Source organism: Oncorhynchus nerka, linkage group LG11 (genome assembly GCF_034236695.1).
Source record: "Oncorhynchus nerka isolate Pitt River linkage group LG11, Oner_Uvic_2.0, whole genome shotgun sequence".
Lineage (NCBI taxonomy): Eukaryota > Metazoa > Chordata > Actinopteri > Salmoniformes > Salmonidae > Oncorhynchus > Oncorhynchus nerka.
The window spans coordinates 26,589,187-26,732,503 of NC_088406.1; the positions used below are offsets into that span (position 1 = coordinate 26,589,187).

Sequence of the window (143,317 nt, forward strand, 5' to 3'; positions counted from 1 at the left end):
ATTCTTATTTACAATGATGGCCTAGCAAAAGGCCTCTGGGATCAAAACTAAAAATACATCAAATAAAATAAGAGAGACAACACAACAAGACATATCCAAAACGACAACACAACAAGAGATATCCAAAACGACAACACAACAAGAGATATCCAAAACGACAACACAACAAGAGATATCCAAAACGACAACACAACAAGAGATATCCAAGACAACACAACAAGAGATATCCAAGACGACAACACAACAAGACAACACAACAAGAGATATCCAAACACAACAAGAGATATCGACAACACAACAAGAACACAACACAACAAGAGATATCCAAAACGACAACACAACAAGAGATATCCAAGACGACAACACAACAAGAGATATCAAAGACGACAACACAAGAGATATCCAAGACGACAACACAACAAGAGATATCCAAGACGAAAACACAACAAGAGATATCAAAGACGACAACACAACAAGAGATATCAAAGACGACAACACAACAAGAGATATCCAAGACGACAACACAAGAGATATCCAAGACGACAACACAACAAGAGATATCAAAGACGACAACACAAGAGATATCCAAGACGACAACACAACAAGAGATATCAAAGACGACAACACAAGAGATATCCAAGACGACAACACAAGAGATATCCAAGACGACAACACAACAAGAGATATCCAAGACGACAACACAGAAACATCACAACATCATGGTAGCAGCACAAAACATGGTACAAACACCATTGGGCACTGACAACATCACAAAGGGCAAGAAGGTAGAGACAACAACACATAATGCAAAGCAGCCACAGCTGTCGGTAAGAGTGTCCATAATTGAGTCTTTGAATGAAGAGATTAAGATAAAACTGTCCAGTTTGAGTACTTGTTGCAGCTCATTCCAGTCAATAGCAGCAGCGAACTGAAAAGATGATACTTGATCATCCTTGAGAACCTGCTTCAGGGTGCAAATTACCTTAGACTGTGAAGATATACATTTCTACAGGACAATGACCCCAAGCATACAGCCAAAGCAATGCTGGAATGGCTTCAGAAAAAGAATGTGACAGTCCTTGAGTGGCCCAGCCAAAGCCCAGACTTGAATCCCATTGGAAAGATTTGAAGATTTCTGTTCACTGCTGCTCCCCATCTAAATTAATAGAGATTGAGAAAATATGCAAGAAAGAATGAGAAAACATACCCAAATCCAGATGTGCAAAGCTGATGCAGACAACTCAATGCTGTAATCGCCACAGAAGGTGCTCCTACAAAGTATTGACTCAGGGGTGTGAATGCTTATGTTAGAGATATTTCTGTATTTTCTTTTTACTTTTATTAAATGTTTAATACATACAATATACTTGCAGTGAAGCCGCTCAACAACTACATCACATTAGTCATCTAACAGACTCCCATTCAGAGCGACACACAGAAGCAACCAGAGTCAACGCCCTGCTCAAGGGCACGTTGACAGATCTCCCACAAGGTACAACAAAAGAACGGGGACCTGAACCAGCAATCCATCAGCCACCTGCCCAAGTTCCCAACCGCCAGGCCACCAGCCCTCCAAGATCCCCCCCACAGTTCCCCAAGAGCTGCCCCTCAACCATCCGAGCCCCCTCCCCACACCCCCCCCCTCAGAAAAATAAATAATCATAATTAAAATGATAATTACAAAATGTAATTATTCCATTCCCCACCCCCACCCCCAAAGCACCAACAACCAACAAAAAACAGAAAACAACAATGCAAAAAACAAGGACATCAGAGACAACAAAAATCATAACAGCAAGGCCAACTGACTATGTCTGAGTGCATGTATGGCACTATTTACCTGTGTGTGCATTTGAATGAGAGTGTGTGTATATGCATGTGTACAAACACCTGCACGGCATAAGCCTCAGGCAACCCGGCATTACCTGCAAAAACACTGCCCCTCAGTGCCATTGAAACATACTTTTTGTTATGTTTAATTTTGACTTTATTTTTTTAATACTTTTATCTTTGACCATCATTCTATCCCCCACCCAGCAACTCCACTCCCACTTGTCTCCAATTCCACATAGCAACTTGCCCAAGCCTCCTCCATTTCGACACTCTCGACCCAAACTGTTACAGACCTATATCTATCCTACCCTGCCTTTCTAAAGTCTTCGAAAGCCAAGTTAACAAACAGATCAATGACCATTTTGAATACCACTGTCGTGTCTTTACTATCATTAAATTGAAGACTTAGTTTTTATCAAAGATTTTCTGTAATTAGTATTACGCGATTAAACTGATTAATCATGTAACTTAGCTAGGAAGTTGGGGCACCAAGGAAAATATTCAGATTACAAAGTTATAATTTTCTAAAATAACTTTTCAGGTATTTTATATCTGATCAAATAGTCTTCTGAGTAATTAATTATTTATTTTACCTCACATTAGTCTCATTCCAAATGTCGTAAATTGTTGGTTATCTGCACGAGCCCAGTCTTCACTATGAGTCATCCATACATCAATTGTCTTAATTAATTAATTTATTACTAACTAAGTAATTCACAGAAATGCATTAAAAAAAAAAAGTCAATATGGTTACAAGAGATGATAAGGGAATGTGCCTTAGTGGGCTAAACCGGCATCGTGGCTTGGTGGACAAAACGGAGAGTGGGGGTCAGCTGAGAAGTCTACAGAGTTGATAATTATAACAATTGAAATGCTAATCCTTTGGACATGAACACTCACTCATTCGGGAACAATTGCAATCAATATATATATTTACGCTCAGTGTGTCATCTTGATCGCTGGTGAAAAGTTTGTTTCTTTTGTAGAATTGTCAGTCTCTCTCCCATTCTCTCTCTCTCTGTTGTGGTTATAGTGGATTGTTTAGAGTGACATTCATTCATTTGTTATAGAATAGATGTTTCGGGCGGTTGTCGTTCTTCGCGTTCAATGATACCGAATTCCTAGCTGCAGACTAGTAATTAATATCAAAGACTTGTTCTTATTCTGTCGGTATCGATAGTCTAAGAGTTTAACCACGTGGTATGGTTAAAAGATTCAGCAATGGTCTGCAACCTTTGTACTCCCGTGATTGAGAGAAACATGGTCTACTTGAGAATTTCTCAAAGTTGGGTTTTACTCGGAATTGCAGAAAAGGGGCTGTTCCAGGATGCCTGACCCTAACTGGCTCATGGGTGGTCCCCTGATTTAGTTAAACTCAAAAGGGAATTGGAGTTTCCTTCATTAAACAGTCCAAAATCACATTACACAATTTTACAAACAGTATCATACTCACTCATTCATCTTATACAACAATTAGATGTAAACCTCATATCTGAGGCTATTATATAAACAGTGTTATGGTAATGTGGCCACACCGTCTCCCATGAGCTTCCCCAAGTTGTAACAAACGGACCAGTTCGTAGCTGGATTCTTCACCGATCTTTTATACCTTCTCCGGAACATGAAATTTGTTCGGACCTCAAGTTCTGTGAGGTGGAAGAAATTCCTTTGATCTTTATGAAAATTCACTCTGTCTCTTATACTGTGTGGCCATGAGGCAGGGTCTTCTCCTCAGGAATTTACGACCTCTCTTCTGACCACAGCAGTCTGATTGTAGAAGCAGAGAGCGGGGGATGGTGCTCGCTGTACCCAAAGAGGGCAACGTCATGACATCACTTCTCCGCAATGCAATCTGGTTTTCGAGCTGGTCATGGGTGCACCTCAGCCACGCTCAAGGTCCTAAATGACATCATAACCGCCATCGATATAAGACAATATTGTGTAGCCATCTTCATCGACCTGGCCAAGGCTTTCAACTCTGTCAATCACCACATTCTTATCGGCAGACTCAACAGCCTTGGTTTCTCAAATGACTGCCTCACCTGGTTCACCAACTACTTCTCTGACAGAGTTCAGTGTGTCAAATTGGAGGGCCTGCTGTCCGGACCTCTGGCAGTCTCTATGGGGGTGCCACAGGGTTCAATTCTCGGGCCGACTCTTTCTCGCGTATACATCAATGACATCACTCTTGCTGCTGATGATTCTCTGATCCACCTCTATGCAGACAACACCATTCTGTATACTTTTGGCCTTTCTTTGGACACTGTGTTAACTAACCTCCAAACGAGGTTCAATGCCATACAACACTCCTTCCGTAGCCTCCAACTGATCTTAAATGCACGTAAAACTAAATGCATGCTCTTCAACCGATCGCTGCCCACACCCGCCCGCCTGTCTAGCATCACTACTCTGGACGGTTCTGACTTAGAATATGTGGACAACTACAAATACATAGGTGTCTGGTTAGACTGTAAACTCTCTTTCCAGACTCACATTAAGCATCTCCAATCCAAAACTAAATCTAGAATCGGCTTCCTATTTCGCAACAAAGCATCCTTCACTCATGCTGATAAACATACCCTCGTAAAACTGACTATCCTACCGATCCTTGACTTCGGCAATGTCATTTACAAAATAGCAGTGCCATCAATTTTTGCACCAAAACCCAATATACTACCCACCACTGCGACCTGTATGCTCTCGTTGGCATTAACTCGCTTCATATTCGTCACCAAACGCACTGGCTCCAGGTCATCTATATGTCTTTTCTAGGTAAAGCCCCGCCATATCTCAGCTCACTGGTCACCATAGCAGCACCCACCCATAGCACGTGCTCCAGTAGGTATATTTCACTGGTCATCCCCAAAGCCAACTCCTTAATTGGCAAACTTTCCTTCCAGTTCTCTGCTGCCAATGATGGGAACGGATTGCAAAAATCACTGAAGCTGGAGTCTTACAGTTGAAGTCGGAAGTTTACATACACTTGTTGGAGTCATTAAAACTTGTTTTTCAACCACTCCACAAATGTCTTCATAACAAACTATTGTTTTGGCAAGTCGGTTAGGACATCTACTTTGCACATGACACAAGTCATTTTTCCAACAATTGTTTACAGACAGATTATTTCACTTATAATTCACTGTATCACGATTCCAGTGGGTCAGAAGTTTACATACTCTAAGTTGACAGCTTGGAAAATTCCAGAAATGATGCCATGGCTTTAGAAGCATCTGATAGGCTAATTGACATCATTTGAGTCAATTTGAGGTGTACCTGTGGATGTATTTCAAGGCTCTTTGCTTGACATCATGGGAAAATCCAAAGATATCAGCCAGGACCTCAGAAAATAAATTGTAGACCTCCACAAGTCTGGTTTATCCTTGGGAGCAATTTCCAAACTCTTGAAGGTACCACGTTCATCTGTGCAAACAATATTACGCAAGTATAAACACCATGGGACCACCAAGCCGTCATACCGCTCAGGACAAAGACACGTTCTGTCTCCTAGAGATGAACGTACTTTGGTGCGAAAAGTGCAAATCAATCCCAGAACAACAGCAAAGGACCTTGTCAAGATGCTGGAGGAAACAGGTACAAAAGTATCTATATCCACAGTAAAACGAGTCCTATATCGAGGTAACCTGAAAGCCCGCTACGCAAGGAGGAAGCCACTGCTCCAAAACCTCCATAACAAAGCCAGACTATGGTTTGTAACTGTACATGGGGACAAAGATAGAGAAATGTCCTCTGGTCTGATGAAACAAAAATAGAACTGTTTGGCCACAATTACTATCATTATGATTCGAGGAAAAAGGGGGGGGCTTGCAAGCTGAAGAACAAATGCCAACCATGAAGCACGGGGGAGGCAGCATCATGTTGTGGGGGTGCTTTGCTGCAGGAGGGACTGGGGCACTTCACAAAATAGATAGCATCATGAGAATGGAAAATTATTTGGATATATTGAAGCAAAATTTCAAGGCATAAGTCAGGAAGTTAAAGCTTGGTCGCAAATGGTCTTCCAAATGGACAATGACCCCAAGCATACTTCCAAAGTTGTGGCAAAATGGCTTAATGACAACAAAGTCAAGGTAATGGAGTGGCCATCACAATGCCCTGACCTCAATCCCATAGAAAATGTGTGGGCAGAACTGAAAAAGCGTGTGTGAGCAAGGAGGCCTACAAACCTGACTCAGTTACACCAGCTCTGTCAGGAGGAATGGGACAAAATTCACCCAACTTATTGTGGGAAGCTTGTGGAAGGCTACCTGAAACGTTTGACCCAAGTTAAAAAATTTAAAGGCAATGCTACCAAATACTAATTGAGTGTATGTAAACTTCAGACCCACTGGTAATGTGATGAAAGAAATAAAAGCTGAAATAAATAATTATTTCTACTATTATTCTGACATTTCACATTCTTAAAATAAAGTGGTTATCCTAACTGACCTGAGACAGGGAATTTTTACTATGATTAAATGTCAGGAATTGTGAGAAACTGAGTTTAAACGTATTTGGCTATGGTGTATGTAAACTTCCGACTTCAACTGTAGGTTAATGAGCCATATCTCTTTTTCATCCATTTTCATATTCAAAAAGATCCACCTTCCTTGCGAATAATTCTTGACTATTTGCACATTCAGTTCAACATTTTTGATTATTAATATCATCACACCTTTTGAGTTCCTTTGTCCATGACAGAAAACTATTTCACCACCCCATTCCTTTATCCACGCTACTTCATCTAAGGATGTAGAGTGAGTTTCCTGTAAACAGTATATGTTATATTCCTTTTCTTTTAGCCATGTAAAGACTGATCTTCTTTGTTCATAATCTGCTAAACCGTTACAATTATAACTGGCTATACTTATTTCACCCCTTCCCATAACTAGATGCTATTCTCAGTCTAAATTAAAGCTTGTAAAGTTACTACCATAAGAGGTATAATGACAGTCCAAATTTGAGATTTCAAATGTCTGAAATTTAGAATTCAAGAAACAAGACCTAGTCATATTTGTTTTATTCCGTTGTCTGTTTGCGCCAATCAGGAGGCTCCAGCCACAAAGTTTGAATTCTTAGCTATTGCCTTGCACAAAGTATCAAAATACTAAAATACTACACAGGACCCTTAAACGATTTCATTTGAATGTTCATTGTATTTGTTTTATCACAGAAACAATGATAAAATATGGAAAAAATAAATAATGAAATGTTATTTATATAAAGCAGCCCGTGTAATCATCTGCCTGAGAGTAGCCACAATCGGCCCGAGCCCCAAGTAATACATTTGGGCCAGATAACTCACACCGGAATCGGCCGGAGCTCAATTCCCGCATCCTAGCCATAAGTAACACTGCCGACGGCAGCCTAGACTCGGGCCACATGACATCGGCTGAGTCTGACTCTCAGCTGGAATCGGCCCAAATCCACTGTGCTAGCTAGGTTGGCTGTGAGTGCCTTGTTTTCTCTTTGGAGCGAGAGAATTTCACTCTGGCTAAACTCCACACTCCCCCTCAGCCCTGCTACCTCCTCACACACACACAGGGGATGCCTTTCCTACAGCCTCCAGCTGAGAGGCAGATCCTGTTGGTTGGTGGGAGGTCAGGAATATATATTTTTTAATTTTTTAAGGAGAGTCAGTTAATAACAAATTCTTATTTACAATGACGGCCTAGGAACAGTGGGTTAACTGCCTTGTTCAGGGGCAGAACGACATATTTATACTTTGTCAGCTTGGGGATTCGATACAGCAACCATTTGGCCACTGGCCCAACGCTCCAACCACTAGGCTACGTGCTGGCTACCTACTTCACTTCCTATCAGTCTGGCTGAGTCAGGAGGAGCATGGGGCAGCAGGGCATAGGCAGGGGCAGGAGGAGCATGGGGCAGCAGGGCATAGGCAGGGGCAGGAGGAGCATGGGGCAACAGGGCATAGGCAGGGGCAGGAGGAGCATGGGGCAGCAGGGCATAGGCAGGGGCAGGAGGAGCATGGGGCAGCAGGACATAGGCAGGGGCAGGAGGAGCATGGGGCAGCAGGGCATCGGCAGGGGCAGGAGGAGCATGGGGCAGCAGGGCATAGGCAGGGGCAGGAGGAGCATGGGGCAGCAGGGCATATGCAGGGGCAGGAGGAGCATGGGGCAGCAGGGCATAGGCAGGGGCAGGAGGAGCATGGGGCAGCAGGGCATAGGCTGAGTCAGGAGGAGCATGGGGCAGCAGGGCATAGGCAGGGGCAGGAGGAGCATGGGGCAGCAGGGCATAGGCAGGGGCAGGAGGAGCATGGGGCAGCAGGGCATAGGCTGAGTCAGGAGGAGCATGGGGCAGCAGGGCATAGGCAGGGGCAGGAGGAGCATGGGGCAGCAGGGCATAGGCAGGGGCAGGAGGAGCATGGGGCAGCAGGGCATCGGCAGGGGCAGGAGGAGCATGGGGCAGCAGGGCATAGGCAGGGGCAGGAGGAGCATGGGGCAGCAGGGCATAGGCAGGGGCAGGAGGAGCATGGGGCAGCAGGGCATAGGCAGGGGCAGGAGGAGCATGGGGCAGCAGGGCATAGGCAGGGGCAGGTGGTGCTGAGTGAACAGACACAGAAAACACATTATTTCTGTTTTGTCCTCAACCTTTTGGCCCTCTTTCTCATGTTAAATCACCTGCCTTTAATCCCACTATCACCCCTCTTCCCAAACTATAGATATGTTGTTTCTAATTATTCACATCATTCTAAACTGGAAACAGACTTTAGCTTTGAAATATCGATACTCTTCACGTTGGATGTAATTTTCCATTTTAATTTGTTTGAATTACATTCTGTTCTATTTACATGTATGGCAATTAGGCAACATTTGCAAGGTGCCCTGGACCTGAATGAACCAGTAGCCTACTTAATTCATATTTTTAGAAGCTCAAACACAGACTCAAAGTTAAGACTCAAAAACTATTCGATTTTTGTCCTAAAATGGTTGTATGGGTGAGGTTAACACGGTGTGGGTTTCCTCCTTCGTGGCACTGGCGGCAGGTGCACCGTAATTAAACTCGGATGAATAAAAGTCCCAGGGTACCCGCGCGCGCCACTCATCCGAAAGCCCGTAGTCAAAAACACTAATCGATCGTGGCTCATCTGTTTTCACCGTCCGTGCCCCCCTTTATAATGATAATGACTGTAGGCTTGGTGTCTCAGTGTAATTTCGCGGAGTGCTCAGTCCCCTTGGACGTTACACCTGAGCGAGCAGACCAGACAGGCCTATGGTGAATCGGCTCAGTGTCTGTCTGCTGCTTCCCACCCGTGTTTACCTTTCCGTTTCCGCTCAGAGCTAGGTTAGGCTACTGGCAGTAGCTTAGTAACACATAACGCTAATGATCTCTCCACACTGACGGTGTGTTCAAAGTGATAACTGTCGATACGGCTATAGATCATCTGGAATCAAGTCATTTGACACAGACCCACAAACGTCATCTGAAATGGTTTCCTTTTCTTTGGGTGAGGGCTCATGGTCAGCAAATGGTTAGTATATCCAGTCACCGGAAGGCATTGAGAGCAACGAAACGGTGTTTGATTTATTTTGTCCATCTGTTGACATCTTTACAACTTTTTTGGTCAGTCTAGAGTGTCAAGATCGGGCGCAACAGCATGGTTTCCCCCAGCCTCTTATTCTACATTTACATTTACATTTAAGTCATTTAGCAGACGCTCTTATCCAGAGCGACTTACAAATTGGTGCGTTCACCTTAAGACATCCAGTGGAACAGCCACTTTACAATAGTGCATCTAAATCTTTTAAGGGGGGTGAGAAGGATTACTTTATCCTATCCTAGGTATTCCTGAAAGAGGTGGGGTTTCAGGTGTCTCCGGAAGGTGGTGATTGACTCCGCTGTCCTGGCGTCGTGAGGGAGTTTGTTCCACCATTGGGCAAACGCCCTATGAGATAAGGTGTAATGAAATGGGCAGTTATTTAACTGATTTGCATAGTAACTTTAAATTGAATGTTTGCATTATGTGTGGCTCTATGAGCTTGGATTAGGTTTCTCAACAGTTTAATAACCTCTTAAACTGACTTTTGATAATAATGTAGACTATTTCATTATGTTTAGGCTATAGTCTTGTGCGTATGTTATATTTGATGAGAATAATCAAATGGCAGAATTGAAGACAGGCTATTCACTTATTATAGAAGCAACATTGAAGACAGGCTATTCACTTATTATAGAAGCAACATTGAAGACAGGCTATTCACTTATTATAGAAGCAACATTGAACGACAGGCTACTCACTTATTTGCAACCGTGGTTGCGGTAGGCTAAATCTTCCATCTCAGTCTCTCCCTCTCTCTTTCCTAACTCCTCTCTCTCTCTCTGTCTGTCAACATACGCTCTCTCTCACACTCACACACGAAGTCTCGCATTTTTGGATTTGCGTTTCATGCTGGGGGGTCAGCTGCTGCAGCGGAGCAGCAGTGAGTGGCTTGTTCCAGCGTCTAGCCCTCTGACCAGCTGCCGTATGTACATGCATGGACAGGACACGATCAGAACTACTGTCGCAGACCAGACTTACATCTAAAGCGCATGGACAGACTCTGAACACTGACTTCGTGCGGGTAAGTGTGTGTGTACCCATTCTAAGTGTATATCGTGGCATGCCTGTCTAATTCCAAGCAGATAAATGTGTTAGCAACAGCACTGGCGTTAAATTAATATTGTTTTGCATCGCTTTTATAGCCACTAGCAGAGAGTAGAATTGAAATGTGTTATTTCAGGATGCTCTGTTTGATGAATGTGTTCTATAGCCCCTGTATGCAAACCGTGGAGCAGTGTTCTGGTTTCTCCAGTAGGACCAACGCAATCACTACATCCCAAATTAGTGTATGTGTTTAGTTTATGTTTACGTTTAGTATGAAAGTTATGAAGATGAACATTGATCATTTTGCCTTCAGTTGTCAAAGTTATGTCAGAATAAGATTAGGAGGCTATTACATGGGATTTCACGCGCCATGAATTTTCCACAGACAAAGTTGGATTTTAAATAAGACTTTCGTCAGTTCGTTTACAAATTGAATGTGACACTCAGTAAAACAGAGAGATCTCCGATCATCTGGCCTCTTTCTCACTGTCGTAGCTCCGCCGCTTATCACTGTATCCATTTCAGTGGCTCTGATGATATCGAGTGGCCATGGCGAGCGAGTTGACTGAGTGTGTAGAGCCTCGATGTGGTCACCCAAGCCGGGTTAATTGAATTAGCATCCTGGTGGCTGCGTGACAAGGGTGAAAGGAAGAGACCCGGGATGCCCTCGAGGGTCTGGGGCGCACAATCGTTTGTGTAACAGCGTTCCAGCTAGTGGTTAAACGATCCCTCGGAAACGCGGGTGTGTGTTTATGTCACACAAAAGGGCCAGTGGCTGTGTGTAAGAGAGATACGAAAAGTGTAAATTCCTGTCAGAAATATTTCTGTTTCAGGTTCATTTTGGTCCTTATGCAACAGTGTTCTCTAAAACTATTTCACACTATAGCGTGTCTGTAGCCCTACACCATCACTACGGCTCTCTGCTGTGTGCGCAGCCTCTGGCAGGCGGTGATAAGAGTTGGTGGGAACCAGCCTGCTCAGAAACTCCAGTACTACTGAATGTGATCCGTCAGGGTCCGTGACCACTTTGATTAGAGGGAAATAAACCAATTTACAGTATGGCGCTGTCCTGGGTCTCCAAGCCCGGATGGATGCGTGTACATGGCAGGCGGCGGGAAAGCCAGAGACGCGAGATTCCTCCCCTGCTCCCCATTCTATACGATAACCTATTGTGCGCTGAAATTAATTGGATCATAATAGCATTGATCTTAACCTGACCCCTCCGGCGTCGTGCTCTTCGGTCCATTGATCGTATTTAGGATGTATGAAGGGTGGTTAGCGACCCAGGACATGCTCTGGACAAGATGGGTGTAGTGAGCCTGTGTGCATAAGAGGTTTTTTGTGTGCAACGTTTGTTTTATTTGTGCGTGTGTGTGTGTGCCTAGAGTTGTTTGAACTGAACTGTGTCCTAAATGCTATCTATGTTCTCTGTTTGAGAGGTGATATATGAGAAGAGCTTGACAACTGGTGGGGTACTATGCATCATCCTGAGTGTATTCATGATGCATTTAGGCTGTGTGTGTGCGCAAGTGCAATATGTGTATGAGAATGTGTGTGTATGGACTGTGCAGGACAGAGCAGCATTCATTTCACTCTCAGACATTAGACCTATCATGTCTGGTAAACAGCCATTCATCAGCTTCTCCTCTCATAGTGATGCCAATCAGAACCAATCCATTAGCCGCACAGTGTGGGCAATACCATTTTATGTCTGTCCACTGCAAGAGGACTCCATTAGTGTGTGTGTTATGATTCTGTAATTGTTTTCAGGATATATTGGATGTTAGTGTGTGTGTCCCTCTCCATAAACGAGGCTATCCTACCAATTTGTGCCTATGTGTGTATGTTGATATGAGATACAGCATTCGGTGAGTGTATGTATGGTCCATCAAGAGTGAATATCAGTGTTTATAATACATTAATGTGTGTGTGTGTGCGTGCGACAGAGGGGGAGAGTCGTGACTTGTGATGGATGATGGAGAGGGTAGATAATGGCATCTTGTGAAGAAACACAATTCTCACTTTTCCTCCCCCTTCATTTCATCTTCCATCCCAGCCCCCCCCCCCCTCCCTCTTCCCACTCCCCTTTATAGTCAACCCTTTTCTCTTCCTCTTTTACCCTTCCAACAAATATGTTCTTCCTCACTACCTCTCTCCCTCAATTACACCTTCTCTCTTCCCCCTTTCCCATTGGCCAAAAACTGGTTGAGTCAAAGTGGTTTCCCCATCATTTCAACCCCAAAAATCAATGTTATGATGTTGAATCTATTTAGAAAACTCATTGGATTTGCAAAATGTCATCAACGTAAGGGCATTTAGGTTTTTAACTTTGAACCTAAATCCAATGACATGCTGACATTTTTGGTTAATTTCACATTGAATTTACGATAGTTGACAACTCTATCAAATGTAAATCAAAACTAGATGTTGAACTGACATCTGTGCCCAGTGTGTTCTCTCCTCACACACTGAGAAACAACTCTGCCTCTACCACTCTTACTCCCCCTCTCCTCTCCTCCTCTTCTGCTCTCCCTCTCTATAGTTCCTGTACTGGCTAAAGTTGAGCAGGTGTGAATAGCAATGTTGATTTGCAGTCTGGTATCTCATCAGTGGGAGGCAGGTCATTGATGTGATTGTGTCTGTGTCCCTACTGTCTCCGCACAAACATCTTCCTCCTCTCTTGTTCCAGATGACGTGAACCACAATTATAGTTAGATTCATTTATATACAGACATGCTCAAATTCAGATTCCACGCACACATACGCTGATATAATGCAGACTGTGTGTCGTTCTTTCTCACACTCAAAAACAATGACTTTGGTGTGTATTTCTTATTTTTTTCCTTTTGTTTATATATAGTTGTTCCTGTCAAAACCAGCACTGGACCTAGATCCACTTCTGTGCACAGGGTTTTGTTTTATTTTTTACACTGAAAAACAATATTTGGTGTACTGGACCAAAGTGGACGACAGAGTACATATTGAAAAGTTTCGTTCCAAACGCTATGTATCCATTTTCAGAAATGTTGGTAAATTAGCTTTTATTGTTGAAAGAAATAATGAAAGGTGTGTTTTTACATGATCTAATCATGGCATGGGGTTGTTCAATGACAGGCATATAACTGTATTTGTTTCAAATCTATCACTTGATGGTTTCATTTCAGAGAGACAAATAATGTTTGTTTTTTTAAAAGCTCCTCACTCTCAGATAAATAAGTAGTACTGCTAGGTTTTACCCAGACAAATGTAACAAATAACTACACTTTCAATAAGAGATGTACAAATTATACATTTCTATTATCAATATTTAAAAATATAATTTAAAATTCTAATTAAATTGAGTAATATGAGATCTGTATGTAAAACATTTGACATTTGTCATTTAGTAGATGCTCTTATCCAGAGTGACTTACAGTAAGTGGGTTCATAAGGTACTGTAGCTAGGTGAGACCACCACATATCACAATCAAATATACAGGATACTAACATTCTATTCCAGCTAAACAATGGATATACAGTATAGTGTTTGTCCCCCCCCCTCAAAAAAAACATTTTCATACACATCTAAAATCTGTGAATGAAAAATCTGAGAACAATAATAATTTACACACACATGAAGGTAAGCAATAATTTCTGATTAAAAAACACATTGTGGAAAAAGTGTGGATATATCATTTTAGAAATAAACTTTAATGCTGAACTGTAGAGAAGGTAAGACAATCACAAGTATCAAGTTACTGATGGCTGCCAAGTCTAACTTCAAGGGACCCACAATTCACTGGGTTCATTTGGTAGACAACTAACAGCCAAACAAACACAGAGCAAGATGCTCATGCACCCTGGCCTCAACATGCACCCTGGTCTCAACACGTACCCTGGCCTCAACACGTACCCTGGCCTCAACACGCACCCTGGCCTCAACACGCACCCTGGCCTCAACACGCACCCTGGCCTCAACATGCACCCTGGTCTCAACACGTACCCTGGCCTCAACACGCACCCTGGCCTCAACACGCACCCTGGCCTCAACATGCACCCTGGCCTCAACACGCACCCTGGCCTCAACACGCACCCTGGCCTCAACACGCACCCTGGCCTCAACACGCACCCTGGCTGCCCTCTTTCCAAATCTTTGACCTCTCTGCTCACTTTCCTGAGGCAAAACAAAGAAAGAGAGTGTCTGTGTGTGTGTTGTCTCACTCCACTGTAGTGAAAAGCCAGTCTCAGACTGATCAAACTTCTGAAAGCTGGGATAGCGATCTTTGTGAATTGATACTCAATATCTCCTCTGAGAGTTTAAAACTTTGGCTCTGATGTCTTTAACAGCCTTTTCTTCTATTGCTAAGTGTTTTTTACGTGCTTGTGAATTTATCACATACTGTGGTGTGTGTGTGTGTGTGTGTGTGTGTGTGTGTGTCTGTGTCTGTGTGTGTGTGTGTGTGTGTGTCTGTGTGTGTGTGTGTGTGTGTGTGTGTGTGTGTGTGTGTGTGTGTGTGTGTGTGTGTGTGTGTGTGTGTGTGTGTGTGTGTGTGTGTGTGTGTGTGTGTGTGTGTCTGTGTGTGTGTGTGTGTGCTCCCAGCTCTCACTGTCTCACGTCAGAATTGGACGTCCATCCATGTTCCACGTCATATATTCCATGTCATATTTTGAAGTTGTTCCAAACGTCAGCATTCAAAGTGTTTAAGGTTAAGTTTAGGATATTAACTCAGCATTATTAAGGATTGGCATTAACTCGGAATGGTTAAGGTTTGGGATAGACTTAAAACAAAAATATCAAAAAACACTTTCTACCTATAAATTCAAACTTGCAACCTTTGGAATCAGAGGCAGATGCTTACGTCTATCCACCATCCCCATCGCCCTAGCAAATATGAAACCTACTTGAAGGTAACAGCATTCACTGTTACCCCTAGTGACCAGCTTCCACATCATCTCCTGATGTCCTCAGACATGGATGGACGTGGAATACTGACTTGTACCACGGGTGACCTGGCTGGTATGTGTGTCCTCACAACCAGTCCTGCAGAATGTCTATTCCTGCCTGTCTAAATGCTCTTCCATGCCATTTCCATCCCTCTTTCTTCCTTCTCCCCCTTTTTCTGCATCTTTATCTACCCCTCTCCCCTCCCTTTGCACACTCCCCCATCCTCTCTCTCTCCCTCCCTCCCTCTCTCCTCTCCTCATCCTCTCTCTTCATCTTCCTACCTCTCCCTCCCTTTCGCCTCCCCTACTCCCTATCGATCCATCCAAAGTCATGAGTCACAGAGCAAAATCATCTCCCTGATGGATGGGTGTCAGAAATCAATCCAAAGAACTTTAGGAAAGAACGACAGACTGAAAGAAGAGCATCTCAAAAGAGACAGAACCCTTTGTCTTATCTCAGTGTTGTAATCATGGATTCCATCTTCTGTCTCATCCACTCCCTCCCTCCCTCTTCCTCTCCTCCTTTTCTATTGCCAGGCAGGCTGAGGCTCCACTGGGTGAAAAGGAAGAGAGGAAGACAGGGCAAAAGGGAAAGAGAGACCAAGACCCAGAGATACACTGACAGAGAAACAGAGAGAGAGCCTCAGTGTTCCCTAACTCTGTAAAGGTAAGGGTAGCAGAGGAGACATATAAGAGGCAGTGTGTTTAGGAGAGCCCAGGGCATTTGGGCTGCGTTACCCCTTTAGCCCTCTAGTGGGTGCCCTCGCCCATATCAGGCCTGAAGGGACATGGCCATCTGAAAGACTCTTCTCTCTACCACCTTCCACCACTCCCTCTATCAGTCTCTTTTTTTCAACAACGTAACTCTAATCAACTCTCGTTGCCATGGAGAAGACATACTCCCTCACAGCCCACTACGATGAGTTCCAGGAGGTCAAGTATGGTGGTCGCTATAGCAGCGGCACCCTTAGCAACGGCATGAGCCTGCACTTGGGCGGGAGCCTAGACCGAAATATTGGGCGTGGCCGAGGCAAAGGGGGCGGGGCCAGTGATCGGAGTCGGGACCTGAGTGGCATCAACAGAGGACAGGGCCTTCCTCGTTGGAGCCGCAGGGAGATCTGCCTGCTCTCTGCTCTGGTGTTTGCTGTGGGGATATGTGTCATCCTGGGCAGCATGCTGGCACTTAAATACATCTCCCTGGACTTCCAGCAAGAGGCGCACTGCAGACAGGACTGCCAGAAGAAACGCTCGTTAGTCCGCGCCGCACGCTTCATCCAGGCCAACATCGACCCCACCATCCAGCCCTGCCAGGATTTCTACAGCTTTGCATGTGGCGGCTGGCTACAGCGCCATGGCATCCCAGAGGACAAGCTGAGCTATGGCATCATCACCGCCATCGGAGAACACAACGAGGAGAAGCTACAACGTCTCCTGCTGGAGCCAGTGCACCGGCACACCGTGGACTCGGCGGAACGCAAGGTGAAAGAGTTCTACCGCTCCTGTGTGAACATCCAGGAGATTGACAAGCTGGGGTCGGGACCCATGACGGAGGTGATTGACAGCTGTGGTGGGTGGGACCTGGTTGGAGTGCCCTCTGGTGGTGCGGGGTGGGAGAGCAGTACTGCACCAGCCAGACCAGACTTTAACGAGTTGCTCTATAGGACCCAGGGGGTGTACAGCACTGCGGTCTTCTTCTCTCTGACTGTCAACGTGGACGATAAGAACTCCTCACGCAACGCTATCAGGGTAAGAGTGTCTCTGTCAGAGTGTCTCTCTGCGTGTGTGAACACCTTACTGTTTATCATCTGACTGATATACCATCTGTTTACTTACATGTCTGTGTTGATTACACATGTCCATATGTGTTCCCTTGACTGTGATCGTATGTGTGTATTTGTAGATTGATCAGGAGGGGCTCACACTGCCTGAGAGGACTCTGTACCTGGGGCAGGATGAGGACAGTGTGAAGGTAAAGGATTACCCCCTCTTTCTATCCACCACTCCATCTCTCCATCTGTTCACTTATCGACCAATTCCTTTCTTCTCCATCCATCCACCTGTTTGTTCCTGTCATCTCTGTTCCCTTTGTTATCCTGTCTGCTCTGCCACATGTCACACTGCTGTCCATTGACCATTAATGATGATGTCATGGACAGATCCTGGCGGCTTACAAGGCCCTGATGGAGCGCCTGCTAAGCATGCTGGGGGCTCACAATGCCACTCAGAAGTCCAAAGAGATCCTACAGCTGGAAACACTCCTAGCCAACGTAAGTATGTGTGTGTGTGTTTGGTGTGTATTTGTGTGTGTGCATGTCTATATGTGTGTGTGTTTGTGCGTGTGTGTGTGTGTGCATGTCTATATGTGTGAGTGTTTGTGCGTGCGTGTGCACGTCTATATGTGTGTGTGTTTGTGCGTGTGTGTGTGTGTGTGTGCATGTCTATATGCGTGTGTTCAGTTGTAATGTTTTTTCCCCTCTGTTTCAGATTACTGTGTCTGAGTATGATGAACAGAGAAAGGACATCAACACTATGTACAACCGCATCACCCTGAGACAACTACAGCGCATCGCTCCTAGTGTGAGTACCACACACACACACACACACACACACACACACACACACACACACACACACACACACACACACACACACACATCTGTGTTGTGTGTGTGTGTGTGGGCAGAAGTGTGATGGATTAAGAGCTGATCTCCAGCAGAGCATTGTGAAGTGTGTGAAGTGTGTGTGTAAGGCGGGGGGCCATTCTAGGCCCCGTGAACCTCTCATACCCACGCCTCCGTGGCTCAGCGAAGCTGTCCGCCTTCCGGGGATAGAGGGAGACCAACGGGGGGCTATGGAAGGAAGGAGAAAGAGGGTAGAGGAAGGGAGAGGACGGGATAAATAGGGCTCGACGGGGGACTTCAGAAGGAGGACGGGGGGACTGATGGGGGGCATATGGGATGAATCTGGGGGAAAGAGGGACTGAGGGGGTAGAGAAAGAGGGAGGAGAGGGGGAAGACAGGAGGGGAGAGCCGTAAGATGACTTGGACAGCAGCAGGAAACTGATGGAGGATTCAGAGCTGCTCCATCACTTCTGATTGGAGAAGAAGGGAGGGGAGTGAATGGGGGAATGGACATGGACAGAGAGAGAGATAAATGAAGTGAGCTTCACTAGCATCACTGATAAAACGAGAGAAAGAAACATGAGAGAAAAAGAAAGAAAGAATGAATGAAAGAAATGCGAAAGATTACTAAAAAGGTGCAAATGGAGAGTGAGAGATTATTTTCCTGCTGTAGCAAACTGGTTTAAATTAAGATCCTACATCAGAACGTCAATTACGTTCATACTGATTTATCCCTCTCCCTCTTTCACTCTCTCTTTTCTGCTATCCCACTATTGCCTGTTAATAATAGTGGGAGATTATGAGACAATTTGGGATTACAGGGATGCTGTATGGTCAGTAGTTAAAGAGGAACTTTGTGTTGTGGATGACCTAAGTTATGAGCAGGGTTTCATTTATGGCTTTACCTTCTTGTTATCCTCTATACAGTGCCTTGCGAAAGTATACGGCCCCCTTGAACTTTGCGACTTTTTGCCACATTTCAGGCTTCAAACATAAAGATATAAAACTGTATTTTTTTGTGAAGAATCAACAACAAGTGGGACACAATCATGAAGTGGAACGACATTTATTGGATATTTCAAACTTTTTGAACAAAAACTGAAAAATTGGGCGTGCAAAATTATTCAGCCCCTTTACTTTCAGTGCAGCAAACTCTCTCCAGATGTTCAGTGAGGATCTCTGAATGATCCAATGTTGACCTAAATGACTAATGATGATAAATACAATCCACCTGTGTGTAATCAAGTCTCTGTATAAATGCACCTGCACTGTGATAGTCTCAGAGGTCCGTTAAAAGTGCAGAGAGCATCATGAAGAACAAGGAACACACCAGGAAGGTCCGAGATACTGTTGTGAAGAAGTTTAAAGCCGGATTTGGATACAAAAAGATTTACCAAGCTTTAAACATCCCAAGGAGCACTGTGCAAGCGATAATATTGAAATGGAAGGAGTATCAGACCACTGCAAATCTACCAAGACCTGGCCGTCCCTCTAAACTTTCAGCTCATACAAGGAGAAGACTGATCAGAGATGCAGCCAAGAGGCCCATGATCACTCTGGATGAACTGCAGAGATCTACAGCTGAGGTGGGAGACTGTCCATAGGACAACAATCACAGTCGTATATTGCACAAATCTGGCTTTTATGGAAGAGTGGCAAGAAGAAAGCCATTTCTTAAAGATATCCATAAAAAGTGTAGTTTAAAGTTTGCCACAAGCCACCTGGGAGACACACCAAACATGTGGAAGAAGGTGCTCTGGTCAGATGAAACCAAAATTGAACTTTTTGGCAACAATGCAAAACGTTATGTTTGGCGTAAAAGCAACACAGCGCATCACCCTGAACACACCATCCCCACTGTCAAACATGGTGGTGGCAGCATCATGGTTTGGGCCTGCTGTTCTTCAGCAGGGACAGGGAAGATGGTTAAAATTGATGGGAAGATGGATGGAGCCAAATACAGGACCATTCTGGAAGAAAACCTGATGGAGTCTGCAAAAGACCTGAGACTGGGACGGAGATTTGTCTTCCAACAAGACAATGATCCAAAACATAAAGCAAAATCTACAATGGAATGGTTCAAAAATAAACATATCCAGGTGTTAGAATGGCCAAGTCAAAGTCCAGACCTGAATCCAATCGAGAATCTGTGGAAAGAACTGAAAACTGCTGTTCACAAATGCTCTCCATCCAACCTCACTGAGCTCGAGCTGTTTTGCAAGGAGGAATGGGAAAAATTTTCAGTCTCTCGATGTGCAAAACTGATAGAGACATACCCCAAGCGACTTACAGCTGTAATCGCAGCAAAAGGTGGCGCTACAAAGTATTAACTTAAGGGGGCTGAATAATTTTGCACGCCCAATTTTTCAGTTTTTGATTTGTTAAAAAAGTTTGAAATATCCAATAAATGTCGTTCCACTTCATGATTGTGTCCCACTTGTTGTTGATTCTTCACAAAAAAATACAGTTTTATATCTTTATGTTTGAAGCCTGAAATGTGGCAAAAGGTCGCAAAGTTCAAGGGGGCCGAATACTTTCGCAAGGCACTGTATATCTTTGATATTGTGGAGGCAGTATTTGCACTTTCCTTACTGGTACAATAAAGGTTTGTTGGAATCCCCCTTTCATCAGAGCAGGGTGACAACAATCCTGTTTCCTTATCTTGTGTTGTGGAAATTCCCACCAGGGACAATATTAAATTTACCATCTCCATCTCTTCATTCAAAGACTCAATCATAGGCACTCTTACTGACAGTTGTTGCTGCTTTGTGTGATGTATTGTTGTCTCTAACTTCTTGCCCTTTGTGTTGTTGTCTGTGCCAAATAATGTGTGTACCATGTTTTGTGCTGTCACGTGTTGCTACTGTACCATGTTGTTGTCATGTTGTGTTGCTGCCATGCTATGTCTTTGATCTCTCTTTATGTAGTGTTGTGGTGTTTCTCTTGTTGTGATGTGTGTTTTGTTCTATATTAAAATGTTTAATCCCAAGCCCCATCCCTGCAGGAGGCATTTTGCCTTTTGGTAGGCTGTTGTTGTAAATAAGAATTTATTCCTAACTGACTTGCCTAGTTAAATAAAGGTTAAATAAAAAATTCAATACAATCATTTTTTTATCAGCAAGCTGGAGAGGTTCCAACAAACTTAATGAAACCAAGTAGTACACGTCGGTCAGGAGATCCGCCAGGGCAGTCCTGTTAGTTCTCTTATATACTGCTTACACAGACAAATTATATTTGCATGATTTACATGATTCATTATTCATAATTAATTCATGATTAACGTTTGGTTCCTGCATGTAGCCAACCAATACCTCACAAGGCTTCTTATTTCCAAGCTGAGACCTTGAAACTGAGACACTCTTTTTGGTCCTCAAAGCAATGTTCTGGGCTTACTGCCAAATTGCTTATACTGATAGTGAGGATTCCTCGCAGACACAATCAATCGGTCACTTGCATGAACACAATTTAATTGGTTATTAGAAAAGCACAAACAAAATTTTCTCTCACACTTGTTAAAACCTAAAACCTCTACTCTCCTATCCCTCCACTCCTCTCCCCCTTCCTCTCCTCTCCTCTTCCTGCCCTCTCCTCTCCCCCTTCCTCTGCTCTCCTCTTCCTGCCCTCTCCTCTTCCTCTCCTCTCCCCTTCCTCTCCTCTTCCTGCCCTCTCCTCTTCCTCAACTCTCCCCCTTCCTGCCCTCTCCTCTCCCCCTTCCTCTCCTCTCCCCCTTCCTCTCCTCTCCCCCTTCCTGCCCTCTTCCTCTTCCTCTCCTCTCCCTCTTCCTCTCCTCTTCAGCTGCATTGGAAACGTTTGTTGGACAGAATTTTCCATGATAACTTCTCTGAGGATGAAGAGATCGTGGTGTTGGCTACTGACTACATGGAGAAAGTCTCTGAGATCATCAAGACCACCTCCAAAAGGTGAGAAAGGGAGGGTGGGAGGAGAGGGAGAGGGATGGAGAAGGGTGGATGAGAGGAGGGAGGAGGAGAAGGGTGGATGAGAGGAGGGAGGAGGAGGAGGGTGGATGAGAGGAGGGAGGAGGGTGAATGGGAGGAGGAGGAGGAGGGGTGAATGAGAGGAGGGTGGATGAGAGGAGGGAGGAGGAGGAGGGTGGATGAGAGGAGGAGGAGGGTGAATAAGAGAGGGAGGAGGGTGGATGAGAGGAGGGAGGATGGTGGATGAGAGGAGAGGAATGAGAGGAGGGAGAAGAAGAATGGGAGGAGGGTGAATGAGAGGAGGGAGGAGGGTGGATGAGAGGAGGGTGGATGAGAGGAGGGAGGAGAGTGAATGAGAGGAGGGAGGAGGGTGAATGAGAGGAGGGAGGGAGGGTGGATGAGAGGAGGGAGGAGGGTGAATGAGAGAAGGGGGAGGGTGGATGAGAGGAGGGTGAATGAGAGGAGGAGAGGAGGGGGATGGGTGGATGAGAGGAGGGTGGATGAGAGGAGGGAGGAGGGTGAATGAGAGGAGGGAGGAGGGTGGATGAGAGGAGGGGGAGAAGGGTGAATGAGAGGAGGAGAGGAAGGGTGAATGAGAGGAGGGAGCAGTGTGAATGAGAGGAGGGTGGATGAGGGGAGGGTGGATGAGAGGAGGGAGGAGAGTGAATGAGAGGAGGGAGGAGAGGAATGGATGAGGGAGGAGGGTGGATGAGAGGAGGGAGGAGGGTGAATGAGAGGGAGGGGAGGGTGGATGAGAGGAGGAGGAGAAGGGTGGATGAGAGAGGGAGCAGTGTGAATGAGAGGAGGGAGGAGGGTGGCTGAGAGGAGGAGGAGAAGGGTGGATGAGAGGAGGGAGCAGTGTGAATGAGAGGAGGGAGGAGGGTGGCTGAGAGAGGAGGAGAAGGGTGGATGAGAGGAGGGAGGGAGGGAGGGTGGATGAGAGGAGGGAGGGAGGAGGGTGGATGAGAGGAGGGAGGGAGGAGGGTGGATGAGAGGAGGGAGCAGGGTGAATGAGAGGAGGGAGCAGGGTGAATGAGAGGAGGGAGCAGGGTGAATGAGAGGAGGGAGCAGGGTGAATGAGAGGAGGGAGCAGGGTGAATGAGAAGAGGGAGGAGGGTGGATGAGAGGAGGGAGGAGGGTGGATGAGAGACAGAGGAATAATGTAAAGGTTAGAGAGTTGAATGAAAAATCCAGATGCTTGAGTTTAGTATGTGTATACATTTTTGTAAGAGTTTCTAAATTCCTTTGTGTGGCCTTTACTAGGGCTGTTTCTATACATTGTGTCATATTGAAGTGTCATAGTGTGTATACATTTGTTTTTGAGTGTATCACTGGTGGGTGAACTCTACTGTGGATGATTAGTATCGATCTGGACCCCCTACCTCGACACACACATAGTGTTGTGCTGTCAAGGACAGCTATTGACAGACTCCAGAGGTGGCTGTGGAGGCTAGTGGGAGTCAGGGTGCTCTCCAATACTGACTGGTGTTATACTCTACAGTTCACACCTGTCTGTCTGCCAGTCTGTAGCTGACTCGCTCTCAGTTCATATAATTACAATTCATTTCAATTGATGTCTGTCTGTTTAGCTTTTTTCTCTTCTTTTTCAATACTCTACACCTCAACTTCCTCCCTCCCTCCCTCATCCTTCATACCCCTTCCCTCTCTCTCTCCCTCCAGCTCACCCTCCAGCTCTCCCGCTCTTATCTCCTTTTCTCCTTCTTTCTGATATATCAGTTCTTGAGTGAGATGTTCTTTGAAATGAGAAAAGAGACACACAATGGGGTGAGTGCTCTCATAAAATGGCATGTTATCTAATATCAGATAATGTAATAATAATCTTATCATAATGCTCTTTGCTATAATCACCCTTATTATCATCGCCATGGTGACAACCAGCATTACAGCCAATCCCCTGGAGGCTCCTGAGATTTTCTGTGTCTTTTCTTTTGTTGTTTTTCCCTTCTTTTCTCTACTTCTCTTTCTTTCACCATCTCTCTCTCCCTCCTGGTGATTTCAGTAATAGACAGTCAGTCATGTTCCCTCCTCTCTCTGTTTTCTCCTTCTCCTGCTTCCCTCTTTTTACTGTCTGTTCTTTTTCAATCTGTCCTCTCTCTCTCTTTTTCCAGTCTCGCTCCTCCACTCTGTTTTTCCCTCCGTTGCTGCATCTCTCTTCCCTCGTCATCTTTCCTACGGTCTCTCTTGCTGCTTCTCTCTCATCGCTATCTCATTTATCTATCATTTAGCTTTCATACCTCTCTCTATCATCCCGTGGCTGTTCTCAGTTCTCTCTCTCCCTTTCCTCTGTTCTCTTTTTCCCTACCTCTCTCTCTCCCCTGTTCTCTCTGTTTCTCTGTCTCTCTGAATCACTCCTGCTGAGTCCATTATCTGTGTTTAATCAAAGGTTAGGGTCGCTGTTTCCTCTCTCACACACACACAACACACACACACCACTGGGTGTGGCAGACTCTGTTCCTACCACCACCCACTGTGCACCACTTGTTCATTTGCATAACTGTCGTGAAATGCCCCTGTGCTTCTCAGTATGGGATCTCACCCCCCCAACAACACACACACACAACCAAACATTTTTATTTATTTATTTTATTTCACCTTTATTTAACCAGGTAGGCTAGTTGAGAACAACACATTTACAACTGCGACCTGGCCAAGATAAAGCATAGCAGTGTGAACAGACAACACAGAGTTACACATGGAGTAAACAATTAACAAGTCAATAACACAGTAGAAGAAGAAAAAAAAGAAAAAAAAGAGTCTATATACAATGTGTGCAAAAGGCATGAGGAGGTAGGCGAATAATTACAATTTTACAGATTAACACTGGAGTGATAAATGATCAGATGGTCATGTACAGGTAGAGATACTGGTGTGCAAAAGAGCAGAAAAGTAAATAAATATAAACAGTATGGGGATAAGGTAGGTAAATTGACATTCACACCTACATGAGAGCAATCCCATCGATATAAACACACACACACACACACACACACACATACAGAGGGACACACACACCTATTTGGGACACAAACAGTCCCATTTGGGCCCAACAGGGGGTGAGGCAGTGACAGAGGGGTTTGACAAAGGCCAACCATATGTCTGCCTGCTTTATGGAGCAGCAGAGCTGAGGCCCTGGGAGGTCAATAATGCAGCCCAGAAACAGGCCTTCATCTGGACTCTAAACACACTGGGGTGGGGCCTCCCCATGGGTTACTGCCACTAACACACCACCACAAACTGCCTGGAGAGAGTGGGCGGGCAGACACACACATGTATAAAGTCAGAACATCTGCTGTCTCAGCCACTGCCTGTCACCAAGGGAGCACCCCAAGGCTCGATCCTAGGCCCCATGCTCTTCTCAATTTACATCAACAACATAGCTCAGGCAGTAGGAAGCTCTCACATCCATTTATATGCAGATGATACAGTCTTATACTCAGCTGGCCACTCCCCGGATTTTGTGTTAAACGCTCTACAACAAAGCTTTCTTAGTGTCCAACAAGCTTTCTCTACCTCTGAGGGTTTAGAGCTTGAGGTAGTTACCTCATACAAGTACTTGGGAGTATGGCTAGACGGTACACTGTCCTTCTCTCAGAACATATCAAAGCTGCAGGCTAAAGTTAAATCTAGACTTGGTTTCCTCTATCGTAATCGCTCCTCTTTCACCCCAGCTGCCAAACTAACCCTGATTCAGATGACCATCCTACCCATGCTAGATTATGGAGACGTAATTTATAGATTGGCAGGTAAGGGTGCTCTCGGGCGGCTAGATGTTCTTTACCATTCGGCCATCAGATTTGCCACTAATGCTCCTTATAGGACACATCACTGCACTCTATACTCCTCTGTAAACTGGTAATCTCTGTATACCTGTTGCAAGACCCCCTGGTTAATGCTTTTTTTTTTTTTTTTTACTCTTAGGCCTCACTCCCCCCTATCTGAGATATTTACTGCAGCCCTCATCCTCCACATACAACACCCGTTCGGCCAGTCACATTCTGTTAAAGGTCCACAAAGCACACACATCCCTGGGTGAAGAGATGACTCCGGGATGCTGGCCTTCTAGGCAGAGTTACAAAGAAAAAGCCATATCTCAGACTGGCCAATAAAAATAAAAGATGGGCAAAAAGAATGCAGACAGAGGACCTCTGCCTAGAAGGCCAGCATCCCGGAGTCGCCTCTTCACTGTTGACATTGAGACTGGTGTTTTGCGGGTACTATTCAATGAAGCTGCAAGTTGAGGACTTGTGATGCGTCTGTTTCTCAAACTAGGCACTCTAATATATTTGTCCTCTTGCTCAGTTGTGCACCGGGGCCTCACACTCATCTTTATATTCTGGTTAGGGCCAGTTTGCGCTGTTCTGTGAAGGGAGTAGTACACGTACGATATCTTCTGTTTCTTGGCAATTTCTCGCATGGAATAGCCTTCATTTCTCAGAACAAGAATAGACTGATGAGTTTCAGAAGAAAGTTTTTTGTTTCTGGCCATTTTTATTTTTTACCTTTATTTAACTAGGCAAGTCAGTTAAGAACAAATTCTTATTTTCAATGATGGCCTGTTCAGGGGCAGAACGACAGATTTGTACCTTGTCAGCTCGGGATTTGAACTTGCAAACTTCCGGTTACTAGTCCAACGCTCTAACCACTAGGCTACCCTGCTGCCCCCATTTTGAGCCTGTAATCGAACACACAAATGCTAATCTCCAGACACTCAACTAGTCTAAATAAGGCCAGTTTTCAGCTGTGCAAACATAATTGCAAAAGGGTTTTGTAATGATCAATTAGCCTTTTAAAATGATAAACTTGGATTAGCTAACACAACGTGCCATTGGAACACAGGAGTGATGGTTTCTGATAATGGGCCTCTGTATGCCTATGTAGATATTTCATAAAAAATCTGCCGCTTCCAGCTACCATAGTCATTCACAACATTAACAATGTCTACAATGTCAGATTTCCAAGATGGCGTAGCAGTGCAGACGTGTTTTGTTCGTCCTCTCGTGTACTTTTGTCTTTTTTGTGTATATTTCAATTTATTTTCAATCTCTTCTCCATTTTAGTTCAATTTTACTTTCAGGTAACCTGCCTCACCCAATGTGATACGGAACTGCTATTATTTTACATTTTTAGACCTTATAGCAAGAACCACCTAGCCATCAGAAGCTAATTAGCTACAAGCTATTTAGTCATTGTTAGCCACTGCTAGCGGCCTTTACCAGCCCCTTTTTTTTGCCTGGATAATGCTCGCCAGCCTACCAGTAACAGACTGTCTCTCCACTACAACACCGGATTCCTGCCGTAATCCCTGGACCATTACTCCTGATCTTCACAGCTAGGATAGCACCCGCCGAGTTACCCAGTACCGAAGCTATCCCTGAGGCCCACCTCCCGAACTACTCAGTTGTTCACCCGGACTCCACCCAAACACGGCTAGAACACACTACTCCACCGGATCCTTGCCGTAAGCTCTGGACCTTGGCACCGGATCACCGCTGCTACCGAGTGGCTATAGTGGCCAATGCCCCTGCCCCGAAGCTAGCACCAGTTAGCCGTAAGCCAGGCGCATCTCCCGGCTAGAAAACTAAATTACTACAACTACAATACCTCTTTCGCCATCTGACTTGGATCCTTAGTCGACATGGCGCACCGCCACACCACAACGACTGGTCTGCCGACAAATACTCCATCCGCTGTGCCTTCAACCGGCCTCCGTCGGACGTCAGAGCAGATGCTTCTGATAGCCCCGGGCTACTAACTTTAAACGCCGTGTCGCCCGCGTGCTAGCGTAGTAACAACTGCCCCGCGGCTTCCCTTTTCCATCTATTGCTGTTCATTGGACCCTATGATCACTTGGCTACATAGCTGATGCCTGCTGGACTGTCCATTAATCACGGTACTCCATTCTGTTTATTTTTTTGTTTATCTGTCAGGCCCAGCCATCAACTCAGGCCCTGTGTGTAGTTAACCGACCCTCTCTGCCCATTCATCGCTATTTTACCTGTTGTTGTTTAAGCTGATTAGCTGTTGTTGTCTCACCCGTTGTTGTCTTAGCTATCTCGCAAATCAACACCTGTGATTACTTTATGCCTCGCTGTATGTCTCTCTCATATGTCAATATGCCTTGTATACTGTAGTTTAGGTTAGTTATCATTGTTTTAGTTTACAATGGAGCCCCTAGTTCCACTCATTATACGTCTGATACCTCCTTTGTCCCACCTCCCACACATGCAGTGACCTCACCCATTACAACCAGCTTAGAGATACAACCTCTCTTATCATCACTCAGTGCCTGGGCTTACCTCTGCTGTACCCGCACCCCACCATACCCGTCTGCACATTATGCCCTGAATCTATTCTACCACGCCCAGAAATCTGCTCCTTTTATTCTTGTCCCCAACGCTCTAGGCGGCCAGTTTTGATAGCCTTTAGCTGTACCCTCATCCTACTCCTTCTCTGATCCTCGGGTGATGTGGAGGTAAACCGAGGCCCTGCGTGTCCCCAGGCACCCTCATTTGTTGACTTCTGTGATCGAAAAAGCCTTGGTTTCATGCATGTCAACATCAGAAGCCTCCTCCCTAAGTTTGTTTTACTCACTGCTTTAGCACACTCCACCAACCCTGATGTCCTTGCCGTGTCTGAATCCTGGCTTAGGAAGGCCTCCAACAATTCTGAGATTTCCATACCCAACTACAACATTTTCCGTCAAGATAGAACTGCCAAAGGGGGAGGAGTTGCAATCTACTGCAGAGAGAGCCTGCAAAGTTCTGTCATACGTTCCAAGTCTATACCCAAACAGTTTGAACTTCTCATTTTAAAAATGAACCTCTCCAGAAATAAGTCTCTCACTGTTGCCGCCTGCTATCGACCCCCCTCTGCTCCCAGCTGTGCCCTGGACACCATTTGTGAATTGATCGCCCCCCATCTAGCTTCAGAGTTCGTTCTGTTAGGTGACCTAAACTGGGATATGCTTAACATCCCGGCAGTCCTACAATCTAAGCTAGATGCCCTCAATCTCACACAAATCATCAAGGAACCCAACAGGTACAACCCTAAATCCGTAAACATGGGCACTCTCATAGACATTATCCTGACCAACTTGCCCTCCAAACATACCTCTGCTGTTTTCATTCAGGATCTCAGCGATCACTGCCTCATTGGCTGTCTCCGCTATGGGTCCGTGGTCAAACGACCACCCCTCATCACTGTCAAATGCTCCCTAAAACCCTTCTGCGACCAGGCCTTTCTAATCGACCTGGCCTGGGTATTCTGAAAGGATATTGACCTCATTCCGTCAGTCGAGGATGCCTGGTCATTCTTTAAAAGTAATTTCCTCACCATCTTAGATAAGCATGCCCTGTTCAAAAAATGCAGAACTAAGAACAGATATAGCCGTTGGTTCATTCCAGACCTGACTGCCCTCGACCAGCACAAAAACATCCTGTGGCGGACTGCAATAGCATTGAATAGTCCCCGCGATGTGCAACTGTTCATGGAAGTCAGGAACCAATACACGCAGTCAGTCAGGAAAGCAAAGGCTAGCTTTTTCAAGCAGAAATGCACATCCTGTAGCTCTAACTCCAAAAAGTTTTGGGACACTGTAAAGTCCATGGAGAACAAGAGCACCTCCTCCCTGCTGCCCACTGCACTGAGGCTAGGTAACACGGTCACCACTGATAAATCCATGATAATCACATTTCTCAACAGCAGGCCATGCCTTCTGCCTGGCTACTCCTACCCCGCCCAATTTTTCAGTTTTTGATTTGTTAAAAAAGTTTGAAATATCCAATAAATGTCATTCCACTTCATGATTGTGTCCCACTTGTTGTTGATTCTTCACAAAAAAATACAGTTTTATATCTTTATGTTTGAAGCCTGAAATGTGGCAAAAGGTCGCAAAGTTCAAGGGGGCCGAATACTTTCGCAAGGCACTGTATCTGCCGCCATTGTTGCTACCCCTATTACCAGCCTGTTCAACCTCTCTGTCGTATCGTCCGAGATCCCTAAAGATTGGAAAGCTGCCGCGGTCATCCTCTTCTTCAAAGGGGGTGACACCCTAGACCCAAACTGTTACAGACCTATATCCATCCTGCCCTGCCTATCTAAAGTCTTCGAAAGCCAAGTTAATAAACAGATCACAGACCATTTCGAATCCCACCGTACCTTCTCCGCTGTGCAATCCGGTTTCCGAGCCAGTCACGGGTGCACCTCAGCCACGCTCAAGATACTAAACGATATCATAACCGCCATCGATAAAAGACAGTACTGTGCAGCCATCTTCATCGACCTGGCCAAGGCTTTCGACTGTCAATCAATCATCGTATTCTTATCGGCAGACTCTATAGCCTTGGTTTTTCTAATGACTGCCTCGCCTGGTTCACCAACTACTTTGCAGACAGAGTTCAGTGTGTCAAATCGGAGGGCCTGTTGTCCGGATCACTGGCAGTCTCTATGGAGGTACCACAGGGTTCAATTCTCGGGCTGACTATTTTCTCTGTATATATCAATGATGTCGCTCTTGCTGCGGGCGATTCCCTGATCCACCTCTACGCAGACGACACCATTCTGTATACTTCTGGCCCTTCCTTGGACATTGTGCTAACTAACCTCCAAACGAGCTTCAATGCCATACAACACTCCTTCTGTGGCCTCCAACTGCTCTTAAACACGAATAAAACCAAATGCATGCTTTTCAACCGTTCGCTGCCCGCACCCGCCCGCCCGACTAGAATCACTACCCTGGACGGTTCTGACCTAGAATATGTGGACAACTATAAGTACCTAGGTGTCTGGCTAGACTGTAAACTCTCCTTCCAGACTCATATTAAACATCTCCAATCCAAAATCAAATCAAGAATCGGCTTTCTATTTTGCAACAAAGCCTCCTTCACTCATGCCGCCAAACTTACCCTCGTAAAACTGACTATCCTACCGATCCTCGACTTCGGCGATGTCATCTACAAAATACCTTCCAATACTCTACTCAGCAAACTGGATGCAGTCTATCACAGTGCCATCCGTTCTGTTACCAAATCCCGTTAAAACACCCACCGCTGCGACCTGTATGCTCTAGTCGGCTGGCCCTCGCTGCTTATTCGTCGCCAGACTTATCTCAGTTCACTGGTCACGATAACAACACCCACCCGTAGCACACGTTCCAGCAGGTATATCTCACTCATCATCCCCAAAGCCAACACCTCGTTTGGCTGCCTTTCCTTCCAGTTCTCTGCTGCCAGTGACTGGGACGAATTGCAAAAATCGCTGAAGTTGTAGACTTTTATTTCCCTCACCAACTTTAAACATCAACTATCTGAGCAGCTAACCGATCACTGCAGCTGTACATAGTCCATCTGTAAATAGCCCACCCAATCTACCTACCTCATCCCCATACTGTTTTTATTTTATTTACTTTTCTGCTCTTTTGCACACCAGTATCTCTACTTGCACATCTGCTCATTTATCACTCCAGTGTTAATCTGCTAAATTATAATTATTCCCTCCTATGGCCTATTTATTGCCTACCTCCTCATGCCTTTTACACATACTGTATATAGACTTTCTTTTTTCTACTGTGTCATTGGCTTGTTTATTGTTTACTCCATGTGTAACTCTGTGTTGTTGTCTGTGTCACACTGCTTTGCTTTATCTTGGCCAAGTCGCAGTTGTAAATGAGAAATAAAGGTGAAATAAAAACAAATAAATGAAACATTTCTGATCAATTTGATGTTATTTTAATGGGTAAAAAAATTTGCTTTTCTTTCAAAAACAAGGACATTTCTAAGTGACCCCAATATTTTGAACGGTAGGGTATAAATATTTTGTATTATTATTTTTAAACCCCTGTCCCAGCAGGAAGCCTTTTGCCTTTTGGTAGTCTGTCATTGTAAATAAGAATTTGTTCTTAACTGACTTGCCTAGTTAAATAATGGTTAAATAAATAAGTAAAATATACACTCACTCATAGATACACACAAAGTCTGTTCTCACAGTGGGCTCTCACTGAGTTTCTGTACCTGCTTATAGGCAAAGGGTGTCAGTCACTCTGTTCTCGCAGTGGGCACTCACTGAGCTTCTCTACCTGCTGAGAGGCAAAAGGGTGTCAGTCAGTCTGTTCTCGCAGTGGGCACTCACTGAGCTTCTCTACCTGCTGAGAGGCAAAAGGGTGTCAGTCAGTCTGTTCTCACAGTGGGCACTCACTGAGCTTCTCTACCTGCTGAGAGGCAAAAGGGTGTCAGTCAGTCTGTTCTCACAGTGGGCACTCACTGAGCTTCTCTACCTGCTGAGAGGCAAAATGGTGTCAGACAGAGAAAGAAACAAAAACACACATCTACTGTGTTCCAGAACAGTACGTGTGCCCCTCTTGTGTTCCCCTCCTGTCATTCAGACAGTCCAGATTTATGTGGCGCTCTGGCCCCTGTGTGTCGTAGTCAGAGGGAGAAGAAAAACTACACACACTTTTTACAAGACCTTTGTGTGGGTCTCATCTTTCTGTCACCCTCAATTAATTTCTCTAATTGTTTGCAAACCCTGTGCCGTCCCATCTCTTTCCCCACTTCATCCCACCCAGCCCCTCGACCCTCTCCCCCACCCACCCTCCTCCTCCTTCTCCCCCCCCACCCTCCCTCGCTCCTTCTCCCCACCCTCCCTCGCTCCTTCTCCCTCGCTCCTTCTCCCCCACCTCCCTCGCTCCTTCTCCCCCACCCTCCCTCGCTCCTTCTCCCCCACCCTCCCTCCTCCTTCTCCCCACCCTCCCTCCTCCTTCTCCCCACCCACCCTCCCTCCTTCTCCCCACCCACCCTCCCTCCTTCTCCCCCACCCTCCTCGCTCCTTCTCCCCCACCCTCCTCGCTCCTTCTCCCCCACCCTCCTCGCTCCTTCTCCCCCACCCTCCCTCGCTCCTTCTCCCCACCCTCCCCTCGCTCCTTCTCCCCACCCTCCCTCCCTCCTTCTCCCCCACCCTCCCTCCCCTCCTTCTCCCCCTCCCCCCACCCCCCTCCCTCCTTCTCCCCACCCACCCCCCACCCACCTTCCCTCCTTCTCCCCCACCCACCTTCCCTCCTTCTCCCCCACCCTCCCTCCCCTCCTTCCGTCTCCCCCACCCTCCCTCCCCTCCTTCTCCCCCACCCTCCCTCCCCTCCTTCTCCCCCTCCCCCACACACCCTCCCTCCCTCCTTCTCCCCCACCCACCCACCCACCCTCCTTCTCCCCACCCACCCTCCCTCATTCTCCCCCTCCCCACACACCCTCCCTCCCTCCTTCTCCCCACCCCTACTTCTCCCCCACCCCTCCTTCTCTCCACCCTACTTCTCCCCCACCCACCTTCCCTCCACCCTACTTCTCCCCACCCACCTTCCCTCCACCCTTTCTCCCCCACCCACCTTCCCTCCCTCCTTCTCCCCACCCTCCCTCCTCCTTCTCCCCACCCTCCCTCCCTCCTTCTCCCCCACCCTCCCTCCTCCTTCTCCCCCACCCACCCTCCCTCCTCCTTCTCCCCACCCTCCCTCCCTCCTTCTCCCCACCCTCCTCCCTCCTTCTGCCCCACCCTCCCTCCCTCCTTCTGCCCCTCCCCACACACCCTCCCTCCCTCCTTATCACCCCACCCACCCACCCTCCTTATCACCCCACCCACCCACCCTCATTCTCCCCCACCCTCCCACCCTCCCTCTGGCAGTGTGTGTGTAAGGCCCATGTTGCTGGGTTCTATTGACAAGACCCAGACAACTGCATCCAATCCCATTAACCAGATGAGCTGGTGTCCAATGAGGCTGAAACAGTAATGACAACACCAGTGTCTCTTTACAACCTCTCCTCCTCTCCCTCTTATTCCCACCTTCCTCTCTGCTCATCCATCTGTCACTATCACTCACGCTCGTCTCAAGGGGAAGTGTGTGTGTGTGTGTGTGTGTTTAGACTGTGGGTAGGAGCTGTAGGACCATTATTACAGAGGGTAATATCTGCCAGTATTCTGGAGGGACAATGTATTTTATCTTAACAATGAACATTACAATCCAGTCTTCTAGTGTTTTTTTTATTCCCATCCCATGATGATTCAGGACTATTGTTTTATCATTAGAATACATTTAACTAAAGCCTTTTTATTTCTGTCTAATCTCCCAGGTCTCCTAAAGCTACCTACCACCGCACACACCAACTCCATATGGGATTAGATTTTCACACACATCTACAACAAATGAATGAAACAGGTGTTTTATTCAACAGAGTAAACCAACTCAAACACAAAACCAAGCGAAGCTGCAACAACTACAACACATTGATCTGTACTGATTATTAGAGGTATAAAAGAACAGACATCGTCTGTCTTCCTCTTCCTCCTTTCTCTCGCACTCCCTCTCTTCTCAATTAATTTAACTTCAGAAGCGCTTTGTTGGCGAGACACTTGGACTGCTTTGATTGAATATGCAGTGCACGCATCCAAAATCAAAACAGAAAACAACGTGGAACGGAGTCTCGCAGTTGGAGACAGGGCCACTTGTCCTGAGGGCAGACTGGATATGTTCACTCTGTGGGACCCCTCAACTCATTAAGCACAACGTTACATTACTGTGAAGGGAAAATAATGTTTGAATACATGAATGAAATATTGTTTTTTACTTCTACTCGTCTGAGTCACTCTTGGACCCTTCCTTTATGCCCCCCTTTCTACCCATCACTCCTCTCTCTTCCCCCCGCCCATACTCTTGTCTCTCTCCTCTAACCTGCTTGTATCTCCTTTATGCCCCCCTTTCTATCCATCACTCCTCTCTTCCCCCCCGCCCATACTGTCTCTCTCCTCTAACCTGCTTGTATCTCCTTTCTCTTCATTTTCTATCCATCACTCCTCTCTTCCCCCGCCCATACTGTCTCTCTCCTCTAACCTGCTTGTATCTCCTTTCTCTTCATTTTCTATCCATCACTCCTCTCTTCCCCCCGCCCATACTGTCTCTCTCCTCTAACCTGCTTGTATCTCTTTTATGCCCCCCTTTCTATCCATCACTCCTCCCCCCCCCATACTCTGTCTCTCTCCTCTAACCTGCTTGTATCTCCTTTATGCCCCCTTTCTATCCATCACTCCTCTCTTCCCCCGCCCATACTGTCTCTCTCCTCTAACCTGCTTGTATCTCCTTTATGCCCCCTTTCTATCCATCACTCCTCTCTCCTCCCCCCGCCCATACTGCCTCTCTCCTCTAACCTGCTTGTATCTCCTTTATGCCCCCCTTTCTATCCATCACTCCTCCCCCCCGCCCATACTGTCTCTCTCCTCTAACCTGCTTGTATCTCCTTTATGCCCCCTTTCTATCCATCACTCCTCTCTCCTCCCCCCGCCCATACTGTCTCTCCTCTAACCTGCTTGTATCTCCTTTATGCCCTCCTTTCTATCCATCACTCCTCTCTCCTCCCCCGCCCATACTCTGTCTCTCTCCTCTAACCTGCTTGTATCTCTTTTATGCCCCCCTTTCTATCCATCACTCCTCTCTCCTCCCCCCGCCCATACTCTGTCTCTCTCCTCTAACCTGCTTGTATCTCCTTTTTATGCCCCCTTTCTATCCATCACTCCTCTCTCCTCCCCCGCCCATACTGTCTCTCTCCTCTAACCTGCTTGTATCTCTTTTATGCCCCCTTTCTATCCATCACTCCTCACCCCCATCCCATACTCTGTCTCTCTCCTCTAACCTGCTTGTATCTCCTTTATGCCCCCTTTCTATCCATCACTCCTCCCCCCCCATACTCTGTCTCTCTCCTCTAACCTGCTTGTATCTCCTTTATGCCCCCTTTCTATCCATCACTCCTCTCCTCCTCCCCCCGCCCCATACTGTCTCTCTCCTCTAACCTGCTTGTATCTCTTTTATGCCCCCTTTCTATCCATCACTCCTCCCCCGCCCATACTCTGTCTCTCTCCTCTAACCTGCTTGTATCTCTTTTATGCCCCCTTTCTATCCATCACTCCTCCCCCCGCCCATACTCTGTCTCTCTCCTCTAACCTGCTTGTATCTCCTTTATGCCCCCTTTCTATCCATCCTCCTCTCTCCTCCCCCGCCCATACTGTCTCTCTCCTCTAACCTGCTTGTATCTCCTTTATGCCCCCCTTTCTATCCATCACTCCTCTCTCCTCCCCCCCGCCCATACTCTGTCTCTCTCCTCTAACCTGCTTGTATCTCCTTTATGCCCCCTTTCTATCCATCACTCCTCTCTCCTCCCCCCCGCCCATACTCTGTCTCTCTCCTCTAACCTGCTTGTATCTCTTTTATGCCCCCTTTCTATCCATCACTCCTCTCTCCTCCCCCGCCCATACTCTGTCTCTCTCCTCTAACCTGCTTGTATCTCCTTTATGCCCCCTTTCTATCCATCACTCCTCTCTCCTCCCCCGCCCATACTCTGTCTCTCTCCTCTAACCTGCTTGTATCTCTTTTTATGCCCCCCTTTCTATCCATCACTCCTCTCTCCTCCCCGCCCATACTCTGTCTCTCTCCTCTAACCTGCTTGTATCTCTTTTATGCCCCCTTTCTATCCATCACTACTCTCTCCTCCCCCCGCCCATACTCTGTCTCTCTCCTCTAACCTGCTTGTATCTCTTTTATGCCCCCCTTTCTATCCATCACTCCTCTCTCCTCCCCCGCCCATACTGTCTCTCTCCTCTAACCTGCTTGTATCTCTTTTATGCCCCCTTTCTATCCATCACTACTCTCTCCTCCCCCCCCGCCCATACTCTGTCTCTCTCCTCTAACCTGCTTGTATCTCTTTTATGCCCCCTTTCTATCCATCACTCCTCTCTTCCCCCCCCGCCCATACTCTGTCTCTCTCCTCTAACTTGCTTGTATCTCCTTTATGCCCCCTTTCTATCCATCACTCCTCTCTTCCCCCCCGCCCATACTCTGTCTCTCTCCTCTAACCTGCTTGTATCTCCTTTCTCTTCATTTTCTATCCATCACTCCTCTCTTCCCCCGCCCATACTGTCTCTCTCCTCTAACCTGCTTGTATCTCTTTTGCCCCTTTCTATCCACCTGCTCTGTCTCTCTCCTAACCTGCTTATTTATGCCCCCTTTCTATCAATCCTCCTTCCCCCCCGCCCATACTCTGTCTCTCTCCTCTAACCTGCTTGTATCTCCTTTATGCCCCCTTTCTATCCATCACTCCTCCCCCCGCCCATACTCTGTCTCTCTCCTCTAACCTGCTTGTATCTCCTTTATCCCCCTTTCTATCCATCACTCCTCCCCCACGCCCATTCTGTCTCTCTCCTCTAACCTGCTTGTATCTCCTTTCTCTTCATTTTCTATCCATCACTCCTCTTCCCCCCCGCCCATACTCTGTCTCTCTCCTCTAACCTGCTTGTATCTCCTTTCTCTTCATTTTCTATCCATCACTCCTCTCTTCCCCCCCGCCCATACTCTGTCTCTCTCATCTAACCTGCTTGTATCTCCTTTCTCTTCATTTTCTATCCATCACTCCTCTCTTCCCCCCGCCCATACTCTGTCTCTCTCCTCTAACCTGCTTGTATCTCTTTTATGCCCCCTTTCTATCCATCACTCCTCCCCCCGCCCATACTCTGTCTCTCTCCTCTAACCTGCTTGTATCTCCTTTATGCCCCCTTTCTATCCATCACTCCTCTCTTCCCCCCGCCCATACTCTGTCTCACTCCTCTAACCTGCTTGTATCTCCTTTCTCTTCATTTTCTATCCATCACTCCTCTCTTCCCCCGCCCATACTCTGTCTCTCTCCTCTAACCTGCTTGTATCTCCTTTCTCTTCATTTTCTATCCATCACTCCTCTCTTCCCCCCGCCCATACTCTGTCTCTCTCCTCTAACCTGCTTGTATCTCCTTTATGCCCCCTTTCTATCCATCACCTCTCTTCTCCCCGCCCATACTCTGTCTCTCTCCTCTAACCTGCTTGTATCTCCTTTATGCCCCCTTTCTATCCATCACTCCTCCCCCCCATACTCTGTCTCTCTCCTCTAACCTGCTTGTATCTCTTTTATGCCCCCTTTCTATCCATCACTCTATCCATTCTGTCTCTCTCCTCTAACCTGCCTCTTTGCCCATCCATCACTCCCTCTCTCTCCCCCCGCCCATACTCTAACCTGCTTGTATCTCCTTTCTCTTCATTTCTATCCATCACTCCTCTCTTCCCCCCATACTCTGTCTGTCTCCTCTAACCTGCTTGTATCTCTTTATGTTTCTCCATCCTCCTCCCCCCACATGCCATACTCTGTCTCTCCTCTCCTAACCTGCTTGTATCTCCTTTATGCCCCCCTTTCTATCCATCACTCCTCTCTCCTCCCCCCCATGCTGTCTCTCTCCTCTAACCTGCTTGTATCTCCTTTATGCCCCTTTCTATCCATCACTCCTCTCCTCCCCCGCCCATACTCTGTCTCTCTCCTCTAACCTGCTTGTATCTCCTTTATGCCCCCTTTCTATCCATCACTCCTCTCTCCCCCCCCCGCCCATACTCTGTCTCTCTCTAACCTGCTTGTATCTCTTTTCTCTTCCATCACTTTCTATCCTGTCTCTCTCCTCTATCTTGTATCTCCTTTATGCTCCCCTTTCTATCCATCCTCCTCCCCCCGCCCATACTCTGTCTCTCTCCTCTAACCTGCTTGTATCTCCTTTCTCTTCATTTTCTATCCATCACTCCTCTTCTTCCCACCCATACCCATACTCTGTCTCTCTCCTAACCTGCTTGTATCTCCTTTCTCTTCATTTTCTATCCATCACTCCTCTCTTCCCCCCGCCCATACTCTGTCTCTCTCCTCTAACCTGCTTGTATCTCCTTTCTCTTCATTTCTATCCATCCTCCTCTCTTCCCCCGCCCATGCTCTGTCTCTCTCCTCTAACCTGCTTGTATCTCCTTTGCCCCTTTCTATCCATCACTCCTCTCTTCCCCCCCCCCATACTCTGTCTCTCTCCTCTAACCTGCTTGTATCTCCTTTATGCCCCCTTTCTATCCATCCTCCTCCCCCATACTCTGTCTCTCTCCTCTAACCTGCTTGTATCTCCTTTATGCCCCCTTTCTATCCATCACTCCTCTCTCCTCCCCCCGCCCATACTGTCTCTCTCCTCTAACCTGCTTGTATCTCTTTTATGCCCCCCTTTCTATCCATCACTCCTCCCCCCACCCATGCTCTGTCTCTCTCCTCTAACCTGCTTGTATCTCTTTATGCCCCCTTTCTATCCATCACTCCTCCCCCCCCGCCCATACTCTGTCTCTCTCCTCTAACCTGCTTGTATCTCTTTTATGCCCCCTTTCTATCCATCACTCCTTCTCTCCCCGCCCATACTGTCTCTCTCCTCTAACCTGCTTGTATCTCTTTGTGCCTCTATCCATCACTCCCCTCCCCCCCCCCCATACTCTGTCTCTCTCCTCTAACCTGCTTGTATCTCCTTTATGCCCCCTTTCTATCCATCACTCCTCTCTCCTCCCCCCGCCATACTCTGTCTCTCTCCTCTAACCTGCTTGTATCTCTTTATGCCCCTTTCTATCCATCCTCCTCTCTCTTCCCCCGCCCATTCTGTCTCTCTCCTCTAACCTGCTTGTATCTCCTTTATGCCCTTTCTATCCATCCTCCTCTCTCCCCGCCCATACTCTGTCTCTCTCCTCTAACCTGCTTGTATCTCTTTTATGCCCCCTTTCTATCCATCACTCCTCTCTCCTCCCCCACCCATACTCTGTCTCTCTCCTCTAACCTGCTTGTATCTCTTTTATGCCCCCTTTCTATCCATCACTCCTCTCTCCTCCCCCCGCCCATACTCTGTCTCTCTCCTCTAACCTGCTTGTATCTCTTTTATGCCCCCTTTCTATCCATCACTCCTCTCCTCCCCTCTCTGTCTCTCTCCTCTAACCTGCTTGTATCTCTTTTACTACTTTGCTTCTATCCATCACTCCTCCTCCCCCGCCCATACTCTGTCTCTCCTAACCTGCTTGTATCTCTTTTATGCCCCCCATCACTCCCCCCGCCCATACTCTGTCTCTCTCCTCTAACCTGCTTGTATCTCCTTTATGCCCCCTTTTCTATCAATCACTCCTTCCCCCCGCCCATACTCTGTCTCTCTCCTCTAACCTGCTTGTATCTCTTTTATGCCCCCTTTCTATCCATCACTCCTCTCCCCCGCCCATGCTCTGTCTCTCTCCTCTAACCTGCTTGTATCTCTTTTATGCCCCCTTTCTATCCATCCCTCCCCCACATGATATCTGTCTCTCTCCTCTAACCTGCTTGTATCTCCTTTCTCTTCATTTTCTATCCATCACTCCTCTCTTCCCCCCCATACTCTGTCTCTCTCCTCTAACCTGCTTGTATCTCCTTTCTCTTCATTTTCTATCCATCACTCCTCTCTTCCCCCCCATACTCTGTCTCTCTCCTCTAACCTGCTTGTATCTCCTTTCTCTTCATTTTCTATCCATCTTTCTTCCCCCGCCCATTCTGTCTCTCCTCTAACCTGCTTGTATCTCTTTATGCCCCCTTTCTATCCATCACTCCTCCTTCCCCCGCCCATACTCTGTCTCTCTCCTCTAACTTGCTTGTATCTCCTTTGTCTTCATTTCTATCCATCACTCCTCTCTTCCCCCCATTTCTGTCTCTCTCCTCTAACCTGCTTGTATCTCCTTTCTCTTCATTTTCTATCCATCACTCCTCTTCCCCCCATACTCTGTCTCTCTCCTCTAACCTGCTTGTATCTCCTTTCTCTTCATTTTCTATCCATCCTCCTCTCTTCCCCCCGCCCATACTCTGTCTCTCTCCTCTAACCTGCTTGTATCTCCTTTATGTCCCCCTTTCTATCCATCCTCCTCTCTTCCCCCCGCCCATACTCTGTCTCTCCTCTAACCTGCTTGTATCTCTTTTGTATCCATCATCCTCCCCCTACTCTGTCTCTCTCCAACCTGCTTTGTCTATCTCCTTTCTCTTCATTTTCCCATCACTCCTCTCTTCCCCATGCTACTCTGTCTCTCTCCTCTAACCTGCTTGTATCTCCTTTCTCTTCATTTTCTATCCATCACTCCTCTCTTCCCACCACCCATACTCTGTCTCTCTCCTCTAACCTGCTTGTATCTCCTTTCTCTTCATTTTCTATCCATCACTCCTCTCTTCCCCCCCCCCATACTCTGTCTCTCTCCTCTAACCTGCTTGTATCTCCTTTCTCTTCATTTTATCCATCACTCCTCTCTTCCCCCGCCCATACTCTGTCTCTCTCCTCTAACCTGCTTGTATCTCCTTTTTATGCCCCCTTTCTATCCATCTCTGTCTCTGTCTCTCTCCTCTAACCTGCTTGTATCTCCTTTCTCTTCATTTTCTATCCATCACTCCTCTCTTCCCCCGCCCATACTCTGTCTCTCTCCTCTAACCTGCTTGTATCTCTTTTCTCTTCATTTTCTATCCATCACTTTCTATCCATCCATCCCCCCCTCCCCTCTCTTCCCCCCCATACTCTGTCTCTCCTCCTGCTTGTATCTCTTTTTCATTTCTCTATCCATCCTCCTCCCCCCCCCCCATATCTGTCTCTCTCCTTAACCTGCTTGTATCTCCTTTCTCTTCTTTCTATCCATCACTCCTCTCCCCCCCCCATGCTCTGTCTCTCTCCTCTAACCTGCTTGTATCTCCTTTCTGTTCTTTCTATCCATCTCCTCTTCCCCCCATACCTGCTTCCTCTAACAACCTTGTATCTCCTTTCTCTTCATTTTCTATCCATCACTCCCTCTCTTCCCCCGTCTCTCTCCTCTCTGTCTCTCCTTTATGCTCCTCTATCCATCACCTGCTTTCCCCGTATCTCCTTTCTCTTCATTTTCTATCCATCACTCCTCTCTTCCCCCCCGCCCATGCTCTGTCTCTCTCCTCTAACCTGCTTGTATCTCCTTTATGCCCCCTTTCTATCCATCACTCCTCTCTTCCCCCGCCCATACTCTGTCTCTCTCCTCTAACCTGCTTGTATCTCCTTTCTGCTTCCCTTTCTATCCATCACTCCTCCTTCCCCCCGCCCATACTCTGTCTCTCTCCTCTAACCTGCTTGTATCTCCTTTCTCTTCATTTTCTATCCATCACTCCTCTCTTCCCCCCCGCCCATACTCTGTCTCTCTCCTCTAACCTGCTTGTATCTCCTTTCTCTTCATTTTCTATCCATCACTCCTCTCTTCCCCCGCCCATACTCTGTCTCTCTCCTCTAACCTGCTTGTATCTCCTTTCTCTTCATTTTCTATCCATCACTCCTCTCTTCCCCATGCATATACTCTGTCTCTCTCCTCTAACCTGCTTGTATCTCCTTTCTCTTCATTTTTCTATCCATCACTCCTCTCTTCCCCCCCGCTCCATACTCTGTCTCCTCTCCTACTCTGTCTGTCTCTCCTCTAACCTGCTTGTATCTCCTCTTCTCTGCCCCCCTTTCTATCTCCTCCTAACTCCTCTTTCTCTTCATTTTTCTATCATCATCCTCTCTCTGTCTCTCTCCTCTCTCTAACCTGCTTGTATCTCCTTTCTCTTCATTTTCTATCCATCACTCCTCTCTTCCCCCATACTCTGTCTTCCCCCTGCTTGTATCTCTTTCTCTCCTCTAACCTGCTTGTCTCTCCTTTCTCTTCATTTTCTATCCATCCTCCTCTCTTCCCCCTCTGTCTCTCTCCTACTCTGTCTCTCTCCTCTAACTCTGTCTTGTATCCTCTTTTATCTCCCCCTTTCTATCCATCACTCCTCTCTCCCCCGCCCATCTCTGTCTCTCTCCTCTAACCTGCTGTATCTCCTTTCTCTTCATTTTCTATCCATCACTCCTCTCTTCCCCCATATATCTCTTTCTAACCTGCCCCTTTCTCTTCATTTCTATCCATCACTCTTCTTCCCCCCGCCCATACTCTGTCTCTCTCCTCTAACCTGCTTGTATCTCCTTTATGCCCCCCTTTCTATCCATCACTCCTCTCTCCTCTAACCCCCTTTCTCTTCCCCATCACTCCTCTCTTCCCCCTCTGTCTCTCTCCTCTAACCTCTAATCTCTTTCTCTTCATTTTATCTCTCCACTTTTATACTTTCTATGCCTCCTTTCTCATTTCTATCCATCCTCCTCTCTTCGCCCATTATGCTCTGTCTCTCTCCTCTAACCTGCTTGTATCTCCTTTATCCCCCTTTCTATCCATCACTCCTCTCTTCCCCCCACCCATACTCTGTCTCTCTCCTCTAACCTGCTTGTCCATCATCTCCTTTCTCTTCATTTTCTATCCCTCTAACTCTTCATTTTTCTATCCATCACTCTTTCCCCCCATACATACTCTGTCTCTCTCTCTAACATGTATCTCCTTTCTCTTCATTTTTCTATCCACTCTTCTCTCCCTTCCACCGCCCATACTATCCCCTCTAACCTCTCCTTTCTCTTCATTTCTATCCATCACTCCTCTCTTCCCCCGCCCATACTCTGTCTCTCTCCTCTAACCTGCTTGTATCTCCTTTATGCCCCCTTTCTATCCATCACTCCTCTCTTCCCCCGCCATACTCTGTCTCTCTCCTCTAACCTGCTTGTATCTCCTTTCTCTTCATTTTCTATCCATCCTCCTTCTTCCCCCCCCATACTCTGTCTCTCTCTCTAACCTAGCATCTCCCATCCTCGTCTCTTCCCCCCCCCCATACTCTGTCTCTCTCTCTAACCTGCTTGTATCTCCTTTCTCTTCATTTCTATCCATCACTCCTCTCTTCCCCCCGCCCATACTCTGTCTCTCTCCTCTAACCTGCTTGTATCTCCTTTCTCTTCATTTTCTATCCATCACTCCTCTCTTCCCCCCGCCCATTGTCTCTCTCCTCTAACCTGCTTGTATCTCCTTTATCTTCCCCCTTTCTCATCCATCACTCCCCCCCCATACTCTGTCTCTCTCCTCTAACCTGCTTGTATCTCCTTTCTCTTCTATCCATCACTCCTCCCCCCCCCGCCCATACTCTCTCTCCTCTAACCTGCTTGTATCTCCTTTGCCCCCCTTTCTATCCATCACATGCATCCATCACTCTGTCTCTCTCCTCTAACTTGCTTGTATCTCCTTTCTCTTCATTTTCTATCCATCACTCCTCTCTTCCCCACCCTCTGTCTCTCTCCTCTAACCTGCTTGTATCTCCTTTCTCTTCATTTTCTATCCATCCTCCTAACTCTGTCTTGTCCTCTAACCTGCTTGTATCTCCTTTCTCTTCATTTTCTATCCATCACTCCTCTCTTCCCCCGCCCATACTCTGTCTCTCTCCTCTAACCTGCTTGTATCTCCTTTCTCTTCATTTTCTATCCATCACTCCTCTCTTCCCCCGCCACTCTGTCTCTCTCCTCCCCCTCTTTTATGCCCCATCCATCATCTCCCCCCCGTCTCTCTCTCTCTCTAACCTGCTTGTATCTCCTTTCTTTTCTTCATCACTTTCTATCCATGCTTGTATCTCCTCTCTTCATTTTCTATCCATCACTCCTCTTTCCCCCACTCTGTCTCTCTCCTCTAACCTGCTTGTATCTCCTTTCTTTCCCCTTTCTATCCATCACTCCTCTCTTCCCCCCACCCCATACTCTGTCTCTCTCCTCTAACCTGCTTGTATCTCCTTTCTCTTCTTTCTATCCATCACTCCTCTTCCCCCGCTCCTCTGTCTTCCCCCACGCCTCCTTTCTCTGTCTATCCATCTCTCTTCCCCCGCCCATCTAACCTGCTTGTATCTCCTTTCTCTTCATTTTCTATCCATCACTCCTTCTCCCCCCGTCCATACTCTGTCTCTCTCCTCTAACCTGCTTGTATCTCCTTTCTCTTCATTTTCTATCCATCCTCCTCTCTTCCCCCACCCATACTCTTCTCTCTCCTCTAACCTGCTTGTATCTCCTTTATGCTTCTTTTCTATCCATCACTCCTCCCCCCGCCCATACTCTGTCTCTCTCCTCTAACCTGCTTGTATCTCCTTTATGCCCCCTTTCTATCCATCACTCCTCCCCCCGCCCATACTCTGTCTCTCTCCTCTAACCTGCTTGTATCTCCTTTATGCCCCCTTTCTATCCATCCTCCTCTCTTCCCCATATTGTCTCTCCTCTAACCTGCTTGTATCTCCTTTCTCCTCCTTTTCTATCCATCACTCATCTCTTCCCCCCATACTCTGTCTCTCTCTCTAACCTGCTTGTATCTCCTTTCTCTTCATTTTCTATCCATCCTCCTCTCTTCCCCCGCCCATACTCTGTCTCTCTCCTCTAACCTGCTTGTATCTCCTTTCTCTTCATTTTCTATCCATCACTTCTCTTCATTTCTGTCTCTATCTAACATTGTATCTCCTTTATCCCTTTCTATCCATCACTCCCCTTCCCCCTATACTCTGTCTCTCTCCTCTAACCTGCTTGTATCTCCTTTCTCTTCATTTTCTATCCATCCTCCTCTCTTCCCCCCGCCCATACTCTGTCTCTCTCCTAACCTGCTTGTATCTCCTTTCTCTTCCTTTCTATCCATCACTCCTCTCTTCCCCCCCACCCATACTCTGTCTCTCTCCTCTAACCTGCTTGTATCTCCTTTCTCTTCATTTTCTATCCATCACTCTTCTCTCTTCCCCCCCACGCCCATACTCTGTCTCTCTCCTCTAACCTGCTTGTATCTCCTTTCTCTTCATTTTCTATCCATCACTCCTCTCTTCCCCCCGCCCATACTCTGTCTCTCTCCTCTAACCTGCTTGTATCTCCTTTATGCCCCCTTTCTATCCATCACTCCTCTCTTCCCCCACCCATACTCTGTCTCTCTCCTCTAACCTGCTTGTATCTCCTTTATGCCCCCTTTCTATCCATCACTCCTCTCTCTTCCCCCGCCCATACTCTGTCTCTCTCCTCTAACCTGCTTGTATCTCCTTTCTCTTCATTTTCTATCCATCACTCCTACTCTTCCCCCCCTGCGCCCATCCATCTCTGTCTCTCTCCTCTAACCTGCTTGTATCTCCTTTCTCTTCATTTCTATCCATCACTCCTCTCTTCCCCCCCCCCATACTCTGTCTCTCTCCTCTAACCTGCTTGTATCTCCTTTATGCCCCCCTTTCTATCCATCACTCCTCTCTTCCCCCCCCCATACTCTGTCTCTCCTCTAACCTGCTTGTATCTCCTTTATGCCCCCTTTCTATCCATCACTCCTCTCTTCCCCCACCCATACTCTGTCTCTCTCCTCTAACCTGCTTGTATCTCCTTTCTCTTCATTTTCTATCCATCACTCCTCTCTTCCCCCCCCCATACTCTGTCTCTCTCCTCTAACCTGCTTGTATCTCCTTTATCCCCATTTTCTATCCATCACTCCTCTCTTCCCCCCCGCCCATACTCTGTCTCTCTCCTCTAACCTGCTTGTATCTCCTTTCTCTTCATTTTCTATCCATCACTCTCTCTTCCCCCCCGCCCATACTCTGTCTCTCTCCTCTAACCTGCTTGTATCTCCTTTCTCTTCATTTTCTCTATCCATCACTCCTCTCTTCCCCCGCCCATACTCTGTCTCTCTCCTCTAACCTGCTTGTATCTCCTTTATGCCCCCCTTTCTATCCATCACTCCTCTCTTCCCCCCGCCCATACTCTGTCTCCTTTCTCTTCTCTATCCATCAACTCTTCCCCCCGCCCATACTCTGTCTCTCTCTAACCTGCTTGTATCTCCTTTCTCTTCATTTTCTATCCATCACTCTTCTCTTCCCCCGCCCATACTCTGTCTCTCTCCTCTAACCTGCTTGTATCTCCTTTCTCTTCATTTTCTATCCATCACTCCTCTCTTCCCCCCCGCCCATACTCTGTCTCTCTCCTCTAACCTGCTTGTATCTCCTTTCTCTTCATTTTCTATCCATCACTCCTCTCTTCCCCGCCCATACTCTGTCCCTCTAACTCTGTCTCTTTATGCTCCTTTCTATCCATCCTCTCTTCCCCCGCTCCTTTCTCTTCATTTCTCCTTTCTCTTCATTTTCATCCATCACTCTCTTCCCCCCCGCCCATACTCTGTCTCTCTCCTCTAACCTGCTTGTATCTCCTTTCTCTTCATTTTCTATCCATCACTCCTCTCTTCCCCCCGCCCATACTCTGTCTCTCTCCTCTAACCTGCTTGTATCTCCATTATTCCCCCCTTTCTATCCATCACTCTTCTCTCCCCCCCCATACTTGTCTCTCTCCTCTAACCTGCTTGTATTCTTTCTCTTCATTTTCTATCCATCCTCCTCTCTTCCCCCGCCCATACTCTGTCTCCTCCTCTAACCTGCTTGTATCTCCTTTCTCTTCATTTTCTATCCATCCTCTCTTCCCATCCGCCCATACTCTGTCTCTCTCCTCTAACCTGCTTGTATCTCCCTTTCTCTTCATTTTCTATCCATCACTCTTCTCTTCCCCCGCCCATACTCTGTCTCTCTCCTCTAACCTGCTTGTATCTCCTTTCTCTTCATTTTCTATCCATCATTCCCCCCGCCATACTCTGTCTCTCTCCTCTAACCTGCTTGTATCTCCTTTCTCTTCTTTTCTATCCATCACTCCTCTCTTCCCCCGCCCATACTCTGTCTCTCTCCTCTAACCTGCTTGTATCTCCTTTCTCTTCATTTTCTATCCATCACTCCTCTCTTCCCCCCACCCATACTCTGTCTCTCTCCTCTAACCTGCTTGTATCTCCTTTCTCTTCATTTTCTATCCATCACTCCTCTCTTCCCCCGCCCATACTCTGTCTCTCTCCTCTAACCTGCTTGTATCTCCTTTCTCTTCATTTTCTATCCATCACTCTTCTTCCCCCGCCCATACTCTGTCTCTCTCCTCTAACCTGCTTGTATCTCCTTTATCCCCCTTTCTATCCATCACTCCTCTCTTCCCCCCGCCCATACTCTGTCTCTCTCCTCTAACCTGCTTGTATCTCCTTTCTCTTCATTTTCTATCCATCACTCCTCTCTTCCCCCCACCCATACTCTGTCTCTCTCCTCTAACCTGCTTGTATCTCCTTTCTCTTCATTTTCTATCCATCACTCCTCTCTTCCCCCCGCCCATACTCTGTCTCTCTCCTCTAACCTGCTTGTATCTCCTTTCTCTTCATTTTCTATCCATCACTCCTCTCTTCCCCCGCCCATACTCTGTCTCTCTCCTCTAACCTGCTTGTATCTCCTTTATGCCCCCTTTCTATCCATCACTCCTCTCTTCCCCCCGCCCATACTCTGTCTCTCTCCTCTAACCTGCTTGTATCTCCTTTATGCCCCCTTTCTATCCATCACTCCTCTCTTCCCCCGCCCATACTCTGTCTCTCTCCTCTAACCTGCTTGTATCTCCTTTCTCTTCATTTTCTATCCATCACTCCTCTCTTCCCCCGCCCATACTCTGTCTCTCTCCTCTAACCTGCTTGTATCTCCTTTATGCCCCCCTTTCTATCCATCACTCCTCTCTTCCCCCGCCCATACTCTGTCTCTCTCCTCTAACCTGCTTGTATCTCCTTTATGCCCCCCTTTCTATCCATCACTCCTCTCTTCCCCCGCCCATACTCTGTCTCTCTCCTCTAACCTGCTTGTATCTCCTTTCTCTTCATTTCTATCCATCACTCTCTCTTCCCCCCCACCCATACTCTGTCTCTCTCTCTAACCTGCTTGTATCTCCTTTCTTTTCTATCCATCACTTCTCTTCCCCCGCCCATACTCTGTCTCTCTCTCTAACCTGCTTGTATCTCCTTTCTCTTCATTTTCTATCCATCACTCCTCTCTTCCCCCGCCCATACTCTGTCTCTCTCCTCTAACCTGCTTGTATCTCCTTTCTCTTCATTTTCTATCCATCACTCCTCTCTTCCCCCGCCCATACTCTGTCTCTCTCCTCTAACCTGCTTGTATCTCCTTTCTCTTCATTTCTATCCATCACTCCTCTCTTCCCCCCCGCCCATACTCTGTCTCTCTCCTCTAACCTGCTTGTATCTCCTTTATGCCCCCTTTCTATCCATCACTCCTCTCTCCCCCCGCCCATACTCTGTCTCTCTCCTCTAACCTGCTTGTATCTCCTTTCTCTTCATTTTCTATCCATCACTCCTCTCTTCCCCCGCCCATACTCTGTCTCTCTCCTCTAACCTGCTTGTATCTCCTTTCTCTTCATTTTCTATCCATCACTCCTCTCTTCCCCCGCCCATACTCTGTCTCTCTCCTCTAACCTGCTTGTATCTCCTTTCTCTTCATTTTCTATCCATCACTCCTCTCTTCCCCCCCGCCCATACTCTGTCTCTCTCCTCTAACCTGCTTGTATCTCCTTTCTCTTCATTTTCTATCCATCACTCCTCTTTCCCCCGCCCATACTCTGTCTCTCTCCTCTAACCTGCTTGTATCTCCTTTCTCTTCATTTTCTATCCATCACTCCTCTCTTCCCCCCGCCCATACTCTGTCTCTCTCCTCTAACCTGCTTGTATCTCCTTTCTCTTCATTTTCTATCCATCACTCCTCTCTTCCCCCCCATACTCTCTGTCTCTCTCCTCTAACCTGCTTGTATCTCCTTTCTCTTCATTTTCTATCCATCACTCCTCTCTTCCCCCCGCCCATACTCTGTCTCTCTCCTCTAACCTGCTTGTATCTCCTTTCTCTTCATTTCTATCCATCACTCCTCTCTTCCCCCCCGCCCATACTCTGTCTCTCTCCTCTAACCTGCTTGTATCTCCTTTCTCTTCATTTTCTATCCATCACTCCTCTCTTCCCCCCGCCCATACTCTGTCTCTCTCCTCTAACCTGCTTGTATCTCCTTTCTCTTCATTTTCTATCCATCACTCCTCTCTTCCCCCGCCCATACTCTGTCTCTCTCCTCTAACCTGCTTGTATCTCCTTTCTCTTCATTTTCTATCCATCACTCCTCTCTTCCCCCCCCGCCCATACTCTCTGTCTCTCTCCTCTAACCTGCTTGTATCTCCTTTCTCTTCTTCATTTTCTATCCATCACTCCTCTCTTCCCCCCGCCCATACTCTGTCTCTCTCCTCTAACCTGCTTGTATCTCCTTTCTCTTCATTTTCTATCCATCACTCCTCTCTTCCCCCCGCCCATACTCTGTCTCTCTCCTCTAACCTGCTTGTATCTCCTTTCTCTTCATTTTCTATCCATCACTCCTCTCTTCCCCCCACGCCCATACTCTGTCTCTCTCCTCTAACCTGCTTGTATCTCCTTTCTGCTTCATTTTCTATCCATCACTCCTCTCTTCCCCCGCCCATACTCTGTCTCTCTCCTCTAACCTGCTTGTATCTCCTTTCTCTTCATTTCTATCCATCACTCCTCTCTTCCCCCCGCCCATACTCTGTCTCTCTCCTCTAACCTGCTTGTATCTCCTTTCTCTTCATTTTCTATCCATCACTCCTCTCTTCCCCCGCCCATACTCTGTCTCTCTCTCTAACCTGCTTGTATCTCCTTTCTCTTCATTTTCTATCCATCACTCCTCTCTTCCCCCCCGCCCATACTCTGTCTCTCTCCTCTAACCTGCTTGTATCTCCTTTCTCTTCATTTTCTATCCATCACTCCTCTCTTCCCCCGCCCATACTCTGTCTCTCTCCTCTAACCTGCTTGTATCTCCTTTCTCTTCATTTTCTATCCATCACTCCTCTCTTCCCCCCCGCCCATACTCTGTCTCTCTCCTCTAACCTGCTTGTATCTCCTTTCTCTTCATTTTCTATCCATCACTCCTCTCTTCCCCCGCCCATACTCTGTCTCTCTCCTCTAACCTGCTTGTATCTCCTTTATGCCCCCTTTCTATCCATCACTCCTCTCTCCCCCCGCCCATACTCTGTCTCTCTCCTCTAACCTGCTTGTATCTCCTTTCTCTTCATTTTCTATCCATCACTCCTCTCTTCCCCCCCGCCCATACTCTGTCTCTCTCCTCTAACCTGCTTGTATCTCCTTTCTCTTCATTTTCTATCCATCACTCCTCTCTTCCCCCCGCCCATACTCTGTCTCTCTCCTCTAACCTGCTTGTATCTCCTTTCTCTTCATTTTCTATCCATCACTCCTCTCTTCCCCCGCCCATACTCTGTCTCTCTCCTCTAACTGCTTGTATCTCCTTTCTCCTTTTCTATCCATCACTCCTTCTTCCCCCGTATCTCTCTTCCTCTAACCTGCCTCCTTTCTCTTTTTTCTATCCATCACTCCTCTCTTTCCCCCCCGCCCATACTCTGTCTCTCTCCTCTAACCTGCTTGTATCTCCTTTATGCCCCCTTTCTATCCATCCTCCTCTTCCCCCGCCCATACTCTGTCTCTCTCCTCTAACCTGCTTGTATCTCCTTTCTCTTCATTTTCTATCCATCACTCCTCTCTTCCCCCGCCCATACTCTGTCTCTCTCCTCTAACCTGCTTGTATCTCCTTTCTCTTCATTTTCTATCCATCACTCCTCTCTTCCCCCCACCCATACTCTGTCTCTCTCCTCTAACCTGCTTGTATCTCCTTTCTCTTCATTTTCTATCCATCACTCCTCTCTCTCCCCCCCCCATACTCTGTCTCTCTCCTCTAACCTGCTTGTATCTCCTTTCTCTTCATTTCTATCCATCACTCCTCTCTTCCCCCCGCCCATACTCTGTCTCTCTCCTCTAACCTGCTTGTATCTCCTTTATCTTCCCCTTTCTATCCATCACTCTTCTCTTCCCCCCGCCCATACTCTGTCTCTCTCCTCTAACCTGCTTGTATCTCCTTTCTCTTCATTTTCTATCCATCACTCCTCTTCCCCCCACGCCCATACTCTGTCTCTCTCCTCTAACCTGCTTGTATCTCCTTTCTCCCCCTTTCTATCCATCACTCCTCTCTTCCCCCCCGCCCATACTCTGTCTCTCTCCTCTAACCTGCTTGTATCTCCTTTCTCTTCATTTTCTATCCATCACTCCTCTCTTCCCCCGCCCATACTCTGTCTCTCTCCTCTAACCTGCTTGTATCTCCTTTCTCTTCATTTTCTATCCATCACTCCTCTCTTCCCCCCGCCCATACTCTGTCTCTCTCCTCTAACCTGCTTGTATCTCCTTTATCTTCATTTTCTATCCATCACTCCTCTCTTCCCCCCGCCCATACTCTGTCTCTCTCCTCTAACCTGCTTGTATCTCCTTTATGCTTCCTTTTCTATCCATCACTCCTCTCTTCCCCCGCCCATACTCTGTCTCTCTCCTCTAACCTGCTTGTATCTCCTTTCTCTTCATTTTCTATCCATCACTCCTCTCTTCCCCCGCCCATACTCTGTCTCTCTCCTCTAACCTGCTTGTATCTCCTTTCTCTTCATTTTCTATCCATCACTCTCTCTTCCCCCGCCTTTCTCTTCACTATCCATACTCTGTCTCTCTCCTCTAACCTGCTTGTATCTCCTTTCTCTTCATTTTCTATCCATCACTCCTCTCTTCCCCCCGCCCATACTCTGTCTCTCTCCTCTAACCTGCTTGTATCTCCTTTCTCTTCATTTTCTATCCATCACTCCTCTCTTCCCCCCCGCCCATACTCTGTCTCTCTCCTCTAACCTGCTTGTATCTCCTTTCTCTTCATTTTCTATCCATCACTCCTCTCTTCCCCCCGCCCATACTCTGTCTCTCTCCTCTAACCTGCTTGTATCTCCTTTCTCTTCATTTTCTATCCATCACTCCTCTCTTCCCCCCCATACTCTGTCTCTCTCCTCTAACCTGCTTGTATCTCCTTTCTCTTCATTTTCTATCCATCACTCCCTCTCTCCCCCCGCCCATACTCTGTCTCTCTCCTCTAACCTGCTTGTATCTCCTTTCTCTTCATTTTCTATCCATCACTCCTCTCTTCCCCCCCGCCCATACTCTGTCTCTCTCCTCTAACCTGCTTAACCTGTATCTCCTTTCTCTTCATTTTCTATCCATCACTCCTCTCTTCCCCCCGCCCATACTCTGTCTCTCTCCTCTAACCTGCTTGTATCTCCTTTCTCTTCATTTTCTATCCATCACTCCTCTCTTCCCCCCCTTCCCATACTCTGTCTCTCTCCTCTAACCTGCTTGTATCTCCTTTCTCTTCATTTTCTATCCATCACTCCTCTTCTTCCCCCATACTCTGTCTCTCTCCTCTAACCTGCTTGTATCTCCTTTCTCTTCATTTTCTATCCATCACTCCTCTCTTCCCCCCGCCCATACTCTGTCTCTCTCCTCTAACCTGCTTGTATCTCCTTTCTCTTCATTTTCTATCCATCACTCCTCTCTTCCCCCCGCCCATACTCTGTCTCTCTCCTCTAACCTGCTTGTATCTCCTTTCTCTTCATTTTCTATCCATCACTCCTCTCTTCCCCCCCCATACTCTGTCTCTCTCCTCTAACCTGCTTGTATCTCCTTTCTCTTCATTTTCTATCCATCACTCCTCTCTTCCCCCGCCCATACTCTGTCTCTCTCCTCTAACCTGCTTGTATCTCCTTTCTCTTCATTTTCTATCCATCACTCCTCTCTTCCCCCGCCCATACTCTGTCTCTCTCCTCTAACCTGCTTGTATCTCCTTTCTCTTCATTTTCTATCCATCACTCCTCTCTTCCCCCCGCCCATACTCTGTCTCTCTCCTCTAACCTGCTTGTATCTCCTTTCTCTTCATTTTCTATCCATCACTCCTCTCTTCCCCCCGCCCATACTCTGTCTCTCTCCTCTAACCTGCTTGTATCTCCTTTCTCTTCATTTTCTATCCATCACTCCTCTCTTCCCCCCCGCCCATACTCTGTCTCTCTCCTCTAACCTGCTTGTATCTCCTTTCTGTCCCCTTTCTATCCATCACTCCTCTCTTCCCCCGCCCATACTCTGTCTCTCTCCTCTAACCTGCTTGTATCTCCTTTCTCTTCATTTTCTATCCATCACTCCTCTCTTCCCCCCGCCCATACTCTGTCTCTCTCCTCTAACCTGCTTGTATCTCCTTTCTCTTCATTTTCTATCCATCACTCCTCTCTTCCCCCCCCCATACTCTGTCTCTCTCCTCTAACCTGCTTGTATCTCCTTTCTCTTCATTTTCTATCCATCACTCCTCTCTTCCCCCGCCCATACTCTGTCTCTCTCTCTAACCTGCTTGTATCTCCTTTATGCCCCCTTTCTATCCATCACTCCTCTTCCCCCGCCCATACTCTGTCTCTCTCTAACCTGCTTGTATCTCCTTTCTCTTCATTTTCTATCCATCACTCCTCTCTTCCCCCGCCCATACTCTGTCTCTCTCCTCTAACCTGCTTGTATCTCCTTTCTCTTCATTTCTATCCATCACTCCTCTCTTCCCCCGCCCATACTCTGTCTCTCTCCTCTAACCTGCTTGTATCTCCTTTATGCCCCCCTTTCTATCCATCACTCCTCTCTTCCCCCGCCCATACTCTGTCTCTCTCCTCTAACCTGCTTGTATCTCCTTTCTCTTCATTTTCTATCCATCACTCCTCTCTTCCCCCGCCCATACTCTGTCTCTCTCCTCTAACCTGCTTGTATCTCCTTTATGCCCCCTTTCTATCCATCACTCCTCTCTTCCCCCGCCCATACTCTGTCTCTCTCCTCTAACCTGCTTGTATCTCCTTTATCTTCCCTTTCTATCCATCACTCCTCTTCCCCCCGCCCATACTCTGTCTCTCTCTAACCTGCTTGTATCTCCTTTCTCTTCATTTTCTATCCATCACTCCTCTCTTCCCCCGCCCATACTCTGTCTCTCTCCTCTAACCTGCTTGTATCTCCTTTATGCTTCATTTCTATCCATCACTCCTCTCTTCCCCCGCCCATACTCTGTCTCTCTCCTCTAACCTGCTTGTATCTCCTTTATGCCCCCCTTTCTATCCATCACTCCTCTTCTTCCCCCCACGCCCATACTCTGTCTCTCTCCTCTAACCTGCTTGTATCTCCTTTATGCCCCCTTTCTATCCATCACTCCTCTTCCCCCCCCCATACTCTGTCTCTCTCTAACCTCTTGTATCTCCTTTCTCTTCATTTTCTATCCATCACTCCTCTCTTCCCCCCCGCCCATACTCTGTCTCTCTCCTCTAACCTGCTTGTATCTCCTTTCTCTTCATTTTCTATCCATCACTCCTCTCTTCCCCCGCCCATACTCTGTCTCTCTCCTCTAACCTGCTTGTATCTCCTTTATGCCCCCTTTCTATCCATCACTCCTCTCTTCCCCCCCCATACTCTGTCTCTCTCCTCTAACCTGCTTGTATCTCCTTTCTGCCCCCTTTCTATCCATCACTCCTCTCTTCCCCCCCACCCCATACTCTGTCTCTCTCTAACCTGCTTGTATCTCCTTTCTCTTCATTTTCTATCCATCACTCCTCTCTTCCCCCCCGCCCATACTCTGTCTCTCTCCTCTAACCTGCTTGTATCTCCTTTCTCTTCATTTTCTATCCATCACTCCTCTCTTCCCCCGCCCATACTCTGTCTCTCTCCTCTAACCTGCTTGTATCTCCTTTCTCTTCATTTTCTATCCATCACTCCTCTCTTCCCCCCGCCCATACTCTGTCTCTCTCCTCTAACCTGCTTGTATCTCCTTTATGCCCCCCTTTCTATCCATCACTCCTCTTCCCCCCCGCCCATACTCTGTCTCTCTCTAACCTGCTTGTATCTCCTTTCTCTTCATTTTCTATCCATCACTCCTCTCTTCCCCCCGCCCATACTCTGTCTCTCTCCTCTAACCTGCTTGTATCTCCTTTATCTTCCCTTTCTATCCATCACTCCTCTCTTCCCCCCGCCCATACTCTGTCTCTCTCCTCTAACCTGCTTGTATCTCCTTTATGCCCCCTTTCTATCCATCACTCCTCTCTTCCCCCCGCCCATACTCTGTCTCTCTCCTCTAACCTGCTTGTATCTCCTTTCTCTTCATTTTCTATCCATCACTCCTCTCTTCCCCCCGCCCATACTCTGTCTCTCTCCTCTAACCTGCTTGTATCTCCTTTCTCTTCATTTTCTATCCATCACTCCTTCTTCCCCCGCCCATACTCTGTCTCTCTCCTCTAACCTGCTTGTATCTCCTTTCTCTTCATTTTCTATCCATCACTCCTCTCTTCCCCCGCCCATACTCTGTCTCTCTCCTCTAACCTGCTTGTATCTCCTTTCTCTTCATTTCTATCCATCACTCCTCTCTTCCCCCCGCCCATACTCTGTCTCTCTCCTCTAACCTGCTTGTATCTCCTTTCTCTTCATTTTCTATCCATCACTCCTCTCTTCCCCCCCCCATACTCTGTCTCTCTCCTCTAACCTGCTTGTATCTCCTTTCTCTTCATTTTCTATCCATCACTCCTCTCTTCCCCCGTCTCTGTCTCTCTCCTCTAACCTGCTTGTATCTCCTTTCTCTTCATTTTCTATCCATCACTCCTCTCTTCCCCGCCCATACTCTGTCTCTCTCCTCTAACATCCTGCTTGTATCTCCTTTCTCTTCATTTTCTATCCATCACTCCTCTCTTCCCCCCGCCCATACTCTGTCTCTCTCCTCTAACCTGCTTGTATCTCCTTTCTCTTCATTTTCTATCCATCACTCCTCTCTTCCCCCGCCCATACTCTGTCTCTCTCCTCTAACCTGCTTGTATCTCCTTTCTCTTCATTTTCTATCCATCACTCCTCTCTTCCCCCCGCCCATACTCTGTCTCTCTCCTCTAACCTGCTTGTATCTCCTTTCTCTTCATTTTCTATCCATCACTCCTCTCTTCCCCCGCCCATACTCTGTCTCTCTCCTCTAACCTGCTTGTATCTCCTTTCTCTTCATTTTCTATCCATCACTCCTCTCTTCCCCCCGCCCATACTCTGTCTCTCTCCTCTAACCTGCTTGTATCTCCTTTATGCCCCCCTTTCTATCCATCACTCCTCTCTTCCCCCCGCCCATACTCTGTCTCTCTCCTCTAACCTGCTTGTATCTCCTTTATGCTTCCTTTTCTATCCATCACTCCTCTCTTCCCCCCGCCCATACTCTGTCTCTCTCCTCTAACCTGCTTGTATCTCCTTTCTCTTCATTTTCTATCCATCACTCCTCTCTTCCCCCCTGTCTCTCCCATACTCTGTCTCTCTCCTCTAACCTGCTTGTATCTCCTTTATGCTTCCCCTTTCTATCCATCACTCCTCTCTTCCCCCCCCACCCATACTCTGTCTCTCTCCTCTAACCTGCTTGTATCTCCTTTCTGCTTCATTTTCTATCCATCACTCCTCTCTTCCCCCCGCCCATACTCTGTCTCTCTCCTCTAACCTGCTTGTATCTCCTTTATGCCCCCTTTCTATCCATCACTCCTCTCTTCCCCCGCCCATACTCTGTCTCTCTCCTCTAACCTGCTTGTATCTCCTTTATGCCCCCCTTTCTATCCATCACTCCTCTCTTCCCCCCGCCCATACTCTGTCTCTCTCCTCTAACCTGCTTGTATCTCCTTTCTTCATTTCTATCCATCACTCCTCTCTTCCCCCGCCATACTCTGTCTCTCCTCTACTGTCTCTTCCTATCCATAACCTCTCTTCCCCGCCCATACTCCTTTCCTCTAACCTGCTTGTATCTCCTTCTCTTCATTTTCTATCATCACTCCTCTCTTCCCCCGCCCATACTCTGTCTCTCTCCTCTAACCTGCTTGTATCTCCTTTATGCCCCCCTTTCTATCCATCACTCCTCTTCCCCCACGCCCATACTCTGTCTCTCTCCTCTAACCTGCTTGTATCTCCTTTCTCTTCATTTTCTATCCTTCACTCCTCTTCCCCCCGCCCATACTCTGTCTCTCTCCTCTAACCTGCTTGTATCTCTTTTATTTCTTTCTCCATCACTCTCTTCCCCCGCCCATACTCTGTCTCTCTCCTCTAACCTGTTGTATCTCCTTTCTCTTCATTTTCTATCCATCACTCCTCTCTTCCCCCGCCCATACTCTGTCTCTCTCCTCTAACCTGCTTGTATCTCCTTTCTCTTCATTTTCTATCCATCACTCCTCTCTTCCCCCCGCCCATACCTGTCATAACCTCTGTCTCTTTCCTCTAATCCATCACTCCTTGCCCATATCTCCTTCTAACTCTTCATTTTTTCTATCCATCACTCTTCTCTCCCCCGCCTGCATACTCTGTCTCTCTCCTCTAACCTGCTTGTATCTCCTTTCCCCTTCATTTCTATCCATCACTCCTCTCTTCCCCCCCCATACTCTGTCTCTCTCCTCTAACCTGCTTGTATCTCCTTTATCTTCATTTTCTATCCATCACTCCTCTTCCCCCGCCCATACTCTGTCTCTCTCTCTAACCTGCTTGTATCTCCTTTCTCTTCATTTTCTATCCATCACTCCTCTCTTCCCCCCGCCCATACTCTGTCTCTCTCCTCTAACCTGCTTGTATCTCCTTTCTCTTCATTTTCTATCCATCACTCCTCTCTTCCCCCGCCCATACTCTGTCTCTCTCCTCTAACCTGCTTGTATCTCCTTTCTCTTCATTTTCTATCCATCACTCCTCTCTTCCCCCGCCCATACTCTGTCTCTCTCCTCTAACCTGCTTGTATCTCCTTTATGCCCCCTTTCTATCCATCACTCCTCTTCCCCCGCCCATACTCTGTCTCTCTCCTCTAACCTGCTTGTATCTCCTTTCTCTTCATTTTCTATCCATCACTCCTCTCTTCCCCCGCCCATACTCTGTCTCTCTCTCTAACCTGCTTGTATCTCCTTTCTCTTCATTTTCTATCCATCACTCCTCTCTTCCCCCGCCCATACTCTGTCTCTCTCCTCTAACCTGCTTGTATCTCCTTTCTCTTCATTTTCTATCCATCACTCCTCTCTTCCCCCCCCATACTCTGTCTCTCTCCTCTAACCTGCTTGTATCTCCTTTCTCTTCATTTTCTATCCATCACCTCTCTTCCCCCGCCCATACTCTGTCTCTCCTCTAACCTGCTTGTATCTCCTTTCTCTTCATTTTCTATCCATCACTCCTCTCTTCCCCCCGCCCATACTCTGTCTCTCTCCTCTAACCTGCTTGTATCTCCTTTATGCCCCCCTTTCTATCCATCACTCCTCTTCCCCCCGCCCATACTCTGTCTCTCTCTAACCTGCTTGTATCTCCTTTCTCTTCATTTTCTATCCATCACTTCTCTTCCCCCCCCATACTCTGTCTCTCTCCTCTAACCTGCTTGTATCTCCTTTCTCTTCCCTTTCTATCCATCACTCCTCTCTTCCCCCCCGCCCATACTCTGTCTCTCTCCTCTAACCTGCTTGTATCTCCTTTATGCCCCCTTTCTATCCATCACTCCTCTCTTCCCCCGCCCATACTCTGTCTCTCTCCTCTAACCTGCTTGTATCTCCTTTTCTTCCCTTTCTATCCATCACTCCTCTCTTCCCCCCCCGCCCATACTCTGTCTCTCTCCTCTAACCTGCTTGTATCTCCTTTCTCTTCATTTTCTATCCATCACTCCTCTTCCCCCCCCCATACTCTGTCTCTCTCCTCTAACCTGCTTGTATCTTTTATGCCCCCCTTCTATCCATCACTCCTCTCTTCCCCCCGCCCATACTCTGTCTCTCCTCTAACCTGCTTGTATCTCCTTATGCTCCTTTCTCCATCACTCCTCTCTTCCCCCCCGCCCATACTTTCTCTCTCCTCTAACCTCCTTGTATCTCCTTTATGCCCCCCTTTCTATCCATCACTCCCTTCCCCCGCCCATACTCTGTCTCTCTCCTCTAACCTGCTTGTATCCCCTTTCTCTTCATTTTCTATCCATCACTCCTCTCTTCCCCCCGCCCATACTGTCTCTCTCCTCTAACCTGCTTGTATCTCCTTTATGCCCCCCTTTCTATCCATCACTCCTCTCTTCCCCCGCCCATACTCTGTCTCTCTCTCTAACCTGCTTGTATCTCCTTTATGCCCCCTTTCTATCCATCACTCCTTCCCCCCCGCCCATACTCTGTCTCTCTCCTCTAACCTGCTTGTATCTCCTTTCTCTTCATTTTCTATCCATCACTCCTCTCTTCCCCCCGCCCATACTCTGTCTCTCTCCTCTAACCTGCTTGTATCTCTTTTATGCCCCCTTTCTATCCATCACTCCTCCCCCCCGCCCATACTCTGTCTCTCTCCTCTAACCTGCTTGTATCTCCTTTCTCTTCATTTTCTATCCATCACTCCTCTCTTCCCCCGCCCATACTCTGTCTCTCTCCTCTAACCTGCTTGTATCTCCTTTCTCTTCATTTTCTATCCATCACTCCTCTCTCCCCCCGCCCATACTCTGTCTCTCTCCTCTAACCTGCTTGTATCTCCTTTCTCTTCATTTTCTATCCATCACTCCTCTCTCCCCCCGCCCATACTCTGTCTCTCCCTCTAACCTGCTTGTATCTCCTTTCTCTCATTTTCTATCCATCCTGCTTGTATCTGTCTCTTTCTAACCTGCTTGTATCCCCTTTCTGCCCCCTTTCTATCCATCACTCCTCTTCCCCCGCCCATACTCTGTCTCTCTCCCCTAACCTGCTTGTATCTCCTTTCTCTTCATTTTCTATCCTTCACTCCTCTTTCCCCCGCCCATACTCTGTCTCTCTCCTCTAACCTGCTTGTATCTCCTTTATGCCCCCTTTCTATCCATCACTCCTCTCTTCCCCCGCCCCATACTCTGTCTCTCTCCTCTAACCTGCTTGTATCTCCTTTATGCCCCCTTTCTATCCATCACTCCTCTCTTCCCCCGCCCATACTCTGTCTCTCTCCTCTAACCTGCTTGTATCTCCTTTCTGCCTTCTTTTCTATCCATCACTCCTCTCTTCCCCCACCCATACTCTGTCTCTCTCCTCTAACCTGCTTGTATCTCCTTTATGCTTCCTTTCTATCCATCACTCCTCTTCCCCCGCCCATACTCTGTCTCTCTAACCTGCTTGTATCTCCTTTCTCTTCATTTTCTATCCATCACTCGTCTCTTCCCCCCCGCCCATACTCTGTCGCTCTCTAACCTGCTTGTATCTCCTTTCTCTTCATTTTCTATCCATCACTCCTCTCTTCCCCCGCCCATACTCTGTCTCTCTCCTCTAACCTGCTTGTATCTCCTTTCTCTTCATTTTCTATCCATCACTCCTCTCTTCCCCCGCCCATACTCTGTCCTCTCCTCTAACCTGCTTGTATCTCCTTTATGCCCCCTTTCTATCCATCACTCCTCTCTTCCCCCCCGCCCATACTCTGTCTCTCTCCTCTAACCTGCTTGTATCTCCATTATTCCCCCTTTCTATCCATCACTCCTCTCTCTCCCCCGCCCATACTCTGTCTCTCTCCTCTAACCTGCTTGTATCTCCTTTCTCTTCATTTTCTATCCATCACTCCTCTCTTCCCCCCGCCCATACTCTGTCTCTCTCCTCTAAACCTGCTTGTATCTCCTTTCTCTTCATTTTCTATCCATCACTCCTCTCTTCCCACCTGCCCATACTCTGTCTCTCTCCTCTAACCTGCTTGTATGTCCTTTCTCTTCATTTTCTATCCATCACTCCTCTCTTCCCCCCCGCCCATACTCTGTCTCTCTCCTCTAACCTGCTTGTATCTCCTTTCTCTTCATTTTCTATCCATCACTCCTCTCTTCCCCCCCGCCCATACTCTGTCTCTCTCCTCTAACCTGCTTGTATCTCCTTTCTCTTCATTTTCTATCCATCACTCCTCTCTTCCCACCCGCCCATACTCTGTCTCTCTCCTCTAACCTGCTTGTATCTCCTTTCTCTTCATTTTCTATCCATCACTCCTCTCTTCCCACCCGCCCATACTCTGTCTCTCTCCTCTAACCTGCTTGTATCTCCTTTCTCTTCATTTTCTATCCATCACTCTTCTTCCCCCCGCCCATACTCTGGCTCTCTCCTTTAACCTGCTTGTATCTCCTTTCTCTTCATTTTCTATCCATCACTCTCTCTTCCCACCCGCCCATACTCTGTCTCTCTCCTCTAACCTGCTTGTATCTCCTTTCTCTTCATTTTCTATCCATCACTCTTCTTCCCCCGCCCATACTCTGTCTCTCTCCTCTAACCTGCTTGTATCTCCTTTATGCCCCCTTTTCTATCCATCACTCCTCTCTTCCCCCGCCCATACTCTGTCTCTCTCCTCTAACCTGCTTGTATCTCCTTTATGCCCCCTTTCTATCCATCACTCCTCTCTTCCCCCGCCCATACTCTGTCTCTCTCCTCTAACCTGCTTGTATCTCCTTTCTCTTCATTTTCTATCCATCACTCCTCTTCCCCCGCCCATACTCTGTCTCTCTCCTCTAACCTGCTTGTATCTCCTTTCTCTTCATTTTCTATCCATCACTCCTCTTCCCCCGCCCATACTCTGTCTCTCCTCTAACCTGCTTGTATCTCCTTTCTCTTCATTTCTATCCATCACTCCTCTTCCCCCGCCCATACTCTGTCTCTCTCCTCTAACCTGCTTGTATCTCCTTTCTCTTCATTTTCTATCCATCACTCCTCTCTTCCCCCCGCCCATACTCTGTCTCTCTCCTCTAACCTGCTTGTATCTCCTTTATGCTTCCTTTCTATCCATCACTCCTCTCTTCACCCCCCGCCCATACTCTGTCTCTCTCCTCTAACCTGCTTGTATCTCCTTTATGCCCCCCTTTCTATCCATCACTCCTCTCTTCCCCCCGCCCATACTCTGTCTCTCTCCTCTAACCTGCTTGTATCTCCTTTCTCTTCATTTTCTATCCATCACTCCTCTCTTCCCCCATACTCTGTCTCTCTCCTCTAACCTGCTTGTATCTCCTTTATGCCCCCTTTCTATCCATCACTCTCTTCCCCCCCCATACTCTGTCTCTCTCCTCTAACCTGCTTGTATCTCCTTTATGCCCCCTTTCTATCATCACTCCTCTTCCCCCCCGCCCATACTCTGTCTCTCTCCTCTAACCTGCTTGTATCTCCTTTCTCTTCATTTTCTATCCATCACTCCTCTCTTCCCCCGCCCATACTCTGTCTCTCTCCTCTAACCTGCTTGTATCTCCTTTCTCTTCATTTTCTATCCATCACTCCTCTCTTCCCCCGCCCATACTGTCTCTCTCCTCTAACCTGCTTGTATCTCCTTTCTCTTCATTTTCTATCCATCACTCCTCTCTTCCCCCGCCCATACTCTGTCTCTCTCCTCTAACCTGCTTGTATCTCCTTTATGCCCCCTTTCTATCCATCACTCCTCTCTTCCCCCCCCCCATACTCTGTCTCTCTCCTCTAACCTGCTTGTATCTCCTTTATGCCCCCTTTCTATCCATCACTCCTCTTCCCCCCCCGCCCATACTCTGTCTCTCTCCTCTAACCTGCTTGTATCTCCTTTCTCTTCATTTTCTATCCATCACTCCTCTCTTCCCCCGCCCATACTGTCTCTCTCATCTAACCTGCTTGTATCTCCTTTCTCTTCATTTTCTATCCATCACTCCTCTCTTCCCCCCGACCATACTGTCTCTCTCATCTAACCTGCTTGTATCTCCTTTGCTGTACTACCCCTCTCTCTTTTTCCACCTTTTCTGTCTTTACCCTTCTCCTATATTTTTTGCATTAATCTTTTTCCGGAAGTTTCCACATTGAATCTTTGAAGGGGCACTCCTTAATTATACAATAACGCCTTGTTAAAAACAAAAAGTCATCGTTCCCCCCTCCTCTCTCGATCTCTCTTGCCAGGGTTCTCCATAACTACATGCTGTGGCGGATTGTAGCAGCTCTCAGTGAACACCTGTCCACGGCGTTCCGGAGCACCATCCATGAGTTTTCCCGGGAGATTGACGGTACAGAGCGTCAACTGGAGCTGGGGAGGCTGTGTTTCACCCAGGCCAACAAACACTTCGGCATGGCCCTGGGAGCACTCTTTGTCCAGCAGCACTTCTCCTCTCACAGCAGGGCCAAGGTGGGGCAGCTTCTATCTCTGTCTCTCCTCACAGCAGTGGTGTAAAGTACTTATTAAGTTGTTTTTGGGGTATCTGCACTTTTTACTTTTTCTATTTTAGACATTTTTTACTTTTTCTTCACTACATTCTTAAGAAAATAATGTACTTTTTACTCTATACATTTTCCAACACCCAAAAAGTAGTCATTACATTTTGAATGCTTAGCAGGACAGGAAAATGGTCTGATTCACACTTATCAGGAGAACATCCCTAGTCATCCCTACTGCCGCTGATCTGGCAGACTCACTATACACAAATGCTTTGTTTGTAAATTATGAGTGTGCAACTAGCAATCTGTAAAAATAATAATTACATTTTAAAAATTGTGATGCCTGGTTTGCTTAATATAAGGAATTTGAAATTATTTATACTTTGACTTTTATATTATATAATATAAAAGTAAAAAATAAGTATTTAGCAATTACATGTACTTTTGATACCTAAGTACATTTAAAACCAAATTATTTTAGACTTTTACTCAAGTAGTATTTTACTGGGTGACTTTCACTTGAGTCATTTTCTATTAAGGTATCAACTTTCACTCAAGTATGATAAATGGGTACTTTTTCCACCACTGCCTCACAGCAGGGCCAAGGTGGGGCAGCTTCTATCTCTGTCCCTCTTTCTTTGTTTCTTTCTGTAATGGTCTGGTGATTCTATATGAAGTAGAACTGAAAATGCCTTTATCTCCATCCCACCCTAAGCCTTCCATCATCACACCTTATCCCTCTCTATCCTAGTCTGCTTCTATATAGTAGCTTGTTCATTCTAGGGGATGTGGTTTCCAATGGCATTCCTAACCCCTCTGACCCTTATCTTTATTTAAGCTCTTCATCATCTCTCACTCCTCCCTTCCTTTCTCCTCCCTCTTTCCCTCACTTGTGTTCAATGCCAACATAGCCTCAACCCCCAAACCCTAGCCATTGTATGTAGGAATTTCCTTCATATTACAGTTAACCCATCCTTTCAGTTTCAGATCTATGAAAAGTCCCTGGGAATAGGAGGAAGGGTCCATCTGACTTTGGGCTTACCTGATACAGCTATCTCTCTGGCCCATTCCCAATAGAATCCTTAAAAACAACTGACCTCTAACCCCTGATCTCTTCCCTCAGGTACAGGAGCTGGTAGAGGACATAAAGCACTCACTGAACCTCCGGCTGCAAGAGCTGGACTGGATGGATGAGGTGACCAAGGAGGCAGCCAGGGCCAAGGTCAGGATACCACACTATCTCAAATAGGCCTACTGTAGTACAATGTAGGATGAAAGCAGGGGTTGTCTTATTCTGGATCAGTTTAATACTGGTTTATTAAATCCCTATCTCAGTATGTTGTCTGATACGTTCAGAATGTAAAGTCTTAATCCTTTTAGAGCACTTGCTGAAACAAAAGTGCTCCAGTGTAATCCCATTATAACAGTCTGCTTGATTAGCTGGTCGTGTGTGTGTGTGTGGTCTATGAAGGATATGTCGGCTCAATATGTGCAAAGTCTCTTTCACTCTCTCTTCCCCTCTTTTCTCTGACCCTTTCCTCCCTTCCCTCTCTCAGCTGCAGCATATGATGGTGATGACAGGCTATCCAGACTTCCTACTCAAACCAGAGCTCATAGACCAGGAGTATGGGGTGAGACCACTTTTACTCACAGACGTACTCTCTCCCTTTCTCTCGCTCTCATTGACTCTCTCCATCTCTGTTATTTGTTCTCCAGTTTGATGTGGATGAAAATACCTATTTCAAAAACATCCTCAACAGTATTAATTTTAACATCAAGATGTCTGTCAAGAAGATCCACAAGCAGGTGGACAAGACCGCGTAAGTGATGCTTTCAACTGCTCCAGATGTTCAGTCTCACAATAACACAACTACACACAGATTCAAAGTTCTATGCACCTCTTGGCACAAAACCGTACATTTTATGACAAGAGTAACTGAAGTGAAGATTATACAAGTGATGTACCTACAAATTGACGACACCATAAGCTCGTTTTTTGTGTCATTGTTTAAAATGTGCTCCTAGGACAGAACTCAAAACTGAGCCCTCCACCCAGTACTGCCAAATCATGACTTCCTCTATCACAAATATACTCCTTTCATCATTAATCTCTCCCTCTGCAGAGAAAACATGTCCTCATCCCTCCACCTGTCTGCCCATCTCTCCGCTGTCTGTAGGGCCATCAGTCTTTCCCACCAGAACAAGGGCATCTCTGAATTTCAAAGTTATTAATTTGGGAAATGTCCTCAAATCGATGCGCCTGGATTTAAAGATTATGACGAAGGGAGTGTTTTCTTATGCAGAGAGGAATTATCAATATTGGACTAATTATAGAATATTTTCACCTTAAAAAAAACTGATACGTTTTGAAACAAATTGCCTGTGACACTTAAGTGTCTTTGTGTCTCGTTATTTGAAGATGTTTAGTGAATGTAGGATTAATACATCTCTGATTGACTGTTTCCCTCTCAGGTGGCTCCTTCCCCCTCAGGCCCTCAATGCCTACCATCTCCCAAACAAGAACCAAATGGGTGAGTCAGTGTGTGATCCCATAGCACATCAACGCTCTTAGTATATACAAGATAACACACTCCTTCTTCTTTCTGGTCAATCCATGTGATGAGGCACCCACATGCCCTAACACACTTATTCTGCATTCACTTACTTACACCAGCCCCCCCACACACACTGTCATCTCCCCTCAGTCTTGGCCTCTAGTGGTGTCTGTATCTGCCTCGAGGATTTACTTCACAGAAAAATCAATGGTGAGTTACAGAGCAGGCAGCAGAGGACAGAGAGGGCCAGACAAACACAGCCATCAGCCACAAGAGCTAATGGTTACCCTACCTCTATCTACTCCTCTTATACTGCATCACTGCCTCCCTACCCCTCTCTTTATCTTCTGCTCTCACCTCTTTCTTTACTTGTAGTATTTCCCGCTGGAATCCTTCAGCCCACGCTGTACGACCCCGACTTTCCACAGTGAGTACAACTCTGAATATTTTAATCAACTGCTAATTAAGACACTGATTAGTTGTATCAAGTGAGTTAGTTAATGGCCTAGTAGACTGGAACGAAAGCCTGCACCCGCTGTACTGTAGCACTCCAGGACAACCCTTCTACAGCATTACCAATGCTTTCCTCCTACATTACCCCTCGTATTCTACCTCCAAACCATTCCGCTTTCCGTTAATGGTCACAGTTATACTGCAACCCTCAACTCTCACAGCACGGTATTATTTATTCACGTACTTATTCCATTAGAAGTGATCACCACCACTCCACATAAACGACCGCTGCATCCACCCATGCATACTGATGAATGGAATATGATATTAGATGTGTGTGCGTGGTCCCGTTCCCTGCAGTTATTACTACAGTATCCCTAACCTGCCATATAGACAGAGGCTAGCCCAGTGCTGCTATCAGGCCCCAGGTAATGAAGCCTCACTCAGCCAGTTATTTTATTCAGGTTTGGAGGGCAACTCTCAGCAGGGTATCGACATCCTGTCAGAAAGTCATTTTCAGACTTAGCCATGTGGATAGCCCCGAGCCTCTGGCCGTCCCTGCATCGTATCAGTCTCCATCTGCATGGTCTGCCAGACTATACTAAACACTCCTCACCCACCCAGGTCAAGGAGAGGTGGCCAGGACTCTCACGCTCTTCAGTTATTAATAACAGTTAGATATGATGTCAACAGGTCAGATTATGATGTATGTAATACTCTACTGTTAATACTCTACTGTCCCCTTCAGGACCGGGGTTAGAACTTTAGGCTGAACAGAAGTTTATCAGTTTGTGTTATACTGTGTTATTATAAATATACATTATGTTCATGTCCTCAAATGTTAAGTGATTAGTAACTCATCCCTCCCCTATCCCCCTCTAGATCTCTGAACTATGGAGGAATAGGAGCCATCATCGGTCATGAGCTGACACATGGATATGATGACTGGGGTGAGAGAACTTCCCCTTGTCTTAAATGTGTCCTAGAAAAGCCTCAAATCCAATAGGGTATGAACAGTTGTAGCCTAACAGTAGTAAAACTGTAATGTCAGTATAATATCAGTTCTGAATAAGGGGTTCATGTCTTTGTCCACATTGGTCATCCTAACTTAAGCCTCTTGCCCCCCCCCATCTAAGTGGGTTGTCACTATCAGGCCATGCTGCAAGGTACGGAAGTTCCGCCTCCCCCTATCCCAACCAATGAAATCAGTCAACTTACTTCAGACAGAGTAAAAGGCTATAGCCAACTGTACCTTGCAGCGTGGCCAAATAGTGACCCCCATGCTAAGTGATGTCACCTTACTCTTAGGGGGACAGTATGATCGCCATGGCAACCTGAAGCAGTGGTGGACGGAGGAGTCATACAAGAAGTTCCAGAAGAAAGCAGAGTGCATCGTCAAACTCTACGACAACTTCACCGTCTATAACCAGAAAGTGGGTGCATAGCATACCTTGTTACACTGCTTACTGGACACTCACACACACCTGTAATGGGAGTTGTAATGGTATCTTTCCCCTGTGTGTCTGCAGGTGAATGGTCGTCTGACTCTGGGGGAGAATATAGCAGACATGGGAGGCCTTAAACTGTCTTATTTTGTGAGTGAAATCTTCCAATAGACTGTGCTAGCTGTCAATCATGACTGATTACTCTCTGTCAGGGATCTATTCAATCCGCATTACGGAAGTTCAGCTTTAACACGTCATTGAAATGTAAAAGAAATGTTCCTGCTTTAGAGGAGAATGCATTCATGGTAAACACTATGTTGGCTCAATCGGAAATGATCTTTAAGTTTCTATCGCATTGAATAGAGCCCTCAGTCACTGTCTCTATGGACTAATGACAAGCTGTCTGTAAACCCAGAACTCAAATCTCATCTCTCTACCTCTATCCATTTCTGTTTCACTCTCTCCAGGCATATCAGAAGTGGATCAGAGAACATGGTCCAGAAAGACCTCTCCCTGGACTCAAATACACACATGAACAATTACTCTTCATCGCCTTCGCACAGGTACAAACTATGTAGTGTTGTTTCGGCCTGGGAATCTTTTTGTTGTTGCAGTGGGAGTAAAGATGATATTTTTTACTGCAAACTGTCTCCTATTAGAACTGGTGTATGAAGAGACGGTCTCAGTCCATATACCTGCAGCTACTGACTGACAAGCACGCACCAGAGCATTACAGGTACATGCACATCAGAAAAGTGAGGAAGTGTATCAGCCTATCACAGGCCGTACATAATATGAATCGCCTCTCTGATTGGACCATTATCTCTCCCCTCCACCCCTGCAGGGTGATTGGCAGCGTGTCCCAGTTTGATGAGTTTGCCCGAGTGTTTCACTGTCCAAAGGGTTCCCCCATGCATCCTGTCAACAAGTGTTCTGTATGGTGACCTCTGAACTCCTCCACCCACCAACAACTAGAACTTACCTGTGACCTCAACTCTCCTCACCAATCTGTCTGAGGTGTTCTGTTCAGATTCACTTCCATCTCAATCCTGGGACTACCTTTTTCTCTTATCACAGAATTTGCAAATAATGTCATCACCACCAGGCAAAACCATGATCACTTCACTGTCTACTCATGTACATATCCAGTGCTTGACTTGGGCAGGAGGTCACTGGTACAGAGTACTGGCACCTCAAATGTTCTACCGCTTGAGCTCCTGTTCCTCTTATAGAATAGCATTAGCTCAAAGTATTGTGGAGCTCCTGTACCGAAAATGAGTACCGGCACCTATTTCAATCCAAGTCGAGCACATCATTTATTTATATTACCTTTTTGGTTTTGAATTGGCATGTCAATTCATTCATTATTGGAATCACTTAAACATCAGATGTTGACAGTAGTAAAGAGCGTTATTAAATCATATTGAAGGGATGGGGATTGTACTTCCAGTATGGACTGCATTCACTCAGATCACTGTTTTGCCTGCCAATGTTTTTGGGAGTCTTTTCTGAGGTAAATAGTGGACACTCTGCTGCCGTCCAGTGGCTGAACAGAGAAGTGGTCTCCGATGTGGAGACCTTGTTCGTCTTGACTGTTGTTACCGGTCTGGCCTTGTGGACGCCATTGGAATGGTGTTACTGTGCGTTTGTACGGTTTTCAATCCATAGTGACCTTTTGCTCAGGATTTGTAGCTAAGTATGTCCCCAGTGGCAAAGAATAGTGATGGAACATCATGGACTAGTCTGTCTGAACCATTAACCCCTCACACCTTAGTGTACATCAAGGTGAACTATGCTTCTCAATCCACCGGAGACTCCAATCTCCCAATGTCTCACTGTCACACCCCAGAGTATGGATTCTTTAGCATGACGATTGTGTTTAAGATAGAAGCATGAACCTGTTGAACAACATCATCCATCCTATTGGACATTATGGACTCTGAGCCCTTCCTATTGGTTTATGTTAACTCTAGGGCCTTCCTTGATTGCCCCTGGCCTGCACAGCCAAGAAGCTTTCAAAGGAAGGATCAATGTCATAACAAATCATCTATCTTCTGTACATACAAAACTGTGAATCCAGTCAAAAAAACATTTGTACACAGTAATATTATAATTTTGTATGAAGAATCTAAAAATAAGAACAATCTTTGTATAAGTTATAATTGTACAGTTCTTATTCTGAAAACAGCATGTTCAAAACCAGCTTTACACAGTGCAGACTGAGATAAAAGGATGACATCACAGTTCTCAGCTCATATTTCTTGGTGTTCAATGTTTTGGATAAATAAAAGGGATCATTGTGTGAGGGGTTGGTTTCTCCATGTGCCTTGGTCCAGTGCGTGTACTATACAGTATGCGTGTCTTATTGTGTGTGTGAGTGTGTCAGTGCATGTATCCCACCAGGTTTGTATCCATTTGCAATGCGAGCCAGCTCTCTCTTGGTCTCCCAGCGTTGCATGGTGGATCTCCATCTCTCCCACTCTGGAGGTTCTGGAGGCCTGCTATCACACAGAGTCTGGAACATGACAAGAATAAAATAGAGAACTTATGAGTCTATGTCCGGAACCACTCTCATCCTGTTCAGATACACATCCCCATAGCCACTGGGTAACTGTCTGTCCGGAACCACTCTCATCCTGTTCAGATACACATCCCCATAGCCACTGGGTAACTGTCTGTCTGGAACCACTCTCATCCTGTTCAGATACACATCCCCATAGCCACTGGGTAACTGTCTGTCCGGAACCACTCTCATCCTGTTCAGATACACATCCCCATAGCCACTGGGTAACTGTCTGTCCGGAACCACTCTCATCCTGTTCAGATACACATCCCCATAGCCACTGGGTAACTGTCTGTCCGGAACCACTCTCATCCTGTTCAGATACACATCCCCATAGCCACTGGGTAACTGTCTGTCCGGAACCATCCTGTTCAGATCATCCTGTTCAGATATCCTGTTCAGATACATCCCCATAGCCACTGGGTAACTGTCTGTCCCACTCTCATCCTGTTCAGATACACATCCCCATAGCCACTGGGTAACTGTCTGTCCGGAACCACTCTCATCCTGTTCAGATACACATCCCCATAACCACTGGGTAACTGTCTGTCCGGAACCACTCTCATCCTGTTCAGATACACATCCCCATAGCCACTGGGTAACTGTCTGTCCGGAACCACTCTCATCCTGTTCAGATACACATCCCCATAGCCACTGGGTAACTGTCTGTCCGGTTCAGATACACATCCCCATAGCCACTGGGTAACTGTCTGTCCGGACATCCATCCTGTTCAGATACACATCCCCATAGCCACTGGGTAACTGTCTGTAGGACAACACCACTCTCATCCTGTTCAAGTACACATCCCCATAGCCACTGGGTAACTGTCTGTAGGACAACACCACTCTCATCCTGTTCAGATACACATCCCCATAGCCACTGGGTAACTGTCTGTCCGGTACCACTCTCATCCTGTTCAGATACACATCCCCATAGCCACTGGGTAACTGTCTGTAGGACAACACCACTCTCATCCTGTTCAAGTACACATCCCCATAGCCACTGGGTAACTGTCTGTCCGGAACCACTCTCATCCTGTTCAGATACACATCCCCATAGCCACTGGGTAACTGTCTGTCCGGAACCACTCTCATCCTGTTCAGATACACATCCCCATAGCCACTGGGTAACTGTCTGTCCGGAACCACTCTCATCCTGTTCAGATACACATCCCCATAGCCACTGGGTATCCCGGAACCACTCTCATCCTGTTCAGATACACTGGGTAACTGTCTGTCCGGAACCACTCTCATCCTGTTCAGATACACATCCCCATAGCCACTGGGTAACTGTCTGTCCGGAACCACTCTCATCCTGTTCAGATACACATCCCCATAGCCACTGGGTAACTGTCTGTCCGGAACCACTCTCATCCTGTTCAGATACACATCCCCATAGCCACTGGGTAACTGTCTGTCCGGAACCACTCTCATCCTGTTCAGATACACATCCCCATAGCCACTGGGTAACTGTCTGTCCGGAACCACTCTCATCCATCCCCATAGCCACTGGGTAACTGTCTGTCCGGAGTTCATACACATCCCCATAGCCACTGGGTAACTGTCTGTCAACACCACTCTCATCCTGTTCAGTACCCCCATAGCCACTCCTGTTCATCCTGTTCAGATACACATCCCCATAGCCACTGGGTAACTGTCTGTCCGGACAACACCACTCTCATCCTGTTCAGATACACATCCCCATAGCCACTGGGTAACTGTCTGTCCGGAACCACTCTCATCCTGTTCAGATACACATCCCCATAGCCACTGGGTAACTGTCTGTCCGTTCAGAACCACTCTCATCCTGTTCAGATACACATCCCCATAGCCACTGGGTAACTGTCTGTCCGGAACCACTCTCATCCTGTTCAGATACACATCCCCATAGCCACTGGGTAACTGTCTGTCCGGTACCACTCTCATCCTGTTCAGATACACATCCCCATAGCCACTGGGTAACTGTCTGTCCGAGTTCAGATACAACACCACTGGGTAACTGTCATCCTGTTCAAGTACACATCCCCATAGCCACTGGGTAACTGTCTGTAGGACAACACCACTCTCATCCTGTTCAGATACACATCCCCATAGCCACTGGGTAACTGTCTGTAGGACAACACCACTCTCATCCTGTTCAGATACACATCCCCATAGCCACTGGGTAACTGTCTGTCCGTTCAAACACATCCCCATCCACTGGGTAACTGTCTGTCTGGATCCATCCTGTTCAGATACACATCCCCATAGCCACTGGGTAACTGTCTGTCTGGAACCACTCTCATCCTGTTCAGATACACATCCCCATAGCCACTGGGTAACTGTCTGTCCGGAACCACTCTCATCCTGTTCAGATACACATCCCCATAGCCACTGGGTAACTGTCTGTCCAGAACCACTCTCATCCTGTTCAGATACACATCCCCATAGCCACTGGGTAACTGTCTGTCCGGAACCACTCTCATCCTGTTCAGATACACATCCCCATAGCCACTGGGTAACTGTCTGTAGGACAACACCACTCTCATCCTGTTCAGGTACACATCCCCATAGCCACTGGGTAACTGTCTGTAGGACAACACCACTCTCATCCTGTTCAGGTACACATCCCCATAGCCACTGGGTAACTGTCTGTAGGACAACACCACTCTCATCCTGTTCAGGTACACATCCCCATAGCCACTGGGTAACTGTCTGTAGGACAACACCACTCTCATCCTGTTCAGGTACACATCCCCATAGCCACTGGGTAACTGTCTGTAGGACAACACCACTCTCATCCTGTTCAGATACACATCCCCATAGCCACTGGGTAACTGTCTGTCCGGAACCACTCTCATCCTGTTCAAGTACACATCCCCATAGCCACTGGGTAACTGTCTGTCTGGAACCACTCTCATCCTGTTCAGATACACATCCCCATAGCCACTGGGTAACTGTCTGTCCGGAACCACTCTCATCCTGTTCAGATACACATCCCCATAGCCACTGGGTAACTGTCTGTCCGGAACCACTCTCATCCTGTTCAGATACACATCCCCATAGCCACTGGGTAACTGTCTGTCCGGAACCACTCTCATCCTGTTCAGATACACATCCCCATAGCCACTGGGTAACTGTCTGTCCGGAACCACTCTCATCCTGTTCAGATACACATCCCCATAGCCACTGGGTAACTGTCTGTAGGACAACACCACTCTCATCCTGTTCAGGTACACATCCCCATAGCCACTGGGTAACTGTCTGTAGGACAACACCACTCTCATCCTGTTCAGGTACACATCCCCATAGCCACTGGGTAACTGTCTGTAGGACAACACCACTCTCATCCTGTTCAGGTACACATCCCCATAGCCACTGGGTAACTGTCTGTAGGACAACACCACTCTCTTTGAAAAGACACAGAATAAAGCCATTGAGACTAACACCTCAGGCCATTTTCATAAAGTGTCTGATACATTTATTTGGATCACACAACTGGTGTTAAAATTCCCAGCAAGGGCTTTCAATAAGGTGCGTGCATAAAACATGCTCAGGGCAAAGTCATGGCCGTAATTCAAAAATATCAAATTGGATGGTTCAAACCCTGATATGTTTTTCCAGCTATAGTTCTGCACGTCGTCTTTGTTAACTTTGGTGGAGGGCTTTAAAATCAGCACTACAATGAAATATTTTTGAACAGCAAATTTACTCAGTACCTCCTTTTTACTAGAAATTTCCTTCCCTGAAAAATGTGAATAGTCTGTGCCTGCAACCGAGAAAGTTCTCAGCTCTTTAAACCTCCCCCCCAATAGAGCTAAGAGGTTTGAGGACTATTTATAAGTTAATGAATAGCTGTAATTCTTACTCCTACAGATTGGACAATTCTCTGAATTTCTCAGCCAGTTAAGACATACTTTTCACTCAGGGATTTTAGCACTCCCTAGAGTCTCTTTCATTGACTTTAATGGAGTCACTTTGGGAGAACTGTGGTAAAGAGGTACTATTGAAACACCAAACAAAGAAGGCATAAAAGCTGAGAGGACTGCAGACTCATTATTAGTGAGAGTTGATGAAGTGATATGAGAGAAAAGCACCTTTCTGTTGCGTTTGCATGATGAACTGTGTGCACCCCCTTTACTGCTTCCCGGGGTGTGGTCTCCATTTTCTTGTGGTTCCTCGTCCCCCATGGATCTGTTTGACTCTCCATCACTCTTCAGGCTGTCAAACTTGGACCGGAACCAACTGTGAGCTTCCTCTAGGTTCTCTGATATCTGAGTGTGGGGACAAGCATGATGTCAGGAGAATTCCAATTCAGTTCAACTTCACTCACCCGTCAGGGGCTATTTGGGTGTACACGCTTAACAGACGGAGATACAGAGTAAGAGAATTAATGACCAAGCAAGGAGGTGATGAAGATGAGGGAGCAGGACAAATGACTCTGGGTGGTTGAGGGAGAGATTACCTGCTGTGACTCCAGGCTGACCTCTTTCATTTTCTGCTCTGCCTGGTCGTTGGCCTCCTGCAGCTTCTTGATGCTCTCCTCCAGCCTCTGCTCGGACAAACACAGAAACACACATATGCAGACTATAAACAGACATGGCTGTCTCTCAATATGCCATCAAAGTCAAGAAGTAAAGGAGATTAAATTAAGCCATTTAAAAACATTGAGTTAAGCGAGGCTAGCTTATGACAGAGATACGTAACCCCTGCTAACCTGACACTTGTCTTGCATGACGTGTCTCAGCTCCCTCTCAGCCTCTAGCTCCCCCTCCTGGCTGGAGGACAGTCGCCGTAGCTCCCGCTGGAGGGATAATGTCTCGGACCGGAACTGCTGGATCAACTCACTCTGAAAACAGACAGGACAATGGTGACTGAATACCATACTGTAAACATCCACCGGTGTAGAAAGAGTGAGTAAGGTGTCCTACCTGCTCATAGTTCTTCTTCTGATACTGATCCTTCAAGGTCTTGAGGCTCTTTAGTTCACCTTCCATGTCCTGAGTGCAGAGGGAGAACATGAGTCACAAAAATAGGACATCTGGTTTAGCAGGTGCTTGTCTACAAGATGGCACCAACAGACCCGGCCTCCCTGTTTCTGACTCCTAGCTAACTTTGAAGTATTTTTTAGTATTTTGTGTGTTAATTCTTACATTATTTGCGCAGAACGTTTCTAGTCAGACATGAAGATTTATTGTATTATTATTATTACTATGATTATGTGTACTTGTTTGACATTTTACTGCATTGTTAGGAGTTAGAAACTTAAGCATTTTGCTGCACCGCTATAACATCTCCTAAAATGTGTACGCGACCAATACACTTTGATTTGATATAGTAGACAGTACTGTAGATACTTTTATTTTCTGAGAGTTGCCCAGAGTGGCTCTATTATCTAGGTGTTGCTTGAGCTGTGTCTTCTGATCTCTGAGACGGGCTTTCTGATTGGACACCACTTTCTCCAACTCAGAGGTCTTCTCCCGCAGCTCCCGATTTGCCCTGGAGAGGTCACCTGACCTAGATGACAAGTCCTCAAGAGCCTTTCTCAACTGAAGAGAGAGAGGCACACACAAACAGAAGGGAAAGAGAAATAAAGAGGGGTGAGGAAAGAGGAAGGATGATATTTAGAGTTCTGACTGGTGGACAGAAGCGATGGTGTATGAGAGAGTGTGCAGTACCTCTGAGATTTCTCTCTGTGACAACCTCTTCACGGAGTCCCTCTCTTTCCTCATCCGAAGCTTCATCGATTCCAGATGCTCTGACCATCGACCAATCTCTGCCCTGGCCTCAGCCAGCTCCACCTCTCTGACATACACGCAAAATATAGACATGAATGTCACATTCATGCAAAGTAACCATGTACGCTTTCACATATTTAAACCACACTTAAATAAACTCCTACTATCCACATTAGTCCCTGTTAGTTACCTCTGTGTGATGGTGCTCTGGTGTTGGTCTCTGGCTCGGTCCAGTTTGGCCTGCAGAGTGCTGTTGGCCAACACAGCCTGCTCTAAACTTTGGGCTAGTTTCTTGTTATCTAGCCTTGCCACATCCAGGGCCTTACGCAAGGGCTCCAGCTAGACAATCAAACATATCTTTGTAAACTACCATTATTACTACTGAAAGCTGAGAGCTGTTTGTGGGTATATGACTCATTAATGATGTAGTTACCATTTTGTTTTTCTTGGAGTTACTTGTTGCCATGATGTCTTGGAGCTTTTCCACCTCTGCCTGTAGCTTCTGAATCTCTCGCTGACCCTGCAGTCTGAAAAATACATGAATGTTCAAACATACACCAATATACATGCACTACACAGACACACAGACACACAGACCTGTCTCTCCTGAGTGAGGCCAGCTCCTGCTCTCGTCTCCCCAGCTCCTTCTGTACTGTCTCAGTGTTGTGTTGCAGACGGGAGTGGGAGACCAAAACGTTCTCCAGGGTCTGAGCCACACTGCCCCCACCCTGACGAGACACACCCAGCCAGCCCTCCAGCTCACACAGCTACAGGACAACCAGAGCAAAATCAGGTGGGTTAGTGCTGGTCTGGAGCAAAAGCCTGCACACACCCTGTAGCTGTCCAGGACCCAGGTTGGGGAACCATTTTACTAGCCCTCTGACCTTGTCCCTGTGCTGCTTCTGCAGTTTGTCCAGTTGTCCCCTCAGGGCCTGGCTGTCCCGCAGAGCTTGGTCTCTGGCTGCCACCACCGACATGGCCTCCCCCTCCTTCACCTGGACTTCAGCCTGGGCCTGTCTGAGCTGAGCCTCCAGTTTATGACAGGTTGTCTTCAAGGTGCTAATTTCAGAGCTGACCTGTAAGGGAGTACAGGTGTATGTTAGGGAGTCACCTTGTTTTTGACACTTTACTACATTACTACCATGAGTGTGTGTACCTGCGTGTACTTGTTCTCTAACACAGAGCTCAGCTTGCATTGTTGGACACTTTCTACATGGGTGTCCCTTAAAGCTTGCAGCTCCTCCTGGAGTTGATCTACCCTGGTCTGGTTGAGAGGAAGAGCATTAGGAGGAAACACACTTCAACATGAGGATACATGAACACACACACATTCAGAGGTATGGCCAGTGTGTTTTAGTCAGTGGTATAAAATACTTAAGTAAAAAATACTTTTAAAGTACTAAAGCAGTTTTGGAGGGTATCTGTACTTTACAATTTATATTTTTGAGTACTTTTACTCCTCTACATTCCTAAAGAAAATAATTTACCTTTTACTCCATACATTTTCCCTGACATGCCAAAGTACTCCTGCTAAGCATTACATTTTGAATGCTTAGCAGGACAGGAAAATTGTCCAATTCGCACACTTATTAAGAGAACATTGCTGGTCATCACTACTGCCTCTGATCTCATGGACTCACTAAACACACATGCTTCATTTGTCAATTATGTCTGGGTGTTGAAGTGTGCCCCTGACTATCCATAAATAAAATTAAAAAACAAGAAAATGTTTGTAAGCAATTTGAAATGATTGATGCTTTTACTTTTGATACGTATGTATATTTTAGCAATTACATTTACTATTGATACTTAAGTACATTTAAAACCAAATACTTTTAGACTTTTACTCCAATAGTATTTTACTGGGTGACATTCACTTTTATGTGAGTCATTTTCTATAAAGGTATCATTACCTTTACTCAAGTATGTTAAATCAGGTACCTTTTCCACCAATGGTTTTAGTGTAAACTCCTTACCTGTAGCTTCCCTTTCTCATAGGCCAGGTTGTTCTTACTATCCGTCAGCTCCTTAAGCATCTGCTCCACCTGCTGCTGAGCATTCTGGGTAAAGAGGAGTTGAGAGGTGAGGGGAAAGAGGAAATGGGCAGGATGGAGAAAGAAAATAGAGAGAGCATGTTACATACAAACACACATTCACTATGGATGGACAGATTTAAAGTGATGTTATTTAAAAAAAAAAAATTCACCTTTATTTAACCAGGGAGACAAGTTCTCATTTACAATTGTGAACTGGCCAAGATAAAGCAAAGCAGTTTGACACATACAACAACACAGAGTTACACGGAGTAAAACAAACATACAGTCAATAATACAGTAGAAAAATAAGTCTATATACAATGTGAGCAAATGAGGTGAGATAAGGGAGGTAAAGGCAAAAAAAGGCCATGGTGGCAAAGTAAATACAATATAGCAAGTAAAACACTGGAATGGTAGATTTGCCGTGGAAGAATGTGCAAAGTAGAGAGAAATAATGGTGTGCAAAGGAGCTAAATAAATACAGTAGGGGGAGAGGTAGTTGTTTGGGCTAAATTATAGATGGGCTATGTACAGGTGCAGTAATCTGTAAACTGCTCTGACTGGTGCTTAAAGCTAGTGAGGGAGATAAGTGTTTCCAGTTTCAGAGATTTTTGTAGTTCATTTCAGTCATTGGGAGCAGAGAACTGGAAGGAGAGGTAGCCAAAGGAAGAATTGGTTTTGGGGGTGACCAGAGAGATATTCCTGTTGGAGCACGTGCTACAGGTGGGTGCTGCTATGGTGACCAGCGAGCTGAGATAAGGGGGGACTTTACCTAGCAGGGTCTTGTAGATGACCTGGAGCCAGTGGGTTTGGCGACGAGTATGAAGCGAGGGCCAGCCAACGAGAGCGTGGTGGGTAGTGTATGGGGCTTTGGTGACAAAACGGATGGCACTGTGATAGACTGCATCCAATTTATTGAGTAGGGTATCGGAGGCGATTTTGTAAATGACATCGCCGAAGTCGAGGATCGGTAGGATGGTCAGTTTTACAAGGGTATGTTTGGCAACATGAGTGAAGGATGCTTTGTTGCGAAATAGGAAGCCAATTCTAGATTTAACTTTGGATTGGAGATGTTTGATGTGAGTCTGGAAGGAGAGTTTACAGTCTAACCAGACACCTAGGTATTTGTAGTTGTCCACATATTCTAAGTCAGAACCGTCCAGAGTAGTGATGTTGGACGGGCGGGCAGGTGCAGGCAGCAATCGGTTGAAGAGCATGCATTTAGTTTCACTTGTATTTAAGAGCAATTGGAGGCCACGGAAGGAGAGTTGTAATGGCATTTAAGCTCGTCTGGAGGGTTGTTAACACAGTGTACAAAGAAGGGCCAGAAGTATACAGAATGTTGTCGTCTGCGTAGAGGTGGATCAGAGACTCACCAGCAGCAAGAGCGACATCATTGATGTATACAGAGAAGAGAGTCGGTCCAAGAATTGAACCCTGTGGCACCCCCATAGAGACTGCCAGAGGCCCGGACAACAGGCCCTCCGATTTGACACACTGAACTCTGTCAGAGAAGTAGTTGGTGAACCAGGCGAGGCAATCATTTGAGAAACCAAGGCTATCGAGTCTGATGATGAGGATATCCTTGATGAGGATGTAGTGATTGACAGAGTCGAAAGCCTTGGCCAGGTCAATGAATAAGGCTGCACAGTATTGTTTCTTATAGACGGCGGTTAAGATATCGTTTAGGACCTTGAGCGTGGCTGAGGTGCACCCATGACCAGCTCTGAAACCAGATTGCATAACAGAGAAGGTATGGTGTGATTCGAAATGGTTGGTAATCTGTTTGTTGACTTAGCTTTCGAAGACCTTAGAAAGGCAGGGTAGGATAGATATAGGTCTGTAGCAGTTTGGGTCAAGAGTGTCCCCCCCTTCACCACTCTCATATCTTTTGGACTTGCCCCGCAATCGAAACTTACTGGGGAGAAATAAGATCTAACATTGGAAAAATTATGGGATTTGACATAGAACAAACATTCATTTCTTTGTACATGGGTGAAATACCTGATAACTTACACAAAATAGAGAAAAGTACCTCTTAAAGGTCCTACTGGCAGCCAGTAAAAAGCTATCACTAAGAAATGGCTACAAAAAGACCCTCCCACAGTGACACAATGGATAGACATTGTAGAAGAAATACACCACATGACCTTTGCTTTAAGAACTCAACAGGAGAGAGATCAAGAATACTGGGGAAAAATGGGTTTCGTACTTGGAAAAGGACTAATTCAAAGATGTCAATGTAACTAATATGATATGATGATGAAGGTATGAAGTGCACTGTAACTTTATTTGTACTTTCTGTGTTCCTACAAAAAAAAAAAAAAAGTGTCCCCCCCCTTTGAAGAGGGGGATGACTGCAGCTGCTTTCAAATCTTTGGGAATCTCAGACGACACAAAAGAGAGGTAGAACAGGCTAGTAATAGTGGTGGCAACAATTTCGGCAGATCATTTTAGAAAGAAAGGGTCCAGATTGTCTAGCCCGGCTGATGTGTAAGGGTCCAGATTTTGCAGCTCTTTCAAAACATCAGCTGACTGGATTTGGGTGAAGGAGAAATGGAGAAGGCTTGGGCGAGTTGCTGTGGGGGGTGCAGGGGTAGCCAGGTGGAAAGCATGGCCAGCCATAGAAAAATGCTTATTGAAATTCTCAATTATAGTGGATTTATCGGTGGTGACAGTGTTTCCTATCCTCAGTGCAGTACGCAGCTGGGAGGTGTTCTTATTCTCCATGGACTTTACAGTGTCCCAGAACTTTGCAGGAAGCAAATATCTGCTCGAAAAAGCTAGCCTTGGCTTTTCTAACTGCCTGTGTATATTGGTTTCTAGCTTCCCTGAAAAGTTGCATATCACGGGGGCTGTTCGATGCTAATGTAGAACGCCATAGGATGTTTTTGTGTTGGTTAAGGGCAGTCAGGTCTGGAGAGAACCAAGGGCTATATCTGTTCCTGGTTCTACATTTATTGAATGGGGCATGCTTATTTAAGATGGTGAGAGGAAGGCAATTAAAAAAAATAACCAGGCATCCTCTACTGACGGGATGAGATCAATATCCTTCCAGGATACCTCAGTCAGGTCGATTAGAAAGGCCTGCTCGCTGAAGTGTTTCAGGGAGCGTTTGACAGTGATGAGTGGAGGTCGTTTGACCACTGACCCATTACGGATGCAGGCAATGAGGCAGTGATCGCTGAGATCTTGGTTGAAAACAGCAGAGGTATATTTAGAGGGCAAGTTGGTTAGGATGATATCTATGAGGGTGCCCGTGTTTACGGCTTTGGGGTGGTACCTGGTAGGTTCATTGATCATTTGTGTGAGATTGAGGGCATCAAGCTTAGATTGTAGGATGGCTGGGGTGTTAAGCATGTTCCAGTTTAGGTCGCCTAGCAGCATGAGCTCTGAATATAGATGGGGGCAATCAGTTCACATATGGTGTCCAGAGCACAGCTGGGGGCAGAGGGTGGTCTATAGCAGGCGGCAACGGTGAGATACTTGTTTTTAGAGAGGTGGATTTTTAAAAGTAGAAGTTCAAATTGTTTGGATACAGACCTGGATAGTAGGACAGAACTCTGCAGGCTATCTTTGCAGTAGATTGCAACACCGCCCCCTTTGGTCGATCTATCTCGTCTTAAAATGTTGTAGTTAGGGATGGAGATTTCAGAATTTTTGGTGGTCTTCCTAAGCCAAGATTCAGACACTGCTAGAACGTCCGGGCTGGCAGAGTGTGCTAAAGCAGTGAATAAAACAAACTTGGGGAGGAGGCTTCTAATGTTAACATGCATGAAACCAAGGCTATTACGGTTACAAAGGGCATCAAAAGAGAGCGCCTGGGGAATAGGAGTGGAGCTAGGCACTGCAGGTCCTGGATTCACCTCTACATCACCAGAGGAACAGAGGAGGAGTAGGATAAGGGTACGGCTAAAAGCTATGGGAATTGGTCGTCTAGAACATCCGGAACAGAGAGTAAAAGGAGGTTTCTGGGGGCGATAAAATAGCTTCAAGGTATAATGTACAGACAAAGGTATGGTAGGGTGTGAATACAGGGGAGGTAGACCTAGGTATTGAGTGATGATGAGAGAGATATTGTCTCTAGAAACATCATTAAGGCATATTGACATTAAGGAGAGGCATGCTTAGTCGAGTGATCATAAGGGTCCAGTGAGTAGTGAGGTTGGTTGGGGTCACAGTGATTCAGACAGCTAGCCGGACCATCGGTAGCATGCTAGCATAGGATGGAGGTCTGTTTTTAGCCACCTTGTGCGTTTCTGTCGGTAGATTAGTGGGGTTCTGTGTGGTAGAGGGGATCAATCCAATTGGCAAAATAGATATAGTTATAGTGAACCAAGAAAAATTGTCCGATAGACCTATTCAGATAGCAGCCGATAAGACAGCTAACGATTAGCGGACCGCAGATGGGCGTTCAGGTAACGTCGCGACGGAGGGGCCAGTTGGATAACTCCCTCCGGCAGATAACGTCGGTAGTCCAGTCGTGAAGGCCCGGTGGGGCTCCGCATCGGGAGTAAAACGGGTCCGGATAGGTGATTGTAGCCCAGGACTAGCTCCGGAATAATTGATGTTTGCTCCGGGATCGACGTAAGCCAATAGTCACACGGATAGCAGCTAGCTAGCTGCAAGATCCAGGTGTAAATGTCCAGAGCTTGGGGTTGAAATCCGGGGATATGGAGAGAAAAATAGGTCCGGTATGTTCTGGTCTGAGTCACGTTGTACAAAACTGGCAATAGCTTTCGAGCTAAAGGATAGCTGATGACCACAAACAGTGGTTAACTGAATACAAACGTTAGCCAGTACACTGGCTAGCTTCTGGCTAGCTTCTATTGTGGATTTCAGATGAGGTAAATAATACTTTTTTTATTGGTGAGGCGGATTGCAGGAGAGTGTTTTTAAGTTGAGTTTTTGGAAAAGAAAATATATAAAAGATATGCGAAGAAAGATGTAAATATATATATATATATATATATATACACACACACACACACACACACACACACACAAAGGACGTCTGACTGCTATGCCATCTTGGTATGAATTTTAGTGTGACCTCAGTCTCTAGATACTGAATGGATCTCTCACCTGCTGATGCTCCATGACAGCCAATTTTCCCATGAGCCTCCTATTCTCTTCCTCCTGCTTCTGCAAGGTGGAGTTCAGAGATCCTGCCTCCAGCTGTCAATCACACAGGATGAAAAGTGGACAGAGGACAGTTAAGAAAGCTATGGTCAGATTCAGACAAGAAGTGTGTTCACTGTGAATGAGGAGGTCCTTTTCATACAGGTCTGAGATCAGTCTGAATCGTTGTCAGAGATCATTGGCAGTACAGTACCTTGACATTAGCGAGTTGTGTTTCCAGAGCACTCCTCTCACCCTCTAGCTTGGTGACCACAATGCACATCTGTGACCCAAAAACAGAGGAGATAGGGGCATAACATTTAAGGACATCCACAGAAACTATAAAAAGAGACAATGCAAAGCTCAGTTAAGCTTTAAAAATAGTCGTGGAAATTTAAAATAGTCATGGAAATTCTCAATAACGAGGAGAGACAAGGTCAATCACCAATCAGGATATTATTTTTTTCAAAACGTATTAATAAGGGAGCATAGAGTAAGTGCTCTTCAATAATGAGGCTGGTCAACCCAACACTCTTGAGTGTTATGCTGAGAGCTCTGACATAGAAAGAATACAAATATATTTTATAGCAAAGATAGTCTACATGACAAACAGCAGATGTGTGGAATGGGTGAAAGGGTGAGACTTGACATATGAAAGAGGAGTATCCCCCAGACAGATAGCATTTGCTGTTATTGTATAGAAACCAGAGTGTGGCCCAAGACAAGGTTCCTCTCATCATTATCCATACCTGAGCCATCTCTCCCTGGTACCTTACATTAAACAAACACCAACTCATTCTATGAAATGTATTCTATCAAACCAAACCATTCATAAATCAATTGTCCTGGTTAAGCCTCAGAGGCATCTCTCAGTTCACACAAACACAGATGAGAAAGTACTAAGAGTACTATTCTATTGCATAAAACAACCATTCGATGCATAAACAATATTAAACATAATCTTGTAATTTTTCTATCACACAACCTTGTACTCTTAGGCTATGTATTTTCTAAGCGACAAGGCAGCTGCACCTCAGTCTTTGCACAGTCCCGGTCTGTCCTCATGACCTCCCCTTCCTTTACAGCCGAGTTCAGATTCCCCCGCAGCCTCTCAATGGTACGCTCCAACAGCTCCCGCTGAGTGGCAACTGTCTCTTCGGCAACAGTGGAACTCTGAAGTAGTTGGGTGTGGTCAACCTTCAGAGTCTCCCTGTGGAGCAGAAAGACAGGGGCTGTTATTAGTGGATGTGTGTGGCTAGCATTATCATTGAGAGCCTATTCATTCCTCATTCATAGAGATTATTCATTCCTATGAGTATTTGCAGTTAGCTTTATCACCCACAGTTCCATCTGCAATTTAACTTTAGCTGATAGCGCCCCCTGCAGTTCTGCCTGAATGTTGCGTCTGGCTGCATCCAGCAGGAGGTCTTGCTCCTGCAACTGCTTGGTCACACGACTTCTCTCTGCCTGAGAGAGACACAGGAACAGAATAACATGTAGCCTGTACTAGAGAGAGAGAGTGTGAGTGAGTGAGTGAGTGAGTGAGTGAGTGAGTGAGTGAGTGAGTGAGTGAGTGAGTGAGTGAGTGAGTGAGTGAGTGAGTGAGTGAGTGAGTGAAGGGCTAGAGGCAGTACCTTAATGCTAGCCTGGTGTTCAGTCAGTAGCTTGGATTTCTCCACAGTAAGAGAATGTAGGGCTGAACTCAACTCAGAGCACTGACTCTCCAACTGGTTGTTAAATGCCTGTGAGAGGAAATGAGAGAGCAAAATGTCACCATTTATTCCTAAGATTTTTCATGATTAAATGGTAATGTACACATGGTCTTAGAAATATACGAAAAATGAGGGATAGCCAACGATGGGATATGCATTCTATGGAAAAGAATGAATGACGTGGAAGGTGTGTTCTACGACATGCCAGCGGAGTGGAACTGACCTTCCACAGAGTTACATTCTTTTCCAGAAAGATGCATAAAGTCCCAAGGTGATTATCCCTTTAATACCATGGCCATAATTTACCACATTTGCCAGTAGAAATGTGTTCAACATCCAATGAAGTTGCTAGGGGGTTTACTAGATAGCCACAGTAGTTGCCATGATAACCAAACCAAGACTTGCTAGTTTTGCTAGTTAACCAAACCATCAGTCCTAGATTTCGATTTTCATAATGGCATTCAACAAAGCCAATAATGTTTCCAATTTGACTTTTGTTTTCAAAAGCAGCTCAAACATACAGTTGAAGTCAGAAGTTTACATACACTTAGGTTGAAGTCATTAAAACTAGTTTTTCAACCACTCCACAAATTTCTTGTTAACAAACTATAGTTTTGGCAAGTCGGTTAGGACATCTACTCTGTGCATGACACAAGTAATTTTTCCAACAATTGTTTACAGATTATTTCACTTGTAATTCACTGTATCACATTTCCAGTGGGTCAGAAGTTTACATATACTAAGTTGACTGTGCCTTTAAACAGCTTGGAAAATTCCAGAAAATCATGGCTTTAGAAGCTCTGATAGGCTAATTGACATCATTTGAGTCAATTGGAGGTGTACCTGTGGATGCATTTCAAGGCCTACCTTCAAAATCAGTGGCTCTTTGCTTGAAATCATGGGAAAATCAAAAGAAATCAGCCAAGACCTCAGAAAATAAATTGTAGACCTCCACAAGTCTGGTTCATCCTTGGGAGCAATTTTCAAATGCCTTGAAGGTCAAAATTCAAAAGGCACTCGTACATCTGAGCAATCTTTTTTGCAGGTGCATGGCAACAGTTGAACAAGATGAAGGAAAAAGGAAACTGCACACTGCTCTTGATAGTATCACTGATATTTAATAAGCTGACGTATCGGCCTCACGGCCTTCGTCAGAGCTTTTGTGAATATTTTTATAAATGCCGGAAGGTACCACGTTCATCTGCACAAACAATAGTACGCAAGTATATACACCATGGGACCACGCAGCCATCATACTGCTCAGGAAGGAAACGCATTCTGTCTCCTAGAGATGAACGTACTTTGGTCCGAAAAGTGCAAATCAATTCCAGAACAACAGCAAAGGACCTTGTGAAGATGCTGGAGGAAACAGGTACAAAAGTATCTATATCCACAGTAAAACGAGTCTGATACCAACATAACCTGAAAGGCCGCTCAGCAAGGAAGAAGCCACTGCTCCAAAACCGCCATAAAAAAGCCAGACTACGGTTTGCAACTGCACATGGGGACAAAGATCATACTTTTTGGAGAAATGTCCTCTGGTCTGATGAAACAAAAATATGAAATAAATAATTATCTCTACCATTATTCTGACATTTCACATTCTTAAAATAAAGTGGTGATCCTAACTGACCTAAGACAGGGAATTTTTACTATGATTAAGTGTCAGGAATTGTGAAAAACTGAGTTTAAATGTATTTGGCTAAGGTGTATGTAAACTTCCGACTTCAACTGTAGAACATGTAAGAATGAATCATAGCCATTGAATTATACCGTGCAAATATACTGTGCGTTATAGGGAAATAATGAACGCTCTAGAATGACCTTCAAGCCAATAAGAAATAAGTATTCAACAATGCCATGGTATAATTAAGCAATAAGGCCCGAGGAGGTGTGGTATATAACCAATATACCCCGGCTAAGGTCTGTTCTTAAGCACGACACAACGCGGAATGCCTGGATACAGGCTTTAGCTGTGGTATATTGGCCATATACCACAAACCCCTGAGGTTCCTTATTGCTATTATAAACTAGTTACCAACAAAATTAGAACAGTAAAAAGTTATTTTTTGTCAAGCCTGTGGTATACGGTCTGGTATACCACAGCTTTCAGCATTCAGAACTCAAACCACCTGGTTTATAATGGCCTTTAATGTATAGTATGTATATTCTGGGCCACTGACTTGGACTTTGTCAGCTGCAGTCCTCAGATCTCCCCCATCTCTCAGTAATCTGCTGTTCTCTTGCTGCTGCTTCTGCAGGGCTAGCCGTGCACTCTGCATACACAATACACACTAAATAACACACACTGCATACACAACACACACTCAGGTAGACACACTCAACAGTTGATTGATATCACTCAAGTGCTGGCACTTACTTTTAGTTCACCTGTCAACTCCAAAACAAGGGAATCTTTTACCTCTGTAAATAGATGAAGAGATCAACCATTTAATTGTCCATATGAAATCTGTCATTCAGGAACACTAGCACATCAACTGATGGGACCACACTGTAAAGCAGAATATGAAAACATCCACAATGCAGTGTTGCTAACCTGCCTGCCCTTTGAGCTGCTCACACTGCTCCTGCAGCCTGTGGCCTCTGTCCTTCTCCTCTTGTAGTCTCTGTCTAGTGGCCTGTCCATCAGAACGCAGGGCATGGCAGTCTGCCTGCACTGTGTGGGCCTGGGGTCAGAGAGGGACAGGATATCAATGGTTGTTTTCATTCTCAACTTGTATTGCTTCACACCTACCGTACCTGTCTTCTCTCCATCTCCACCATTCTCTCCATCTCTTCCACCCTCTGAAGTAGTGCACTGTGGGATTTCTCATTCTCAAAAGACCGAGCAGACTCCTGGGACATCTGCTCCTTCAGCTAAAAAAGGTTAGGGATCATTAGAGTTGATGTTTTTTTTGTTAAAGTACACAGGTAAATCACAACTCATGTATTCCCTTCTCTGTCAGATGGCCAATGTGACATCCCCTACTCCACTACCTTGTCCCAGGATGCCCCTACAGTGACCGCACCTGCATCAGCTTCTCACTCATCTGGACTTTGACCATCTTCAGCTCCTCTGCAGCCAGAGCCACATCCATCTGCAACAACAGTATCAGAACGTATAGGGTTATTATCTAAATATCAGAAAATGCCTATATTTGCCATATACTCATCTTGGCTGTATTAGTAAACAAAAGGTGGATAAAACTCTGACATAAAGACTATGTGTTGCTGAGAGATGGAATGTGGTTGGTCTGGGTACCTTGGAGGTGGTGGCGACCTCCAGGGCCTCCCCCAGTCTCTGCACCTCCCCCCGGGACTTGTCCCTGTCCAGACAGGCCTCGCGGAGCAGGTCCCTCAGCCGCATCACCTCCCTTCTGGAGACCCGCTGCTCCTCATCACTCTCCTGCTGCAGCGCAGACAGCTGCTCCTTCAGACGGGCTGCACAGGCAGACAGAGGGACAGATATTGATAGGAAATAAGAGAAAGACTGATTGAGCCAAAAAGGAACAGAATGGTGTTGACACATCATTAGCAAAATATAAAATGACTTACTTCCCTAATGTGTTTGTGACATTGTTTTGATTCTGGTTGTCAAAGCCATTACCTGAGTGTGAGGGATCCAGGTCTCTCTCAGTCTCCAAGCGAAAAGTTGTGAGCTTGAGGGTCTGCAGGAGGCTCTCCATGCGACATACCCTGCTCACTAGCCCATCACACTGGCGCCACAGTAGCCCTTCTCCTCCGGGCTCTCTTAGGGCATGGTGCATCTTCACAGGGCTAATGGGATGCTGAATGGGGTCCCTCTCCACGGGCTCCAGGAGCTGCTCTCTAGACACTCCCAGACTGCCCATTTCTCTGATGAGAGACTCTGCCTGCTCCTCCGCCACCAAGAGACGCTGGTGTAGCAGGGACAACGCCTCTGGGGCAGTGGCCCCTGCACTCAGGGGCTGGATCACTGGGCGGGACATTACTGGTGAGCGGGAGGGGGTAGAGAAGGGACACAGCATCAAGATGCGCATATGATGCCCACATATGCGCTAACGAACATCTTTACTTTAGTAAAATGCATCGGTTGCAATAAACCTAGCTGGTTTGACAAGTACAAATATGCTGGCTTGTTAAGTTAACGAACTAACGTAGTTAGTGTGCTTACGAACACCATCAAGTCGTCAGTATCAAGCCAGAATCAATAGTCCCGCCCGTGCAACATTTGAACCGACGACCGATAGTACTAGCTAAATCAGTTTTGGCTAAAGTTAACATTAGCTTGCGTCTAAACATGAGCCAAGCAACCGCACAACTTCCTAATGTGAAAACCAATACATGCACCATAATTCAGTAACGTTAATATAAATGCCTAAAATACGTATCACAACACTCCTGATTACAGAAAATACTGCTTACCAGAAATCGCCCGCAGCAACTTCCTGCACTTGTTTCTATAGCGACGCGTCTTCACAGCTTCCCCTTAAACCGACCGCGCTCGGAAACTGCCTCATAAATTACAAAGGCCACCGCTGGAGGACCAGCGCAAATTGCAACTGCCTCGAGCTGGGGCGTAATTCCATTACGGAAACACAGTGAAACGAGATTTATTGGACAAACTCATGTAGGTCCCTCACCATTTCGTTCAATTAACGTTTTGCTACAGAACCGGCGTAATGAATATGCCCCAGTTTATCACTGGTTAAAATGGTGGGAGGCCTTTATTTGACAGACGAATCATTTAATTTCAGTTTATTCAAGGGGCCTGCCATCATTACACGTATAAGGATTTGCAAACGCAGCAGAAAAAAAATCATATAAAGACTAAAACAACAAATTATTTTACAGGTACCTAAAGCATATAGTGTGTAATAGTGCACTGGTTGCTTTTGTTGTGTGAACACAGTAATAAGTAGTGATGAATAGACTGAACACTAATTTATGTATATACACTTTATTACAAATATTATCTTTTAAATTACTGATTACAAATTGCACAAAAATACATGTATACACGCAAGTACAAAATACGTGCAAACACACATGACAACAGCAATCGATCTTCAAAATCATTGCGAAGACTGCTTGGCCCGTAGCTTCTGTAAGGTTTTCTGTAAAGAGAGAAAACAGAATTCATATAAATTCAAACGGACTAATGTTGATGTACATCAACCAACTTTAAATTTCAATATCATTTGACGTTTTAGTCATTTAGCAGACGCGCTTATCCAGAGAGACTTACGTTAATGAGTTCATACATTTTAAAACCTCTCTGGGTTAGGGGGCAGTATTTCCACATCCGGATGAAAAGCGTGCCCAAAGTAAATTGCCTGCTACTCATGCCCAGAAGCTAGGATACGCATATTATTAGTAGACTTGGATAGAAAACACTCTGAAGTTTCTAAAACTGTTTGAATAATGTCTGTCTAACAGAAATGTCTAACAGAAATTATTTGGCAGGCGAAACCCGAGCACAATCCATCCAGGGAATTTTTTTTTTTTAGGTCAATCTGTTTTCCATTAGTTTTCTATGGCAAGCCGTTTTAATAGAAATATGCTTGCAGTTCCTATGGCTTCCACTATTGTCAACAGTCTTTAGAAATTGGTTGATGTTTTTCCTTTGAGTAATGAAGAAGTAGCCCTTTCCTTTCTAAGAGTCGAGCCAAGTGGACTGTTTTGTTTGGGGCGCGTGACCTGAAGCTCGCTCCACTTTGATTTTATCCGCTATTGAACACAGTTTATCCCATCTTAAATTTGATTGATTATTTACCTTTTAAAATACCTAAAATTGGATTAGGAAAGTTGTTTGAAATGTTTGGACTAAGATTACAGGTAATTTATTAGATCATTTGTAGTCATGTTGGGCAAGTTGGAACCAGTGTTTTTCCTGAATCAAACTCCTCAAATAAATTGACATTTTGGGGATATAACGACAGAATTAATCGAAATAAAAGGACCATTTGTGATGTTTATGGGACATATTGCAGTGCCAACAGAAGAAGATCTTCAAAGGTAAGGCATGAATTATATAGTTATTTCTGAGTTTTGTGTCGAGCCTGGCGGGTTGAAATATGATTGTCATGGGTTTGTTTGATGGGGTGCTGTCCTCAGATAATAGCATGGTTTGCTTTCGCCGTAAAGCATTTTTGAAATCTGACACGGTGGCTGGATTAACAAGCTTAAAGTTAAGCTGCATTTTGGTGTATTGCACTTGTGATTGTATGAAAGTTTAATATTTCTAATAATTTAATTTGAATTTGGAGCTCTGCCATTTCACCGGATGTTGTCAATCAATCCCGCTATGTTATAATACTTTTTTCATACAGGTCCCCCGTTGGAATCGAACCCACAACCCTGGCGCCATGCTCTACCAATATCACATATCATTCATTTAAACATTGGGGTATTTTAAATGTTACCGTATGAAACTCTTTGGCCTTCTCCCTGTTGTTGGCATATGCCACCTGTCTGCTCCTGACCTCCTTCTGAAGCTTCACCTCATCTAGTCGGCTGTACAACCTGCAGAGAGACAACCAAGAGGGAGGTCATGAGAGAAACATGTCGGATATCAGATCATGTTAATGTGATGTGTGGTTGGGTCTTGTTCGAGCAGAAAACAGAAATAACCTGTTACCTCTCTGTTCTCTTATGCATCTCAGCCACGTCCTGTTTCCTTATCTCAGGAGTGCTGATCCTCACCTCCCCAACCTTCTTCAGCTTGGCTTCACTCACCGAGGACAAAGAGAGGAGGACTCGGTTCAGTAACAGTCTACAACACATAAGACCAAGTCTTTGACCCATTACTAACCCCACTTTCCTTCCCCAAGAGTTTCCATGTGTTGGTTGGTTGTTAACACAATATTATACTTATTTTAGTCTATTCTATTGTTACCTAGCATGGGAGGCTGCAAGGGAGTTTGGGGCTTTGGCTGTTGCTTTTTCTGCTTGGCATACCCTCCTGCATGGGTTGACTCTGCACTCCTCCCCTCTCTCCTGGGTTTAGAAGTGGTTGACTGAACAGTGGTTTGGTCAGACTGGGCCCTGGTGGTTGTGTTGGCCCTACTCTCACTGATGTCAGACTGGGCCCTGGTGGTTGTGTTGGCCCTACTCTCATTGATGTCAGACTGGGCCCTGGTGGTTGTGTTGGCCCTACTCTCATTGATGTCAGACTGGGCCCTGGTGGTTGTGTTGGCCCTACTCTCATTGATGTCAGACTGGGCCCTGGTGATTGTGTTGGCTCTGGCTTCATCCCTCTTGGCTTGAATCTCCTCCACCCTGCGGGCAGACCTCTGGATCAGGGCTCTGCGTTTCTGCTGGAAGGCCTCCTGTAGATTCACGCTGGGACACGACTGGAACTCCAGTAGCATCACTTGCCATAGAAAATAACAATACAAGTATAACCAAAGATTCATGTATGCATTTAAAGACCTTGTAAAGACCAAGAAAGGATTCAGAGAATGAAAGAGAAGAGTAGGAACCAGAGAAGTTTCAGGTCTTCTGATTCTCACCTGCATGAGAGGAGGTTGTCTCTTTCTCCTGTAGACTGGCGTCCTCTCTGGCAACATCGTTGACTTTGATTCCTAGGAAACATCACACCAAGTTCAGGGACTACCCATCAAAATGCATGCAACGGAGGAGGTTACAGACGAGACTCAGTTACTCAGTCTTCAGACTCCTCTGGCCAGTGGGCAATCAACTTTTCCACAATGTATCGTTTTTCAGCATCTTCTTCTTATACCTCTATCTCTCCTTCCTCAGTGAGGTCCTGGCCCTGTAGTGTGGTGTCTGTCAGGCTCACCAGGGTCGGCATGGACTCATCCATAATCCCCTTCACACTGCCCACCTCCTAAGAGAGGAGGAGAAAGACATCACACAGATCAACCAATAGCAGCACACAAGACTCCTTTCTCAAAGCCCACCTCTCGAGTGACATTAACACAACTCCTTCACTGAACCCAAAGTCTGGGAAACATTTTAATAGTGAAAAAAATGTCATGAAATACATACCATTATTCTCTCCCAGATGGGAGGGCTGATCTTTGACTCTGAACATAGCTGGTCATCTGGCTCTCCTGCATCTAGGTCCTCAATTTTAATAGCACCTCTTTTGTCAAGTCTCTGAGGTGTTGGTGTACTCTCCATATCAGTGTCCCCTCCTTCAAGTGGCATGTCCAAAGTGGAGACATCTTCACAGGCTGCTAGACCAACCTCCTCCGCTCTAGGGGATACCTGCAGGGCAGAGTCATGGGGGAGGCACTGGGATATGGTCAGCTGGTACAAGGAGTCGTGCAGGGCGGGCGAGGACTGAGGTGGTTCCTCCGCTCCTCTCAGGCCCTCAGGAGACGGTTCAAAGGTGACGGAGGGGTCTGTGTCATCCTCAAACTCCTCTGAGCATGCAGAGAGCTCAAGGTCCCCTGCAGGTGCTTCATGGTCACCATCTTCGTCGTGGGAACATAGCCCCTCCACTTCCTCTTCTGGAAGGTGAAAGGTCATGAAGGGTTCGGCTGTCTCGTTATGTGTGACCTCAGCCAGGAGGGGGTGGAAGGAGTCGGAGGCTGGATCCACTGAGAGACAGAACAGAGGTAAAAAAAATATTAACATTCAGAACCTAGTACCTAAGCCATATAATCACAACAAATGAGGGATTGGGGAATACTAGTTAGCTGGTGGGTCAGTGTGAATGCCGCAGGAAATGGAGGATGAAAAAATAATATCAGGGAATTCTGATTCATCATTAGAAAACGACTCTAATAGACTCACCCCCAGTGCTGTCTGCTTCCTGGGAGCAGGCCCCAGAGTTCTGCAGGCTCTGGTAGTGTGGAGGCTCCCGTCCAGGGAGAGAGGAGCTGCTCAGTAACTGGGATTCAGGGGCTCCCTCTGGATCAGAGAACACTCCTGTCTGGCCCGAGACCCTCAGATCCACCCAGCCTAGGGAGTTAGAACCACCAGCTTCTAATGTAGAAAAAAACAAAAAAAAACTCAGGTTTCAGTATAGCATTAGCAAGAAATGTGCTCTTACACACTGAAATAAGACATGCAATAACACAAGCCAACACACAGTAATATTTCATCCATATTCATTGACTCGGTTACCTGAGCTCCCACTCCATTGGGCAGCAGACTCATCCAGCTCTCCAGCCAGAGGCCTCATCACCCGGCTCTCATCCTGGACTTCATCTAGCCACTGGGATGACTGGTCCAGTCGCTGGCTGACAGAGATTGACTGATTGGAGAGCCCGCCAATCATTCTGCTCAAAGTCGAATCCCACCCGTGGTCCAGTGAGGTTGATTGACCTGAGAGCTGGCCAATCATTCGGCTCAAAGTAGAGTCCCAACCTTGGCCCGGCGAGGATGACTTATCCGAGGGCTGGCCAGTCATTGGGCTGAAAGTGGAGTCCCGCCCCTGGTCCAGAACCAATGAGGAGGACTTGTCTGAGAGGCGATCCATGATCCGGTTGACAGTGTTGTCCCATTCCTTAACAAAACATTTTAAAAAGAGATGCCTTGAATTAGTTAATGTTGATACTAAAAATGTGAATATTTACTCTGAACCCATAACGCCATTGAATGGAGTACGAAGGTGTTGATGGACCCACCTGGTCCTGCCCCTGAGCTCCTGACTCCCAAACAGGTGACCTGTCTGGTCCCTCATTCTCCTGCAGTAGCTTAGACCAGGGCTTCTGCTGCGACACAGAGGAGCTTGGCTCCTCACACACTGACCCCTCTAGTACTGTAGATGGACCTGGATGGGAGGAGGAAGAGTAAGAAAAGGGGAATTGTAAGAGGCTGCCGTTTGGAAATTCACTAATATAGGATACTATAATCAAAAAGAGATGAAAATTGTGTGTGTACCCGTCTGGTTCCCAGTAGTACTAAGAGAAAAGTTGAGCTCCCTGGTGTATTTGTCTATGATGCGCTGGATACTGCTGCTGTGTATGAGTGAGTCTAAAATGGTACCAGATACACCGCTACAGGAACTATGTCTGGATGAAGAGGAGCCATTGACCGATATCTTTTTATTTGTTCCTCCTCCTCCCATTCCAAACCCAGCCATGAGCAGGGAAGAGTCTTCTGGGGGAAAAAAAGAGGATAAAAGATACATTTGAAATGTAACTCATTTCTGACAAGACCGAATTGGTATATACTCAATTGATCAGTCCTACAGACAAGTCACACACACCTATTTGGGTGGAGGTGTGTTCAGGGTCCGTGGAGGTGTGTTCAGGGTCCGTGGAGGTGTGTTCAGGGTCCGTGGAGGTGTGTTCAGGGTCCGTGGAGGTGTGTTCAGGGTCCGTGGAGGTGTGTTCAGGGTCCGTGGAGGTGTGTTCAGGGTCCGTGGAGGTGTGTTCAGGGTCCGTGGTGGCATAGCTTCCAGAAGAGATGGTGGTAGAGGACAGGTAGTCAGGTTCTGAGGGTCTACAGGCTGACTGGAAGGACAGGCTCTCCAACTGGACAACACAGATGACAGGGACACAACACAGGAAGACACCAGGGTTAGACAGGAAGGGTATAATAACATAGCGACAGTATATAAATAACACTGGAAAGAGCTCAGTTCAAGTGTAGAAACCTTCATGAAATATGTTTTCACATATACTTCAGGAACAATTGATTTACATCATGGCTCAGAAAGAACACACACACACACACACAAATAAAGATACACGGACACACACACACACACACACATAATGATACACGAACACACACAGAGAGCTCAGTTCAAGTGTAGAAACCTTCATGAAATATGTTTTCACATATACTTCAGGAACAATTGATTTACATCATGGCTCAGAAAGAACACACACACACACACACACAAATAAAGATACACGGACACACACACACACACATAATGATACACGAACACACACAGAGAGCTCAGTTCAAGTGTAGAAACCTTCATGAAATATGTTTTCACATATACTTCAGGAACAATTGATTTACATCATGGCTCAGAAAGAAAACACACAGCGCAGTTCAAGTGTAGGAACCATAATGAAATATATTTTAAATATACTTTAGTTCAGGGTAATATTGATTGACATCATGCTCAGAAAGGAAACAGAAACCCAAACAGTCACGAACACAAGACAAACACAAAACAAAAAACTGCTTCTCATGCAATATCATGGTATTGTAGGACAGACCAAAAACCCTCAGATTTGGCAACTTATCATTTATCCACAATATGGTGGACCTCTGAGGGGGAAATAGAACCAGTAAAAACCCTTACCTCTGTAGGAGATTTACCAAGGACACCTCTCCCAAACTGACAGGAGTGATAAGACCGTTCTGGGAGTGCTGTGGTGGGATATAGGACAGTTGGATTAGAGTAATTGAAAATGTCTGAGAGGACTCCATGACCATCAGTCTAAAGCTTATAAAAGTGAAAGGATCCTTATCTTATACTCCTGTGGTAACCATCCTGGCATACGATATCTCTCTATTCCCCTTCATCCATTCCTCCTTTCCTTACCAGGTCCAGGAGAGGCACCAGCCTCTAGCTGTAGTCTCTCTCTCCAGGACAGCTTGCTGGATCTACCAGACCCGGTTAATGTCTCACTCCCAGTCCCAGCTGTGTGTTCCCATGCACTGGACACAGAGGTGCTGGAGTGACCTCTTTCAGAGTGGCCCGAGTGGTCCTGTTCTTCTGCGATTGCCCTTTCAATAGATACTGCAACACTCTCTTCTGCACAATACACAGAAGCTGGTTAGATACACGCTTGTTTATGAAGGATGTATACAAGTGGTTACTAGAGTTGACCACTGCAGTGTGGTGTATGGTGCCCCCTGTGGGTGTGGCTGGCTGACCTGTGATCAGGCTGGCATTGGCTGGCGTCTCCACCTCCTGGATGGCACTGAGCTCGTGCTGCTCTGTCATCTCCATGACGGCCAGCCTGGCACGGGCCACCGGGGGTTTGGCTGCCCGGGGGTGGGGGAGTGGATGAGGGGCAGGTCTGTCTGAGTGTGAACTCTGGACGTAGAGTGTGTCATCTTGGCTCTGACTGGTTTCTACCGATGTTGAGGTTTGCCCATTGGACTCCTCGATGGCCCGAAGCAGAGCTGCCATCAGACGGAGACGCTCTGACCCCAAACCATCAGTGGTCTCTGGACCAGGCTGGTGGAGCCACACAGAGATCGAGACAGACACAGACAGATATGGCTGGTAAGCTACTTTATAGTCAGTAGGCAGAGTGTATCCATGCAATTTCATTGACATAATGTACATGTTTGGGCTAACTATTAGTTCTACATGTTAGTGTTACTCTTACTTTTTGAATCACTTTAAACCAATAGCAGACCTGCCTTAGTAACAGCAGGTAAAACCCTTAAGGTGTCGTTTGTTTCCTTACCTGTGTGTCATCAGCAGTGAGCAGTGCCTGTAACACCTCCCTCTGTCTCCTCCTCTGCTCCCTCTGTTCCTCCTCCAGTTCCCTCTGCTGCATGAAGAGCACCTCCCTCTGGGCCTCCACCCGCCGCTGGGCCTCCCGTAGCTCCTGCCTCTGCCTCTCCACCTCCTCCCCAAACTTGTCCGGGGCCCGCAGGACAGACCCAGGATTTACCGGGGCCTCCCCAGGATTTACCGGGGCCCCCACTTCTGAAAGGGTTGGGCTGATGGGTGGGATGGGGTCAGTTCTTGATAGGAGTGGGATGTGTGGAGTAGGGTGGAGGGAAACAGGATGTGGTCTGTAGGACTGGGGGTCTAACGAGGTAGAGGGTGGCGGTAGCTTCTCAGGGACATCCTCTGTGACCCTACTAAACACATTTTCTGCCAGCCATACACCTGCTCTTTGGTCCCTTAGGCTTTCAAAGGTGGGTTCTAGCTGCACTGGTGAGGTTCTGGAGTTAATATGCGAGCCAACTGTAGTGCCAGGGAGGAAGAGAGTTTGAGCCAAGATGGAGGGCTCCTGTGTGGGGAGGTCCAAAGGGGTGTGAGCTCTAGAGTGGGGACTAAGTGCTACAGGGAGACAGGGGAGCAGGGCAGAACCAGAGGGGAGTTCTAGGGGCACTGCCGGGAGATTGATTCTTCCTTTAAAGTGTGGTAGAAGACGGGCTGTGGTACCAGGAGGGAGACATGTTGAGCTAGTTTGACCAGAGTAGCGGTTTCTTAGCGTGCGTTGGTACCCTTCCAGACGCAGGCGAGCCTCCTCCACGGACTGCTTATGAAGCCTAAGAGATTGAAACATTGAAAATATTTTTTTTTAGATAAATGACCAAAACATCCATAAAAGTAGACATAAGTTAGGTGTTGATAGATAGATCTATATATATGACCAAAACATCCATAAAAGTAGACATAAGTTAGGTGTTGATAGATAGATCTATATATATATATGACCAAAACATCCATAAAAGTAGACATAAGTTAGGTGTTGATAGATAGATCTATATATATATGACCAAAACATCCATAAAAGTAGACATAAGTTAGGTGTTGATAGATAGATCTATATATATATATGACCAAAACATCCATAAAAGTAGACATAAGTTAGGTGTTGATAGATAGATCTATATATATATGACCAAAACATCCATAAAAGTAGACATAAGTTAGGTGTTGATAGATAGATCTATATATATATATGACCAAAACATCCATAAAAGTAGACATAAGTTAGGTGTTGATAGATAGATCTATATATATATGAGTCAAATACGGCAGATAGGGTCAGCCACAGCAAATGAGCATTTAGTGCCTCGCTCAAGGTTTGAACCAGTGACCTTTCAGTTACTGGCCCAATGCTCTTAACCCGCTAGGCTACCTGCCACGTGAGACACAAATCAGCAATAGGCAGCTGTTTTGATTTCATCATATGAATCAGCCATGGTGAGAAACACACCTGTTCTGGTCAAAGAGACGCTGCTGATACTCTCGGATTCTCCTGGAGTGGTCATCCTCAGCAGCTGAGTGTATAGTAGACTGCACAGGGACAAACACAGAACAGGTCAGTGTTGCATGTGTTGCATATGTGGAAACACACAGTCAAACACACAGAGCTCAGTTCAAGTGTAGAAACAATCATGAAATATATTGAAAACATACTTCAGTTCAGGGTAATATTGATTTACATCATGGCTCTCACACACACACACACACACACAGAGCTCAGTTCAGGTGTAGAAACCATCATGAAATATATTTTAAAATATAATTCAGGGTATTATTGATTCACATCATGGCTCAGATAAATACACACACAATCCCACCACAACCACATCTCTTCACACACAATCCCACCCACCTCGGGAGTTGGAGCAGCAGGGCTGACGTCTTGGGCTGGTGTTTTCTGTGTTCCAGATGCAGCAGGTGTGTCCTGGTTCATGGCCGTCTGCAGCTGCTCTCTCTCTTGCTGGGCCTCCTGCAGCAGCAGCTCCAGCCTGCTCTTCTTCTCCTCTAACTCCTGTAGCAGGGCTATCTGCTCCTGCTTTTGCCTCTCCAGCTCCTCCTCCTGGACAACAGAGGCAACCACAGGGAAAACTATGAGCTTTCAGCTTTAGAGACACTTTCCCAGAAAGGTTAATACATTCACTTTATTTTACACCCCCCCTCCCACTCAAGACAGATCTATTATGCAGACATGTTATGGACATGCATGAATACATAGATACAAAGACACACACCCTCCTCTTCCTCTCGGTTTCAAATGTGTGGATCTTGATGGCTTGTTTATCAGGATGGAGCAGGGTACCAGCCACTATGGACTCTTCTGTTGTCTCTATAGCTAATCAGATAAAATACATGAAATGGATCATTAAGAAAAAAACACTACAGAAAAAAAATATTTTCTTGAACCTTCAACCTTATAGCAGCAAATCAAGGTCTACAAAGGGCTCACTAACCTTGGGCTGACTGAGAGGGGTCTGGGAGTCTGGAAATAGTGGTCAAAGGACGGCCCCTCTCCTCACTGGCCAGAGAACCTGTCTCAATGGTCGTAATGCCTGCGGACGTGTCGCACTCTGCTGTCGGGGTAGTTCGGCAGTCACCTGGGGGATCAACCAGCCTCCGGTAGCTCCACTGGTCTCTCTGTGACCTGATGCGGGTCAATAGTTTCTTCAAGGCCTGTCTGGGAGCACCACCTAGAGGCCTGGATGGTTCTACAATGACAGACAAAACAATTGTTTATTTCGCGCACACGGTCCAACTCCATTTATTACAGTTTCCACATAACCTTTCTTGACAACACTATGGTCATACTCTGATAGTCAGTAAATCAAACATTAACCAAAGCCGGAGTCCAACGGCAGAAATTTCTTCACCTTCATCATGTTGTTCCTCTGCCCCAGCCAAGGGTGTAAGGTCAGGGGTGGCCTCCTGGGTCAGGTCTAGGTCTTCATCCTGGCTGCCAGTGGACACAGCTAGGAGAGGCTCTGGGACCAGCTGCAGCACCAGGTCACCTTTCACTCCTGCAGGCAAGAGATCAGTACAGGTTTAATTAGACGAAAGAGAAACTCCAGTCCAACATACTAATGGTAATTACTAATTAGGTGCCATTATAATGTGTGTCCACACTACTCTGTCTGGGATAGAGTCAATATCTCCATTTCAATCAAGTAAAACTTATCTACGCACCATGACAATACCAACAAATGTTGTCCTCGGGGCCAGAATAGAAAAACATTGTTGCAGAGAAAACTATGAAAAATGTATTATGATTTGGATCGCAGCTAGCCTACCTCAGCAGTACTGTATCATTTTAACTGTATCATTTTAATCATTTTAGTCAATTAGATTCTTGCTACGTAAGCTTAACTTTCTGAACATTCGAGACGTGTAGTCCACTTGTCATTCCAATCTCCTCTGCATTAGCGTAGCCTCTTCTCTAGCCTGTCAACTATGTGTCTGTCTATCCCTGTTCTCTCCTCTCTGCACAGACCATACAAACGCTCCACACCGCATGGCCGCGGCCACCCTAATCTGGTGGTCCCAGCGCGCACGACCCACGTGGAGTTCCAGGTCTCCGGTAGCCTCTGGAACTGCCGATCTGCGGCCAACAAGGCAGAGTTCATCTCAGCCTATGCCTCCCTCCAGTCCCTCGACTTCTTGGCACTGACGGAAACATGGATCACCACAGACAACACCGCTACTCCTACTGCTCTCTCTTCGTCCGCCCACGTGCTCTCGCACACCCCGAGAGCTTCTGGTCAGCGGGGTGGTGGCACCGGGATCCTCATCTCTCTCAAGTGGTCATTCTCTCTTTCTCCCCTTACCCATCTGTCTATCGCCTCCTTTGAATTCCATGCTGTCACAGTTACCAGCCCTTTCAAGCTTAACATCCTTATCATTTATCGCCCTCCAGGTTCCCTCGGAGAGTTCATCAATGAGCTTGATGCCTTGATAAGCTCCTTTCCTGAGGACGGCTCACCTCTCACAGTTCTGGGCGACTTTAACCTCCCCACGTCTACCTTTGACTCATTCCTCTCTGCCTCCTTCTTTCCACTCCTCTCCTCTTTGACCTCACCCTCTCACCTTCCCCCCCTACTCACAAGGCAGGCAATACGCTCGACCTCATCTTTACTAGATGCTGTTCTTCCACTAACCTCATTGCAACTCCCCTCCAAGTCTCCGACCACTACCTTGTATCCTTTTCCCTCTCGCTCTCATCCAACACTTCCCACACTGCCCCTACTCGGATGGTATCGCGCCGTCCCAACCTTCGCTCTCTCTCCCCCGCTACTCTCTCCTCTTCCATCCTATCATCTCTTCCCTCTGCTCAAACCTATCTCCTGATTCTGCCTCCTCAACCCTCCTCTCCTCCCTTTCTGCATCCTTTGACTCTCTATGTCCCCTATCCTCCAGGCCGGCTCGGTCCTCCCCTCCCGCTCCGTGGCTCGACGACTCATTGCGAGCTCACAGAACAGGGCTCCGGGCAGCCGAGCGGAAATGGAGGAAAACTCGCCTCCCTGCGGACCTGGCATCCTTTCACTCCCTCCTCTCAACATTTTCCTCCTCTGTCTCTGCTGCTAAAGCCACTTTCTACCACTCTAAATTCCAAGCATCTGCCTCTAACCCTAGGAAGCTCTTTGCCACCTTCTCCTCCCTCTTGAATCCTCCTCCCCCTCCCCCCTCCCTCTCTGCAGATGACTTCGTCAACCATTTTGAAAAGAAGGTCGACGACATCCGATCCTCGTTTGCTAAGTCAAACGACACCGCTGGTTCTGCTCACACTGCCCTACCCTGTGCTCTGACCTCTTTCTCCCCTCTCTCTCCAGATGACATCTCGCGTCTTGTGACGGCCGGCCGCCCAACAACCTGCCCGCTTGACCCTATCCCCTCCTCTCTTCTCCAGACCATCTCCGGTGACCTTCTCCCTTACCTCACCTCGCTCATCAACTCATCCCTGACCGCTGGCTACGTCCCTCCGTCTTCAAGAGAGCGAGAGTTGCACCCCTTCTGAAAAAACCTACACTCGATCCCTCCGATGTCAACAACTACAGACCAGTATCCCTTCTTTCTTTTCTCTCCAAAACTCTTGAACGTGCCGTCCTTGGCCAGCTCTCCCGCTATCTCTCTCAGAATGACCTTCTTGATCCAAATCAGTCAGGTTTCAAGACTAGTCATTCAACTGAGACTGCTCTTCTCTGTATCACGGAGGCACTCCGCACTGCTAAAGCTAACTCTCTCTCCTCTGCTCTCATCCTTCTAGACCTATCGGCTGCCTTCGATACTGTGAACCATCAGATCCTCCTCTCCACCCTCTCCGAGTTGGGCATCTCCGGCGCGGCCCACGCTTGGATTGCGTCCTACCTGACAGGTCGCTCCTACCAGGTGGCGTGGCGAGAATCTGTCTCCTCACCACGCGCTCTCACCACTGGTGTCCCCCAGGGCTCTGTTCTAGGCCCTCTCCTATTCCCGCTATACACCAAGTCACTTGGCTCTGTCATAACCTCACATGGTCTCTCCTATCATTGCTATGCAGACGACACACAATTAATCTTCTCCTTTCCCCCCTCTGATGACCAGGTGGCGAATCGCATCTCTGCATGTCTGGCAGACATATCAGTGTGGATGACGGATCACCACCTCAAGCTGAACCTCGGCAAGACGGAGCTGCTCTTCCTCCCGGGGAAGGACTGCCCGTTCCATGATCTCGCCATCACGGTTGACAACTCCATCGTGTCCTCCTCCCAGAGCGCTAAGAACCTTGGCGTGATCCTGGACAACACCCTGTCGTTCTCAACTAACATCAAGGCGGTGGCCGGTTCCTGTAGGTTCATGCTCTACAACATCCGCAGAGTACGACCCTGCCTCACACAGGAAGCGGCGCAGGTCCTAATCCAGGCACTTGTCATCTCCCGTCTGGATTACTGCAACTCGCTGTTGGCTGGGCTCCCTGCCTGTGCCATTAAACCCCTACAACTCATCCAGAACGCCGCAGGCCGTCTGGTGTTCAACCTTCCCAAGTTCTCTCACGTCACCCCGCTCCTCCGCTCTCTCCACTGGCTTCCAGTTGAAGCTCGCATCCGCTACAAGACCATGGTGCTTGCCTACGGAGCTGTGAGGGGAACGGCACCTCAGTACCTCCAGGCTCTGATCAGGCCCTACACCCAAACAAGGGCACTGCGTTCATCCACATCTGGCCTGCTCGCCTCCCTACCACTGAGGAAGTTCAGTTCCCGCTCAGCCCAGTCAAAACTGTTCGCTGCTCTGGCCCCCCAATGGTGGAACAAACTCCCTCACGACGCCAGGACAGCGGAGTCAATCACCACCTTCCGGAGACACCTGAAACCCCACCTCTTTAAGGAATACCTAGGATAGGATAAAGTAATCCTTCTCACCCCCCCCTCCCCCCCCTTAAAAGACCTAGATGCACTATTGTAAAGTGGCTGTTCCACTGGATGTCATAAGGTGAAAGCACCAATTTGTAAGTCGCTCTGGATAAGAGCGTCTGCTAAATGACTTAAATGTTAAATGTAAATGGATCACCCCTCCTTACTCCTCTCTCCAGTGTACATGTCCTCGAAGGCGAACTCCATATCCCTCTGCCAGTCCTCCTTCATTTCCTGTCTCTTGTGGAGCGGCTGGAAGATCTGGGCAGGCATCTGAGCCATCACCTGCCTGCGCCTCAAAAGGTCTGTCTGATGCATGTGTTCAAGCTCCACCAGGAGGCGCTCTCGGTCCTGATACAGCCAAAGCAAACATAGGTATTGCTGTTGTTTTGGCCTTGACGCATACAATATGCATTCAAAGGATTTCAGGAATTCATTTAACATCTCAGGACAGGTTTAGCCTCGTTACGCAGAAAGTTGTACGTGGACTTTTCTTTCATGTTATCACTTGAATCGCCTTGAACAAGGCGAGTGTGTTTGTGTAGCAGTATGTACCTGTGTGAGCTGTTCCCTCCTCAGCGCGTGGTTACCCCTGAGACGAGCCTTCTCCAGCTGCTCCCGACTCGCTCTCTGCTCCTCCTGTCCGAGCTCCTGCAGGCGCTGCATCTCCTCCAATGCCGCCACCTGTGCGTTTGGCTGGGGGAACAAAACACACCGGTTACAATAGAAAGAGGACAATATATCACACTGGGCCATTGCATCTTTCTTAACTTTTAAAGATAGATTACCTGTGCTGTGTAGACTTCCCTGTCCACTGCAGTCTCTGGCATATGATAGTGAGTCACAGAGAAGGCATCCACGTCTGATTTCTTCACTGCATGCAGCTTCCTTGACTCAATACTCTGTTAACAGTAAAAAGAAATGCACAAAATTTGAGAATATATTTGCTGGAATTGTAAGATCTACTGAGACTGCTGTTTGCTCATACTACAATAGAATATTGTTAATTAAATGTGTGCTTTAAGAATGGTATGTGGGTTTGGAAGGAGAGCTCTATATTCCATTGTTACAGTGCCTTTGATTAAGAACTTTCCATCGCAATGACCATAGTTCACAATGTGCCCGATTCCTTAACATTAAATTGTACCTCAATTGGGTTGGGTGGAAGGGATGGGAAGTTGGCCACTTTGGCTGCTCTCTGCTTCTCCACCTGTATGGACTTCTTCTTAGCCTCGATAAAACTTGAGGGAGAAGAAAAACACTCCAGATTTAATATCAAACATTCCAGATTTAATATCAAACAATGTAAGAAGCCCAAGTTTGTTTGACCAAATAAAATCCCGTTGATAGCCTCACCGATTTTGTTCCTCCTGATCTTTCTGTCTCTGTGATTTGAGCTCTTTGAGGGCTACTCGATAGCGCTCATCTGCCCGAACATGATTCTCCTCATTTTTCTGTGCAATTGCCTCCCAGTCAGGCTCCTGGGGAAACAAGAAGTGTGCATTGATCAACCAGTTGTATAGTGAAGTAGACACACAGGTATTTTGTGATCTGGGACATGACCCAAGTTGCTTAAAAAAATCTTACAAAACCCAGTCAAGTTACACTGGCAGCCTGTAATGTATCACACATTGCTAAGACACAGGTTGAGAGTTGAGTGTTTACATTTTCTTTGGCACTTCTATGTCCCTCTCCCAAAACTCGGAGATTGTCCTGGTATAACTTTTGCAGGGTCTTCAGTTTCTCACTCTGCTGTTGCTCCCACTCCCCCTTCAACTCCTCTGCCAGGTTTTGTAGCTCGCGCTCCCTTCGCAGTTGCACCTCCGTGCGGATTTGTAGAGCGATATACCGCTCCTGTTCCCTCACCTGTGAGAGTGCTGATCATTAGCTACCATTTGGTAGTGTATGCATTGACAGGATGTAAGCATCGTCACTGAGAGCGAGTGTTAGGTGTTAGCTACTATATACCTGTTGTATTCGCAGCTTCCTTCTCCTCTCGTGTTCCTCTCGAATGAGTTGAGCTTCTTCATTTGGACTTAACCGTAATCGAGACACATTTCTCTTCATCTTTATAAAATTCAGGGATGTTGAAAGGCGAAAATATTAGTTATCTGATCAACGGCACTGTGTGAAAAACACCCATGACAAACAAAGGCCAGCCAGTTGTGCTAAACTAGCTGGCTAGCACCAGAAACTTCAGAGTAGGAAAAATATTCCGGTTTTCGCAATCTAGATTGTTTAAATATTGATGGATTAGCTAAACAAAACACTATGCTAATTTGAAGTAGCTAACGTTTAAATGCGTTACAAAATCCCCCTCCAACGTGTTGTTTATTAGCCGAAATCCATGCCAACGAGTGAAAGCGTTATTTCGTTGTTAAACGTCACTTCCTGTATTTTAAACCGCGCTAAATCATGTGATTGGATGCGTTCCACCATGCCCAAAAGGTGGCCGATTTTGCATTACCGCCACCTACTAGACTGGAGTAAAACTCCCTTATACTTTGCTTGAAAAAAATAAATAAATACCCTACCATTTAACACCACACTCACAAAAAATAACACCACCCTACTCCACTATTTATATATATTTAGTCCTACCTCATGCCAACAAACTGAAAGGGTGGGACCACTAAACACCCTGTAACTCTTCTGATGTCAAGTCTCGCACACCCAAGTACCTCTCTGCAAATGCCACCACAACCTCCATTTTCAGCGACTTACGTTCCATCCCTACTGTTGATAACCATTGCTATAAATGTTAAAAATACAATCTTACTGAAACATATCACTATCCCTCACTATCCATCTACTACTCACACCACTCCTCTCAAGACCCCCACCCCCCGACCCACCTTCCTCTGCTTTCTTCACTGCCTCAGCATATGACAACTTCTGCACTACTCTAACTCTGAAGGTGGCCGATTATGGCTGCGTTTCGACATGGAGTCCAATTCTGATATTCTGAACCAATTTATGGTTGATCCAAAAATGTGGTCTGAGGCTCCATATGGAGGATGTGACGAAGTTGCGGAGCCTCAGGAAGCATGCTGATTAGGGGAGGGATTGGCCGGGGAGTTACATGTAGGCCGTCATTGTAAATAATAATTTGTTCTTAACTGACTTGCCTAGTTCAATAAAGGTTCCATAAATAAAATGGGGAGGGGGTGTGCTGAGGAGTATTTCTCTCTGTAATAGGGCCCTTTTGTGGGGGACAACTCATTCTGATTGGCTGGGCCTGGCTCCCCAGTGGGTGGGCCTATGCACCCCAAGGCCCATCCATGGCTACACCCCTGCCCAGTCATGTGAAATCTATAGATTAGGGCCTAATTAATTTATTTCAATTGACTGATTTCCTTATATGAACTGTAACCCAGTAAAATCTTTGAAATTGCTGCATGTTGTGTTTTTATATTTTTGGTCAGTATATATTTGCTACATAGCTAGCTGTAGTCTGTTTAGCAAGCTACTTATTTGTCTAGACTTGCCCTGGTCTGTGACCATAGTCATGGTGGGTAAAATGCAGTGAATCCAATGGTTTTGTGTGTGAAGTTCTAGGTGTGACTACTCTTCGCCATCATCATGTCGGGTGGTGGTCCAGCAGTGCGTGTCGGCATCGAGTTGTCCTGCGAGAAGCAGGCCCCGGAGGTGTCTCAAGATGCCATGAAGACATATGTCCCTCCCCTGTCCATGTCCCAAAACCTGGCCTAGCTAGCCCAGAGGATCGACTTTGGCCAGGTATCAGACTCCGATGAAGAGGGGATGGAAGCAGAGCCCAGGGATCCCCAGGAGTGGGGGAAGCAAAAGCCAGAGGAGGATGAATGTATCTCACCCCATGGACACATTCATTGTTTGTCTACACCAGCTTCATTAGTTGACTGTAAAGTGATTCTTTCTGCCTTGGAGAGTTATAATGGAAAAACCACCACACATGTTCCTGAGACCTTCTGATAGACATCTGTAGCAGGGCTGTGACCATACCAACATCGTAATATGTGTTCCATGGCAAAAATGAAAACACGAGGCAGAACTCACTTTTTGGTCCTTTAAAAAACAAGCTGTTTGTAAAATATTGTGTGCTATAACTTGGGGAAAAATGTGACTCTGAATGACAACATAACATTTGTTTCCAACATTAGGGCTGTTTTCCTAAAGAAGTTAAATCTGCTTTGTGTTTTCTTTCCTTTGCCATGCTACAGGTATGGTCCTGGCCCTAATCTGTAGCAACATTTATGTTTCTATTAAGCGCTCTGTAGGGAGTTGGTCTGAGCAGAATGGTTGATTGATACTTGCTCCTCCTCCTTCCAGCCACAGTGAAGTTCCAGCCGTCCTTGTAGTGCGTAACAACCTGTGCATCTCCCTGACAGAGATGTGTGTGTGCTATACGACGTCCTCAGCGTAGTCAAGGAGAAGAAGTACATGGTCCTGGACCCAGTGTCCAGGACCCCTCAGGCGGAAAGGTTGGCCTCGATAAGTGGCTTTACTCATGACTTCAATCTTTTCAATGGATCTCTGTAGTCTCAAGTGGTTCATTCTTCATTTGCACTGATGTGGAAGAACTAGAATGGCAGTGAAAGCAAATTCCTGGTACACAATATACATCCAACATATTGCTTATTTTGACCTATCCTGTGTTTTGAGGTCACTGCAGATGAAGGAGAAGAAGCCACTTTGGACTATTTGACATGTACCTATGACCTCACTCTTTCTCCCCTGACCTCCCCAATCCCTACCTTACACCCTACCTCACACCCCTGGTGTTCCAGCTCATCTGTAAGAAGATGGCCACAGCAGCTCAGCTGCTCCTGAAGGGGGCAGAGAAACTAACCAAGTCAGTGGCAGAGAACCAGGAGAACAGAAGACAGAGGGACTTCAACTCAGAGCAGCTCCGCTCGGAGTGGAAACTACGCAAAGTAGGAGACAAGATCCCGGGAGACCTCAGCTACAGGAGCGCAGGTATGGAGGCTTTAACTCTGCTCAAATGTCTCATTTAGTGTCATTGCAGTATTTACCACCTTCTGCACGTTCAGTGTTTTCTGACATTATAGCTAATTTCATTATAGCTAACGTCCTTGTGATGTCAATGTTCGGCCTGGCCTCTTAAATATTGTTATGCGTTGTCTTCAAGGTTTCAATCCAGAAACAAGCCCCTGACAGGTGACCTAGGCACTGTGAGCCTGTTCAGGAGGCAGCCTAAAGCTAAAGCAGGCACTCAGCCGTGGCATGTGAAGCTGGAAGCTGCTCAGAACGTGCTGCTCTGTAAGGAGATCTTCGCTCTGCTGTCCTGGGAGGCGGTTCAAATCAAGTCCCACATCGTAGTCAAGAACTAGATCATCTCCCAACCCTTTCCAGGTGAGGACTCTTTACAATGCTTTTAGGAGGGTTATTGTAGCCTATGGAAAATTCATACTCCATGAAACCATGCAAAATTAATGCATTTAAATGTTGTTTTTTTGTCTGTGTTACCTTGAGTAGTATGTTCTAAGTGTCCGGAGATGCTTTTGCTGTTATTCACCCCTCGTCAGATGTGCAGAGTCCTACTCTTGGAGATTTCTGTATTACACCACCGTTAAGGTTGTCTATCCTCCCTGCAGGTCTCCAGTTGTTCGTTTCTCGGTGTCACTCCACTGGAGAGAAGAAGAACCAGAGGGCGTCTCCAGAGAAACCCAAACCTGACGACCACCTCTACGTTTTAGAACACAACCTGCACAAGCTCATGAGAGATTTGGGTCTGCCTGTCTATCTGCATGGAACTAAATTGAACCTGACCATCTAGTAATTATATTGTTGACCAAAGACTTACTCAGACAGATACTGACCAAACTAAGTCCCTGTGTTAAAATATATATATATATCTTATACATATGCATGTGTTTCATTGCTGATTGTGTGAACTGTGATACATATTGATCAATATAAATGCCCCTCCTTCCCACCCACAGTTCCACAAGCAGACCCTGAGTTCGATAGTGATGCCCCATCCAGCTAGCGCCCCCTTTGGCCACAAGAGGCAGCGTATGGCAGGGCCCATGGCCTACGACAAGGCTGAGATCTCCAACCTGCAGCAGAATGAGGGCCTACTGGAGAAGATCATCAAACAGGCCAAACACATCGTCTTACGCAGCAGGTAGGCACAAACACACACCACATCACACATCAATGACAAGCTAATACTGTTATACTGTTTTCTTTTTCTTTTTTTATTCAAAAGTATTTTCTCCTGTCAGGCTTGTTGTTTCAGTCAAAGCACCTCCTATCTTTGTTGAAAAATCACAAATCAGGAAAATGTTGGCACAATGAAACCGTTTGATACTGAATTAGAATTTTAAAGGACAGCAACTCAACAATGACTGAAAGTCTACCCCTCGTGTCTGTTTCAGGACGGAGCGGACCATCGACAACCTGGCCAGCCGTATAGAAGACTCCCAGATCCAGGCCCACTGGTCCAACATCAACGACGTGTACGAGTCCAGTGTCAAGTCCTCATCACCTCACAGGGTTACGAGCAGATCTGCAAGTAAGTGGAGCAGGAGCCAGGAGGACTGGCTAAGCCAGAGTAACAGAGGCAGAGTACTGTTAAAGCCAGGAGGACTGGCCAGGAATTGGTGACATATCCTCTAGAATAGAACATTTGGTGAGAGTAGAGAATTAATTCAAAGGAAAAAGGTAGGTTCCATGTTCGAACAACAGAAGAAGAGGTTTCACCTTAATGAATTACCAACAATTTAATTCTGCAATTATTCTGCTTTGTCAATGTTCGGTAAAGGTCTTGTCTAGATAAAACTTTGACCATGGAGAAAGAATGTACCAAGACCTTCTGTGTGTGTTGCTAGACCTGCTGTAGTTCTTCATGGCCTATTGCTCCAGGGAAACTTTTATTCAAATCTATTTCAAAGTATTGATGTAGCCTTTTTGTAGCTTCCTGTCTGAACTAGTGAGTAACAGTGCCTCCCTGTCCCCTGGTACTGCAGATGTCTCAGCAGCAGGTCCATGCGGTACAGCAGCTGGCTAAAGTGATGAGTTGGCATGTTCTGCGCTTCAGTAACCATTTGTGCCTCGGCTCTGTGGAGAGCATTGAAAGCGCCTGGGCCATCACCATTGCCTCCTCCAACAGGGAATATGCAATCTCAGGTACCGTCCTTCAATCAATCACTGGCATATTGGCCGTCATGCACCTTAAACAGCTCATTTAGTCTGAAAACTAATGTGATGATCTGAATGACTGAAACTTAAGATAATGCAAATATTTGTCCAAATGAATGTGTTGTATCTTTTCCAGTGTGTAGTGGTCCAGAGAGTGGCTGTAAGCTCCTGGTCCAGTTTCCCACGCAGCCAGAACAAGGAGCTGCCCAAGTCTGACATAATCCAGGATGGAAAGTGGAACCACCTGCGAGGGCCCTACAAAGAGGTCCACTGGAGCTAGATGGAGGGAAGCAACTGTGTTTACAAGATGGATCTTCTGATGGCAGCCCTCACTCCCTGTCCTTAGGTCCGGCCACTATCACACTCTCTCGCTATCTCTGATTTTGTTCTATGGGCTGAACCCTAACTTGACCCACTTTTGTGGAAAAAATGCATTGATGTCTGTTGATTTGCTTGGACATTTGACTTACCTGTGCCAATGTATTATTATTAATATTAATATATACTAGACTTGTAGAGGTCTACAATTTTTTTCTGAGTTCTTGGCTGATTTCATTTGATTTGATTTTCCCATGATGTCAAGCAAAGAGGCACTGCGTTTGAAGGTAGGCCTTGAAATACATCCACAGGGACACCTCCAATTTACTTCATTTATCAGAAGCTTCTAAAGCCATGACATAATTTTCTGGAATTTTCCAAGCTGTTTAAAGGCACAGTCAACTTAGTGTATGTAAACTTCTGACCCACTGGAATTGCGATACAGTGAAATCATTTGTCTGTAAACAAAAAATTTTTTAATTGTGTCATGCACAAGGTAGATGTCCTAGCCGACTTGCCAAAACTATAGTTTGTTAACAATAAATTTGTGGAGTGGTTGAAAAACAAGGTTTAATGACTCCAACCTAAGTATATGTAAACTTCCGACCTCCATTGTATATTTTAAATGTTACAGTAAAAGAAACTGAAAATAGCTGTGAAAATAAAAAATATATTTTGTTTCCCCTTGTCAGTGTGTTTCCTTACATAAAATCTGGTGGACTAATATCAGTTGTGTATACAGTTTTCATGTACAGTAAAATAATACATGCAGCTCGTCTTGAGGCACGTAGGTTGATAATCCTTCATCTGTTCCTGGAATCAGTAACTTGGTGACATTTACACTCTGTGGATGCTTTCATTGATTTATGAAATGAGTCTTTCATTTTAGCTCATATTGGTTGTTGAGCAGTCCCATCTGGCTTTCTCAGTTCTTCATATCAGAGAGGTTGCAGCTCAGTTACATCATTCTCTGGAGATAATACAAAAATGATCAATTAAATGAACCACGTACACACAAGAACAATCAAACTTGAGTCATTGAATTACTAATTATTGAAATGACCAAAATCATTCTAAAGGTATTTACCTGGCATCTGCCTCCTCTGTCTCCATGCATTGATCTGGCTGTAGGCTTTGTCCATCAGCCACATGGAGACCATGAGGAAGCCAGCCAGGGAGGCCAGCACTACAGCAAACACTGCCAGGTACTGGAGGTCCTCATACAGAACCTCTACAGCACAGGGAGGGAGAACACACCATGTTCATTCTCACTTCCACTAACTAGCTTACTCATAATGGTAGAGTTCAATGAAGGTCACTTGTACTGAACTACTCATAAATATATTGTTCAATAACACCATAAGGCCGCTACAGAAACTGCCTCCAGGACTGAGAGGAAAACAGTTCCATAAAGGGGTTCTTGTAAATGTCAACTATGATGAAACACTAACACTGTAACTTAAAGCAAAACGCCACATTGTGATATAGGCCTTCACCCACCATTCACTCACCTTCCACATTCAAGACAAATCCTGCATCTTTGCTGCTCCCGGACAGTTCAGTCACAGTGATCACGTAGAAGCCAGTGTCCTGAATACGTAGGTCCGACAGTCCCATAGATCCATTAGTGTACGTGAGGATTCTGTCCATGTAGTCCTCTGATACATTGGTAAACCCCCCAGGTTGCCACGCCCCAATGTCTCTGCTCACCCTGCCAGACATAAAGGTCCACTGTACTGTGGGAATCCCAACACAGGAGATGTCCACAGAGAACAATACATCCTGTTGGACAGGCCTGGTCAGACTCTGCTGAGGAGACCGTATTGAGATGGCTCCGGCTGCCGGAGGACGTACATAGTGGAGGGAGGAAGGGAAAGAAAGAGGAACAGTGTTTTTTAATGTATGACAGATAAAGAGAAGTTGATATATCTGATTTGTATTTTAGAATCAGATACAGTAAGTCAACATATTATTACCCACACACTGATGTGTTATTGACATGTTACCACCATAGTAATTTTCTGACTTCCCACTTGCCTTTTTTATGAGCAATGGATCAACTACCTTCAGTTTTTAATTTTTTAGAGCCCAATTGGCCACTCAGTTCTGAAAGAAGAAATACCCCCCTTTACCCTACTCCCTTACATAACCACCAGTTAATATTCAACCTCTCCACAAAAGACAATGTTTTCAGTCCACAGACATTACATAACATATTGTTATACTGTATGATGGGTTTGCTGCCATCAAATTACTTTGAGATGACACATTGGCACGTCGCTTCATCTCAAATCAAAGTTTATTGGTCACGTACACAGATTTGAAGATGTTATTGCAGGTGCAGCGAAATGCTTGTGTTTCAAGCTCCAGCAGTGCAGTAATATCTAGCAATACAAAACAATACATACATAATCCAAAACGTAAAAAGAAAGAAATTAAGAAATATCAGAACGAGTAATGTCAGAGTCCAGAATATATATATATCGGAAGTTTACGTACACCTTAGCCAAATACATTTCATCTCAATTTTTCACAATTCCTGACATTTAATCCTAGTAAAAATTCCCTGTTTTAGGTCAGTGAGAATCACCACTGTATTTTAAGAATGTGAAATGTCAGAATAATAGTAGAGAGAATGATTTATTTCAGCTTTTATTTCTTTCATCACATTCCCAGTTGGTCAGAAGTTTACATATACTCAATTAGTATTTGGTAGCATTGCCTTTAAATTGTTTAACTTGGGTCAAATATTTCGGGTAGCCTTCCACAAGCTTCCCACAATAAATTGGGTGAATTGGGTGAAGGTAGGCCTTGAAATACATCCACAGGTACACCTCCAATTGACTCAAATGATGTCAATTAGCCCATCAGAAGCATCTAAAGCCATGACATCATTTTAGTGTATGTAAACTTCTGACCCACTGGAATTGTGATACAACTGAAAAAAGTGAAATAATCTGTCTGTAAACAATTGTTAGAAAAATGACTTGTGTCATGCACAAAGTAGATGTCCTAGCCGACTTGCCAAAAATACAGTTTGTTAACCTCTCTTGGATAGGGGGACGCAAATGTCCCACTTGGCCAATTTCCAGGGAAAATGCAGAGCGCCAGATTCAAATAAAATACTCTAAAATTCAAACTTTCATTAAATCACACATGCAAGACAGCAAATTAAAGCACTCATTGTGAATCCAGCCAACATGTCAGATTCCAAAAAATCTATTATCTGATGATAGCACAGCCGTAAACAAAGAGAGTAGCATATTTCAACCCTGCAGGCGCTACACAAAACTCAGAAATAAAATATAAAACATGCCTTACCTTTGACGAGCTTCTTTTGTTGGTACTCCAATATGTCCCATAAACATCACAAATGGTCCTTTTGTTCGATTAATTCCATCAATATATATCCAAAATGTACATTTATTTGGCGCGTTTGATCCAGAAAAAAACAGCTTCCAATTTGCGCTAAGTCACTACAAAATATCTCAAAAGTTACCTGTAAACTTTGCCAAAACATTTCAAAATACTTTTGTAATACAACTTTAGGTATTTTTAAATGTTAATAATCGATCAAATTGAAGACGGGTCTATCTGTTTTCAATAGAGGACGAGAGGAAACTAACGCTACTTTTCAAGTCTTGGCCAACTCTCAACAGCGTTACCCTTTTCCAGGATGGCCGTACTGCTTCATTGCACAAAGGAATAACCTCAACCAAATTCCAAAGACTGGTGACATCCAGTGGAAGCGGTAGGAACTGAAAACAAGTGCTTAAGAAATATCGCTTCCCCATGAGAACCCATTGAACAGACAGCGACCTCAAAAATAAATAATTCTGAATGGTTAGTCCTCAGGGTTTTGCCTGCTACATAAGTTCTGTTATACTCACAGACATGATTCAAACAGTTTTAGAAACTTCAGAGTGTTTTCTCTCCAAATATACTAATAATATGCCAATCTTATATTCTTGGCATGAGTAGCGGGAAGTTGAAATTCGGCATGCTATTTATCCAAAAGTGAAAATGCTGCCCCCTATCCCAAAGTTAACAAGAAATGTGTGGAGTGGTTGAAAAACGAGTTTCAATGACTCCAACCTAAGTGTATGTAAACTTCCGACTTCAACTGTATATATACAGCTGACTGGTACTATATAACTGTATATATATATATATATATATATATATATATACAGTATATATATGTGGAAACAAGTCAAGGGGTCTGAATGTGGCTTAGGGACAAGTCACACACCCTGTATATATATATACAGGGTGTGTATAGGCGGTACAGACAGTAAACAGTGCCTTTGGAAACTATTCAGACCCCTTGACTTGTTCCACATTTTGTTAGGTTACAGCCTTATTCTAAAACTCATCAAATTGTTTTTTCCCTCATCAATCTACACACAACGCAAAAATAGGTTTTTATACGTCTTGCCAAATTTACTCCAAATAAAAAACTGAAATATCAGATTTACATAAGTATTCAGACCCTTCATTTACTCAGTACTTTGTTAAAGCACATTCAGGAGCTACCGCATGGCAAGCGGTACCGGAGTGCCAAGTCTATGTCCAAGAGGCTTCTAAACAACTTCTACCCCAAAGCCATAAGACTCCTGAACATCTAGTCAAATGGCTACCCAGACTATTTGCAGTGCCCCCCCCCCCTCTGTCCCTCTTTCTACCACTGCTACTCTCTGTTGTCATATATACATAGTCACTAATAACTCTACCTTCATGTACATACTACCTGAACTAACCGGTGCCCCCACACATTGGCTCTGTATCGGTACCCTGTGTATATAGTCTCGCTATTGTTATTTTACTGCTGCTCTTTAATTACTTTTTACTTTTATCTCTTATTCTTATCCATATGTTTTTTAAACTGCATTGTTGGTTAGGGGCTTGTAAGTAAGCATTTAACTCTAAGGTCTACATCTGTTGTATTCGGCACATGTGACAAATACAATTTGATTTGATTTGATTTGAATGCAGCCTCGAGTGTTCATGGGTATGACACTACAAGCTTCGCACACCTGTATTTGGGAAGTTTATCCCATTCTTATCTGCAGATCCTCTCAAGCTCGGTCTGGTTGGATGGGGAGCATTGCTGCCCAGCTATTTTCAGGTCTCTTCAGAGATGTTCGATCGGGTTCAAGTCCGGGCACTGGCTGGCCCACTCAAGGACATTTAGAGACTTGTCCCTAAGCCACTGTGCTTAGGGTTGTTGTCCTGTTGGAAAGTGAACCTTAGCATATTCTGAGGTCCTGAGTACTCTGGAGCAGGTTTTCATCAAGGATCTCTCTGTACTTTGCTCCGTTCATCTTTACCTCGATCCTGACTAGCCTACCAGTCCCTCGCACTGAAAAACATCCCCAGAGCATGATGCTGCCACCACCATGCTTCACTGTAGGGATGGTGCCTTTTGGCAAACTCTAAGTGGGCTATCATGTGCCTTTTACTGAGGTGTGGCTTCCGTATTGTCACTCTACAGTAATGGTCTGATTGGTGAAGTGCTGCAGAGATGGTTGTCCTTCTGGAAGTTTCTCCCATCTCCACAGAGGAACTCTGGAGCTCTGTCAGAGTGACCATCGGGTTCTTCGTCACCTCCCTGACCAAGATCCTTCTCCCCGATTGCTCAGTTTGGCCGGGTGATTGCAAACTTCTTCCGTTTAAGAATGATGAATGTGTTCTTGGGGACCTTCAATGGTGCAGACATTTTTGGTAACCTTCCCCAGAACTCTACGGACAATTCCTTTGACCTCATGGCTTGGATTTTGCTCTGACATGCACTGTCAACTGTGGGACCTTATATGGACAGGTGTGTGCCTTTCCAAATAATGTCCAATCAATTTAATTTTCCATAGGTGGACTCCAATCAAGTTGTAGAAACATCTCAAGGATGATCAATGGAAACAGGATGCACCTGAGCTCAATTTCGAGTCTCATAGCAAAGGGTCTGAATACTTATGTAAATAAGGCATTTCGGATCTCACCCATCACAGGCCCGAAGGGACAGCAAAGCCGGACAGGAAGATCATGCCAGTGACTCAACCCATTCAAGTCGAGTTTATCGAGAGAGAAAAAATGATTCACCCCTCTTCGGGACGGCATGGGAGAGCATTATCAAGCCAGTGACTAAGCCCCCGTAATATGGTCAGAGGCAGATAATCCCAGTGGAGAGAGGGGAGCCAGCCAGGCAGACACAGCAAGGGTGGTTCATCACTCCAGGAAAAAAGCTGCTCTTTAAATATAAGGTCCAGAGTAACGTTGAGGTCCTTCAAAGTTTTATTTGAGGCGATTGTATAGCCATCAAGATACATTGTCAGATCAAACAGAAGATTTCTTTGTTTCCTTGAACTAGCATCTTGTTTTGTCCAAGTTTAAAAGTAAAACATTTGCTGCCATCCACTTCCTTATGTCTGAAACACAGGCTTCGAGGCTAGGCAATTTTGGGGCTTCACCAAGTTTCATCGAAATGTACAGCTGTGTGTCGTCTGCATAGCAGTGAAAGTTTACATTGAGTTTCCGAATGACACACCCAAGAGGTAGAGTATACATTGAGTGCACAAAACATTAGCAACACCTGCTCTTTCCATGACATAGACTGACCAGGTGAATCCAGGTGAAGGCTATGATCCCTTACTGTTGTCACTTGTTAAATCCACTTCAATCAGCGTAGATGAAGGGGAGGAGATTAAAGAATGACTTTTAAGCCTTGAGACAATTGAGGCATTATGTATGTGCGCCATTCAGAGGAGGAATGGGCAAGACAAAATATTTAATTGCCTTTGAACAGGGTATGGTAGTAGGTGCCAGGCGCACCAGTTTGTGTCAAGAATTGCAACGCTGCTGGGGTTTTCACGCTCTACAGTTTCCCGTGTGTATCAAGAATGGTCCATCACCCAAAGGACATCCATCCAACTTGACACAACTGTGGGAAGCATTGGAGTCAACATGGGCCAGCATCCCTGTGGAACGCTTTTGACACCTTTTAGTGTCCAGACACCGAAGAATTTAAGCTGTTCTGAGGGCAAAACTCAATATTAGGAAGGTGTTCCTAATGTTTTACACACTGTGAAAAGAATAGTGGTCCTAAAACCATCCACAGAGACAAACTGATATCTTTCCTACAGATAAGATCTAAACCAGGCAGGAACTTGTCCGTGTAGCTAGTCGGAAAACTTCCAATTTGGTGGAGCGCCATTTCCGTTCCAATTTTCTGGAAGCTTGCTTCTGGGCTTGGGTATTTTCTGTAAACCAGGGAGCTAGTTTCTTGTGACAAATGTTTTTGTTTTTAACGGTGCGACTGCATCTGGGGTATTACGCAAGGTTAAGTTTAGATCATTGGTTAGGTGCATTTTGAATTTTGTACTCCGGAGTCCTTAGGTAGGTGTGGGCAGTCTGGAAGGGCATCTAGGAATCTTTGGGTTGTCCGAGAATTTATAGCACGTGTTTTGATAATCCTTGGTTGGGGTCTTAGCAAATTATTTGTTGCGATTGCAAATGTAATAAAATGGTGGTCCGATAGTCCAGAATTATCAGGAAAAACATTTAGATCCACAATATTTATTACACAAAACTAGATCCAGGGTATGATTGTGGCAATTCGTCGGTCCCAAGACCTGATGTGCTACCTTGTCCCGGACTTGCTGTCTCTCTCGTTCTCTCTCTGTCCCCCCCCAATCTGCTGTCTCGAACTTTGAATGCTCGACTATAAAAAGCCAACTGATATTGACTCCTGAGGTGCTGATCTGTTGCACCCTCTATAACCACTGTGATTGTTATTTGACCCTTCTGGTCATCTATGAACGTTTGAAAATCTTGAAGAATGATCTGGCCTAAATGGCTATGTACTCTTATAATCTCCACCGGGCACAACCAGAAGAGGACAGGCCACACCTCAGAGCCTGGTTCCTTTCTAGGTTTCTTCCTAGGTAACTGCCTTTATAGTTTTTCCTTGCCACCGTGCTTCTAAATCTGCATTGTTTACTCTTTGGGGTTTTAGGCTGGGTTTCACTATAAGAACTTTGTGACATGTGCTGATATAAAAAAGGATTTATAAATACATTTGATTGATTGATTGGTTTTGAATTCCCCTCATAGCCACCTGCTTTCGGTTGTTTTCTCATGTAAGATGTGTTTCAATCAATGTGAATTACTGACTCAGACACACCAGTCCAACTAAAGGTGTGTGCACACAAGATGAAGCATGCACAAAGAATTTTGTTAAAGCATGCAAAGAATGACAGGGAAACATTATGGCTGCCAGAGGTATGCCTTGAAACCATCACGCCCTATCCAGGCTTTGGGGAATTAACAAATCACTGTGTGTCTAAGTGGACTATCATTCTGTTTCACCGGTACAAACCACATCAGAGCAAAAGTTGAGAAATACTCAAAGTTAGTCAACTGATACCAGAAGTTTCTTCTGAAATTGCTTGGCATACACCATACCCTCTGAGGCAAACATAGGCATGCCCTTAAACACACAAGCACTCACATTTAAACACATACAAATCAGTATGTCCATATATGGATACATGCTCACAGAAGTGTTTCCATGTATGGATAGGATACATACCTAGTTGGCACACATACAATGTGATGCTGAAGAAAAGAGCGACTTCCTGTGTGTCCCAGAGCCACATTAGAACCCCAGGTCCATCTATTCTCACCAGTACGGAGTGTCTACTGGGTCATTCCACATTCTGGAGCATTCGCTTTGCTCTTCTCTCAAAATCCAATCCTTTTTATTTTTGTTAATGTCTTAATCTGGTGGAAAAGAGTATATCTCTTGTTGGTGATGTTCTCTTCTGTCCTTCTCAGCTCTGTGTTCTCTGCCTGTGCAACGGCACCTCACCCATCAGACAGGATCAGCAGGAGATTACTGTGCAAACATTCATACTAAGAAACAAGCACTGAGAGAGAGAGAGAGAGAGAGAGAGAGAGAGAGAGAGAGAGAGAGAGAGAGAGAGAGAGTAAGAGAGAGGGAGCCAATAACATAGTAAATACTCATGCAGAAACACACAGAGAGACACGCCTGTATGGCCTCCCTGTACTGCCTCCCACAAATGCACCACGTGGGATGAATAAGTGGTATTGGACACACCTTGCTGAGCAGGTCAGACAGGGAGGAGTGTCTATTCTGAGATGACTGCACTTCTTTACAATGGCCACATTAACAGAAGTTACAATATAGTATATCGCAGATCCACTTTGTCTATTTGCTGCCTGGTCACTGTTGCAATAGCTTATTTTTGAGGCAGATAATCAGGGGTGCGACTTTCACTGGGGATGGGGGTGTCATGTCCCCCCCACATTCTGAAATTGCATTTTTGTCCCCCCCAGTTTCATCATTGTAATGTGATACAGAAAGCGACAATGGTGTGCTTTAGGACTAGGCTGGCTGGACCTGCACAGGAGAGTTGAGCATAGTTCAGTGTGTATGTGTTGCGCTCTTTTACAGAGTTGTAAAACCAAACCAAGCAGAAAGTGGATACTATTTAGTTGACTGATGTAGTTGGCAAGGTAACTGCTGTTTATCTTAACTTTATTCGCAGTGCTGAGCTATTATTTTAGCTGACATGTAACGTTAGTTAATGTTTCATCCCCTCTTGACTGAGGTGAATGAATAAGCTACGCTAGCTAGTAGCTACCACAGCCAGGTCAGCTCTAGCCTCTAGTTATCTGTCAGATAGCGATATGAGCTGGCTATTATTACTATCTAACAGCTGTTGTTTGTATGGACATGTTTTGTAGCCTTTGTTTTGTCCTGTTTCAGAAGTAAATCAACTTGGCTAGCTTTCGCCAGTTGATTTATCATTCGAGAGAGACCTGGCCAAATGTTGACTAACGTTAGCTATTATTTTTGCCTCAATCACACTAGACCTGAATCAGATGATGAAACCATTGGCCAAATGATTGAAGATTGATATTCTGATGATTTTTCAGTGAAATGTGAGTTGTATTAATTAGTCAGTATGGTTATGTAACGTTATTGACCTGTCAGTTTCCCTAGCTAATTCCTTACTTTTCACACTGACACAGTAATAAACAGCTCTAACATTACAGGCTTCACTGTCATGGTGCACAGTAGACTTCTGTATACCAAAACCCAACCGCAGTTGTTTTAGGTGTATGTGACGCAACTCATTTGCCAGCCATGGTGCCAGCAAATAGGCAACATCAAATGTGCAAAAATAACTTAAGAAATAGGTTAGCTTACCATAGATTCTCACATGGCCCTTACATTGTATTACTGGGCTATATCAGCCAATATGCTAGATTGAAGAGAGCAGAGCTGGAGAGACTTCTTATAGCCTACCATTTAGGAGTGGGAAGATTTTCAGACGGAGAAATATGGGTGATCAATATTTAGGCCTGTTTCTAGGCAATGTAGTAAACTATAGCCTAATCATAGGCCTATTTAGGAAGTACATTTCCTTGGAAAGATAATGGCCACGTGCTTCTCCGCCCATGCATAGGCTCAGTGGAGTATGCCGAAGGGAGGATTGCTCATAATAATGGCTGGAACGATGCAATTAGAGCTATGCGATGCACTTATTTTGCTTCAGTCATTACCACAAGCCTGTCCTCCCCAATTAAGATGCCACCAACCTCCTGCGCATAGGCTATAGTCTACTCTATTTAATTGAGACCACATGTGCACCTGATCTGGCAGGTATGGCTGCTGAACTGGAAGCAGCAAGAATGATGACTGCAACACTTGCTACGTTTTGCATAGGCCTATAGGATATAGCCTACCTTTTAGGAGGACGATTTGCAGGCAGAGATTAATCAATACTTATTGAAAATGTTAGTAGCCTAAGCTATGTGCGCATTGTGCCATTTTCTTTTTTATTGATGATTACATATTTTGACTTCGATTCGCTTTGGTTGGATGCCCTCCACTTCTTTCCATTGTCAATATTTATTTACAGACACTGTAGTAAACTACAGTCTAATCATATTTAAGTTAATTTCATATTCAAGTTAACTTCCACGTGATTCACCACCCATGTAGGCAGCCTACTCTATTTCAATGGGACCACACATACTAGGCACACTTGAAGTCGCTGCCAAACTAGGAGAGGTACTGAAGATGAAGCAGTGAATTCTGAGTGTGTGAATAATGTGAAAAATCTGTGCTTTTAATACAATAGGTAGGCTAATGCATACAAAGCAGAAAGAGGACCGTCTCCAAATAACCTATAGGGTAACAAAAAATCATCCCAAAGTCTTCTGTCTGACCGACAGCACCCACAGCATGAAAAAGGACTACCTCGCTGCAATGATCTCTGTCGGACCCGCAGCCCTTTAGTGCATTCAGTACACAACACTATGCTCATCATGTTTTAGGATTAGATGGTGACAGGATCAGATGATGTCCCTGCAGGGTCAGACAGCCAGGGAAGACCAGTCTACGGAGCTCAGGTGAATTTTGCAGTATATTAACAATATCAGTGACTGATACAAAGCTCCATTTTGAAATGATGGGTAGACCTACAGTAGCTACAGGACAGCAGCTTAAATCTACAGTCTGGGATCTGGGAATAATGGTAATTTCAATTATTGAACCATATATTATATTCTTGGATAATATAATGTATAAATATACATAAAGGTAATTCTTTGTCATGCCTCATTTTAGGAGGATCAGATGGTGATAGGAGTCTCAGCAGGTTCAGGCAGCCAGGGTGTTACGCGGAGTGGAACAGGGGAACTCAAGAGCAGACTCAGACAAGGAGACTGGGATGAAGAAACCAAGGTATTTATTGAAACACAGGGGGGAGATAGAGTGCAGGTCAGGGGAAGCTCGGGCGGGTTGCTGGAAACCAGGTGCGGAGGGGAATCCAAGGGAGTAGTAGTAGAGTGGGGAATCCAGGACAGAGTAGCAGGATGACAAGACGTGGGACTGGAGACAGGACCAGAGTCAGAGTGGGCAGAACTGTAGCGGAGAGGAAAACAACGTCAGGCAAGGAAAACAGGCACAACAGGATAACAGGATCTGAATACTAACAAACGGCTAGAAACGTAGACTGACTGAGCAGAGATTATGATCTGGCAGCGGGAAAGTGGCAGGGCTGAGTGTTTGTAGAGGTCTTGATTATGGAACAGGTTGCAGCTGGTGGGGATCTGCTCTGACTGAAGCACATCTGTCCCCACCCACACAATCATGCTCACACAAAGAGAGTGAGACGGAGAGAGAGAGTACTGGAGGAGTGGCAGCAGGTCAAGGAGACACAGGATGAACAGTAGAGGGCATTGCAGGACCAGATGTGAAACAGGGAAGACCAGTCTATGACAGAGGTGAGGTGAATTTTTGAAGATACAACACTTTATTCTGTTTTAGCAGCAAACACTAGACAAGCCAGATGCTATTTTAAGACAGTATGACAAACCTCCAAAGTCGATTTACAAACTGTATCAATGGTTGATAGAGGCTTTTCCTGATGATACAAAAATGGTAGAAGCTATTAAGTCGCTCTGGATAAGAGCGTCTGCTAAATGACTTATATGTAATGTAAATGATGATGATGAATGGAGTCAGATGGGTTTGAATGCTCCATCATGTTCATATAATCTCAGACATAAATAACTTTTTAAATTACGCTCTAAGACCATCCATAGAACATACTACATGCCAATGAAACTGAATTACAGCGCCTTCGGAAAGTATTCAGACCCCTTGACTTTTTCCACATTTTGTTACGTTACAGCATTATTCTAAAATGGATTAAATCTTTTTTCCCCCTCATCAATCTACACACATTACCCCATAATGAGAAAGCAAAAACAGGTTTGTAGACATTTTTGAAAATTTGAAAAAAGTAAATAAATGAAATATGACATTTACATAAATATTCAGACCCTTTACTCAGTAATTTGTTGAAGCATATTTGGCAGCGATTACAGAATCAAGTATTCTTTGGTATGACACTACAAGCTTGGCACACCTATATTTTCGGGAGTTTCTCCCATTCTTCTCTGCAGATCCTCTCAAGCTCTGTCAGGCCAGCGTCGCTGCACAGCTATTTTCAGGTCTCTCCAGAGATGCTAAATTGGGTTCAAGCCCAGGCTATGGCCGGGCCACTCAAGGACATTCAGAGACTTGTACTGAAGCCACTCCTGCATTGTCTTGGCTGTGTGCTTAGGGTCGTGGTCATGTTGGTAAGTCACCATCTAATCCTCCTAAAATGAGGCATGACAAAGAATGTTGGAAAGTGAACCCTCGCCCCAGTCTGAGATCCTGAGAGCTGGTTTTCATTAGGGATCTTTCTGTACTTTGATCCGTTCATTTTACCTCGATCCTGACGGGTCTCCCAGTCCCTGCCGCTGAAAAACATCCCCACAGCATGATGCTGCCACCTTCATGCTTCACGGTAGGGATGGTGCCAGGTTTACTCCATACATGACGCTTGACATTCAGGCCAAAGAGTTCAGTCTTGGTTTCATCAAACCAGAGAATCTGGTTTCTCATGGTCTGAGAGTCTTTAGGTGCCTCCTGGCGAACTCCAACCGGGCTGTCATGTGCCTTTTACTGAGGAGTGGCTTCAGTCTGGCCACTCTACCATAAAGTCCTGATTGGTGGAGTACTGCAGAGATGGTTGTCCTTCTGGAAGTTTCTCCCATCTCCACAGAGGAACTCTGGAGCTCTGTCAGAGTGACCATCGGGTTCTTGGTCACCTCCCTGACCAAGGCCTTCTCCCCCTGATTGCTCAGATTGGCCAGGAGGCCTGCTCTAGAAAGAGTCTTGGTGGTGAAACTTCTTCCATTTCAGATTCATGGAGGCCACTGTGTTCTTGGGGACCTTCAACGGTGCAGAAATGTTTTGGTACCCTTCCCCAAATCTGTGCCTCGACACAATCCTGTCTCATGGCTCAACGGACAATTCCTTCAATCTCATGGCTTGGTTTTTGCTCTGACATGCACTGCCAACTGTGGGACCTTATATGGACAGGTGTGTGCCTTTCCAAATCATGTCCAATCAATTACCACTGTTGGACCTCAATCAAGTTGTAGAAACATCTCAAGGATGATCAATGGAAACAGGATGCACCTGAGTTTAATTTCAAGTCTCATAGCAAAGGGTCTGAATACTTATGTAAATAAGGTATTTCTGTTATTTATTTGTTCTAAAAACATGTTTTTGCTTTGCCATTATGGGTATTGTGTGTAGATTGCTGAGATAAAAAATAATATTTAATCAATTTTAGAATAAGGCTGTAACATAACGAAATGTGGAAAAAGTCAAGGGGTCTGAATACTTTCCGAAGGCACTGTACATGCACTCAGAAATGTAATGTTCTATATGTACTTTTATCTCAGCATGTCTACAAATTCTCCCTTCTCCCTGTTTTTGTTTGCTTTTAAATGTTGAAACTGGAGACTGTTATCAGAAGAAACTGTGTAACCAAGCATTTATAGCCACTAAGAAATGCATTGCCATTAATTGAAAGGTTGGTTTATCCTACAATTGCCAATGGCAAGTTATGCATCTCTAGATTTGATTTATTATAAGATTAAGGGTATACTGGGCAACCTTCATAAGTTCTGGATGCCTTATATGGAATACAGTACAACTAAAGGAGTCTGTATTGAAAACATGCCCACGTCAGGGGAGATACCTATTTAGGCAATCCCTAGCTACTCGGCTGCTCAGTCATGGTCCATCCTGTGTGTTGTCACTCTGACATTGGCCTAGGATTTGCTGTTTCTGTGTGTTAATGTATATTTGTGGTGTTTGTGTTTTTTGTTGTTGGATTTTTTTGTTTCCAAACCTTTCCCTTGGTAATTAAACAAATTAGGTGTGAACTGGGAAGGAAATTGTGTTGGGAGTGAGCAGATTTATAGACTAGACTGCTGGGGGTCAGGAGTGCAGGAGGCTCAGGCTGGCTGGTCGGTCTGGCTGGTTGGGAGTGCAGGAGGCTCAGGCTGGCTGGTCGGTCTGGCTGGTTGGGAGTGCAGGAGGCTCAGGCTGGCTGGTCGGTCTGGCTGGTTGGGAGTGCAGGAGGCTCAGGCTGGCTGGTCGGTCTGGCTGGTTGGGAGTGCAGGAGGCTCAGGCTGGCTGGTTGGGAGTGCAGGAGGCTCAGGCTGGCTGGTTGGTCTGGCTGAAATTTGATATAGAGAATGTCTTAATAAAGACAATCAAAGTCTATTGGTTAACACAATATGTATTATTGAATTTCCTAGGATATAGTTCAGTCTTATTAATCACAAACACATGTAATAATGATATCTTACTTACCTTGATGATTGTGGGCATTTTTGCTTTATTTTTATTCTAAATAAAGATGGCATATTGGATCGTGTAAAAATGCAAGAAATGAGCTTTAGATGCCTAAAATAATTCTGGGGGAGGATCCAGAGACCCCCCCCCCCCCCCCGCCAGGTTATACCCCCTCCCCCACTTCTAAAACTAAAGTGGAAGAAAACAAAGTAATTTCTTTCCTCTAAATGTGTTTTGTTTAGTCAAGGATAAATGTAAGACCTGTTATCCTTCTGTTTCAGTCTGCAGTCAGCCTTTATCCTATCTAAAGGGTTTTGGTGTAACACTATATTATGTATGAATTGGAAAAATGAGTCGTGTTTTTGTCACTTATTCAACCACTCCCAATCAAAGTACAGAAGTAGGATCTTAATTTGACCACCCTGTTGTTGCATGCAAACTTGAAGTGTATTGAAAGTTTAAAAAGGCTTCTTAAGTTCATAATTTCCACATTAAAATGTCATACTTGATTTACCCTAACAAAAAATATAGTAACACATATTTTAATAAATTATAAACCACACAATAATTCCCATTTCTTGTTGCTGCAGGATTATTTTCTTGCTGTGCGAAACTGGTCAAATTAAGATCCTATATCTGTAGACTCGTCTACTTTTGGGGTGAGGACCAATGGCTGTATATGAATGGACAAAGCCATCAAAGCCACCATTTATTCCTATGTGAAGATTTAATAGAGATCGCCAGTTTGTAGTCCTAAAACCCAGAAATGAGTTACCTCTTATTCGTTCAACCATCCTATGGGGAAAGAATAGGGTTTCGAGATAACCGTTGAAAAGGTATGTGATAAACACAGGCTTAGGAGATCTTATACATTTTGCTCTATGAGATAATATGATACTCATGAATTATGAAGCCTTTAATGTGCTTTTTTAAATGACATAAATCTTTCAAAATTCACAAAAAGTAACGTTAGCTGATTAAGATTATCTCATAGAACAAAACCTATAAAATCTTCTAAGCCTGTGTTTACCACATACAGTGGGGCAAAAAAGTATTTAGTCAGCCACCAATTGTGCAAGTTCTCCCACTTAGAAAGATGAGAGAGGCCTGTAATTTTCATCATAGGTACACTTCAACTATGACAGACAAAATGAAAATACTTATTTTCCACCATAATTTGCAAACCAATTCATAACAAATCCTACAATGTGATTTTCTGGAATTTTTCTTCTCATTTTGTCTGTCATAGTTGAAGTGTACCTATGATGAAAATTACAGGCCTCACTCATCTTTTTAAATGGGAGAACTTGCACAATTGGTTGCTGACTAAATACATTTTCGCCCCACTGTACCTTATTTTCCGTTTTTATCCCACCCCCAAAATGCCATTAATTTCCTCATAAGCTTTGTCCAACAAACCATGGCAGATGGTGCCTACAAAAAGACGGCATTAATATTTCTCTCTATAGCGCTTTGAATCTATGTCGGTTAAAACCGCTTGGGGCTAGGGGGCAGAATTTTCACTTTTGGATAAATAGCATGCCCAATTTCAACTTCCTGCTACTCATGCCAAGAATATAAGATTGGCATATTATTCAGATATTTGGATAGAAAACACTCTGAAGTTTCTAAAACTGTTTGAATCATGTCTGTGAGTATAACAGAACTTATGTCGCAGGCAAAACCCCGAGGACTAACTGTTCAGAATTATTATTATTTTTTGCCTCTCTCTGTTCCCTGACTGTCATTGCCAAGGGCTATTTCTTAGGAACCTGTTTTCAGTTCCTACCGCTTCCACTGGATGTCACCAGTCTTTGGAATTTGGTTGAGGTTATTCCTTTGTGCAATGAAGAAGTAGGCCAACTAGGAACTGGGTACACTGTTGAGAGTTGCGCAAGACACGAATAGTGGAGCTGGTTTGTTTTCATTCCTGTATTGAACACAGATTGCCCGTCTACAATTTGATTGATTATTAACGTTTAAAAATACCTTGAAATATTTTGGCAATGTTTATAGGCAACTTTTGAAATATTTTGTAGTGATGTTGCGTTTTTTGTAAGCTGTTTTTTTCTGGATCAAACACGCTTTATAAATGGACATTTAGGATATATATGGACGGAATTAATCGAACAAAAGGACAAATTGTGATGTTTATGGGACATATTGGAGTGCCAACAAAAGAAGCTCGTCAAAGGTAATGCATGTTTTATATTTTATTTCAGTGTCTTGTGTAGCGCCCGCAGGGTTGAAATATGCTAACCCCTTTGTTTACTGCTGGTGCTATCATCAGATAATAGCTTCTTATGCTTTCGCCGAAAATCATTTTAAAAATCTGACATGTTGGCTGGATTCACAACGAGTGTAGCTTTAATTGAGTATCTTACATGTGTGATTTAATGAAAGTTTGAATTTTATAGTATTTTATTTGAATCTGGCGCTCTGCATTTTCCCTGGCAATTGGCCAGTTGAGACATTTGCGTCCCGCCTATCCCTAACTAGTTTTAACGATGGCATCTCATGGAGACAACATGCGCAGTTTGAACTCATTCAGGAAGTGATGTTGCAGGCTAGTTCAGTGCTGCCGCCTCTGACCCCTCTCATCGAATCCAAGATGGCGTAGCAGTCAGACGTCTTGTCCTGTCGTGTCCCTTGTAAATATCATTTTTTACATATTTTTCTTTGCATATCTTTTAAAATATTTTGCTAAACCTCTAAATACAACATCTAAATACTCTCCTGCAACTCGCCTCACCCAATGTAGCGTGGATCTGCTTTTTTTTCTAAAGTATTTATATTTACTTCGGATCTGGAACCCCTCAACTGAAGCTAGCCAGCTAACTACCAGCTATCAGTCAGCAAACCATTGCTAGCGGTCATCAGCTAACCTTTAGCTCGGAAAGCTCTCACCAGTTCGAACAACGCAACTCTAACCAGAGCATAACGGACCTATTATTTTTATCCCCGGGTTTCCACCGCAAACGGAACATTTTCATCTGGATCTTCACAACTAGCTAACCGCAACCCCGGATGACTACTCCTGGCTAGCGTTTCCATCCACTTAGCTTGAAGCTAGCCCGGCCAGAGCTTCTGTGCTACCACCGAAGCATACTCCTGGGCTACAATATCCGGACCCACGACCGGTATATCGATGTCACCGCATGAAGAGGCATAAACAGACTTAACCCATCGCGACGTCCCCCAAAGGCTAACTTTCTAGCCCTTGCTATCTGCTTGCTTGCTAATTCGGCCTGCTAACTGCTAGGCTGCCCCAGTCTACTAACTGCTAGCTTGTTTAGCCCCGGTCTGCTAACTGCTAGCTTGTTTAGCCCCGGCCTACTAACTGTTAGCTTGTTAGCACAGGCCTGCTAACTGTCTGAATCGCCGTGTCCCCAGCCAGCCCAACCACTCACTGGACCCATATTTATTTTCAATCTCTTTTCGATTTTTAATTCGATTATACCTTCCGGTAACCTGTCTGACCCAATGTGATACGGAATCGCTATTATTTGTAATTTTTAGAACACATTCAAGAACCTCCAGAAGATAACCAGCTAACTAGCTACAAGCTATTTAGTCATTGTTAGCCACTGCTAGCGGCTTTTACCTTCTGCACAGCCAGCCAGGTTTTTTTTAGCCTGGATAATACTCGCCAGTCTACCAGTATTGAACTGTCTCTCCACATCAACGCCAGTTTCCTGCTGTAATCCCTGGACCACTACTTCTGATCTTCACAGCTAGCTTGCACGCAGTACCGAAGCTATCCCTGAGGCCCACTTCCCGGCCTACTCAGCTGTTCACCCGAACCACACTCATACACGGCTAGAGCCCAATACTCCACCGGATCCTTGCTGTAAACTCTGAACCTTGGCTAACGCCACTGCCAGGAAGCTAGCACCAGTTTGCCGTGAGCCAGGCACATCTCCCTGCTAGCAGGCACATCTCCCTGCCAACCCCCCCTACCACCCCCTGGGCTACTAACTTTAAACGCTGTGTCGCTAGCGTAGTGGCAGCTTCCCTGTCCCATCTACTGCTGCCCCCTGGACACTGTGATCACTTGGCTACATAGCTGATGCCTGCTGGACACTGTGATCACTTGGCTACATAGCTGATGCCTGCTGGACTGTCCATTAATCACGGTACTCCATTCTGTTTGTTTATGTTTTTATCTGTCGGCCCCAGCCGCACTCAGGCTCTGTGTGTAGTGAATCCGACCCTCTCTGCCTAGTCAACGCCATTTTACCTGCTGTTGTTGTGCTAGCTGATTAGCTGTTGTTGTCTCACCTGCTGTTTTAGCTAGCTCTCCCAATCAACACCTGCGATTACTGTATGCCTCGCTGTATGTCTCTCTCAAATGTCAATATGCCTTGTATACTGTTGTTCAGGTTAGTTATCATTGTTTTAGTTTACAATGGAGCCCCTTGTTCCACTCTTCATACCTCTGATACCTCCTTTGTTCCACCTCCCACACAGGCGGTGACCTCACCCATTACAACCAGCATGTCCAAAGATACAACCTCTCTTGTCATCACCCAGTGCCTGGGCTTACCTCCACTGTACCCGCACCCCACCATACCCCTGTCTGCGCATTATACCCTGAATATATTCTACCATGCCCAGAAATCTGCTCCTTTTATTCTTTGTCCCCAACGCTCTAGGCGACCAGTTTAGATAGCCTTTAGCCGCACCCTCATACTACTCCTCCTCTGTTCCGCGGGTGATGTGGAGGTAAACCCAGGCCCTGCATGTCCCCAGGCACCCTCATTTGTTGACTTCTGTGATCGAAAAAGCCTTGGTTTCATGCATGTCAACATCAGAAGCCTCCTCCCTAAGTTTGTTTTACTCACTGCTTTAGCACACTCTGCTAACCCTGATGTCCTTGCCGTGTCTGAATCCTGGCTTAGGAAGGCCACCAATAATTCTGAGATTTCCATACCCAACTATAACATTTTCCGTCAAGATAGAACTGCCAAAGGGGGAGGAGTTGCAGTCTACTGCAGAGATAGCCTGCAAAGTAATGTCATACTTTCCAGGTCCATACCCAAACAGTTCGAACTACTAATTTTAAAAATTACTCTCTCCAGAAATAAGTCTCTCACTGTTGCCACCTGCTACCAACCCCCCTCAGCTCCCAGCTGTGCCCTGGACACCATTTGTGAATTGATCGCCCCCCATCTAGCTTCAGAGTTTGTTCTGTTAGGTGACCTAAACTGGGATATGCTTAATACCCCGGCAGTCCTACAATCTAAGCTAGATGCCCTCAATCTGTAAACACACAAATCATCAAACTGAACCCACCAGGTCTCAGCGACACTGCCTCACCCTAAAAACAACCACCCCTCTGTAAACAAAACACTTCTGGGCACCCTCACCTGTCCCGGGTAGGAAGGATATTGACGTCATCCTGACCAACTGGCCCCCGTGATATGCAACTGTTCAGGGAAGTCAGGAACCAATACACGCAGTCAGTCAGGAAAGCTAAGGCCAGCTTCTTCAGGCAGAAATGTGCATCCTGTAGCTCTAACTCCCAAAAATTCTGGGACACTGTAAAGTCCATGGAGAACAAGAGCACCTCCTCCTAGCTGCCCACTGCACTGAGGCTAGGTAACACGGTCACCACCGATAAATCATGATTATCGAAAACTTCAACAAGCATTTCTCAACGGCTGGCCATGCCTTCCTCCTGGCTACTCCAACCTCGGCCAACAGCTTCGCCCCCCCCCCCCCCCCCCCCCCCGCAGCTACTCATCAGGTTCTCATTTACCCAAATCCAGATAGCAGATGTTCTGAAAGAGCTGCAAAACCTGGACCCGTACAAATCAGCTGGGCTTGACAATCTGGACCCTCTATTTCTGAAACTATCTGCCGCCATTGTCACAACCCCTATTACCAGCCTGTTCAACCACTCTTTCATATCGTCTGAGATCCCCAAGGATTGGAAAGCTGCCGCAGTCATCCCCCTCTTCAAAAGGGGAGACACCCTGGACCCAAACTGTTACAGACCTATATCCATCCTGCCCTGCCTATCTAAGGTCTTCGAAAGCCAAGTCAAAAAACAGGTCACTGACCATTTCGAATCCCACCGTACCTCCGCTGTGCAATCTGGTTTCCGAGATTGCACAGTCTGGTTTCAGACTCAGTAGCCTCGGTTTTTCTAATGACTGCCTTGCCTGGTTCACCAACTACTTTGCAGACAGAGTTCAGTGTGTCAAATCGGAGGGCATGTTGTCCGGTCCTCTGGCAGTCTCTATGGGGGTGCCACAGGGTTCAATTTTCTGGCCGACTCTTTTCTCTGTATATATCAATGATGTTGCTCTTGCTGCGGGCAACTCCCTGATCCACCTCTACGCAGACGACACCATTCTGTATACCTCCGGCCCTTCATTGGACACTGTGCTATCTAACCTCCAAACGAGCTTCAATGCCATACAACACTCCTTCCGTGGCCTCCAACTGCTCTTAAACGCTAGTAAATGCATGCTTTTCAACCGTTCGCTGCCTGCACCCGCACACCCGACTAGCATCACCACCCTGGATGGTTCCGACCTAGAATATGTGGACATCTATAAGTACCTAGGTTTCTGGCTAGACTGTAAACTCTCCTTCCAGACGCATATCAAACATCTCCAACCTAAAACCAATCGGCTTTCTATTCCGCAACAAAGCCTCCTTCACTCACGCCGCCAAACTTACCCTAGTAAAACTGACTATCCTACCGATCCTTGACTTCGGCGATGTCATCTACAAAATAGCTTCCAATAGTCTACTCAGCAAACTGAATGCAGTTTATCACAGTGCCATCCGTTTTGTTACTAAAGCACCTTATACCACCCACCACTGCGACCTCTATGCTCTAGTCGGCTGGCCCTCGCTACATATTCGTCGCCAGACCCACTGGCTCCAGGTCATCTACAAGTCCATGCTAGGTAAAGCTCCACCTTATCTCAGTTCACTGGTCACGATGGCAACACCCACCCGTGCACGCACTCCAGCAGGTGTATCCCACTGATCATCCCTAAAGCCAACACCTCATTTGGCCGCCTTTCGTTCCAGTTCTCTGCTGCCTGTGACTGGAACGAATTGCAACAATTGCTGAAGTTGGAGACTTTTATCTCCCTCACCAACTTCAAACATCTGCCATATGAGCAGCTAACCGATCGCTGCAGCTGTACATGGTCTATCAGTAAATAGCCCACCCAATTTTACCTACCTCATCCCCATACTGTTTATATTTATTTACTTTTCTGCTCTTTTGCACACCAGTATCTCTACCTGTACATGACCATCTGATCATGTATCACTCCAGTGTTAATCTGCAAAATTGTAATTATTCGCCTACCTCCTCATGCCTTTTGAACACAATGTATATAGACTCTCTTTTAATTCTACTGTGTTATTGACTTGTTAATTGTTTACTCCATGTGTAACTCTGTGTTGTCTGTTCACACTGCTATGCTTTATCTTGGCCAGGTCGCAGTTGTAAATGAGAACTTGTTTTCAACTAGCCTACCTGATTAAATAAAGGTGTTTTCAACTAGCCTACCTGGTTAAATAAAGGTGTTTTCAACTAGCCTACCTGGTTAAATAAAGGTGTTTTCAACTAGCCTACCTGGTTAAATAAAGGTGTTCTCAACTAGCCCTACCTGGTTAAATAAAGGTGTTTTCAACTAGCCTACCTGGTTAAATAAAGGTGTTCTCAACTAGCCTACCTGGTTAAATAAAGGTGTTTTCAACTAGCCTACCTGGTTAAATAAAGGTGTTCTCAACTAGCCCTACCTGGTTAAATAAAGGTGTTTTCAACTAGCCTACCTGGTTAAATAAAGGTGTTCTCAACTAGCCTACCTGGTTAAATAAAGGTGTTCTCAACTAGCCCTACCTGGTTAAATAAAGGTGTTTTCAACTAGCCTACCTGGTTAAATAAAGGTGTTCTCAACTAGCCTACCTGGTTAAATAAAGGTGTTTTCAACTAGCCTACCTGGTTAAATAAAGGTGTTCTCAACTAGCCTACCTGGTTAAATAAAGGTGTTTTCAACTAGCCTACCTGGTTAAATAAAGGTGTTTTCAACTAGCCTACCTGGTTAAATAAAGGTGTTCTCAACTAGCCTACCTGGTTAAATAAAGGTGTTTTCAACTAGCCTACCTGGTTAAATAAAGGTGTTTTCAACTAGCCTACCTGGTTAAATAAAGGTGTTCTCAACTAGCCTACCTGGTTAAATAAAGGTGTTCTCAACTAGCCTACCTGGTTAAATAAAGGTGTTTTCAACTAGCCTACCTGGTTAAATAAAGGTGTTTTCAACTAGCCTACCTGGTTAAATAAAGGTGTTCTCAACTAGCCTACCTGGTTAAATAAAGGTGTTTTCAACTAGCCTACCTGGTTAAATAAAGGTGTTCTCAACTAGCCTACCTGGTTAAATAAAGGTGTTTTCAACTAGCCTACCTGGTTAAATAAAGGTGTTCTCAACTAGCCTACCTGGTTAAATAAAGGTGTTTTCAACTAGCCTACCTGATTAAATAAAGGTGTTTTCAACTAGCCTACCTGGTTAAATAAAGGTGTTTTCAACTAGCCTACCTGGTTAAATAAAGGTGTTTTCAACTAGCCTACCTGGTTAAATAAAGGTGTTCTCAACTAGCCCTACCTGGTTAAATAAAGGTGTTTTCAACTAGCCTACCTGGTTAAATAAAGGTGTTCTAACTACCTGGTTAAATAAAGCCTACCTGGTTAAATAAAGGTGTTTTCAACTAGCCTACCTGGTTAAATAAAGGTGTTTTCAACTAGCCTACCTGGTTAAATAAAGGTGTTTTCAACTAGCCTACCTGGTTAAATAAAGGTGTTCTCAACTAGCCTACCTGGTTAAATAAAGGTGTTCTCTGCCCTACCTGGTTAAATAAAGGTGTTTTCAACTAGCCTACCTGGTTAAATAAAGGTGTTCTCAACTAGCCTACCTGGTTAAATAAAGGTGTTTTCAACTAGCCTACCTGGTTAAATAAAGGTGTTTTCAACTAGCCTACCTGGTTAAATAAAGGTGTTTCAACTAGCCTACCTGGTTAAATAAAGGTGTTCTCAACTAGCCCTACCTGGTTAAATAAAGGTGTTCTCAACTAGCCTACCTGGTTAAATAAAGGTGTTTTCAACTAGCCTACCTGGTTAAATAAAGGTGTTCTCAACTAGCCTACCTGGTTAAATAAAGGTGTTCTCAACTAGCCTACCTGGTTAAATAAAGGTGTTCTCAACTAGCCTACCTGGTTAAATAAAGGTGTTCTCAACTAGCCTACCTGGTTAAATAAAGGTGTTTTCAACTAGCCTACCTGGTTAAATAAAGGTGTTCTCAACTAGCCTGGTTAAATAAAGGTGTTTTCAACTGGGTTAAATAAAGGTGTTCTCAACTAGCCTACCTGGTTAAATAAAGGTGTTTTCAACTAGCCTACCTGGTTAAATAAAGGTGTTTTCAACTAGCCTGGTTAAATAAAGGTGTTTTCAACTAGCCTACCTGGTTAAATAAAGGTGTTCTCAACTAGCCTACCTGGTTAAATAAAGGTGTTTAACTCAACTAGCCTACCTGGTTAAATAAAGGTGTTTTCAACTAGCCTACCTGGTTAAATAAAGGTGTTCTCAACTAGCCTACCTGGTTAAATAAAGGTGTTTCAACTAGCCTACCTGGTTAAATAAAGGTGTTCTCAACTAGCCTACCTGGTTAAATAAAGGTGTTTTCAACTAGCCTACCTGGTTAAATAAAGGTGTTCTCAACTAGCCTACCTGGTTAAATAAAGGTGTTTTCAACTAGCCTACCTGGTTAAATAAAATAAAGGTGTTCTCAACTAGCCTACCTGGTTAAATAAAGGTGTTCTCAACTGGTTAAATAAAGCCTACCTGGTTAAATAAAGGTGTTCTCAACTAGCCTACCTGGTTAAATAAAGGTGTTCTCAACTAGCCTACCTGGTTAAATAAAGGTGTTTTCAACTAGCCTACCTGGTTAAATAAAGGTGTTCTCAACTAGCCTACCTGGTTAAATAAAGGTGTTTTCAACTAGCCTACCTGGTTAAATAAAGGTGTTTTCAACTAGCCTACCTGGTTAAATAAAGGTGTTTTCAACTAGCCTACCTGGTTAAATAAAGGTGTTTTCAACTAGCCTACCTGGTTAAATAAAGGTGTTTTCAACTAGCCTAGCCTACCTGGTTAAATAAAGGTGTTTTCAACTAGCCTACCTGGTTAAATAAAGGTGTTTTCAACTAGCCTACCTGGTTAAATAAAGGTGTTTTCAACTAGCCTACCTGGTTAAATAAAGGTGTTTTCAACTAGCCTACCTGGTTAAATAAAGGTGTTTTCAACTAGCCTACCTGGTTAAATAAAGGTGTTTTCAACTAGCCTACCTGGTTAAATAAAGGTGGAAAAAATACAAATAATAATAATAATTTTTGAATCAAGTTGAAGGCCGACCGTGGTACTGCAGACTGCCATTAACAACTAAATTATCCTTATAATAATCAGGTCAAGGACATTCATCTAGTGTATTAGAAGCAATTATTGATGATGATTGTCTCAGATCTTTTTTTTTTTTACACGAAGATTGACCGTGAAGATTGACATTTTTCCATTTACTATAATGAGAGATAATAAGTACCGGGTCGGCCTTGAACTCCCATGGCTTCAATAAGAGGGGGCAGTAGTTCTCCCCTGGCGAGGACATAACCTTGATTGGTAAACAAGAGAGTTTGCGTTATTGAGGAGCAAGCTCGCACAATGCCAACCTTACTATATTTGACCTGAAGAAGGCACTGTTTACCACAAACCACTGTTCTCAGTCCTAAGCAAGTCAACATGTGTTGTGCTGTAAAGTGGTTTGGTTTCAACGGGCCATTTGGGTCCCTTCAATGAAATATAGGTAAGCATGTAGAAGTTGTTCTAACAGCCTTGCCTAAAAAGGACCCAAATACAACTATAAAGCAATGCGAGATGGAGTGAAAGGTTGCCAGAGGTATAACTTTACTCCCCACCAGCTACTTGTCTGAGCAAGACCATGCAAACCTTAACCTTGTGGGAGATTTTTCCATTTAGTCTTTGAAAAACATATGTATAGACTATAGGTTGTAATGTTGTATGTCATCTGTGTCACACATTCCTACAGAGGCAGACTGGCCATAGGGCAAATGCCAGATGGGCTGGTCCATCTGTAGGACAGTGGTCCTGTCTAAGTTGATGTTTATGCACATATATATCATTATTTGGCTAATAATAGGGCCTCTGGAGAAAAAATGGGCAGGTGTGCATCCCAATATGAAAAATTCTGAAATGAATATGTTTTTTTAAGTTAATGAATAGGCCTATGCTTGTGAGGTTCTATTCATTGAATTGTTTGGACTATAATTATAGAATTCAGTTCCACTGGTTAGCTTCTTTAACCAGGTTATTTCCTGGTTATTTCCCAGCAATGGGGATAACACTCTATTGTCTGATTTGCATGCCCAGATGCTGCTGCCAGATTCACTGGGAAGACCGCATTCTTTGAACATAGAGAGGACTGAAAAAACACTTCACCATCTATAAGCAGGTCAACTTATGAAATAAATACACGCCACAAAAGTACACACCAAGGGCAAATTTCACAGATTAAGCCCACTCCTGGACAAAACAAATCAAGCTCATTGAAAGTGCTTTCAGTGCAGGACTAGGATTATTTTAGTAGATGTCAACTAGCAGGACATACATGTTTAAGTCATGTTCAATCCTACAATTTCCAACCTCTACAATCGAACATCATCAGATCATCTTTGAAATGATTATTGATTGTCAAATAAAGATCCCAATCAGTCCCTCCACTGTAGTTGCTCCTCCTCATTGTCTTGCTGATTACTTGAATTTCTCTTAGAAAATGAAGGGGAAAGGAATGCATTTACTGTAAGTGCATTGTGATTCACAAGGAAATAAAGCAGCCTGTTTAAGTGAGTTCTCGGGGCAGTACAAGGTGTACCAGTATAAAAGCTGCAGTTGTAGGTTGCTCCTTCACACTACTGGACATAATGAGGACCCTGCTACTTACAGCCATGCTGCTGGTGCTGCTCTGTAACACTCAAGGTGAGCAAACATAATAAATAGAGACTGGTTTATAAATACGTTTCTTTGAAATCAAATAGGAAACATCACTGCAATTATAGGTGCAAGTCTTGGTTGAGGTGTGCTTTAAAAATCTATATTTCAGGTCCAGGGTAAAATGATTGATATGTAGCCTATGATACATTATGTTGTTGACCTATGTTAGTTAGGTGAAAAGTTTAATGTTATAACAGTGAAGGATCTTCAGTAACTTAGTAAAGGAATTAAAATGCTCATACTCCTCTTCACAGACTTACAACTAACTTTCTCATAACCAATTATTTGATAAGCTAATGATGATCCACACTTTAAGACTCCTATCATCACTTCTGCTCTAAATGTCCATTTCTCCACAGTGCTCACACTCAGGTGTTACACCTGTGACATGGCTGATGCTGACTGCAAGCAAGAGACAGAATGTCCACCATCGAGCATGTACTGCAGAACTGTGGTGACTGGTAAATATTCCACTTTTATTCTTTCATTCATGTCTTTCAATCTCTATCAATAATGTGTATGTATTATGAATCAACTGAGTGCAATAATCATCTGTAAGTTGCTCAAACATGTTCTTCTTCCTTATTTTCCTTCACAGCGGACACAGTGACTCGTACCTGTGAGGAGATGTGTGCCTCGGGTGTCAACGTCTACTGTTGCCAGGGAGACCTGTGTGAGAACTGACATGATCCACAGAGAGCTATCGCCACTAAACACTTTCACCTTCTGTTTAAATACAGTAGAATGTTGTGTGGAAAATACATTAGAATATCGGGATACATTATAACCTTTGAATAACATAGATTTACATTTGAGCCATTTAGCAGACACTCTTATCTAACGTACATTTAGTGCATTCGTCTTAAGATAGCTAGGTGAGACAACCACATATCACAGTCGTAGTAAGTACATTTTTCCTCAACAAAGAAGTTATCAGCAAGTCAGTGCTATTATTTGTGATAATCTTAACAAAAACTAAACCTTATGAATCTATGAATATTTTGGGTACAGCAAGTCCTTTGAACGATTGATCTGTTTCTGCTGTCCTTCTATGGCTTGAATTAATGCCATTAAACTATGATATTCACAGATGTGGAGGTTTTACAGCAATGAGGATTTCCAATGCCTGAGCTGTGATGCTGGTGTGTCACTTTTATAAATTAATACTAAGAGGCGCCCCAGCCAGGCAGCTAGTGTAGCCTCTCCTAATCTCCTCTCTCTCCTGATGCTCCTGAGTGGGTCATGCTGGCTCATGGCCTCCTGCTGGGATGTGGGTCGCCAGACAGTGACAATGCCTGCCTGTTGTAGCCGTATGCATCTGGGCAGGCAGGATTACCTAAATCCCTCCGATGAGGGGGAGTTGTGGAGAACCTGTACGACTCACCTGGCAACTCAACTCCACTCTCCCTCCCTCTGAAAAAAGTATGCTTGATCATGGTGTAGTTTGCTTTGTTTTTGAGAGATTAAGAACGAAGAAAATGGAAGTAATCGTATGTTTTTGAGGGAGAAAATAGGAAGACTTCATACATATAAAATCATCTTATTCTGCTTAACTGTAGATAAGGCAAATGTTTAAATGTCGTCACTCAGCACACGTCAAGACGTCTATTCAACGTCTATTCGTTTATTCAACGTCTAACGTCTATTCAACGTCTATTCGTCTATTCAACGTCTAACGTCTATTCAACGTCTATTCGTCTATTCAACGTCTAACGTCTATTCAACGTCTATTCGTCTATTCAACGTCTATTCGTCTATTCAACGTCTAACGTCTATTCAACGTCTAACGTCTATTCAACGTCTATTCAACGTCTAACGTCTATTCAACGTCTATTCGTCTATTCAACGTCTATTCGTCTATTCAACGTCTATTCGTCTATTCAACGTCTAACGTCTATTCAACGTCTATTTGTCTATTCAACGTCTAACGTCTATTCAACGTCTATTTGTCTATTCAACGTCTAACGTCTATTCAACGAAATTTCATCGACATGACATGGAAACAATGTTGATTCAGCCAGTGCGTGCCCAGTGGGTGGTCTGTGGGTGGTCAGTGGCTGGTCTGTGGGTGGTCTGTGGGTGGTCTGTGGCTGGTCTGTGGGTGGTCTGTGGCTGGTCTGTGGGTGGTCTGTGGGTGGTCTGTGGGTGGTCTGTGGGTGGTCTGTGGCTGGTCAGTGGGTGGTCTGTGGGTGGTCTGTGGGTGGTCTGTGGCTGGTCTGTGGGTGGTCTGTGGGTGGTCTGTGGCTGGTCAGTGGGTGGTCTGTGGGTGGTCTGTGGCTGGTCTGTGGGTGGTCAGTGGGTGGTCTGTGGGTGGTCTGTGGCTGGTCAGTGGGTGGTCTGTGGGTGGTCTGTGGGTGGTCTGTGGCTGGTCTGTGGGTGGTCTGTGGCTGGTCTGTGGGTGGTCTGTGGGTGGTCAGTGGGTGGTCTGTGGGTGGTCTGTGGGTGGTCAGTGGGTGGTCTGTGGGTGGTCTGTGGCTGGTCAGTGGGTGGTCTGTGGGTGGTCTGTGGGTGGTCAGTGGGTGGTCTGTGGGTGGTCTGTGGCTGGTCTGTGGGTGGTCTGTGGGTGGTCAGTGCGTGCCCAGTGGGTGGTCTGTGGCTGGTCTGTGGCTGGTCTGTGGGTGGTCTGTGGGTGGTCAGTGGGTGGTCTGTGGGTGGTCTGTGGCTGGTCTGTGGGTGGTCTGTGGGTGGTCTGTGGGTGGTCAGTGGGTGGTCTGTGGGTGGTCTGTGGCTGGTCTGTGGGTGGTCTGTGGGTGGTCTGTGGCTGGTCAGTGCGTGCCCAGTGGGTGGTCTGTGGCTGGTCTGTGGCTGGTCAGTGCGTGCCCAGTGGGTGGTCTGTGGCTGGTCAGTGCGTGCCCAGTGGGTGGTCTGTGGCTGGTCAGTGCGTGCCCAGTGGGTGGTCTGTGGCTGGTCAGTGCGTGCCCAGTGGGTGGTCTGTGGCTGGTCAGTGCGTGCCCAGTGGGTGGTCTGTGGCTGGTCTGTGGCTGGTCAGTGCGTGCCCAGTGGGTGGTCTGTGGCTGGTCAGTGCGTGCCCAGTGGGTGGTCTGTGGCTGGTCATCTTAATTAAATGGGAAATAATGGTCTCGTCTAGATATGTATTTATCTTCCAGCCATTATTTCCTTTTCTATTAGAGCTCCAACAGTTTGTGTTAAAAATAACCCTGGAGCTTTAGACAGACAACCTTCACTCCTTTACACATTATGTGAAGGGTGTTTCATTCAGTCCTCATAAAGGGGTCAGTATAAAACACACATCCCATGAACAAAAGAGCAAATGTAATCCCAGAAAACCTTGCTTTCTCTGATCTTACAGGGCACTTTTATCAATGTATAGTTGCCCAGAAAAGGCAGAAACTGATTTACAGTTTACAGAAACAGCACTCAAATGGATTAGATATTGTGCATTAAAACAATACATTATGATATGAATGTCATGTTTGGCATTCAACCAAATTAACGAAATGTTATACAAATGAATTTCTGAATTAAATTATTTGTTTCCTTTTCCCATTGTGATCCAACAACTACATCACACGTAGACAATTAGCGGCCTGGTATACAGCTTTCCATTATTGTTTTAATATCTATTTTGAATCATAAGACACACTGTTATTAAGCAGGCTTTTTGATAAACCCATGCAGTTGCCTAACTTACAGTAAAGAACAAAAGTCACCAGAATCAGCATTACCTTTATTTTAACAGGGAAGATATTGAGACCTGCAGACCTCTCAATATGTGCATTCAGAAAGGATTCAGACCCCTTGACTTTTTCCACATTCTGTTATGTTACAGCCTTATTCTAAAATGGATTACATTAAAATGTTCCTTGTCAGTCTACACACAGTGCCCCATAATGACGAAGTGAAAACAGGTTTTTAGAAATGTTTGCATATGTATTAAAAATAAAAAACAGAAATACTTGATTTACATAAGTATTCAGACCGTTTGCTATGAGATTTCGAAATTGAGCTCAGTGTCACGGTCGTCATAAAGAGGAGAACAAGGCGCAGCGTGGTAAGCAAACATAACCCGTTAATTAAAGAGAGAACACTGAACAGAACCAAACAAAACAACAAAACAACAAAACGAACCGTGACACAATATGACTAGTGCAAACATAAAACCCCATAAACATACAAAACCCCTAGACAATACGAAAACTACACAAACCAACCTTGTCACACTCTGACCTAACCAAATAATAAAGAAAACAAAGATAACTAAGGTCAGGGCGTGACACTCAGCTGCATCCTGTTTCCTTTGAACATCCTTAAGATGTTTCTACAACTTGATTGGAGTCCACCTGTGGTAAATTCAATTGATTGGACATGATTTGGAAGGGCTCACACCTGTCTATATAAGCTCCCACAGTTGACAGAGCATGTCAGAGCAAAAACCAAGCTATGAGCTCAGAGACAGGAATGTGTCGAGTGGAAGGGTACCAAAAGATGTCTGCAGCATTGAAGGTCCCTAAGAACACAGTGGCCTACATCATTCTTAAATGGAAGAAGTTTGGAACCACCAAGACTATTCCTAGAGCAGGCAGCCCGGCCAAACTGAGCAAATTGGGGAAGAAGGGTCAT

General features: G+C 45.5%; 6 protein-coding genes and 1 pseudogene across 8 annotated transcripts; 3 read left to right on the top strand and 4 right to left on the bottom strand.

Annotated features, from left to right (window-relative positions):
• The first annotated feature begins 10,084 nt into the window (after positions 1-10,084).
• LOC115115442 (endothelin-converting enzyme-like 1) lies at positions 10,085-70,358 on the top strand. 2 transcript variants are annotated; one of them, XM_065024338.1, is made up of 18 exons: positions 10,085-10,412; positions 15,896-17,104; positions 17,259-17,327; positions 17,515-17,625; positions 17,843-17,935; positions 21,775-21,899; positions 63,349-63,571; positions 64,724-64,822; positions 65,157-65,231; positions 65,317-65,420; positions 66,073-66,131; positions 66,531-66,582; positions 67,491-67,558; positions 67,917-68,041; positions 68,138-68,203; positions 68,521-68,616; positions 68,713-68,789; positions 68,898-70,358. In XM_065024338.1, exons 2-18 carry the CDS (start codon positions 16,244-16,246, stop codon positions 68,995-68,997), a joined length of 2,403 nt encoding a protein of 800 aa, XP_064880410.1. In that variant the 5' UTR covers positions 10,085-10,412; positions 15,896-16,243; the 3' UTR covers positions 68,998-70,358. The 2 variants fall into 2 exon arrangements, with proteins under 2 accessions (XP_064880410.1, XP_064880409.1); XM_065024337.1 differs by having other exon boundaries at positions 68,713-70,358.
• On the bottom strand, positions 69,351-89,271 carry ccdc150 (coiled-coil domain containing 150). The gene is given in 26 exon segments (XM_065024336.1): positions 69,351-70,568; positions 74,693-74,869; positions 75,061-75,147; positions 75,313-75,444; positions 75,527-75,595; positions 75,953-76,144; positions 76,274-76,400; positions 76,524-76,672; positions 76,767-76,860; positions 76,931-77,100; positions 77,218-77,409; positions 77,490-77,597; positions 78,310-78,393; positions 83,455-83,547; positions 83,705-83,773; positions 84,523-84,700; positions 84,833-84,957; positions 85,125-85,232; positions 87,386-87,478; positions 87,583-87,626; positions 87,760-87,889; positions 87,963-88,079; positions 88,232-88,300; positions 88,465-88,643; positions 88,810-89,218; positions 89,221-89,271. Coding segments are annotated over 26 exon segments (3,399 nt in total). The 3' UTR covers positions 69,351-70,415.
• Positions 89,272-90,125: 854 nt separating this feature from the next.
• Positions 90,126-92,172, bottom strand: LOC115120199 (centrosomal protein of 295 kDa-like). Its single transcript, XM_065024341.1, has 3 exons — positions 91,822-92,172; positions 91,607-91,706; positions 90,126-90,298 (listed from the first exon to the last, which is right to left on the bottom strand). The coding sequence occupies exons 1-3, from the start codon at positions 91,986-91,988 to the stop codon at positions 90,257-90,259; spliced, it is 309 nt and encodes a 102-aa protein (XP_064880413.1). The 5' UTR covers positions 91,989-92,172; the 3' UTR covers positions 90,126-90,256.
• Positions 92,173-92,468: 296 nt separating this feature from the next.
• On the bottom strand, positions 92,469-106,349 carry LOC115120198 (centrosomal protein of 295 kDa-like). 2 transcript variants are annotated; one of them, XM_065024340.1, is made up of 25 exons: positions 105,930-106,349; positions 105,627-105,827; positions 105,318-105,442; positions 105,109-105,202; positions 104,750-104,863; positions 104,517-104,657; positions 104,129-104,312; positions 100,452-100,598; positions 100,035-100,289; positions 99,816-99,916; positions 99,437-99,643; positions 99,035-99,114; positions 97,544-98,360; positions 97,002-97,308; positions 96,667-96,879; positions 96,424-96,491; positions 95,368-95,635; positions 95,040-95,255; positions 94,784-94,929; positions 94,281-94,662; positions 93,948-94,139; positions 93,195-93,751; positions 92,926-93,033; positions 92,696-92,767; positions 92,469-92,556 (listed from the first exon to the last, which is right to left on the bottom strand). In XM_065024340.1, the coding sequence occupies exons 1-25, from the start codon at positions 106,026-106,028 to the stop codon at positions 92,554-92,556; spliced, it is 5,097 nt and encodes a 1,698-aa protein (XP_064880412.1). In that variant the 5' UTR covers positions 106,029-106,349; the 3' UTR covers positions 92,469-92,553. The 2 variants fall into 2 exon arrangements, with proteins under 2 accessions (XP_064880412.1, XP_064880411.1); XM_065024339.1 differs by having other exon boundaries at positions 95,040-95,258.
• A 1,194-nt stretch (positions 106,350-107,543) lies between these two features.
• On the top strand, positions 107,544-112,102 carry LOC115120196 (mediator of RNA polymerase II transcription subunit 17-like; annotated as a pseudogene).
• Positions 112,077-120,348, bottom strand: LOC115120201 (V-set and transmembrane domain-containing protein 5-like). Its single transcript, XM_029649110.2, has 4 exons — positions 120,007-120,348; positions 112,934-113,260; positions 112,510-112,653; positions 112,077-112,392 (listed from the first exon to the last, which is right to left on the bottom strand). Exons 1-4 carry the CDS (start codon positions 120,071-120,073, stop codon positions 112,361-112,363), a joined length of 570 nt encoding a protein of 189 aa, XP_029504970.2. The 5' UTR covers positions 120,074-120,348; the 3' UTR covers positions 112,077-112,360.
• A 17,832-nt stretch (positions 120,349-138,180) lies between these two features.
• Positions 138,181-140,657, top strand: LOC115120203 (short neurotoxin 7-like). The gene is made up of 3 exons (XM_029649113.2): positions 138,181-138,721; positions 139,096-139,197; positions 139,335-140,657. The coding sequence occupies exons 1-3, from the start codon at positions 138,667-138,669 to the stop codon at positions 139,418-139,420; spliced, it is 243 nt and encodes an 80-aa protein (XP_029504973.1). The 5' UTR covers positions 138,181-138,666; the 3' UTR covers positions 139,421-140,657.
• The last annotated feature ends 2,660 nt before the right edge of the window (positions 140,658-143,317 follow it).

Bases quoted from the DNA above. Each gene is read 5' to 3' on its own strand.
- LOC115115442 (XM_065024337.1), top strand. From the start codon at position 16,244: ATGGAGAAGACATACTCCCTCACAGCCCACTACGATGAGTTCCAGGAG. The intron at 63,572-64,723 runs GTGGGGCAGCTT...CTCTTCCCTCAG, and splicing joins CCTCTCACAGCAGGGCCAAG to GTACAGGAGCTGGTAGAGGA. The intron at 65,421-66,072 runs GTAAGTGATGCT...TTTCCCTCTCAG, and splicing joins AAGCAGGTGGACAAGACCGC to GTGGCTCCTTCCCCCTCAGG.
- LOC115120199 (XM_065024341.1), bottom strand. From the start codon at position 91,988: ATGGGTCAAAGACTTGGTCTTATGTGTTGTAGACTGTTACTGAACCGA. The intron at 91,707-91,821 runs GTAACAGGTTAT...GTCTCTCTGCAG, and splicing joins ATGCATAAGAGAACAGAGAG to GTTGTACAGCCGACTAGATG. The intron at 90,299-91,606 runs GTAACATTTAAA...CTCTCTTTACAG, and splicing joins AGGCCAAAGAGTTTCATACG to AAAACCTTACAGAAGCTACG.
- LOC115120198 (XM_065024339.1), bottom strand. From the start codon at position 106,028: ATGAAGAGAAATGTGTCTCGATTACGGTTAAGTCCAAATGAAGAAGCT. The intron at 96,880-97,001 runs GTCAGCCAGCCA...TGTATTGTGCAG, and splicing joins CAATGCCAGCCTGATCACAG to AAGAGAGTGTTGCAGTATCT. The intron at 96,492-96,666 runs GTAAGGAAAGGA...ATCCCACCACAG, and splicing joins TGGTGCCTCTCCTGGACCTG to CACTCCCAGAACGGTCTTAT.
- LOC115120201 (XM_029649110.2), bottom strand. From the start codon at position 120,073: ATGTGGCTCTGGGACACACAGGAAGTCGCTCTTTTCTTCAGCATCACA. The intron at 113,261-120,006 runs GTATGTATCCTA...GTCCTCCGGCAG, and splicing joins ATTGTATGTGTGCCAACTAG to CCGGAGCCATCTCAATACGG. The intron at 112,393-112,509 runs GTAAATACCTTT...TATTATCTCCAG, and splicing joins ACAGAGGAGGCAGATGCCAG to AGAATGATGTAACTGAGCTG.
- LOC115120203 (XM_029649113.2), top strand. From the start codon at position 138,667: ATGAGGACCCTGCTACTTACAGCCATGCTGCTGGTGCTGCTCTGTAAC. The intron at 138,722-139,095 runs GTGAGCAAACAT...ATTTCTCCACAG, and splicing joins GCTGCTCTGTAACACTCAAG to TGCTCACACTCAGGTGTTAC. The intron at 139,198-139,334 runs GTAAATATTCCA...TTTCCTTCACAG, and splicing joins CTGCAGAACTGTGGTGACTG to CGGACACAGTGACTCGTACC.